Consider the following 144179-nt stretch of genomic DNA (forward strand, 5'->3'; position numbering starts at 1 on the left):
TTTAGTGTTTCATTTTGAAAGACTTTGTTTTCTAAGCTGAAAAAGGATTAAGTAACTAACTTGACTTTTAATATGTACAAACACGGAACACATTGTGGGAGGACTATTCTTGTAAATGGTTAAAAAAAAAACTAAAAATGGAACCTTCCAAAGAAATAGTGCAGCCCAAATGATCTTTTCTTTCTACTCTTGTTTTAAACCCTTGGTGTTCAAAATAGACAGGATGTGCTTTTTTTCTGAAATGCAAAAGGGGTTGGGAAAGGGACTTCATTTTATGAAGCCATTTTGCTTTTAGTCATAGGTTGTGGGGCATTACTTTTCTTACAGACATGCTGTCTCTGGGTATATTTATAGGGTCACTAGTTAAGATGTATGCTTATGCCCACAGTTCCAATGGATCTCCACTTTAGATTATTTTCTTGTGTGTCCAGTGTTTTCTACGCACCCATTCATTGGTCTAAAAAGCTGGACAGCTTTCAGAATGTAGTTATGCGAAACCCTAGAGACATTTATACTTTTATTTGTGTTTTCTTTTACAAGCGAGAGTATGAGTTATGTCAGATCCCTTAATTAGCTAGCTTGCTAGCCCATCTGGTGGAAAGGCCAGCGGTATTGCATTTATATAGGTGGTGCAGTACAGGGTAAGAAAGTGTTGAAATATGCACCATGCTTACAAAGCTCCCTCTCAGAAGGAATAAGATGGTGCTGTGTCAGTATGAGGTCTTATGAGGTCGAGCTTCTGTATCCAAACATGGTTCAGAGCTACACAACAGTTCAGTGGCCTAATAGAAATTAAACTGAAAGGAAATGATCAAACAATGCTTTGAATTTAGGTTCCATCTTGTGCTGCCACACTTTTCTTTTTTTCCCCCCTCCAACAAATGTGGAGTATGCTTTCCCCTGATTAATATGTTTTGATAGCAGTGTGTGGTGTTCCAGACCTCCGGATAAACCAAGTGTGTTTGTGTTAACAATGAGACACCGTAAGTGTTAATTAATAAAGTGCTGGTTCATACAGCAACTCCCCAGCTTGTCCTTTTCATATGAATCTCATTGTTTTCTGTAACCACCAAGCTATTTGGCTGATCTCCCATTGTTATAGATTGAGCTTTTTTCCCCCCCTCCATACCTACCCTATTAGATTTCAGAGGGATAAATGGGCGTTCATCTCGAACATCACATTCGCCATATAGTGCACTACTTAATAGGGCTTTGGGTAAAAGCAGTTCACTATATGGGGAATAGGGTGTCATTTGAGATTTGCCTGTTCATCTTATGGAGCCCTGCTCAGAGTCATGATGGTTGAGGTCCTTGGCCTGCGTTCCAGGCATAGGGAATGATTGAGGCCTCTAAGTCGCCAAAAGGCTATATTAGCATGCACAGCGCCATTGAGGGCTTCCACCATTTTAATGTAGTCAACTCAGTGGGACTTCCAACTTAACTGGCTGATCCCTCCTGGTGACACTTGGAGTCATGTCCAACCGGGTCACCTAGAGGGATCAGCTAATTGTGAAGAAAATAAATTGACTACTTCAAAATGGAGAGAGCCTCCATGGTGCTGCCCATGATGACAGACACTATAATGGCACAGATAAAGATGAGTCCTCTGTCTATCTCTCTGGTTCCAGGCTGCAGGTGCAGCAGCCATTAGTGTGCTGTCCTGACTACTGCCTGCTGCTGTTTGACGACTAACACCATTCCGTTTTATCTGGGGTGCTAGCACTGTTTACCGTGTAGCGCCTCACCCTAAAAAAAAAAAATGTTCCTATTTGTTTAGAATTGTTTTCTTGCTCTATCAAGTAAAAAATAAACAATTTAACCCCTTTTACTTTTTATTCCAGGCTTTGTTATAGATTGAATAATGTTGATTTGAATTACTTTTCCTGACTGAAATGTTTTAATGATTTTTGTAGGCCTATACAAAACCTAATTGGATTACCTTGTAGTTCATTATAACATGATCAGGCTTATTGCCCTGTCCTTTTCAAAACCATATAAGGTCATCAGGGATTTAATGTTATACCACTCACATACCTCATTGAAATTGCCCAAGAGTTACCATAGATGTTTAAATGATTAGTGATCAGATGTTTGGGTCTTAGTTCATTAGAAACAGTATATGGAAAAAGGCAGTACAACTGTTGTCGTTATCTTGGAAATCCATCAAATAGGTGCAGCAGCACATTATTCATAAATGATCTAAAGGCATGATTTAGAATTCAGCATAGAATCTACATTTTCCATCAATATTAAGACCGCATAGGTGTGCGTAAAATACTCGCCCGTTTGGAGAGGTACGCGTTGGCCGTCTGGTCATGCCGCTCCAAAGCAGAGTATCTTTCCACCTGCCGTGCGTTCTTGGGTTCGCTTTGTGAGCATGTTTCTGGCTCAAGGTAAGAGACCTGCGTCTCTCTGTGCTCGACATTTTGAAGGTGTGGCGTGTGCCTGTGTAGACAACGCGGCCAGTGCATCTGTCATCCTTTTTGATTTACAGGTGTAAACGAACCTTCAGATATTGTTACCATGGAATTAGACCGTTTTCTGTTTCAACAGGACAGTTGCCAGGTTAACAGTTAATCTGTGAACGGTTTGCTCCATGTGTGTTGATTATGAATGGATGAAAAAAGTAGGCTAGGCAAAGTAGCCAGACCTACGAACTATTGAATGTTTTACTTTTAGATTGCAGTGTTTTTGGTCTCCCGAGTCTACTTATACCATTATATTGTTTGAGAGATGATAAAATCACTGTCCGTGATGAATAGGCTAGACCTGCAATATTTCCAGCAGCTGACCGCTAATAACTTTTATTAGCCTACATGGGGAACAAACGAAAGTCAAGAGATTTTCAATTGCACATGATTTAATTACTCACATTGGCCTGGCCTCTTGCTTATTGCAACCAAGACTGCTCTGCCACCTGTTGGATTGTCGGGCGGTTAGAAGGGCTGAACTGCATCAGATAGGCAATTAACTGCTGACATGGCTCTTCCACCGTGACGTCGTCCGGGTAGACCAAGGCCTTGCGCTGAGCCCGCGGGAGTTTGCTGACATTGGAATCGTCGTAGGGCATACACCCAGTGACCATGACATAGAGAATCACACCCAAGCTCCACACATCATATTTCTTAGGGTCGTATGGAACTCCGAGGAGTACCTCCGGTGGGGCGTAGGCCGCTGAACCACAGTAGGTGCTGCTCAGCTCAGGGTAGCCCATAGCAAACCTCCCAAAACCAAAGTCTGTGATCTTCACCTGGTTGTCCCTAGTCAGCAGCACATTCTCACATTTCATGTCTCGATGGACGATGTTGTTTTGATTGAGATAGTTCACAGCGCTGACAATCTGGGAAAACATGGTCTTGGCTTGGGCTATGGGGATGGAATTGACCTCTTGGATTTTTTGGAGAAGATCTGTCGCTGCCGCCTCCATCACTATGTATAGTCGGCCGTTGCAAATCTCAATGAATTCGTGCACATGTACAATATTGTTATGTCTCACTCCCCTCAAAAGTGTCAGCTCCCTGGGTAGAAACTTGTGGACGAAGTCGTGGGGAGCCTTTTTGCGGTCCACAATTTTTATGGCCACCTCAGAATTGTGTTTCTGGGAGCTGGCTAATTTCACTTTGGAGTAGCTTCCCTCGCCGATTGTTGCGCCCAACTTGTAGCCCATCTCGCGCAGAACTTTCTCTGTGTACATTTTCAAAAAGGTATGGTTGACTTACTGCTCTTCAAAATTTGTCTTGCTGCTGCTCCATCAGGGCATAAACCCCTGAGTGGTCACAAGCTCTTCGACCAATTTGAGGAACGTTGGGATGTTTCTCAGGTGGCGGTGACAACGTTGTGATATACTAGACACACTTATCAATAAGGTCACGGGCGTGTTAGCGCTTGCATTATGACGACATTGTGACAAACCCTGACGGCATTCTGAGAGTCGCTAAGCTTCAGCGGCGGGCCTAGGCTGCTGTAGTCCTCCTCTCTTACAGTACTATATTCGTGTTATGATTTATTGTATCTGAACAATAATAACTACATTTCTATCACCTTATTTGGACTATTTAACTGTATGAAATGAAACAAAATGACAGTCCTATTCCATCGTCTAGAGTAGACTTCCGATAATTGGATACTGTTGTTGGCTGTAATGTCTTCATATGACCTCAAGATGGCAGACTGCACCAAGAATCTCCTTCGCCTTATCAACGTCTCTCTCAATATACTGGTACAGCTGTTTGGGGTTCCTTTTTAACAAGGGCTTACATAACTCAATAGGAGGAACAAAAAGGATGTAGTCCAATCTAAATTGACCTTAAAATTGGTGTCCAGAAGAGTGTCTTCCAATTGTCCTCTCACTCACCACTCTACAAACTGACCAAAAAAACTGGCCTTTCAATTGTTCATAAAATGAGCAGATTTCATAGAGCAGGCCTGCTAGAACGCTGAACAAACCGGCTAGAATGTTGAGCGCAGCACTGACCTTTCCTGAAGAATGTGAGCTATTGTTTGTTAACATGACCCAGTTAGGAGCTGCAGCCCTTGGCTTGGCAGCTATTGGCAAGAGTTATGAGAGTGAACTGTACTGTATACAATTTTGCTTATGGAGGTTCTGCGTGTCTGTGTCATACACTTGCATGCATAATGTGTGGCTGTGTGTATGTGTGCTGTTGGGGATTTCCTTTACATTTTTTTAACTTCTCTTTGATGCTTCAAACACATTTAAACCTGATGTCAAATCCCATCTATTTCAAGTTTCAGGGAATGCAGAGGAATCCAAAAATTAATTAAATGCAATACATTTATCTAGTATGATAGAATATACCGTACATATGACCTTGTGAATGTTACATTATGTTCAATGCCAGCAAATATGTACAATTCTAATTATTCTATCTAAATCCATATGCATTTCCTGCCTCCTCTATAAAGTGATTGGCATTGTTATTATGTGTGAGTGCCACTTGCAGAGCTTTAAGTCATTCCCCACTCTGCTCCCGTTTCTCCACAGAGGGTTTGTTGGTTCAGCCACTTTCTGGCTGACTGAGCTGCTATGACTCACCGGAGGCTGGGCCAATAAGCTGGCTACTCCCGTGTCTCCCTGCCTCTTAATTGGCTGCCTCTTCTAGAGAAGGGCTACTGATACAAACAGCTAGCAGGTTTCATCACAGAGAGAGAGAACAGGAGCCAGAGAGAGAGAGGAAGGTTCTGAGTGGGAGATAGCAGGCAGTGAGAGAGAGAACAAGAGAGTGTATTCTGTAAAGCAGTGCAGCTCATTCTTCCCTTCTTCTTCTTCTGTGCTGAATCCTCCCAGGCTGACAAGATGAACCACAGCTCGACTGAACCGGCGGAGACCATCGAGCCCCTGCGCTATCTCAGGTAGGCACCAACAAAATCAGGACAACACAGCTATTCCTGCTCTCAATTCACTTAAATTCTCCAAGACCCTCTGGCAGTAGTTTATTATGGCTTCTGAACTCTGTTTTGCATCCTGCTTATAAATATGAACTGACCTTTGATCGCTGATGGTGTATGAGCTCTTGTGCATGTTTTTATGTGGTAGACAAAGTTGGGTGTGTGACGCAGTTTTCCATCCAGAGAGGTTCTCTGTGTAGAGACAGGTGTCCAGAGCAGTCCTGCCAGTGGCTGCATTCATTCACCTTACTTTTAAAGTGAGTGAAAAATAAGTATTTGATCCCCTGCTAATTTTGTACGTTTGCCCACTGACAAAGAAATGATCAGTCTAATTTTAATAGTAGGTTTATTTGAACAGTGAGAGACAGAATAACAACAAAAAAATCAAGAAAAACACGTGAAAAATGTTATAAAATGATTTACATTTTAATGAGGGAAATAAGTATTTGACCCCTGCAAAACATTACTTAGTACTTGGTGGCAAAACCCTTGTTGGCAATCAGAGGTCAGATGTTTCTTGTAGTTGGCCACCAGGTTTGCACACATCTCAGGAGGGATTTTGTCCCACTCCTCTTTGCAGATCTTCTCCAAGTCATTAAGGTTTCGAGGCTGACGTTTGGAAACTCAAACCTTCAGCTCCCTCCACAGATTTTCTATGGAATTAAGGTCTGGAGACTGGCTAGGCCACTCCAGGACCTTAATGTGCTTCTTCTTGAGCCACTCCTTTGTTGCCTTGGCCATGTGTTTTGGGTCATTGTCATGCTGGAATACCCATCCACGACCCATTTTCAATGCCCTGGCTGAGGGAAGGAGGTTCTCACCCAAGATTTGATGGTACATGGTCCCTTCCATCGTCCCTTTGATGCGGTGAAGTTGTCCTGTCCCCTTAGCAGAAAAACACCCCCAAAGCATAATGTTTAAATCTCCATGTTTGACGGTGGGGATGGTGTTCTTGGGGTCATAGGCAGCATTCCTCCTCCTCCAAACACGGCGAGTTGAGTTGATGTCAAAGAGCTCCATTTTGGTCTCATCTGACCACAACACTTTCACCCAGTTGTCCTCTGAATCATTCAGATGTTCATTGGCAAACTTCAGACGGGCATGTATATGTGCTTTCTTGAGCAGGGGGACCTTGCGGGCGCTGCAGGATTTCAGTCCTTCACGGTGTAGTGTGTTACCAATTGTTTTCTTGGTGACTATGGTCCCAGCTGCCTTGAGATCATTGACAAGATCCTCCCGTGAAGTTCTGGGCTGATTCCTCACCGTTCTCATGATCATTGCAACTCCACGAGGTGAGATATTGCGTGGAGCCCCAGGCCGAGGAAAATTGACAGTTCTTTTGTGTTTCTTCCATTTGCGAATAATCGCACCAACTGTTGTCACCTTCTCACCAAGCTGCTTGGCGATGGTCTTGTAGCCCATTCCAGCCTTGTGTAGGTCTACAATCTTGTCCCTGACATCCTTGGAGAGCTCTTTGGTCTTGGCCATGGTGGAGAGTTTGGAATCTGATTGATCGATTGCTTCTGTGGACAGGTGTCTTTTTTACAGGTAACAAGCTGAGATTAGGAGCACTCCCTTTAAGAGTGTGCTCCTAATCTCAGCTTGTTAACTGTATAAAAAACACCTGGGAGCCAGAAATCTTTCTGATTGAGAGGGGGTCAAATACTTATTTCCCTCATTAAAATGCAAATCAATTTATAACATTTTTGACATGCATTTTTCTGGATTTTTTTGTTGTTATTCTGTCTCTCACTGTTCAAATAAACCTACCATTAAAATTATAGACTGATCATTTATTTGCCAGTGGGCAAACATACAAAATCAGCATGGGATCAAATACTTTTTTCCCTCACTGTATGCAACAGATAACGGAACCTGTCGTACCAACTCATATTTCTATCTCTGCCTTCCGCATCTGTGTGTGTGTGTGTGTGTGTGTGTGTGTGTGTGTGTGTGTGTGTGAGTGAAAGAGAGAGCGTGAGAAAAAAAGAGAGCAAACAAGACGGTGTCTGAGAAAGAGATGAGGGGCTCAAATCAAGGCTGCAATGACACCTGCTGGTGCTTGATTTTTCTGCCTGCCTGTCAGGTACTGTTGAGGAGCAGGATGTGTAATCACCTGCCGGAGATCCCCTGTCTGTCTAAGACAAAAGACAAAGTTCCAGGCTGATTTGTAATTACCTACACTCTGTGTTGGAATGAAAGATGATGATGGATAAGATAAACGTGTGTCCAAAAACCTTTGGCTCCCTATTGTGACTTGACACAGAGGATGCCTATGCTACAGTGCATAGGTAGGGCTATAGAGGTGTTGCATGAGCAAATCCCCTAAGATAATGTATTGTATAATTTACATTATGATGAATAAATATATGGATTTTTTTTGAATATATGAATATCAAATGGTTTCTCTAAAGACAATTAGCAGACAATTATCTTTTGAGCATTGCTTTTAGTACATGTTTTTATTTAATTTTTTATTTCACCTTTATTTAACCAGGTAGGCCAGTTGAGAACAAGTTCTCATTTACAACTGCGACCTGGCGTTGACATTGATTAGACTTCGGCAGAGACATGGAACCCCCCCCCCCCCATCCTAGAAAATCTGCTGCGAGTGTTCTAGCTAGGTCCATTCTCTCTCCTCCTCCTTTCCACTTTAGCGGGATCAAGATGCCTGATTGAATTATAATGACTGTTTCTGTGATTGAGTCAGCTATTCATGTTTAATTCAGTGTTGTTATGCTGACCATGTCCCTGCTGCCATCCTAATGTCATTTCATCACTTGTAAATCGGCCCTGTTAGTTAATCAGTCCATTACATAAGACCATGACAATGGTACCTGGCGGTGGGCAACACAGCAGGTTGCACTCAGCCACATGTCCTCATAGTTCACACAGAGAGGGCTTGTTCCTCTATTTATAGAGCAGGAGGCAGCTTAGCGCTGCCAAAATAGGTGTTTTGAAGGGGCTTCTCCTCACACATACAGGCTTGCGAACACACGCTGCACATAGACACATACACGCAGAGACACACATTAACAGAAATGCGCACACACGCTGACTGACACATACTGACATCTAAGCACCATGCAGTCAGTGAGGAATATGGTCAATTACATGGTGTTGGATAGAACACAATGGGGATATTACAGCCTTAATGTATGGATGCTGGGGAGATTTCTACCCTCCCTGTCACTGTCACACCCCTGTGTCCTGTCTTTATGTCCTGATGGCCTGTCACACTGTCACCAGCCTTGATAGCTATGGCTCATTCATATGCATTACCAACAGACATTCTATTTGCATTCATTTGTATGTATTAGCCTGGCATGAAACATGAGGTTGGTCTGTCACACTGTCACCGCTACTGGCCTGATACTTTCGGTCATGTAGTGTATGTGTACACCTGCTGGTCGAACATCTCATTCTCAAATCATGGGCATTAATATGGAGTTGGTCCCCCTTTGCTGCTATAACAGCCTCCACTCTTCTGGGAAGGCTTTCCACTAGATGTTGGAACATTGCTGCAGGGACTTGCTTCAATTCAGCCACGAGCATTAGTGAGGTTGGGCACTGATGTTGGACGATTAGGCCTGGCTTGCAGTCGGCGTTCCAATTCATCCCAAAGGTGTTCGAAGGGGTTGAGGTCAGGGCTCTGTGCAGGCCAGTCAAGTTCTTCCACACCGATCTTGACAAACCATTTCTGTATGGACCTCACTTTGTGCGTGGGGGCATTGTCATGCAGAAACAAGAAAAGGCATTATGCATTGGGGCAGGTAGCGCCAAACCCAGATTCGTCCGTCGTACTGCCAGATGGTGAAGCGTGTTTCATCACTTCAGAGAACGCAGAAATTTGATGAACTGACTTGTTGGAAAGGTGGCATCCTATGACGGTGCCACATTGAAAGCCACTGAGCTCTTCAGTAAGGCCATTCTACTGCCAATGATTTTCTAAGGAGATTGCATGGCTGTGTGCTCATATTTATACACCAGTCAGCAACGGGTGTGACTGAAATAGCCGGATCCACTAAGGTGTGTCAACATACTTTTGTATATATAGTGTAGCTGACAGCCCATTGATATGCATTACTTGCCATGCTGTATTCATTTTGTCTGCATTAGCATGTAATGAACTAGACTAGTGAGGTTGGTTTACATTATCCTCACATTCACTAGTGTCAGTCTTTCAGCCTCAGAGTAATGTTGTCTCAACATTGCCCATGTCCCCTATGGTAAACCTAATTGCCACTCTTTCTAACACACTCTCATTGTAATGAGTCCTGTAGTGCCACTGTGCCACTGCCTTCCAGACGTGAGCCTCATAGAGCCTCATACCCTGGAGAGAGAGCTCCAGTCTCACTGATCTCCCCTGGTTGTTTGCTGCCTGTGCAGGATAATGCTGTTAATTAAGCTATATGAAGCCATGCCAGTATCAGATTACACTGCTTTTATAGTCCTTACCTCTGGGCTTTAGGTATACTGCAGGGAAACAGCCACTCGCATAACCATGCTGATGAAAGTGGTTCATTTACCAAACACCAATAACTCTCTTCATAATGCATAGAGATAGGTTGCATTATGTAAGAATAAGAATAAGAATTTGTTCTTAAATGACTTCCCTAGTTAAATAAAGAGAAAATAAATTAACCCTAATTGCTCCTGCAAATCGCTCTGGATAAGAGTGTTTGCTAAATGACTAGAATGTAAACATTTTGATGACTAGGGTGGTTATTCAGCAGCCTGATAATCTCGGGGTAGAAGCTATTGGCCAGTCTTTCAGTTTTTACCATGGTGCTCCTATACTGCCAGAGTGATGGAAGCGGGGAGAACAGACTGTGGCTGGGGTCCCTGAGGACCTTCTTGGTCTTCCTGCAACACCTGGTCTTCCTGCAACACCAATTTCTTCATCCTCCTGGTGTCCGTGTGGTTTGACCATTTCAGCTCCTCGGAGGATGGAGGCATGCCCAGCCTGGTTCTTCCTGAAGTCCATAATCAGCTCCTTTGTTTTACTGATGTTGAGGGAGAGGTTGTTTACCTAGCACCACGCGGTCATAATGCCTCCTCCCTGTAGGTCATCTCTTTGTTGTTGGTAATCAGACCTACTACTGTCGTGTCGTCAGCGAACTTGATGATGGAGTTGGACCTGTGTGAGGCCACGCAGTGGGTATACAGGGAGTACAGGAGGGGACTGAGGACGCACCCTTGTGGGGCCCCGTGTTGAGGATCAGTGTGGAGGAGGTAATGTTGCCTATGGTCCAGGACCCAGTGCATAGGGAGGAGTTCAGGGCCATGACCTTTGTGGTGAGCTTAGAGGGCACTATGGTATTGAAGGCCGAGCTGTAGTCGAGCTTCCTCACATATGCGTTATTTTTGTTCAGGTGGATGAGGGCAGTGTGCAGTGCAATGGCTATTGCGTAGTCCGTGGATCTGTCGGGACGGTAGGTGAATTGGAGAGGGTCGGTTGTGTCGGGGAGGTAGGAGATGATGTGGTCTTTGACTAGCCTCTCAAAGTACTTCATGATGACGGAAGTGATTGCTACGGGTCGGTAGTCATTCAGTTCAGTTACTTTCCCTTTCTTGGGCACAGGGATGACAGTGAACAACTTGAAGCAGATGGGGATAACAGCCTGAGCTAGAGACAGATTGAAAATGTCGGAAAACACAACAGCTAGCTGGTCAGCACATGCTCTGAGGGTGCGGCTAGGAATGCCGTCTGGGCCAGCAGTCTTGCGAGGATTAACATGTGTCAATAACTTCCAGACGTCCTCCGTGGAGACCGTCAGCACGTAGCCCTCATTGTCCTCAGGGGCTCTCCTCGACAGTGAAGAGTCGTTTTGCTCGAAGCATGAGAAAAAGATGCTAAGCTCGTCCAGTAGGGTGGTGTTGGTGTCCGCAACGTGACTGGCTATCTTTTTGTAATCCGTGATCGTTAGAAGTCCCTGCCACATACGCCTCATGTCTGACCCGCTGATTTGCTCCTTCACTTTTCCCCTATACCTGTGTTTCGCCATCTTGATCAATCTGCGTATGTCGTATTTGTACTGTTTAACCATACAATTGTCCCCGGTCACCTTGCCATGTTTATCAGCAGCATCTCTCTCCTTCAGTTTACTGACAAGACTGACATCAATCCACGGCGACCCAGAACACATTCCAGTCCCCCTGATCAAAACAGTCTTGGAGAATGGATTCTGATTGATCGGACCAGTGTTGTACAGTCCTGACCACCGGAACTGTTATTGTCATAGCAACTATCTTCGAGGATGGGAGGGATATGTGATGGCAATGATAGATGTTGTTTAGAGTGGAGTGTTGTCAGTTTAATCAGCTGGGCTAGTTCTCTCTCTGTCTCTCTCTCTCTCTGTGTGTCAGAGCCAGTCGACCTGCGTAACACTGCTGTCCCAGACAGCTTTGCCTGCCTGTCCAGCCGTCGGTCTTGTCCATCTGTCTCGACTGCAGCGAAGGCCTGATTGTTATTCCTCTGGCTTGCCTCCCGTTCGTTGCCACATTGGCAGCAGCTCTGCTATAAAGCTCAATTTCTCTGTGTGACTGAGGGGCGGCTGAGCTGAAGGGTTTATTTATAGATGGTTCCAAACGTAATAATGGAGACTGAGGAGGAGGGAAGGAGGGTGGAAACTCAGAAAGAGGGATGATATATCATCTGTAATGGTTGCAGGCCATTAAAGTAAAATTAGGTGTAACAAGCACTTGATTTATTGTGTTTGAAGTGAGAGGGTGTGAGGGGTGAGGAGGTGGGGTGAGGAGGTGGGCTGTGTGGTGAGGAGGTGGGGTGTGTGGGTGCGCGCGGAGCTGCAGATAGGCCCATTTCAATTGAATTACGGGAGTGAAAAAGGATGCCTTCTCTGATCTGGTTTTTCATACAGTCTCTGGTTTACTGTGGCCTGCTGATCGTGTGCAGGGTTAAGAGACCCGCAGACAGGGAGAGGGACACTGTCTTTGCCAACAGCAGTACATCCATTCTGGGCAGAGCTAGCTAGCTGTTCCCAGTCCCCTGGGCAGGGTGGAATGAGGGACACAGCTGCCCAACATTTGCTGAGATGGGAGCTTTTGTTCTTATGAATGTTTAAATTCTGGATAGTTCCTGTCTTCTTTAGCTACCCTTGACAGAACACTGCTGAGTCTGGTTTATATTAGACCCAAAGCTTCATTCAGCAGGGTGTCCAGGCTTTCAACGCAGTAGAACAAGAGAATGAGAGAGAGCGAGAGAGAGGGTGGGAGGGAGAAAGAGAGAATGAGAAAGCATGAGAGGGAGAGAGAGAGAAAGAGGGAGGGAGGGTGGCAGGGAGAAAGAGAAAGGGAGGGTGGGAGGGGAGGGAGGGAGAAAAAGAGAATGAGAAAAGGGCAGGGAAAATGCTTTCTTTGTACAAATGAGCTTGTTCAAAAAGGCAAACATTTGTTTTAGATAAACAAGATTTTTCTCAGTCATTTGAATTATCTGACCTCTAAATATCCGATTTTTTTTAATGATGCCCTGGCCAAAACACCTGTGTGCATTCTCCGTGGACACACTGAGCTAGCCGGGGGGGGGGGGGTGGTGTGTGTGTGTGTGTGTGTGTGTGTGTGTGTGTGTGTGTATATATATTTGTGTGTGTGTGCCGATGCAATAGGCTAGATTATAATTTGGTTGTTGCCTGTAGAGATCCATTATTTGACAATCTGTAAAACCGGGGGGGGGCTGGTGTGTATGAAGGTGATTAAGGAAGTAAAGGGTGATGCTACTCAGCAGGAGTCAGCAGGATAAGTAAGATGGACAGATTCTTTTCTCTTCCGAACCCCTCTAATAAGCGTCAGTAGAGGCTAAGTCTTTGTAATGGAGAGAGCGAGTGTGTGTGCTGCGGGGGACAGGTAGAGGAGAGGAGTGGGAATCAGAGAGATTGTTTGTGACGGAAGAAAACAACTCAGTACAGGCTCTTCACATCCTGGAAAATGTAATGTGATTTGAGATGCCCTTGAGAAAATGCCCTCTCCTTCCCCCCATACTCCCTCCATTGTTGTTGCTCTCTGTCCTCTCCCAATCAGTGTCCTCCTCATTATTCCACTTTCAAGAGGCAAAGTACATTATAATGTGCAGAGCCTGGGACGATTTCACAGAGCTTAGAGGTGCCTTCCAACCAAAAATAACTAATTTAAAATTCCCTTTCACCCTCTCTTCATATATTGATAAGGTGGGATACTTGAAATAGCATTATATATTGGTTCCATGGAAACTTGCAGACTAGATATCACATTTCTTGCTGTAGTGACTGAATCAGTTCTTGGAGAGGAAAAAGTGCAGCATAACCCCTTTTTCCTTGATCATTAGCATGAATACGGTATGAGTAGTAGTGTATTCGCAGACGTTTTGGTACCTGAGTATGTGCATGGACCCCTGCTAACATTACGCATAGTGATAGGTGGGGTTAATAGGACAGGCAGGACCAATGAGAGCAGCTCCTTGTCCCTTTGATGCCAGGGGCTCAGGATAAAGCTTGGCAGTATTTACTCAGGCTACTGCCTGCGTAACAACCCTTGTGGAGGGTACGAGCACCTCCCTCGGTGAGAGACGTTTTCTCAGCTCCAGCATGTTGTTAGCTCCATATCTTCCTGAGAGTGGAATGCATCGTACCGTCACGAGAGGGTTTAAGAGATAGTGGGCAGGACTGAAGTGTGTGTGTGTTTCCATGTGTGTTTGTTTCCATGTGTACATGGATAGCATAGAGAGGTGTGAAGAAGCAGTAAGGGGAACAGTTGGATACAGATTGGGAGCAACCACCCCCCCTAATTTTTTTCATCTCCATGACAACAGGAGGCCAAATTCCAGCACGGTGAGCACAGGAACATTCTAGCTTGCCCAGGGTTATTTTAGGGAGGTCTCTGATTTTCTTTTTACGTACCTCAGATTTATAATGGTGTATAACGGGATCGTTTTCCAAGGAGTCTTGTACTCCAGAAGAAGACCAGAGTTTAACCTGTGCCTGAAGTTGAATGTCTTTTGGTTCAGTTTTGATTAAAACATTGTCCCTTTTCAACATTCCATTCCAACAAACATTTGACCATATTTAACCTATCTGGGAACCTGGGACGCTTGCGTCCCACCCTAGTCAACAGCCAGTGGAATCGCGTCGCGCGAAATACAAATACCTCATAAATGCTATAACTTCATTTTCTCAAACATATGACTATTTTACACCATTTTATAGATACACCTCTCCTGAATCGAACCACGTTGTCCGATTTCAAAAAGGCTTTACAGCAAAAGCAAAACATTAGATTATGTTAGGAGAGTACCCTGCCAAAAAAATCACACTGCCATTTTCAAAGCAACTAGCATGCATCACAAATACCCAAAACACAGCTAAATGCAGCACTAACCTTTGACAATCTTCATCAGATGACACTCCTAGGACATCATGTTACACAATACATGCATTTTTTTGTTCGATAAAGTTCATATTTATATATAAAAACAGCATTTTACATCAGCGCGTGACGTTCAGAAAATATTTTCCCTCAAATGCTTCTGGTGAATCAGCGCTATTTACAAAATTACTATTCGAAAACATTGTTAAAATGTAATATTGTCATTCAAAGAATTATAGATTAACATCTCGTGAATGCAACCGCATTGCCAGATTTAAAAATAACTTTACTGGGAAATCACACTTTGCAATAAACGAGGTGGTATGCTCAGAAAAATAGGCTAGGCGATACAGATTAGCGCCATCTTGGAACCATCTAAAATCAAATATACTATTGTAAATATTCCCTTACCTTTGATTATCTTCATCAGAAGGCACTTCCAGGAATCCCAGGTCCACAACATATGTAGTTTTGTTCGAAAAATGTAATAATTTATGTCCCAATAGCTCCTTCTTGTTAGCGCGTTCCAAAGGCTACTCAAAATGTACTGTAGCGCGCGGGACTTGTCGCCACGAAAGAGCAAAAAATATATATTTACGTTCGTTCAAACATGTCAACGTTGTATAACATAAATCTTTAGGGCCTTTTTCAACCAGAGCTTCAATAATATTCAAGGCGGACGATTGCATTGTCTTACTAAACGTTTCGGAAGATGAGGCTACCCATGGGCGCCCGCGTCATAGTAGTAATGGCCCTCCCCCTGTGACCAACTTTCCAAGCCTCTCTTTCGGTCAGTTTCTACCATAGAAGACTCAAACCACTTTGTAAAGACTGTTGACATCTAGTGGAAGCCTTAGGAAGTGCTAAATGAATCCTAACTCACGGTGTTTCTCATAGGCAAAGTGTTGAAGGTGATTCCACAAATCAGATTTCCACTTCCTGCATGGAATCTTCTCAGGTTTTGGCCTGCCATATGAGTTCTGTTATACTCACAAACACCATTCGAACAGTTTTAGAAACTTTAGAGTGTTTTCTATCCAAATCTACTAATTATATGCATATTCTAGTTACTGGGCAGGAGTAGTAACCAGATTAAATCGGGTACGTTTTTTATCCGGCCGTGCAAATACTGCCCCCTATCCCCAACAGGTTTTAATCATGTATGCAGTAAACATAAACTCAGTACTCTCAATTGAGGGTTTATACAAGAGCCCAACCAGGCAAAGATAAATAGTGTGGCGATTTTGTACAAAAGCCTATAAGAACCAGTAAGGTATATACATACGCTCAGTGGATGGTTTATTATGTATACCTATCTAGTACCGGACCCCCCCCCCCCCGCCTCCAAAAACAGGCATGGAAACATTTCTCAATTGGTATCAAGGAACCCTAACATGTGCCAGGAAAACATTCCCCACACCATTACACCACCGCCACCAGCCTGTACCGTTACTCCAAATTCTAATTATGTCATCAGCCTGACACAACAGGAACCGGGATTTGTCTTACCAGGTGATTTAAGAAATAAATATATTTCACCTTCATTTAACCAGGTAGGGCAGTTGAGAACAAATTCTCATTTACAACTGCGACCTGGCCAAGATAAAGCAAAGCAGTGCGACAAAAACAACACAGAGTGACACATGGGATAAACAAACGTACAGTCAATAATACAATAGAAAAATCTGTATACAGTGTGTAAATGAAGTAAGGAGGTAAGGCAATAAATAGGCCTATAGTGGCGAAGTAATTACAATTTAGCAGTTGGCACTGAAGTGATATATGTACAGATGAGGATGTGCAAGTATAAATACTGGTGTGCAAAAGAGCAGAAAAACAAATATGGGGATGAGGTAGGTAGGTGGTTGGATGGTCTATTTACAGATGGGCTGTGTACAGTTGCAGCGATCGGTAAGCTGCTCTGACAGCTGACGCTTAAAGTTAGTGAGGGAGACATGTCTCCAACTTCAGTGATTTTTGCAATTTGTTCCAGTCATTGGCAGCAGAGAACTGGAAGGAAAGGCGGCCAAAGGAGGTGTTGGCTTTGGGGATGACCAGTGAAATATACCTGCTGGAGCGCATGCTATGGGTGGGTGTTGCTATGGTGACCAGTGAGCTGAGATAAGGCGGGGCTTTACCTAGCAAAGACTTATAGATGACCTGGAGCCAGTGGGTTTGGCGACGAATATGTAACGAGGACCAGCCAACGAGAGCATACAGGTCGCAGTGGTGGGTAGTATATGGGGCTTTGGTGACAAAACGGATGGCACTGTGATAGACTGCATCCAATTTGCTGAGTAGAGTGTTGGAGGCTATTTTGTAAATGACATCGCCGAAGTCAAGGATCGGTAAGATAGTCAGTTTTACGAGGGTATGTTTGGCAGCATGAGTGAAGGAGGCTTTGTTGTGAAATAGGAAGCCGATTCTAGATTTAAAAATGGATTGGAAATGCTTATGTCCGGAAGGAGAGTTCACAGTCTAGCTAGACACCTAGGTATTTATAGTTGTCCACATATTCTAAGTCAAAACTGTCCAGAGTAGTGATGCTAGTCGGGCAGGCGGGTGCGGGCAGCGATCAGTTGAAGAGCATGCATTTCGTTTTACTAGCATTTTAAGAGCAGTTGGAGGCCAAGGAATCAAAGAATCACCTGCACCAGAGCGACATCCTTGATATATACAGAGAAAAGAGTCGGCCCGAGAATTGAACCTTGTGGCACCCCCATAGAGACTGCCAGAGGTCTGGACAACAGGCCCTCCGATTTGACACACTGAACTTTAACTGAGAAGTAGTTGGTGAACCAGACAAGGTAGTCGTTAGAGAAACCAAGGCTTTTGAGTCTGCCAATAAGAGTACGGTGATTGACAGAGTCAATCTTTGGCCAGGTCGACGAAGACGGCTGCAGAGTACTGTCTTTTATTGATGGTGGTTATATCGTTTAGGTCCTTGAGCGTGGCTGAGGTGCACCCGTGCCCAGCTCGGAAACCAGATTGCATAGTGGAGAAGGTACGGTGGGATTTGAAATGGTCGGTGATCTGTTTGTTCACTTGGCTTTCGAAGACTTTAGAAAGAAAGGGCAGGATGGATATACAGTTGAAGTCGTAAGTTTACGTACACCTTAGCTAAATACATTTAAACACAGTTTTTCACAATTCCTGACATTTAATCCTTGTAAGAATTCCCTGCCTTAGGTCAGTTAGGATCACCACTTTACTTTAAGAATGTGAAATGTCAGAATAATAGTAGAAAGAATGATTTATTTTAGCTTTTATTTCTTTCAACACATTCCCAGTGGGTCAGAAGTTTACATACACTCAGTTAGTATTTGGTAGCATTGCCTTTAAATTGTTTAACTTGGGTCAAATGTTTCAGGTAGCCTTCCACAAGCTTCCCACAATAAGTTGGGTGAATTTTGGCCCATTCCTCAGAGCTGGTGTAACTGAGTCAGGTTTGTAGGCCTCCTTACTCGCACATGCTTTTTCAGTTCTGCCCACACATTTTCTATAGGTTTTAGGTCAGGGCTTTGTGATAGCCACTCCAATACCTTGACTTTGCTGTCCTTAAGCCATTTTGCCACAACTTTGGAACTATGCTTGGGGTCATTGTCCATTTGGAAGACCCATTTGTGACCAAGCTTTAACTTCCTGACTGATGTCTTGAGATGTTGCTTCAATATATCCACATAATTTTCCGTCCTCATGATGGCATCTATTTTGTGACATGCACCAGTCCCTCCTGCAGCAAAGCACCCCTACAACATGATGCTGCCACCCCCGTGCTTCACGGTTGGGATGGTGTTCTTCAACTTGCAAGCCTCCCCCTTTTTTCCTCTAAACATAACGATGGTCATTATCAAACAGTTCTATTTTTGTTTCATCAGACCAGAGGACATTTCGCCAAAAAGTAGGATCTTTGTCCCCATGTGCAGTTGCAAACCGTAGTCTGTTTTTTATGGCGGTTTTGGAGTGGCTTCTTCCTTCCTGAGCGGCCTTTCAGGTTATGTTGATATAGGACTCGTTTTACTGTGGATAGAGATACTTTTGTACCTGCTTCCTCCAGCATCTTCACAAGGTCCTTTGCTGTTGTTCTGGGATTGATTTGCACTTTTCGCACCAAAGTGCGTTCATCTCTAGGAGACAGAATGTGTCTCCTTCCTGAGTGGTATGACGGCTACGTGGTCCCATGGTGTTAATACTTGCGTACTATTGTTTGTACAGATGAATGTGGTACCTTCAAGCGTTTGGAAATTGCTCCCAAGGATGAACCAGACTTGTGGAGATCTACAATTCTGTTTCTGAGGTCTTGGCTGATTTCTTTTGATTTTCCCATGATGTCAAGCAAAGAGGCACTGAGTTTGAAGGTTGGCTTTTACGGTTGCATAAGTCAACAAATGAGAGCGCTTGGGGATACACAGGGCCTGGGTTAACCTCTACATCACCAGAGAAACAGAGGAGGAGTAGGATGAGGGTACGGCTAAAGGCTATAAGAACTGGTCGTCTCGTGCTTTGGGAACAGAGAATAAAAGGAGCAGATTTCTGGGCGTGGTAGGATAGATTCAGGTTATAGTGTACAGATGAGGGTATGGTATGGTGCGAGTACAGTGGAGGAAACCTAGGCATTGAGTGACGATGAGAGGGGTTGCATCTCTGGAGGCGCCCATTAAGCTATCAGAGGCATGTTGAGCAGGACTAGGGGCTCCGCAGTAAAAATAAAACAATGAGAGCTGCCCTAAACAACAGTATACAAGGCATATTGACATTAGAGAGAGGTATAAAGCAATCACAGGTGTTGATTGGGAGAGCTAAGACAACAACGGGTGAGACAACAATGGGTAAACTGCTAAGACAACAAAAACGGGTAAATGGCGATGAATGGGCAGAGAGGGTCAGTTAGCTACACACAGGGCCTGAGTTCGAGGCTGGGGCCGACAGATAAACAAAATGAAGTACCGTGTTAATGAACAGTCCAGCAGGCATCAGCTGTGCAGCCGAGTGATCATAGGGTCCAATGAGCAGCAATAGATGAAACGTTTGGTAGTCAATTACTGCGCTAGGCGAGCGGGAGACACGGCGTTTAGGAAGCTAGCGGGCCGGGGCTAGCAGATGGATCATCACCAACATCCACAACGCAGAGGCCGGTTGAGAGCACATCGGCCGAATTACGTCAGCAGACCAGTCGTGATGGATCGGCGGGGCTCCGTGTCGACAAAGGGTCTAGGCCAATTGGCAAGAGAGGTATTGTAGTTGGTGTACTTCGTTTGCCAGCCTGGAGATGGGCCTAGCTTAAGGCTAGCTCGAAGGTTAACTGGTGCATGCTTCTGGACAAGGGCGTTAGCCACAATAGCCACTCAGTAGCAGCTTGCTAGCTGCGAAGATTCGGTGTAATGTTCCAGAGTTTGCGGCAGGAATCCGGTGATGTAGTAGAGAAAAAAAGCAGTCTGATATGCTCAGGGCTGATATCGCGCTGTGCAGACTGGCAGGTATTATTATCCAGGCTATCTAGGCTAAAGCGGCTGGTGTCTGAGCTAAAGGTAAAGACCTCTAGTAGTGGCTAACAATGACTAAATAGCTAATAGCTAATTAGCTGGCTAGCTTCTGATGGCTAGCTTCTGATGGATGTTCCAGTTGTTAGGTCTAGGAAATAGCAGATCCGTACCACATTGGGTGAGGCGGGTTGCAGGAAGGTATATTTAATTCAAAAATGGAAAAAAGAGATTTAAATATAATGAAATGTATACAAAAAATGAAAAAGACTGAATATTTACATGGGACAAAAACAAACACGTCTTACTGCTGCGCCATCTTGAAAAATTATTGTTTTTCCACTCCTCAATTGTCCAGTGTTGGTCAACTGGAGATACACTTTCTTGTTTTTAGCTGAAAGGAGTGGAACGTTTTTGCCCCCTTTCACGACATTAAGTCATCAGAGTGCGCAGCTGAACACTGTGTACTGGAAACACTTGGTTTGTTATTTTAACTAAAACATAATAAATCTTTGTTAAACATAAATACCAAACTTGTTTTTGCAGTTAGCTTTTAACAGCTAGGACTGCTATTTTTTTTGTCCCGGAATCCTGCTTAACTGACAGGTTATAGTCTGCTTGAACCTAGATAAGCTGCTAACGAAGTTAGTCCCAGATGAGTTTTCCAATGTAGCCCTCTGTCTGGAGAAGTAAATGAACGGTTCCAGCGCTGTAGGAGCTGTATCTACTATGCTTTGTTTCAGGACAACCTGGATCACTCAGAGTTCCAATGTGGCTATTGTTTGCTTGCCGAGGATTATAGGCTTGAGGTGGCTACGCAGGTAGCCAGCTTACGTAAGAAACTGGGAAAAACGCAGAGTGGAATGTTTACCTTTTCTACACCGGTGGCTGGATGGCGTTGGCACATGTTGGATGCATCTCCGTCTTGCCATTTGTCGTTATCCGACTGGCCGGTGTTGCCCGGCCAGTCGCCCATTTGCCTGTTTGTGGCCCACCTGTTAACTTGCACGATTCTTGCCAGTCTCCTTCGACCTCTCATCAACGAGCTGTTTTCGCCCACAAGACTGCCGCTAACTGGATGTTTTTTTGATTGTTGCACCATTCTCGGTAAACACGAAACACTGTCATGCATGAAAAGTCCAGGAGGCCAACCATCGCTAAGATACTGAAAATGGCGCCCCTGGCATCGATGATCATACCACTCTCAAAGTTGCTTAGGTCACTAGTTTTGCCCATTCTAACGTTCAATTGAACAGTAACTGAATTCCTCGATGCCCGTCTGTCTGCTTTATTTAGCAAGCGACGGCCACGTGACTTATTGTCTGTAGAAGCAAACCATTTTCTTGAACGGGGTGGTGTACCTAATAAACTGTGCATAGCTGTTTGATCTGTTTTTATTCTTGTAGTAATGTGGTGCCTGCCTGTATTTCCTTAAACCTTTATTTTGGCAATACATGTCAGCGAGAAAATTATTTGGGGGTCAGTAGATTCCCAACATAACAGTCACTCATATATAGATGTCTATAGAGCCTATCTCCATTCCTGATTCCTGGAACTGTTAGCTTCCCTGTGTAATATTGACATAGGCTAAGAAACACTTGTTTTACTAACATGGTCCTGTTTTATTAATTGCTGTGCTGATCAATGGACAGTTCATTACTTCTGTCAAATGAATACGTAGCTTAAAGTTGTGTGTATTTGCATTTATTTTTGCAATGAAGATGGAAACGCTAAAATAATACACATTTACATTAGGCCGAAATCTATAAATATATACAGCCTTATGAGTATACAAAACATTAGGAATACCTTCCTAATATTGAGTTGCACCCCACAGGAATGCTGGCCCATGTTGATTCCAATGCTTCTCACAGTTGAGTCAAGTTGGCTGGATGTCCTTTGGGTGGTGGACCATTGTTGATGCACACAGGAAACTGTTGAGCATGAAAAACCCAGCAGCGTTGCAGTTCTTGACACAAACCGGTGTGCCTTGCACCTACTACCATACCCCGTTCAAAGGAACTTACATTTTTTGTCTTGCCCATTCACCCTCTAAATTGCACACATACACACTCCATGTCCGAATTGTCTCTAGGCTTAAAAATCCTTCTTAACCTGTCTCCTCCCCTTCATCTACACTGATTTTAAGTGGATTTAACAAGTGAAATCAATAAGGGATCATAGCTTTCACCTGGATTAACCTGGTCAATCGATGTCATGGAAAGAGCAGTTGTTCTTTAATGTTTTGTACACTCAGTAGCAGGACACAGTCGATTATTCAACTGAAAAGTATGAATTAGGCTGTTTGAGAAGGTTTGAATCCTAAGCAACCTGCATACACATTGTTTGAAGTATGATAGACCTTGGTAGAGCATGGGTGGAGTAGGCATTGTGGTGCTCTGAATTTTCTGTCTTTTTTGGCTTCAGACCAATGCTTGTTTCTCACTTAAAACGTAGTTTTTGTTTTTAATTTCCATTGTTTTTACAACGGGATTTATACAACATTTCCACGTGCAAAAGGTGTCTTTTGAAAATGTAATTTGCGCTTCAAATGATATAAAAAAAACGTGTTTTGTCTCACAATTTATTGTCCAGGGTCCGGTTTCGCAAAAGCATCTTAAGGCTAAGTTCATCATTAGAACCTTCGTAGGTGCATGGTAAAATCTCCGAGCTGTTTCCCAAAACCATTATTATTAAAGTTACACTTGAAAACAAGTGTTATTTTTTTGACTGCCTCAGACCACTCAGAACAACTGCTTTTTTTGCCCTTCCGCGTTACTATATACACAGAAGGTCTCTGCTGAACTTAGAATCACAATGTTTATCTGTCTCTGTGACCACCGATAACTTCAGAACGAAGTTGACTACAAAACAAAGTTGACTTTGTTCTCTTTGCAATTATAAACAAGCAAAGGGTAAAAAGACGCTTCAAATGAAAACCGAGATGACTGCATTAAAATACAGTAGGCTACATACAGTGCATTCGGAAAGTATTCAGAGCCCTTGACTTTTTCCACATTTTGTTACGTTGCAGCCTTATTCTAAAATGGATTGCATTGTTGTTTTTCCTCATCAATCTACACACAATACCCCATAATGAGAAAGCAAAAACAGGTTTTTATACATTTTTGCAAATGTATTAAAAATGAAAGAACTGAAATATACATTTACATACGTATTCAGATCCTTTACTCAGTACTTTGTTGAAGCACCTTTGGCAGCGATTACAGCCTCAAGTCTTCTTGGGTATGACACTACAAGCTTGGCACACCTGTATTTGGGGAGTTTCTTCCATTCTTCTCTGCAGATCCTCTAAAGCTCTGTCAGGTTGGATGGGGAGCATCGCTGCACAGCTATTTTCAGGTCTCTCCAGAGATGTTCGATTGGGTTCAAGTTTGGGCTCTGGCTGGGCCACTCAAGGACATGCCGAGACTTGTTCCAAACTTTGTTTGAGCCAACTCAAGGTTGGTCTGGCTCGGACCAAATCTGAACCAATCATAGACATCTATGTTTCACAAGTTTGGAGCACAGCACAGTAGAGTAGTAGTTCTCAAACCTCTCCAATGGGACCCCAGGCCATTCCATGTAATTTATCTATTCCAGAGCTAGGACACCTGATTAAAGTTGTCAACTAATCCTCATTCTCTTGAATAGCTAGTTCAAAGCTACAGCAAAATTGGGAAACGTCTGGGGGTCCCCGAGGAGAGGTTTTAGAACCACTGCAGTAGAGCAGAGTACAGTAAAATAAAAAAAGTAGAAAAAGTATTTTCAACATTTAATTCAGAACTGAAAATTAACCTGATTTCAATGTCTTGAAAACACATTTTTAACATCCGGAAAAAAATATGTATTTTCAATGTTCGGAAAATACATCTTTTAAACTTCCTGAAAAGCCTTCTTTTCACCTTTCATTCAGAACCTAAAATGAACCAAACTTCAATGTCAGCAAGGGCTGGAATTTGTTCTGAATGCTCGAACAGCGACGTGTCTTCTGTCCAATGTGTGTTGATCTGTCTAATTAGCTAGCTAGCTAGCATGTGTAGACTCAATGCAATGCACAGCGCTACTTGCATGTGCATTGCCCGGGTTTAGATTCAACATAGCTAACTGTTTCTTAGCAAGACAATTCGTTTATCAACTACAGTCTGTGTTGTGAGAGGTTGGTATTGGTTGAGGAAATGTTGGCTAGCTAGCAGTATTTGGGCTGAAACTGACATCTGGCTGCACATGTAGCTATCTAGCTGAAGTATCATGCTGGAGTAGCTAGATGAGCAATGCCCATTGCATGTATCATAAGTTAGCAGCATGGCAGTTTCTCAAAGTTTGGTGTTGATTATGAACTTTACTTAGTTAGCTAGCAAACTATGCTTTATGGAAGAATGTAGCTAGCTATGATATATTGACAACATTGAATTGTGGTTGGTGCACGATCTATACAGCTATGGTACAGTTTCATTGGCTTGTAGCTACTAGATGGCTAGCTAACTAGCAATAATAGCAGTCAAGGACGTTTGTTATCTTATTTGTTTATGCTTTGATTTAGTTTACACAGATGACGTCAGCCATATCTAAAAAAACGTTCCATTGCAAAATGTACCTACCTATCTAGCTTCCTTTGTTTGTAGCTTGCTTCTAGATGCGGTTGGTGTTTGGCCAGTAACCATAATGTCGCTGGTTCGAATACCCAAGCCGACAAGGTGAAAATCTGTCTGTGCCCTTGAGCAAGGCACTTAAACATAATTTGCTCCAGTGGCGCCGTACTACTATAGCTGACCCTGTAAAACAATCCCTTTCACTGCACCTATCTGGTACTTGACAATACGTCCTTTTTTTATTTTTACTAGTGTTAGCTAGCTACAGTTGCTGTTGCACAGCAACAGAGGTTGATGGTCCCAGTTTTTAGAACTCTGAGATTCGCCTGAAAAGATGCTACAAAAAGGCAGCACATTGTTGGTTCTTAATGGACTGAAATGTGCAAGTGAGAGCGATTTTTCTTTTTTGTATTTTTTGTATTTTTTTAAAAATGTTTTAATTATACATTTGAATCAAAACTGTTGCACTTACAAACGTATTCAGTACAAACGTATTCAGTACAAATGGATCCAAGTCTAATTGTCATTTTATGGACACCGTAGTCTTGTTTTAATCCAACGTCTAGAATTTGAGCTAGGTTTGGGCAAAAAATTGTATGACGACCCTAATGCTAACAACCCTGTCAAAAATCCAGTATAGTGGTTTTCGGTAACGGCCGGACGGACGGCTCATGACGAGAGGCAGGGATCTGTGTTGCGAATTTACATTGACATTGGTGTCATATTGGCTTAGATATGACCGTAGGGAGATTTGAATTTAACCTTGCGCTTCAATCAATCCCTAATATAGTCGTACCGACCAGCGCAACTATAATCCAAATGGGTCAAAAATAAATGTCTGCAACAAGATGTTCTCATATTGACCGAATGAGAGCATTGTCCACTGATGTACTGTGTAGCTGACGGCCACTACTGTGTAGCTGATGGCCATCACACACACACATCACACCTTCCCAGAGAGATAGGACACATCCAGGAGCTGAGAGAAGCAGGCATCAGTTAATAAGATCTGTGTAGATCATTTGTCAGCAGATGTCGTATCTTATGAGCTTTTAACACTTGCCACTCACGTGTTGTATTTCATTGAGTCACCATAGAACTGTGGGCGTGCAACCAGTTGGGTGGGGGAGGGAAAAGTAGGTTGTAAGTGTGTGTTTTCTCCTTTCATATTTCTATATGGCTTTTCATTCTTTTTAGTCAAACACAGTTATTCAGTTTAAGATAAAAGCAAGTATGTTTTGTAAGAACATTGTGGTATTGTGTAATCTTCAACTGCAATGTCCAAGAAGACACGAGACAGTAGGAGGACATCAGTGTGTTATGTTATGTGTGTTATGTTGCAGTAGGTGCATGCACTGCATTACATTTGCCTGTTCGACTATCCTCTTTCTCTTCATCTGTCTCTCTTCTCTGCCCCTGTGTGTCTGTGCATGTGATTGTGTGTGTGCATCATTTGTGTGCATTGGTGTAAGGTACTTAAGTAAAAATACTTTAAAGTACTACTTAAGTATTTTTGGGGGGTATCTGTACTTCTCATATTTTTGTACAACTTTTACTTCCCTACATTCCTAAAGAAAATAATGTACTTTTTCTCCATACATTTCCCCTGACACCCAAAAGTACTCGTTACATTTTGAATGCTTAGCAGGTCAGGGAAATTGTCAAATTCACATACTTATCAAGAGAACATCCCTGGTCATCTCTACTGCCTCTGATCTGGCGGTGTCACGTCTACTCCCGCTCCTCCCCTCCGGTGTTCGACGTTGCCGGTATACTGACCACTGGTCCTGGTGTCCATCATTATGCACACCTGGCATTAATCTGTTTAGGATAGGGGGCAGTATTTCCACGGCCGGATAAAAAACGAACCCGATTTAATCTGGTTATTACTCCTGCCCAGAAACTAGATAGAAAATACCCTAAAGTTTCTAAAACTGTTTGAATGGTGTCTGTGAGTATAACAGAACTCATATGGCAGGCCAAAACCTGAGAAGATTCTATACAGGAAGTGCCCTCTGACCATTTCTTGGCCTTCTATAGCCTCTTTATCGAAAACAGAGGATCTCTGCTGTAACATGACATTTTCTAAGGCTCCCATAGGCTCTCAGAAGGAGCCAGAACGGGGAATGATGACTCTGCAGTCCCTAGGCGAAAAACAGTAGGGGATTTGGATAGTGGTCGATCTGAGAACAATGACACGGGTGCGCGCGTGCACGTGAAGAGTCCATTTTACATTTTCAGTCTTTCAACGAAAACAACGTCTCCCGGTCGGAATATTATTGCTATTTTACGAGAAAAATCGCATAAAATTTTATTTTAAACAGCGTTTGACATGCTTCGAAGTACGGTAATGGAACATTTTTAAATTTTTTGTCGCGATATGCGCCGGCGTGTCACCCTTCGGATAGTGTCTTGAACGCAAGAACAAAATGCCGCTATTTGGATATAACTATGGATTATTTGGAACCAAAACAACATTGGGTGTAAAGTAGAAGTCCTGGGAGTGCATTCTGACAAAGAACAGCAAAGGTAATCAAATTTTTCTTATAGTAAATCTGAGTTTGGTGAGTATCAAACTTGGTGGGTGTCAAAATAGCTAGCCATGATGGCCGGGCTATCTACTCAGAATATTGCAAAATGTGCTTTCACCGAAAAGCTATTTTAAAATCTGACAGAGCGATTGCATAAAGGAGTTCTGTATCTATAATTCTTAAAATAATTGTTATGTTTTTTGTGAACGTTTATCGTGAGTAATTTAGTAAATTCACCGGAAGTTTCGGTGAGTATGCTAGTTCTGAACGTCACATGCTAATGTAAAAAGCTGGTTTTTGATATAAATATGAACTTGCTTGAACAAAACATGCATGTATTGTATAACATAATGTCCTAGGAGTGTCATCTGATGAAGATCATCAAAGGTTAGTGCTGCATTTAGCTGTGGTTTTGGTTTTTGTGACATGATATGCTAGCTTGAAAAATGGGTGTGTGATTATTTCTGGCTGGGTACTCTCCTGACATAATCTAATGTTTTGCTTTCGTTGTAAAGCCTTTTTGAAATCGGACAATGTGGTTAGATAAAGGAGAGTCTTGTCTTTAAAATGGTGTAAAATAGTCATATGTTTGAAAAATGGGTTTTGGGATTTTTGAGGAGTTTGTAATTCGCGCCACGCCCTATCATTGGATATTGGAGCGGTGTTCCGCTAGCGGAACATCTAGATGTAAGAGGTTAATCATTACGCACACCTGGACGTCATCATCAGGCACACCTGGACTCCATTACCTCCCCTATATCTGACACGCCATTCGGTTCTTTCCCCAGTCAGTATGGTTTGTGTTTCATGTCTATACGCTATTTGTGCTTGTTATATTGTTCAATGTTCCAATTATTATTAAACTCACCACCTGCACTTGCTTTCTGACTCCCAGGGTATACTTTACAGAATACTGACTCCAAGAATGGAAGCAGCAGCAACACAGAATGTCTCCCAGACAGTCGACGAGCAGGGATATCTTCTACGTCAACATTGTGACCAGCTAGCACAACTGGGGATGGCTATGGAAGAGGTTCTTCACAGTGTGCAACGTCTCGAACATACCCGGGAGCTGTTGCCGTCAACTGGCGCAGGATACTCTACAACCAGCACAACAGCCCATTCAGCAACGCGCTCAGGTCAGCAATGCCCGTTTGTCCCTCCTGGATAAATATGACGGTACCCCCATCTAAATGTTGTGGCTTCCTACTTCAGTGCTCCGTCTACTTTACACACCAGATGGGAGCCCCCTCCACCAAGAGATCCAAGGTTGCCACGGTTATTTCTCTGCTCAATGGGTGGGCGTTGGAATGGGCCACGGCCGTCTGGGAGACGCGTTGGAATGGGCCACGGCCATCTGGACCTCCTGTGCGAGAAGGAACTGGCCTGTCGAGACGACAATCTCTCCTTGGACGCACTCATTGTGATGGCCATCCGTCTGGATAACCTACTTCGCGCAGACGCATCTACCCTCTGTCGGTGGCTGAGACCCAGGTCATGGAGGATTACATCCAAGGGGCGCTCCAACAAGGTTTCATCCGCACGTCCACTTCTCCTGCGTCTGCAGGATTCTTCATGGCCAAGGAGGATGGAGGGTTACGTCCATGTATCGATTACAGAGGACTCAATTAAATCACCACAAAGTACCATTACCGCCAAGGAACCATTCGTCATCCTCACCGACAATCGGAACCCGGAGTACATACAGACAACGAGGCTGAATCCGCGCCAAGCAAGGTGGGCCCTTTTCTTCACAAGGTTAGACTTCACACTGACCCAGGTAAAAAAAAACACCAAGGCCGATGCCCTGTCCAGTCTCTACAATTCGGGAGAGGGTCCTGTCCAGAATGCACCTATAATCCCATCCTCCCGAGTCGTAGCTCCTGTGGTATGGATCGTATTTGTGGACATTCGCCAGGCTCTGGAGAGGGACCCCGCACCCACTAACTGTCCTCCCGAGCGCATCTACGTTCCCATGGCGATAAGGGATCAGCTGCTGAACTGGGCGCACACAGCTGTCGTCGCTGGACATCCAGGTATTCCTCGCCCTACCCAATCCATCTCTGAGAAGTACTGGTGGCCCACCTTGGCGCAGGACATCACTCGTTACGTCAACTCCTGTTCCGTATGTGCCCAAACCAATCCCCCCGGAACGCTCCAGCAGGGAAACTCCTTCCCGTGCCTCAGCGTCCCTGGTCCCATCTATCCATTGACTTTGTTACTGATCTCCCCTCCTCTGATGGTTTCACCACCATTTTGGTGGTTGTGGATAGATTTTCAAAATCCTGTCGTTTAATCCCTCTTTCTGGTCTTCATACTGCTCTCCAGGTCGCTGAGGCACTATCCCAGCAGATCTTCCGCCATTATGGCCTTCCGGAGGACATCGTCTCCGACCGTGGCCCCCAATTCACATCTCGGATATGGAGAGCCTTTATGGAGATGCTCGGGGTCACGCCCAGCCTCAGTCCAACGGGCAGGTGGAGAGAATGAACCAGGAGGTTCCTGAGGAGTCACTGTCTGGACCGGCAGGGAGAGTGGGCTCGATTCCTTCCATGGGCGGAGTATGCCCAGAACTCGCTACGTCACTCCTCCACTGGGTTGACCCCCTTCCAGTATGTTCTGGGTTTTCAGCCGGCCCTGGCTCCGTGGACACCGGGCCAGACAAAAGCTCTTGCGGTTGATGAGTGGTTCAGGCGTGAAGTGTGGAGTGATGCTCACGAGACTCCAGCGCCCCGTCCACCATCAAAAGGAGCAGGCAGACCACCACTGCAGTGAGACGCCCGTGTACCACTCTGGGGATCGTATCTGGCTTTCTACCAGGAACCTCCCACTGCATTGCAGTGCTAGAGGCGTCACTACAGACCCTGGTTCGTTCCCAGGCTGTATCACAACCGGAAGTGATCAGGAGTCCCATAGGGCAGCGCACAATTGGCCCAGCGTCATCCGAGTTAGGGGAGGGTTTAGCCGGAGGGGCTTTACTTGGCTCATCGTGCTCTAGCGACTCCTTGTGGCGGGCCGGGTGCCTGCAGGCTCACCTCGGTCGTCATGTGAACAGCATTTCCTCAGACACATTGGTGTGGCTGGCTTCCGGGTTAAGCAGGCGTGTGTTAAGAAGCGCAGTTTGGCGGGTCATGTTTCGGAGGATGCATGACTCGACCTTCGCCTCCAGAGAATGGTGCCATCTGGTTTGCGTAATATAAGGAATTTGAAATGATTTATACTTTTGATACTTAAGTATATTTTAGCAATTACATTTACTTTTGATACCTAAGTATATTTAAAACCAAATACTTTTAGACTTTTACTCAAGTAGTATTTTACTGGGTGACTTTCACTTTTACTTGAGTCATTTTCTGTTAAGGTATCTTTTACTTTTACTCAAGTATGACATTTGGGTACTTTTTCCACCACTGTGTGTGCATACGTGTCTTGTACTGTGTGTGTGTGTGTGTGTGTGTGTCACAGGAGACAGAGCCCATAATTGGGTTCAATGTCTTGCTCTGCTGAGCTTTGATTGTTGCATTGTTTTGTTCCTGCTCAAGGAATACCGGCTCATGACTTGTGAAGGGCAGGACCCTATTTACATAAGCCATTTGTCGGACTAACATAGAATGGAAGGTGCCACTCTCATTTGCATGAGCTCCATATTCCTCTCCTGTTTTCTGGCAGTAAATAGATGCATTTAAAGCTTTTCGAGCGAGCATCAGCCTTTTATCACCCAGCTGAATGAATATAATCATTACTGCTGCTCAGGCCTTGAGGTTTCAGCAGGTGCTATGAGCTTGCAGTAAATGGCCGGTATGAACGTTAACACAACAGTTTGTAGTATAGCCACTAGCCAAGTCACAATTGGATTTATTCAAACCAAGTTAATCAATGATCCTCCTTATCTTTCTTGTGCTAAAAGCAGGCCTGTGCATGATAGAGCATCAATGCCAGTTAGCACAAATTCTAATATTTTATTTCAAGGGAGTGACAATTTTAATTCACTATTTGGTTGGTTCTCACATATCATCATATTATTCCAATTTAACATATGACTGATTTGTCATTCATTTGAACAATCATCTCTGTCTGAGTTGAGAAACCATAATAACCATCCTATAGTTTAGCCAGATGATAATACTGAATCCAGAGAGGGTTGGCAGAGATCTAATTCCATAGGAGTTGTTAAACCCCTTTACACTCGTAACCATATATGGGTTGAAAATTGAAGACCTGGGCACTAATAAGTGCCTAAATTGGAACGTAGTGGCTGTACAGTAACATGCTATACAGGACGTCAGCGCTTCACAGCTTTTACTCCAGAGTATTTGGGGCGGTAGGTAGCCTAGTGGTTAGAGCGTTAAATAATGTCGCTCAAACAGAAGGAACTAACAGTCACTGATAACAACCAAAACGAAACAGGTGGGGTTTTAGGAGTTCTGAAAGATACTCATGGGGGTGTCCACTGAAAGTTGACTAGCAACCGATAGGTTGCAAGATCGAATCCCCGAGCTGAAGGTAAAAATCTGTCGTTCTTCCCCTGAACAAGGCAGTTAACCCACTGTTCCTAGGCCGTCATTGTAAATAAGAATTTGTTCTTAACTGACTTGCCTAGTTAAATAAAGGTCAAATTAAAATAGCGCTGTATGGGTTTTGACTGACAGCGGTTCTAAACTTGAGCACCGCGTGTGACAAGAGGTTGCCACCATCCCTCCCACTAATTTGGCAACTTTTGTAATTTTTTTGTTGTCTGAGTGAGAGAAATGCTGTAAATTAAGATGACTCGGTGCATTTTGAAAGATGAGATGGTGAGGATTATAATAAATACCGCTTTTATGTAATACAAGCAAGCCAAAAACCTGTTCAAATGTGCACTTAAAATTCCCAAATCATAAAACTCATGTCATATAGTGTCAACGTTTATGATCACTATGTTTGATGTACATTTACAAGATGACATGTCGTCATACCCTAGGTTATTCTGAACAGAATGAGCCTATGTTTATTTGTTTGAAGAAAATTCACTGTGGCACATGCACCTGAATGCACTCATGTCTCTTTTCTATGTGCACCAAAATTACAATCTTTTTCTCTGATACATTAAGATCGTATTCTTGCTAGTCAGTTGGCAATACAACACGCTTTAAAATCATGCCCACCTGACCCAGATTGTGATTTATAATGGACTGTTTTTGGATTTCGTAAACAACAGTAATTGTGTGACGGCAGGGATGCAGGGTTGTGTTCCAAATTAAACCAATACAAGTGTGCTTGCTCTAGTTCCTCAATGGCACAGCTAGGGAGGTCAAAAAAGTACCTTACAGTTGAAGACTCTTCTTTGAGTTATAAAAGTGCATTGAAATGACGTATGAACTGTGCACACTTTGGAGAGGTAGGTGGCCACTTGGAGACACAAACCCTTATTTTTTTGTTTTATGTTGCACCTACCTCACATTTTCCAGGAATAGTCTTATCATGTTACTGAATGTATCCAGAGTATTTTCAGATTACGTTATCAACAAATGCGTCGAAAAGTACAGTAAATGTCAAATGCACAACAGTGTAATGTTTGGATTCAGTCTTGTCAGGTGAACTGTTGTGTACTCACCTTTGTTCTAATAATTTCCCATTATCTCTAAACTGTTCCTTTCAATTGCTACCATATTGATGCATATCCATTTCATATTTCTTCCTTAAGAAACATTTTAATTTAGCTGTAGCCATATTGGCCAATTCCCGTGAGTGTTAAGGGTTAATAAGTCACTTTTTTTTATTGTAGTCAGAAAACTTCTGTCAACACTTGCTTTTAAAAACTTAAAGGCCTGGTTGAAAATACAATCTACATAGGACCAGAATCAGAATCAGCTTGTTTTGCATGGGTGGAGTTGGTGACATCACCAAGCGGTAAATTAGTTAATAAACCAATAACAAAGAGTTCCAAACCGCTCTGCCAATAGGTTTTAAGTTTTCCCCTCCCCACTCAGATCACTCCCAGACAGCCCTAGCAAAATTCTTGCTTGAGGAAAAAAAGGTTTACTGACATTTTTTATGGAAAACTATTACAGTAAGGTGCTTAATTGTTACCCAGACATTATTTGATATTGAAATTAAAAAAACTGCATTGGGCCTTGAAGCTTTGGCACATTTTATGCCCCTGTATTTATGTATTTAAGCAGTCTGTTTAAGAGCATCTGCCTACTGCCTAATGATGAAAAATATAATCCTAATGTCATAGAAGCCCAAGAGAGACTCCACAGCTCTTCTAGCCCAGTCTGGATCGATATAGACTGGTGTTGGTCTATAGGTGGAAAGCTAACTATAACCTCATGGCTGTACTCCTGTGGCTCAATCCATTAACCATGACTTTGCTCATCTCTCTGTTCCCAGCGTGACCAATAGACTACTATCCAGTTCAAACACACCAGAGACAACCGTCTTACAGCAGCCCGCAGGCACGACCTTCAATTACAGATAATTCTCTGCATCTATCTCTCTCTCTTTCAAGTAAGGGGTGCTCCATTGCCTCCTTGTCAATATAAACACATGAGGGGTGTTTCCTTATCTTCAAGGAGGTTGAGAGTAGTTTTGCAGATGTTTAATTCGCTGTAACGGTTGACATTTGTGATATCATATGGCTATTTAATTTGTCTGACTGATGCCGTTGGCCCTACTTGTGTAATAACATCCCACTTGTGATGAACATGAATTAATTCTGTATTGTACTCTCAGTCCCAGGTGTCAGTGGATATTACTATTACGTTCCCCAGCAAGAAAACCAAATAATGTCGCTCAAACAGAAGGAACTAACAGTCACTGATAACAACCAAAACGAAACAGGTGGGGTTTAAGGAGGGGTTCTGAAATACACTCATAGGGGTGTCCACTGAAAGTTGACTACAAAAACTGGAACCTAAAAGACACCCACCATTAGCGCCCACTAAATTTGCCCAAGAAGAGGCAAACAAAATAAAACCAACACCAAACTTAAAGACAGGAAGCAAACAACAAAGTTGAGCAAAAAAAAACAGGGAAGATCAGACAAATAATTGTTTGTCAGGAAATCAAAATAGGGAGTGCCAACTAAAGGTGTTAACCCTCCACATCTATCAAGACAACTGGAGCACTGGGCCAGCCACTCTTAAATATCACAGCTCAGGTGAAACACCTTCCCACTAATGAGATGGCAACCAGCACAGGATGAAAAATATAATGATATATGATCACTCGGCTACATACTGACTAATGAGGCACAATCGGTGCGGCCTATGCGCTAACGAGCTATACGTGCTAAAGTCCAACCTCAAAACATAAATGGAAAAACCAAAGCCTGTAACAATTACACTGAGGTTGGTTTGATGAATGAAGCTGTTGGTGAATGGGGCTGGCGAGGTGAAGTGCTTGAAAAACTAAAGATATTCACACACTCTATTACACTCTGATCACTCGGCTACACATGCCTCTCCCTAATGTCAATATGCCTTGTCTATTGCTGTTATGGTTAGTCATTTTTGTCTTATTTCACTGTAGAGCCCCCAACCCTGCTCAATATGCCTTAAATGGTGCCTCTAGAGACAAAATCTCTCTCATCGTCACTCAATGTCTAGGCTTAGCTCCACTGTACTCACATCCCACCATACCCTTGTCTGTACATTAGGCCTTTAATCTATTCTTCCGCGCCCAGAAACCTGCTCCTCTTATTCTCTGTTCCGAACACACTAGACGACCAGTTCTTTTAGCCTTTAGCCGTAGTCTTATCCTACTCCTCCTTTGTTCCTCTGGTGGTGTAGAGGTTAACCCAGGCCCTGCAGTCCCCAGCATCACTCCCACTCCCCAGGCGCTCTCATTTGTGGACTTCTGTAACCGTTAAAGCATTGGTTTCATGCATGTTAACATTAGAAGCCTCTTCTCTAAGTTTGTTTTATTCCCTGCTTTAGCACACTCCGCCAACCCGGATGTCCTGAATCCTGGCTTAGGAAGGCCACCAAAAATCCTGAAATTTACATCCCTAACTATAACATTTTCTGACAAGATAGAACTGCCAAAGGGGGCGGAGTTGCAATCTACTGCAGAGTTTTGTCATACTATCCAGGTCTGTGCCCAAACAATTTGAGCTTCTACTTTTAAAAATCCACGTTTCCAGAAACAAGTCTCTCACCATTGCCGCTTGTTATAGACCCCCTCGGCCCCCAGTTGTGCCCTGGACATCATATGTGAATTGATCGCTCCCCATCCATCTTCAGAGTTCGTACTGTTAGGTGACCTAAACTGGGACATGTTTAACACCCTGGCTGTTAGGTGACCTAAACTGGGACATGTTTAACACCCTGGCCGTCCTCTAAGCTAGATGCCCTCAATCTCACACAAATCATTAAGGAACCTACCAGGTACAACCCTAAATCCATAACCATGGGCACCCTCTTAGATATCATCCTGACTAACCTGCCCTCTAAATACACCTCTGCTGTCTTCAACCAGGATATTAGCGATCATTGCCTGCGTGTGTACTGGGTCCGCGGTCGAACGACCACCCCTCATCACTGTCAAACGCTCCCTAAAAAACTTCAGCGAGCAGGCCTTTCTAATCAACCTGGCCCGGGTATCCTGGAAGGATACTGACCTCATCCCGTCAGTAGAGGATGCCTGGTTGCTCTTCAAAAATGCTTAAATAAGCATGCCCCATTCAAAAAATGTAGAACTAAGAACAGATATAGCCCTTGGTTCACCCCAGACTTAACTGCCCTTGACCAGCACAAAAACATCCTGTGGCATTCTGCATTAGCATCGAATAGCCCCCACGATATGCAACTTTTCAGGGAAGTCAAGAACCAATATACTCAGTCAGTTAGGAAAGCTAAGGCTATCTTTTTCAAACAGAAATTTGCTTCCTGTAGCACTAATTCCAAAATGTTTTGGGACACTGTAAAGTCCATGGAGAATAAGAGCACCTCCTCCCAGCTGCACACTGCACTGAGGCTAGGAAACACTGTCACCACCAATAAGCATTTTTCCACGGCTGGCCATGCTTTCCCCCTGGCTACCCCTACCCTGGCCAACATCTCAGCACGTCCTGCAGCGACCTGCCCCTTCAACCGACTAGCATCACTACTCTGGACGGTTCTGACCTAGAACATGTGGACAACTAAAAATACTTAGGTGTCTGGTTAGACTGTAAACTCTCCTTCCAGACTCACATTAAGCATCTCCAATCAAAAATTAACTCTAGAATCGGCTTCCTATTTTGCAACAAAGCCTCATTCACTCATGCCGCCAAACTTACCTTCGTTAAACTGACTATCCTACCGATCCTTGACTTTGGCGATGTCATTTACAAAATAGCCTCCAACACTCTACTCTTTTGCACCCCAGTATCTCTACTTGAACATCATCATCTGCACATCTATCACTCCAGTATTAATGCTACATTTTGGCCTCTAGGGCCTATTTATTGCCTACCTCCCTACTCTTCTACATTTGCACACACTGTACATAGATCTTTCTATTGTTCTTTTTTGTTATTGACTGTACGTTTGTTGATGTGTAACTCTGTGTTGTTTTTCTCACACTGCTTTGCTTGATCTTGGCCAGGTCGCCGTTGTAAATGAGAACTTGTTCTCAACTGGCCTACCTGGTTAAATAAAGGTTAAATAAACACTCCCAGATATTTATTGAATGACTGAACCAGTGTTTTGACACGCAATGCCTTCGTCATTGTTGAAAGATGAGGAGTAATCGCGTTAGCTCATCTTCTCTTGGCCTATTGGGGATTGGAGGTCATGTGATTTGGGTTTCTTCCATAAACGTCCTCACTCAGAATGATACTGTACTGTAGGTTCTGTCCTCTGGGCTTGGGGCTGCCCTTGCCCTACTATAACTGTAATCTAATAATGTAACAGGCTACAGCCATATCAGGGCTTAGGCCTTGGACCTGGGACCACCCTATGTATCCACTACATCACTGATCCTCCCAGCCTGAGTAAGGGCCAGTGGGGCTGGGCCTGAAGTGGTGACATGGTGGTGATTGCACTGGATGGGAGCTAATGTCACTCCCTGGGTCTCTGATGATAGATCAGGTCATGTAGGGAAATGGTTCCAGGCTCAGTAGGTATTCCCTCATCCCTCCCACCCCTCTACCCCCCGCCGTACCCCCTCCTATGGCAAGTGATGTACACATTCCTGTACCTGTCCCTCCCTGCTGCTTCCCCTCCTAATCATCAGAGGGGTGCCAGGTGTGGTAGATCCTTCCTCCCCTGTCCCTCTATCACTCCCCCTTTACTACCCCCTCTGGCTCCCCAAGCACCTCTGCTGGTGACATTCTTTGCATAATGTGTCCTAATGGAAAGTGTGCCTACATTTATAAGTGAGCACCACAGGTTTAGTAGAAGGTTTATGAGAGTCGAGCTTTGAAAAGATCAGAGGTGCCCTGAGGTTAAGGTTAGGAGTACAAACATGTTCTCAGCAAGTGCTCTCGCCCGTCATCTTATATACGTTGAGGGGAGCAGAACAGACTTTAAAAAGGATCGTAATTGGTCTTTAACAGGCCTTTTAACTGGACATTCTTTGAAGCATAATTTGATTATGTAAAGGTTATCTACCTGGAAGGTAATTGTAATTCACTTGTTGTGGCCAAGTATTGAATCACTGTTGTGTGGGTGGTGGGTTGACCAGTTGATTGCCTTGCTGTCACACCCACCAACGCCATCTTTCTACTATTAACAATGAAACGTTAAACATCTCCTCTAGATGCAGTGAGATCTAATGGTCCTCTCCCCATTGCTCATAGGAGAAACCTTAGATACCAGGCATCTCTGGAGCATTATACTGTCGTTCTCCTCTCCATTTCAGTCCTGTTCTCTTTGTGGCTTAACTGGCTTCCATCTGCCCTCCACCCATCTGCCAGCGGCTGTCAAAGGTCAGCGCCTTGCCAGGGTAGACACCCCGGGCCCCCGCGCTCTGTCATGATCCCCCTTACTGCTCCTCTCATCAATTATACACAGGCCAGGCAGAGGTGGAGGAAACCCAGCACCTGGCGTGTGTGTTTTGGGAGGGGTGTGGTGATTGTGTGTGTGTGTGTTGGGGGTTGTATTGTGTGTGTTCTGCCTGTGTATCTGTACCAGCATGGTTTTCAGTCCACCACCCAAGACATTCTCCTGGACCAAACCCAGGAATTTCACATTTTCCCCTTTATTGGAGATTGGACTGCAGAACCGAACAGGGCCATAAAGTAGAAGGCCAGTGATGAGAGAAATGCATTTGATACAGGCCCATAGGTACTGCAGAGAGGTGATTCAGCGTTGCTGAAGTAATCAAAATGCAGCAATTTACCCTCAGTTTCTGAACCTTCTTTTTTTGAATCTGGGAATTTCCTGACAAAGAATAAGCTTTTTGGACCCAGTACGCGTCTCACCTCTTTCAATACCTTTCTCTTTGTTGTCGTTCTGCTGGTGGCTTGAAGAGTCTGGAATAAAGGAAACGTTATGTTCTGTGTGAATGACGTGTTATTGCCTTTGCTGCATAGCATTGGAATTGCCTTTTCATAGGATTATCTGGAATTGCCTTTTCATAGGATTATCTGGAATTGCCTTTTCATAGGATTATCTGACAGTGCTATATCTGAGAATGACAACACCTTTAATTTCTTCAGATTCGCACAATTATTTTTTTTATTCACACATTCACACAAAACCCGTCAGATAACATTCAAAATAAACAATCCCATGAAATCAGATATGTTTGAATGGAACACATGGGCAAGCATGAGCCAACATTGACAGACTGTTTTGGTTTGAAAAGACGAGTCGATATGATAATGTCACACAGAGACCTACTGGGGAAAGACACCGTAGGACTGACTCCCAATGAGCATATTAATCTGCTTCTCTAGTAGGAACTGCCAGGGGATAGGAGAATGTCACAGGAGAGAGGTAGGTAGAGATGGAGGGGAGGGGGGGGGGGGGGAAGAGTCTAGATAAGAATAGAGTACAAAATGGAGGGGTTCCCTTTCAGTTAGTACAACACAGCTATGGGGAGTTCGCACTCTAATGAAGAACATTAGATTCACGCCAGACAAGGCCAATATCACCGTGCCTCACCGAATGCCCTGCCTTCCACCGGTGATAAACCCAAGGCACGGATTAATTCCTTAAATTCTTTAGCTCTTCACCTCGAGCTGAGCAGAACAATTTCTCACATTCTTTAAAATAACATGGGAACCCGAAATCTATCAGGCTTTACTCTAACTTAACAATCCCACTTGAGGGTGTGCTTCTTCTGGGCGTTGTGTGTTAAAACTTGGTATATGATTTTGTGAGTTTCCTACTGAATCTGTTAGCCAGGCTAAACAGGCAGAAGAACTAACTGGCTGAGTAAGATGGCTAGCGCAACCAAAAAGGCTAACAAGCCGGGTTCGGGTTCAACTAGGACTGTGGCGGCCATTCAATTTTGTAAGCCGGTGATTGTCAAGCAACTAACTGCCGGCCTCACGGTAATTGACTGTTGATTAACATAAACACTTTTAGCATCTCCTGGCTGCCATGCATAGCCTTCAAACCACTGTAAAATGGCACCGGAAGAAATGTCAGCAGTTGTACGGGCACCTAACCAATTGTGCTATTATGTGTTTTTTTTTTTGCGTTATTTGTAACTTATTTTGTACATAATGTTTCTGCCACCATATCTTGAGGCAAAAAAGAGCTTCTGGATATCAGGACAGCGATCACTCACCTCGGATTAGAGAAAGATTTTTTCTTCAACAAGCAGGACGCATTCTCCCAACATCTGACAAGGCCAACATCCCCGTTATTGGCAAGAGAAAGAGACGCAGGTACAAAGGACACAGAGCGGGGTACCTCGTAAGGATCCGCAGAAGGCGAGTGGGAAAGCTGCTGTTGCCGTCAATATTACTCACCAACATACAATCATTGGACAATAAATTATACGAGGTACGATCACGAATTTCCATCCAACGGGACATCAAAAACTGTACAGCACTTTGTGATATCAGCTGATGTAAGAAGGGCTATATAAATACATTTGATTTGATTTGTAGCATGTTATGTTTCATGGAATCGTGGCTGAATGATGACATGGATATTCAGCTAGCAGGATATACGCTGCACCGGCAAGATAGAACAGCACAGTCCGGTAAGACGAGGGGGGTCGGTCTGTGCATATTTGTAAACAACATCTGGTGCACGAAATCTGAGGAAGTCTCTAGATTTTGCTCACCTGAAGTAGTGTATCTTATGATGAACTGTAGACCACACTATTTGCCAAGAGAGTTTTCATTGATACTTTTCGTGGCTGTTTATTTACCACCACAGACGGATGCTGGCACTAAGACCGCACTCAGTCAGCTGTATAAGGAAATAAGCAAACAGGAAACCGCTCACCCAGAAGCGCCGCTCCTAGTGGCTGGGGACTTTAATGCAGGTGTCGTGTCTTTGGCTATGCCGGATTAAGTGATATGACATGCTATTCTATAAAATCCTTTCTCTGTAATTAATATTACCTGATTGAGCTAATCATGTAAATGTAATTAACTAGAAAGTCGGGGCACCACAAAAGAGTGTTTATAGAGCTTTTATCTTCCGAATAAACTCTTAAAGACCTAGTAATATTTTACATCAATAGCAGTCAATATTAATCATCACCTTATTTCAGTCTCATCTGAAAGTTGTAAATTCTTGGTTATCTTCACGAACCCTGGATAACAAGTTGAATCAGCAATACAAAATTGGGTTTAATTATTTATTTACTAAATACCTAACTAATCACACAGAATGCAAATTATGTCATACAGAAAACGTCCCTGGTGGATGGAACCTGTATGATGGCTTGTTACACAAAGAAAGGGGGTTGGGCTTGAATGAAAGAGCGGGAAGACTGAGGAACAAAGGGAGAAGCTGTGCTATCATAAATACAGTATCTTATGCATTCTAAATTACCGCCCATTTGGAAAAGGAAAATGTAATAAATATTTACTGCGCTTCGGTAGGTTGGCGTAGATGCTGGCCGTGTTGGCCAACAGAGATCTTCCTTTCCTCTGAAGAATGTCTCTGGTGGTAAATTGGATACGTTGTAGTATCTTCGTTGTGTGTTAGACTGGTACGTCGTCCGTCCTTTCCTAGCCCACGTTTACAGCTGCTGTTGCTAACTCAACGGCTAGGATGTCTCACTTCTTTAGTGAATAAGAGTTCAGAGTTCATACCATTCACAACCAAAGCTCACACTGAGGTTGGCTTAGTTCTGTAGTTGACATGTTAGTCCATTTTAACGTATGGACCGTCGTCCTATCGTCCTCAGAACAGGAGGTTACATTTTCGTCAAGGGCTTATATAGTGGAGGGAGAGAAGGGTGTGTTTCATAGTTTATAACCCATGTCTCTTCACAGGGGCGGGCCACTGATTGAACAGAGCTCTAACCTTATGAAAACCCAATTCTCTCATTTGGAAGCTAAAATTAAATTTAATCTGTTCACAAACAGTTTCATTTAAGTTGCATTTAAATTGCACAACAATTCCATGTGAATCTGATAACTATAATGTGTAGACTTTCCCAGATACAGTTTATGTCGTCCTGTCATCAGTCATAATGTCTCAGATGACAACCGAACTGACATCATATTCATTAAGTACCAACGCATATTTTCAACTGGTTCTATTACTGCAATATGGTTCCTTTCCCCCCACTTGTTTGATGTTCCCATACTCTCTATGTTTAACAAAGGCTATTCAAGAGTCCTTCAGTAGAGTCAGAGAGAGAGAGAGGGAAGGGAGAAAGGTATTTATGGGGGGGGGGGGTCATAAACCTTACCCACAGGCCAACGTCATGACAGTACTCCCATGTTGGGTTCAATCTTGCGATTAACCTGCATGTTGCAAACCAACATAAAAATTACCGTGGGTTGTCCTGGTTGTGGACCATCGTTGTGATCCCCATCTGGTGGTCGACCCGGGTAGGGTTTATGCGAATGAAGAAGTCCGATCCAAGGCTGGGCAGCATATGTCCAGTTGGTGATCGCTGTTGCAGTCCCCCCTCTGGTGGTCGACCCGGGTAGGGTGTCTTCAAATGAAGAAGTCCGCTCCAAGGCTGGGCAGTGGATGTCCGGAGTGGGATCGCCGTTCCAGACCCGTCGTCTGGTCGTCCAGACTGAAAGATCTGGGTAGTAACTTAGGCAGATGTTAACAACGCGCGCACACACTCATGAAATATATCATTACATTTCCTCCCAAATGAGCGGCGTTGTGGCACTAACTGATGGTTGTATGGGGGAGTTGTTTATGGCTCTATCACTTTCTATGTGCCGAAGAAAATGAAACAAAATGAATGAAAGCATAAACAAAACAAAATATAGTTATGCTACCTTAATCATCTAATTGGACTGTATTCTATCTACGTCTATGGTCTTGGCAAAATGACCCTATCATGGCATTGTCTAATGTCATATCTAGGGCTTTCCTAATTTGCGGGGTGTTGCTTAGGGTACTATCCTAAGTTGATAACTATATGATAAGTCTACAGCTGTAAGGCACTAGTTTTGGGCAGTCTACAGGGATGACCTATGGACTTCTGAGAAGAAACTGGTGAGTGCTGTAGCTGTAGAGTTAAAGGCCTCAAAATAAATGTTCAACTTTACTAAGGCTGGTATTTTGCCCGGACCCTTAAGTGATCCTAGCATAAATCCTAATTGGATGTTCCGTTGTGCATGTGCGTTTATGCTTACGCAAGAGCACATGTCAAGGGAAGGAAACCAAGTATCCTGGCAGATTACAACTTGTTCAGAATGAGTCTGACGTAGTCAGGTAATTTTCAGGTCAATGCCTGGAGGTCAGTCAGAATTGGTGTCGAGGGAGTCTGTAGTGGTTTTACTACCAGTCACTGTCTTCCACTATTGTAGGGACGGTAGGTATGAAGAAGTCTACTTCATAGCTATGTTGTCCACGGAGGAGCTAACCTCACGACGGAAGTACTCTAAGTATTAGACCAGTCGTACGTGGTGTGATCATGGTTCATGACTTCTAATAAATTTTCTCCTGAACGGAGTGTTCTATTTATTAGTGACATGTGTGTTAACCATTGGAAGAGTGCAATGGAGATTCCCTTCCCCGTGTTGCACTCTGAGTGACTCCTATGTCGCTATTATCAATAGCAATTTAACTTGTGAGGTTACTAATCCTCTTACTGAGTGTTGCTGGACTGACTGTGGTATTGGTACTGGTACTCAAGGGGTCCAGTTGTCCTACCGATATATTCTGAAATGTTATCCTACAGGAATACATGATTAGAGCATTTTATTAGTTGTCTTGTAGGTGCTACTACACATGGCAAGGAATGATTATTGTTGCCATTTGTTTTGGAGGTGGACAAGTCCACTGGATTTCCTTTACGACCAGTGTGGTACACCTCAGTACTATCTTAGATGTGTTCTAAGATAAACCCCGTCTAGGGGCCTGTCTGCTCCTCACTGTTCTCAAGGGGGAGTTTACAACTAGATTTGATTTATGCTCTGGCGGCCTCGTACGGTGTTGTCCGTAGGCTCGACCCCCCCCCCCCCCCCCCCGGCCTCGATAAGGCTCATCATGGGTCTGGGCTACTATTCCCCCCCCCCTTTGTGTCTCGGGACCCCCCCACCAGCGTGTGGTGTTGGTATCCAAGGCGCAAACAAAAAGTTTGGACCCTATGTACGAGTTGTCAGTGGCCGCGTTATTATGAGAATCGCTGTAACCTTTCAACCAAATCTCCTGGTGTTTGTGCTTCAACACCCTTAGTGGCTGTCGAGGTCTGTCAGTCACCACCGCGTCCGCGTGGGGAAACCTCTTCAGTACCTGCAAACTGAGACGAGGATATCGGTCTGTGATATCGCAAAGTGTTTCACCAGTGGGAGTCATCGGGTCAGTTGCTGGACTGACGCCATTAGTGTCATTGTAAGGGTTGACAGTCCCCCACAAAGCGGAAGGTGTATCATCGGAAGCAGAGTATACTCCGCACATCGATGTTTTTCTTGCTGAGATGGCCGCAGTGCTTGCGGAAGTGTCCGAAGGGCAAGAGAAGTTCATCTCAACTACCGTATTGCACGACTGCAAGGAGGAGGGAAGTTGCTCATTCACAGAGATAGCTGGCTCAAAATCATGAAAAGAATGGTCAATCAGATTGGCTGATGGAATGTGTCGAGATATCGTAATATCTGCTTGGATCGGATTCTGCACCAAGAGGTTTCTAAACGTCTTTTTCCCAAGGGGTGCTTTTGACAGATACCCCTCGTGAATGACTGCGTTGCAGCTAGCGTTAGGGGAAGACACTGTGGTCAGTGGAGAAGACACTGTAGCCTGTGACCATACCTGGTTGGTTTTCCAATCCATCAATGGGAGTAACCGATCCATCTAGTCTGCTCCCAGTAGCAGGGGTACAGTTGAGGCTGGTAACATACACAGGGTGAACGAGCAAGATGTCCTGGAAGTGTAGTTTCAGCATGACTCTCAATGTGAGAGGCGAGGTAGTCTGAGTGACCCCTCGAAGTGTAGTGTCGCATCGTTCCACTTTTAACCAACGTTTAGTTGGCTTCAAAGGCACTACAGAGGATAGTGCGTACAGCCCAGTACATCACTGGTGCTAAGCTGCCTGCCATCCAGGACCTCTACACCAGGCCGAGTCAGAGGAAGGCCCTAAAAATTGTCAAAGACCCCAGCCACCCCAGTCACAGACTGTTCTCTCTGCTACCGCATGGCAAGCGCTACCGGAGCGCCAAATCTAGGACCAAAAGGCTTCTCAACAGCTTTTAACCCAAGCCATAAGACAACTGAACTGGTAATCAAATGGCTACCTGGACTATTTGCATTGTGCCCCCCCCAACCCCTCTTTTACCCTGCTGCTACTCTGTGTTTATCATATAGAGTTGAAGTCGGAAGTTTACATGCACCTCAGCCAAATACATTTAAACTCAGTTTTTCACAATTCCTAACATTTAATCCTTGTAAAAATTCCCTGTCTTAGGTCAGTTAGGATCACCACTTTTTTTTTAAGAATGTGAAATGTCAGAATAATAGTAGAGAGAATGATTTATTTCAGCTTTTATTTCTTTCATCACATTCCCAGTGGGTCAGAAGTTTACATACACTCAATTAGTATTTGGTAGCATTGCCTTTAAAGTTGTTTAACTTGGGTCAAACATTTCGGGTAGCCATCCACAAGCTTCCCACAATAATTTGGGTGAATTTTGGCCCATTCCTCCTGACAGAGCTGGTGTAACTGAGTCCGGTTTGTAGGCCTCCTTACTCGCACACGCTTTTTAAGTTCTGCCCACAAATGTTCTATAGAATTGAGGTCAGGGCTTTGATGGCCACTCCAATACCTTGACTTTGTTGTCCTTAAGCCATTTTGCCACAACTTTATGATTATGCTTGGGGTCATTGTCCATTTGGAAGACCCATTTGCCACCAAACTTTAACTTCCTGACTGATGTCTTGAGATGTTGCTTCAATAAATCCACATAATTTTCCTTTCTCATGAAGCCATCTATTTTGTGAAGCGCACCAGCTCCTCCTGCAGCAAAGCACCCCACAACATGATGCTGCCACTCCCGTGTGTCACGGTTGGGATGGTGTTCTTCAGCTTGCAAGCTTCCCCCTTTTTCCTCCAAACATAGCGATGGTCATTCTGGCCAAACAGTTCTATTTTTGTTTCATCAGACCAGAGGACATTTCTCCAAAAAGTATGATCTTTGTCCCCATGTGCAGTTGCAAACCGTAGTCTGACTTTTTTTCTGCGGTTTTTGAGCAGTGGTTTCTTCCTTGCTGAGCGGCCTTTCAGGCTATGTCGATATAGGACTAGTTTTACTGTGGATATAGATACTTTTGTACCTGTTTCCCCCAGCATCTTCACAAGGTCCTTTGCTATTGTTCTGGGATTGATTTGCACTTTTCGCACCAAAGTACGTTCGTCACTAGGAGACCGAACGCATGCGTGGTCCCATGGTGTTTATACTTGCGTACTATTGTTTGTACAGATGAACGTGGTACCTTCAGGTGTTTTGAAATTGTTCCCAAGGATGAACCAAACTTGTATAGGTCTACAATTTTTTTTCTGAGGTGAAATAACCTGTCTGTAAACAATTGTTGGAAATATTACTTGTGTCATGCTCAAAGTAGATGTCCTAGCCGACTTGGCAAAACTATAGTTTGTTAACTTCTATGGGACACACTATTCAACAGCCAGTGAAATAGCATGGCGCAAAATAAAAAACAGCAAAAATCTCATAATTTCATTTTCTCAAACAATCAACTATTTTACACCATTTTAAAGATAAACGTCTCGTTAATCTAACCATATTGTCCAATTTCAAAAAGGCTTTACGGCGAGAACATAAAATTTGATTATGTTAGGACATAAACTTCACAAGAAAAACCACACAGCCATTTTCCAAGCAAGGACATGCATCACAAAAAACAAAAATACAGCTAAAATATTCACTAACCTTTGATGATCTTCATCAGATGGCACTCATAGGACTTCATGTTACACAATACATGTATGTTTTGCTCGATAAAGTTCATATTTATATCCAAAAACCCAATTTTTTACATTGGCGCGTGATGTTCAGAAAATGTATTCCCACCAAAACTTCCAGTGAATGTGCACATCAATTTACAAAAATACTCATCATAAACGTTGATCAAATTTACAACAGTTATTGCAAGAATTACAGATATACTTCTCCTTAATGCAACCACTGTGTCAGATTTTAAAATAGCTCTACGGAGAAAGCACATTTTTTAATATTCTGAGTACATAGCTCAACCATCAAAGCAAGCTATACAGATACCCGACAAGTTCTGGGGTCAACTAAACTCAGAATTAGTATTATAAATATTCTCTTACCTTTGCTGATCTTCGTCAGAATGCACTACCCTGACTCCTACGTCCACAAGAAATGTTATTTTTGTTCGAAATACTCCATATTTATGTCCAAATACCTCCATTTTGTTTGTGCGTTCAGATCACTATCCAAAGGCATAACGCGCGAGCGCAGTACCAGAGACAAAAAGTCAAATAGTTCCATTACCGTTCGTAGAACATGTCAAACGTTGTTTACAATCCATCCTTAGGGTCTTTTTTTTAACATAAAACGTCGATAATATTCCAACCGGACAATAGCGTATTCATTCAAGAAGAAAAAGAAGGAGGGGCGCGCTGGCGGGCTCGCGCATCACCAAGTCCTTTGTCCTCGGGCAGTCCACTCATTGACTGAGCTCCTATTTTCTGCCCAGTAACAGGAGAAGGATGAAACACGTTTCTAAAGGCTGTCAATGGAAGCCTTAGGAAGTGCAACGTGACCCCACAGACACTGTAGTTTCGATAGTGATTCAAAAGAAGAACTACAATTCTCAGATTTACCACTTCCTGGTTGGATTTTTCTCAGGTTTGTGCCTGCCATATGAGTTCTGTTATACTCACAGACATCATTCAAACAGTTTTAGAAACTTCAGAGTGTTTTCTATCCAAATCTACTAATAATATGCAAATATTTACTCTGGGCCCGAGTATTAGGCAGTTTAATTTGGGCACGCTTTTCATCTGAAAATGAAAATACTGCCCCCTATACCTTAAAAAGTTAACAAGAAATTTGTGAAGTGGTTGAAAAACGAGTTTTAATGACTCCAACCTAAGTGTATGTAAACTTCCTACTTCAACTGTAGCTGTTCAGCCAGGTGTATTGGTCTGTCAATGGATGGATGTCATTCTAGGAGCTCATATATGTATTTTTATTTTTGTTACGTGAATTAAGTTATCAATGTTCTTAAACCAAACTTCAATTTAACTACTCAGTTTGTATACCAGAAGGTGTAAGGTTCCGGTTGAAAGAAACAGACTGAGGCCCAGCTAACAATGGTCAGAACGTTTATTTACGAGAGCTCTGAAATCCATACAATGCACACAGCCTTTTATGTTACACATTTCGTCATACAAATGAACTTACATCATTAGAGAACTCCACCCCGCTTTAGGCAGCTGTATTTTTCCACAGTACACATACATTCATTATCAAACATTTCAACCTGTCTTCTAATCTCATGACAGCTAAGCCGTTCTCAGGCCGTTGTTTCTCTCCCTAACTAGGGAGGCCTCTTCTCCTGTTCCTTTCCCAAGGTCGTCTTATCAACTCTGCCCTGCTCATTTTGAAGTAGTAACAGTGTCCTAGTGTTTAAAATCTACTCGCACACAGCATTGGATTATAGTCTTTAACACCTTATTATAGCCTTGTAATTTCTAATACATTTCAACAGGTTATATGGTTTCTGAGTGAAATCATTTAGTCAAACCTTTAATCATATAATTTCCATTACAATTTTATTTGATTTATTTCACCTTTTATATAACCAGGTAGGCTAGTTGAGAACAAGTTCTCATTTGCAACTGCGACCTGGCCAAGATAAAGCATAGCAAATCGACACATACAACAACACAGAGTTACACATGGAATAAACAAAACATACAGTCAATAATACAGTTTTTAGTAGTATTTGTAGGGCATCCTGAATAATCATGCTATTAGCTTTGTATTCCAGGGGCTGTTTCCCATCTAAACACAGCTGTTGAGGCCAATTCTAGAATAATTGTCCACTTGGCTGGAGAGGTTGATTGGTTGACTTATTTTACTTTAATTCCTTTATATTCTCAGAGCCCCTGAGGTGGTAGTGTTAATTGGGTTTGAGGTAGTGACACCTTCTCTTTCTTTTCCTTCACCCACTCCTTCCTTCCTTCTCCTCTTTTGTTAAATCTCCATGCACTGACAGCTCTCCCGCTCTACTGCTCTCTCTCTCTCTTGCTCTCTCCCTCCGTTGCCATGGAATCAAGCACTCGCTTCTGCATCTCCCGGCATGGACTCAGTATTTCTTACAATTACTTTCATTACCAAGCCACTTACACATTCTCCACTGCTCCTGCATTTAGTCACATGACCACAGAGGGCCATGTGCCAACCAGCAGGAGGTATTTAAGCCTTTTTGCAATGTCATTAAAGAGCATTTTAGCTCTCTGATTTCTAACCCATTGCATTTAGTTAGATTGAATATTCCATAATTACCTTGCACTTTCCCAATCACACCTGTAGTTTCCTACTGTTTGAGCTGATGTCAAATCAAATGTTATTTGCCACATGCGCCGAATACAACAGGTGTAGACCTTACAGTGAAATGCTTACTTACGAGTCCTTAGTCCTTAACCAACAATACAGTTTTAAGAAAAATACCCTGCCAATAAAAGGAACAAGTAATTAAAGAGCAGCAGTAAAATAACAATAGCGAGGCTATATACAGGGGGTACCGGTACAGAGTCAATGTGCGGGGGCACCAATTGGTCGAGATAATTGAGGTAATATGTACATGTAGGTAGAGTTATTAAAGTGACTATGCATAGATAATAACAGAGTAGCAGCAGCTTAAAAGGGGGGGGGGGGGGACAATGCAAATAGTCTGGGTAGCCATTTGATTAGATGTTCAGGAGTCTTATGGCTTGGGGGTAGAAGCTGTTTAGAAGCCTCTTGGATCTAGACTTGGTACTCCGGTACCACTTGCCGTGCGGTAGCAGAGAGAATATGACTAGGGTGGCTGGAGTCTTTGACAATAATTAGGGCGTTCCTCTGACACCGGTATAGAGGTCCTGGATGGCAGGACACTTGGCCCCAGTGATGTACTGGGCCGTACGCACTACCCTCTGTATAGTGCCTTGCGGTCAGAGGCCGAGCAGTTGCCATACCAGGCAGGGATGCTCTCAAAGGTGCAGCTGTAGAACCTTTTGAGGATCGGAGGACCCGTGCCAAATCTTTTCAGTCTCCTAAGGGGGAATAGGTTTTGTCATGCCCTCTTCACGACTGTCTTGGTGTGCTTGGACCATGGTAGTTTGTTGGTGATGTGGACACCAAGGAACTTGAAGCTCTCAACCTGCTCCACTATAGCCCAGTCGATGAGAATGGGGGCGTGCTCGGTCCTCCTTTTCCTGTAGTCCACAATCATCTCCTTTGCCTAAATCACGTTGAGGGGGAGGTTGAGGTCTCTGACCTCCTCCCTATAGGCTGTCTTGTCGTTGTCGGTGATCAGGCTTACCACTGTTGTGTCGTCGGCAAACTTAATGATGGTGTTGGAGTTGTGCCTGGCCGTGCATGAGTGAACAGGGAGTACAGGAGGGGACTAAGCACACACCCCTGAGGGGCCCACATGTTGAGGATCAGCGTGGCGGATGTGTTGGTACCTACCCTTACCACCTGGGGGCAGCCCGTCAGTAAATCCAGGATCCAGTTGCAGAGGAAGGTGTTTAGTTCCAGGGTCCTTAGCTTAGTGATGAGCTGTGAGGGCACTATGTTGTTGAACGCTGAGCTGTAGTCCAATGAATAGCATTCTCACATAGGTATTCCTTTTGTCCAGGTGTGAAAGTGCAGTGTGGAGTGCAATAGAGATTGCATCATCTGTGGATCTTTTGGGGTGGTATGCAAATTGGAGTGGGTCTAGGGTTTCTGGGATAATGGTGTTGATGTGACACATGACCAGCCTTTCAAAGCACTTCATGGCTATAGACGTGAGTGCTACGGGTCAGTAGTCATTTAGGCAGGTCTCCTTAGTGTTCTTGGGCACAGGGACTATGGTGGTCTGCTTAAAACTTGTTGGTATTACAGTCTCAGTCAGGGAGAATTTGAAAATGTCAGTGAAGACACTTGCCAGTTGGTCAGCGCATGCTCGGAGTACACGTCCTGGTAATCCGTCTGGCCCTGCGGCCTTGTGAATGTTGACCTGTTTAAAGGTCTTACTCACATCGGCTGCGGCGGGTGTGAATACATAGTCGTCCAGAACAGCTGATGCTCTCATGCATGTTTCAGTGTTACTTGCCTCGAAGCGAGCATAGAAGTAATTTAGCTCATCTGGTAGGCTTGTGTCACTGGGCAGCTCTCGGCTGTGCTTCCCTTTGTAGTCTGTAATGGTTTGCAAGCCCTTCCACATCCGACAAGCGTCGGAGCCGGTGTAGAACGACTCGATCTTAGTCCGGTATTGACGCTTTGCATCAGACAATATGATGTTGAAATTACATCCAGCAGCACAGTTGGTGAACTACAAACTCTAGCCTCTAAAGGCACGTATAGATCTGAAAGCATTGGATGCGGCAGATGTGGGAAATGTTCTCAAAAATCGACCTGACCTAACCTATCCAGTCTGGGTTCATGGTTAAGTGCAGCTATGGTTCAGTGGTTGTTGTGTGGTCAAAGTGGTGGTGGTTGAAAGCCCAGCTCAGCCCCTCTAATCAGGGTGTATGCCTCCTGCTGCCATCCAGACGGGCACACGGCCCACCACACAGTCTGGCTTCTCTCTGTTTATCTCAGACCTGGGTGTCTGGAAACACTGCCGGGGGAAGAGGGGGGAGTGAGCGAGAGAGGGAAATAAGAAAATAATGAAAGAAGTGATTCAGCCACAGCAGAGAGAGAGAGTCGGCAGCGAGAGGGAGAAAATGAGAAACTCAGACACTGACACATAGCCTGACCCAGACGGTCTTTTCATGAAAACAGGACAGTAAACGTATTGTTATGTTTCAGGTTGGGTAGAAGTAGAGAAGGGTCATCGTCAGTCGGCTGTATCCAGGCCAATAGCTTTCTAAATTGAGTTAGCGATCCTGCTCACTGGTTCAGTACCTGCAGCTTGTTTTAGGGTCACTAACTCTATGGGATGTGACAAGACTTTGTCTTTAATTGAATGTATCTGTTGATTCCCGATGCCTTGTGGCTGATGAATTGTGTTACTGCTGATCGGTATAGGGTATTGTAACAGAAGCCAGAAGTTAGCGCTAGCATCGCCCGCTAAAATGATTACTCTATTGATGTGGCTCACTCTTGTGTTCTGTGTAGTCATCCATCCAGATAAAAGTCCTTCTGTGGTGAGTTAGCCAGCTGAGCTGAAGCCTAATAGGATTTCCAGGTGCACCGGACACACACACACCCTCCACTCTCTCTGCCTTATTAAGTAGACCTGACTGAACATCAGTCATTGCCCTGCAGATCACCACAAGGTGCTAAGGCCCTGAACACGCTGTATGCTGCCTGCACCTGGCAATTAATCAGGATATGAGATACCCGGCACCTGGTGGAATATAAATAATATATATTAATAATAATATATACCATTTAGCAGACACTTTAATCCAAAGCGACTTCCAGTCATGAGTGCATACATTGTCCATACAATACATACTGTATATTGTCCATAAATGTCCATACAATACCTACATCCACCCCCAGGATCCATTATAGCCCTGAAATGAATTGAATTATGACTCACTGTTGTGAGTGGCACTGTGACTATAGATTTAAGACCCTGATATCCAAGATATCCCAGTGCATCGTTCATGGGGGAGATGTGTGACAAACTGAATCTTTCTATTAGATTTGAACTGAGGAAATTGAAGGTATAATACAGTCTTCTCTGTGCCAGCTGAGGCTGTAGGTGTGGCTGTGGGGGTACATCACGGCTGCTACAGCACCTGCTCCGGCTTCACTGACTGCCGACAGCCAAAAGCGAACACACACACACCTGATGTTTTCTACTCTGGCCCTGATCAGACGCACGCATGCGAACGCGTGCACATACACACACACAAGCACGCACTCTATAAATATATATATATCTTTCTTTCCATCTTTCCTCGCTTAAAGCCCTCACACCACTAAATCATCTTGTTCCCCTCAGGCTGAGGCTGGACTGAGCCAGAGATGGATGGCCTCACTAATCTCTGTTCTCTCTCTCTCTGTTCTGCGCACTGCTAACGTCTAATAACCCCTGCCTCTTCTTCCTCTCCCTTCCTGTTCTCTCAGATGGGATGCTTCCTGTAACCACACTCGTCTTGAGTGATGAGGAAAATGTACTTTGTCTTTTGTGTGTCCTTAAGTGACATTGTGCCTTAGTGCGCACACACATACATACCTACAGTGCATTCAGAAAGTATTCAGACCCCTTGACTTTTTACACATTTTGTTACGTTACAGCCTTATTCTAAAATTGATTAAATCGTTTTCCCCCCCCTCATCAATCTACACACAATACCCCATAATGACAAAGCAAAAACAGGTGTTTAAAATGTTTGCAAATGTATAAAAAAATTTAAAACCAAGGCCCTTCTCCCCCGATTGCTCGGTTTGGCTGAGTCTTGGTTCCAAACTTCTTCCATTTAAGAATGATGGAGGCCACTGTGTTCTTCGGGGACATTCACTGCTGCAGAAATCTGTGCCTCGACACAATCCTGTCTCGGAGCTCTACGGATCATTCCTTCGACCTCATGGCTTGGCTTTTGCTCTGACATGGACTGTCAACTGTGAGACCTTATATAGACAGGTTTGTGCCTTTCCAAATCATGTCCAGTCAATTGAATTTACCACAGGTGGACTCCAATCAAGTTGTAGAAACATCAAGGATGATCAATGGAAACAGGATGCACCTGAGCTCAATTTCGAGTCTCCTAGCAAAGGATCTGAATACTTATGTAAATAAGGTATTTCAGTTTTTTATTTTTAACAAATGTAAAAAAAAAAAATTAAAAACTGTTTTCGCTTTGTCATTATGAGGTATTGTGTGTAGATTGATGAGGATTTTTTAAAAATGTAATCCATTTTCGAATAAGGCTGTAATGTAACAAAATGTGGAAAAAGTCAATGCGTCTGAATACTTTCTGAATGCACCGTATGTACACACACACAGGGCCAGCCCTATCCACTAAGCGACATAAAATCCCAAATATTTTTTTTATTATACATTTTTATTATTAAAATATAAACACAACATGGAACAATTTCAAAGATTTTCCTGATTTACAGTTCATATAAATTCATTAGGCCCTAATGTATGTATTTCACATGACTGGGAAAACAGATATGGATATGTTGGTATCTGAAAAAAAAAAAAAAAAAGTAGGGGCGTGGATCAGAAAACCAGTCAGTATCTGGTGTGACCACCATTTGCCTCATGCAGTGCGACACATCTTCTTCGCATAGAGTTTATCAGGCTGTTGATTGGTCTGTGGAATGTTGTCCTACTCTTCAATGGATGTGCGAAGTTGCTGGATGTTGAAGGGAACTGGAACACGCTGTTGTACACGTCGATCCAGAGCATCCCAAACATAATCAATGGGTGACATGTCTGGTGAGTATGCAGGCCATGGAAGAACTGGGACATTTTCAGCTTCCAGGAATTGTGTACAGATCCTTGTGACATGGAGCCGTGCATTATCATGCTGAAACATGAGGTGATGGTGGTAGATGAATGGCACGACAATGTGCCTCAGGATCTCGTCTCAGTTTCTCTGTGCATTCAAATTGCCATCGATAAAATGCAATCGTGTTCGTTGTCCGTAGGTTAAGCCTGCCCATACCATAACCCCACCTCCAGTATGGGGCACTCTGTTCACAATGTTGACATCAGCAAACCACCCGCCCACACGACACCTTACACGCTGTCTGCCATCTGCTCGGTACAATTGAAACCGGGATTCATCCGTGAAGAGCACACTTCTCCAGCGTGCCAGTGGTCATCGAAGGTGAGCATTTACTCTCTGAAGTCAGTTACGACGCCAAACTGCAGTCAGGTCAAGACCCTGGTGAGGACGACGAGCACACAGATGAGCTTCCCTGAGACGGTTTCTGACAGTTTGTGCAGAAATTCTTTTGTTGTGCAATCCCACAGATTCATAAGCTGTCCGGGTGGCGTGTCTCAGACGATCCCGCTGGTGACGAAGCCGGATGTGCAGGTCCTGGGCTGGCATGGTTACATGTGGTCTGTGGTTGTGAGGCGGGTTGGATGTACTGCCAAATTTTCAAAAGTGATGTTGGAGGAGACTTATGGTACAGAAATGTACATTAAATTCGCTGACAGCTCTGGTGGACATTTCTGCAGTCAGCATGCCAATTGCACGCTCCCTCTTGACATGAAACATCTGTAGCATTGTATTGTGGGACAAAACTGCCCATTTTAGAGTGGCCTTAACTGCCCCCAGCACAAGGTGCACCTGTGTTATGTTTTTTAATCTGCTTTTTGATATGCCACACCTGTCAGGTGGATGTATTATCTTGGCAAAGGAGAAATATTCACTAACAGGGATGTTAACAAATTTGTGCACAAAATTTCAGAGAAATAAGCATTTTGCACTTATGGAAAATCTCTGGGATCTTTTATGTCAGCTCATGAAACAATTTACATGTTACGTTTTATATTTTTGATCAATATATTTATTGTTTAGAAACTGTCTGGGTCTCAACGTACTGTTGAGAGATAGAATAGTAAAATACACAAGGTGCAATTTCAAAATCAGCATTCTCCATTGAAATCTTACATTAACGTTCAAATTATTTCACAATACTGATGACACATCGGCTCCTAGAGAGATATTACCATCTATGGCTGCAAATATTGAGGTGGCTTATTTTAATGCTCATCCAATAAAAATGCCCCCCAAAGAAATCACAGATTTCGCACATCATTGCACACGTTAGGCTACACACAATGAAATGTATTGAGACAAATTACAGACAGCAGCCTACAAGTAGCAAAATATAACTCAATTGATTGAACATGAAATGCATTTCAATATGATTGAAATAGGCCTATAGCCTACCGTTTATATTGGAATGCAGTCATCTCTGTTTTCATTTGAAGCATATTTTTATACGTTTCTGGTTTGTATCCATTGCAAGACTTTAACGTTGTATTTGTACTCAACATTGTTCTGAAGATATCGGCGGTCACAGAGAGACGAATAAACCATGTGATTCTATGTTTAGCGAGGATCTTCTGTGTATAAAGTGACGCACATCTGTTCTGAGTGGTCATCGACAGGCGTTTAGATTACAGCGTTTTGTGAAGTGCAACGTTAATAATGATACTTTAAGGGAAACAGTTTGGAGATTTAACAATGCTCTTGTGAAGAGTCTAACGATGAACTTAGCCTTAAGATGCTTTTGGGAAACCGCCAATTGATTTTGTTAGTCACTCTCACTCAGATATTAACAAGGCATACGTCATGACAAAATGTGTAGAATCGCAGGAAATTAGCTTTAAAACTGCAAACATTTCTCTTCACACCATGGCTAAATGTGTAGAATTACTCGAAATTAGCTGCAAATGTTTCTCTCTGCCCCATGGCGGAATGAGTAGAATTGCATGATAATCATTATATAATTGCTACATTTTCTCTCTATTCCATTTCTCAAGAGGGGGGACACTAAAATGTTTTGCCTGTGATGTGGGGGGGGCTTTGCTAAATGGCGTATAAAAGGCTAGGACCAGCCCTGCATACGCACACTAGTGCATACAAACACCTGCACACATAGCTGGATCAATAGTCAAACATCCCGAGATCTGAAGAGGTTGCAGCATTAGCTAAATGAAGGAATACTGATGACTCTACCAGTGTTTCTCAAACTCAGTGCTCGGGACCCCAAGGGGTGCATGTTTTGTTTGAGTTTGGGAAACACTGCACTAGGCTCCATGATTTGTAACCCAGGAATTTGTGCTCAGCAGAGGAAGCAACTCCACAGCTTTTCTCATCAGAGTCTCTAAGTGCTGCTTAACTCCAATATTCTATTTCCCCGGTCGCCTTTATTCTTATGACCAAACCCTTTTTGCTGTTACACCACTTAATCACATTTAATGTCATTATGAGCTTATCTTAACGCTAATGCAAGGTTCTACAGGGAGAAATTAAGAAGACAGGCTGTGTGTGTGTGTGTGTGTGTGTGTGTGTGTGTGTGTGTGTGTGTGTGTGAGAGAGAAAAAACATGAGAACGAGAGAACATACTGTGTCACCACACGCTCCTCCATTTTAACTTGTTTCTCTTTTACCACATGTGATGTGGCTATTCTCTGATGTGTTGGGTCAGATCAGGACAGAAAAGAGGGCAGTGGAGGTTGAGAGAGGAAATAGGACAGAGAAGAGGAACAGAGAGAAAGACAGAGGAGGGACACCAGGTTTAATAGCACACACTTCCTAAACCCAGAGGCCCAACATCGCGAGACTTCCGAGAACGCTTCCGTAGCAGACTCCGCTGACCAGACAGGGTCGATGAGAGAATTTTTAAAATGATTCCTTAGTTTATACTTTTCTGGAAATCTAAAGGCACAACCTAGATTAGAGTCAATGTCTTAAGTAGTTGAACATGTTATTACTCCAACCTCGTGAAAGTGACAAGCTGACACCTTTTCATTTGTCAAAAACAAAATATATCGAAGGAATGCCTTTTGATTTAATGGCATGCACATGCGCAGTTCGTCACGAGACGACCGTTAGTCCCGGTGACATGTTTCTGCGCATGAGTTTAGCGAGCCAACGTCACCATGACATCGCCTACAAGCGTGATTTGGGATTTCTATTGGAGAAGCAGTTTCTACAGTCGTGGCCAAAAGTTTTGAGAATGACACAAATATACATTTTCACAAAGTCTGCTGCCTCCATGATGGCAATTTGCATATACTCCAGAATGTTATGAAGAGTGGTCAGATGAATTGCAAAGTCCCTCTTTGCCATGCAACTGAACTGAATCCCCAAAAAACATTTCCACTGCATTTCAGCCCTGCCACAAAAGGACCAGCTGACATCATGTCAGTGATTCTCTCGTTAACACAGGTGTGAGTGTTGACGAGGACAAGGCTGGAGATCACTCTGTCATGCTGATTGAGTTCAAATAACAGACTGGAAGCTTCAAAAGGAGGGTGGTGCTTGGAATCATTGTTCTTCCTCTGTCAACCATGGTTACCTGCAAGGAAACACGTGTCGTCATCATTGCTTTGCACAAAAAGGGTTTCACAGGCAAGGATATTGCTGCCAGTAAGATTGCACCTAAACAACCATTTATCGGATCATCAAGAACTTCAAGGAGAGCGGTTCAAATGTTGTGAAGAAGGCTTCAGGGCGCCCAAGAAAGTCCAGCAAGCACCAGGACCGTCTCCTAAAGTTGATTCAGCTGCGGGATCGGGGCACCAGAGAAGCCACTTCTCTCCAGGAAAAACATCAGGGACAGACTGATATTCTGCAAAAGGTACAGGGATTGGACTGCTGAGGACTGGGTTAAGTCATTTTCTCTGATGAATCCCCTTTCCGATTGTTTGGGGCATCCAGAGAAGACAAGGTGAGCACTACCATCAGTCCTGTGTCATGCCAACAGTAAAGCATCCTTAGACCATTCATGTGTGGGGTTGCTTCTCAGCCAAGGGAGTGGGCTCACTCACAATTTTGCCTAAGAACACAGCCATGAAGAAAGAATGGTACCAACGCATCCTCCGAGAGCAACTTCTCCTAACCATCCAGGAACAGTTTGGTGACGAACAATGCCTTTTCCAGCATGATGGAGCACCTTGCCATAAGGCAAAAGTGATAACTAAGTGGCTTGGGGAACAAAACATCGATATTTTGGGTCCATGGCCAGGAAACTGTCCAGACCTTAATCCCATTGAGAATTTGTGGTCAATCCTCAAGAGGCGGGTGGACAAACAAAAACCCACAAATTCTGACAAACTCCAAGCATTGATTATGCAAGAATGGGCTGCCATCAGTCAGGATGTGGCCCAGAAGTTAATTGACAGCATGCCACGGCGGATTGCAGAGGTCTTGAAAAAGAAGGGTCAACACTGCAGATATTGACTTTTTGCATCAACTTCATGTAATTGTCAATAAAAGCCACTTATGAAATGCTTGTAATTATACTTCAGTATTCCATAGTAACATCTGACAAAAATATCTAGACACTGAAGCAGCAAACTTTGTGGAAATTAATATTTGTGTCATTCTCAAAACATTTGGCCACGACTGTACATTAGCATCATTACTAGTACTGGGTGGGGGTCTGGGGTTTGCACTATTGTTCAGAGTAATGTCAATCTCTTTAGATTTATGATGTTGCTAGAAGTATGACAATTTCTCCCTGCAAACCTTTCTGTCCTTTCGTGTTGACTCCCACTGCCACCGAGTGATGGTTGAATGGTATCCTGAATAAAGCACAGCTGCGCCTCGATCCAGTCAGTGAGGGAGGTCACTGTCAGCTCCGCTGGGCAATCAACACACACACACACTGAAGAACACACAGTGCACTGTAGAACATACACAAGGAAAGACACATACAGTAGTCCACTGAAGGACTTTGGATGCATGACTGTATGATTCCTTATGGTCATGCTGACATTGACACGTGGTTTTAACACTTTGAAGACGGCATCCGTTCAGTTGGTGCTTATTGTTGTGGTAATCCACATACAGCCAAGGGATTAGGCTGTATGGGATGTTGGATTTGGGAAAGTGGAGAGTTATCAAGCTCAACGAAAAAGCCTTTAAATGTATGTCTCTTCTGTCACGTACTGTAAATGTGTACATAATACGACACCTAAACCAGTCTATATGAACAGGGGTAAATTGTATGAGCTCCTTTCTTGAGCTGTCGGGGCAAACCGCCTTGCTTTTTACAGGATCCTTAGAAAAAAAACTGCTGTCTGTTACTTGAAATACCTGGACTCTGCATGTCCCCATTATGTAGTTTATATATGGCTTATAAGTGAAAACTTGCCCTAAACCACAGAATACGTGAAAACACACTAATTTTCATAAGTACTGGGCTTTAATTGATCTTGGTTTTTCAATGTTTCATTCTACATTTAAACAAAGAAAAAAGTGATGTTGCTTGTGAGGAAAAACAACAAAGCACCGCGTCTTCAGCAAATGGCGCAAAGTCTTTGGCCGGCTCTAAGGTTTAATGAGGTGTGTTTGTCAGGGACATTTGTAGCACAGTAGGGAAGCCACTTTTGGCTCCAAAAGAAAATTGGTTCGATCAGAATTAACAACCTGGTAATTTGTGTGTATCCAGTTAGGTTGTCAAAGGTTTTAACAGAATAGCGAGCTGGCTAACATAGCTCTCCTCAGAAATGAACCAAAAGGGAATACTTGACATTGCTCTGAAATTATTTGGCATCCATTGAAGTTAAACTGACTGTGTTTGTAATTCAGGGAACAAAGTTGATCATGGAAACGAAACAAAAATAAACATTCAGATTGGGTCCATTTGCCAGCCAAATGGTGGAAGGTTGCAAGCAGGAGCAGTGCTGTAGTAAATCTAATTGTGGGCGTGCGGAATACAGGACCCGTCTGTAACGACTGTGGCTCTGCCCTCACCTCACTCATCTGATCCATCTGGAACATGCTAACATCTCTATTGACGAGGATACGATATGTAAAACACTAAATAAGAATGGTATTAATAGGAGGACACCACGGAAGAAGCCATTGCTGCAAGTCTGAAGTTCGCAAAAGAGCACCTGGATGTTCCACAGCCCTTCTGGCAAAATATTCTGTGGACAGATTAAACTAAAGTTGAGTTGTTTGGAAGGAACACACTCCACTATGTGTGGAGAAAAAAAGGCCCAGCACACCAACACCAAAACCTCATCCCAACTGTAAAGTATGGTGGAGGGAGCGTCATGGTTTGGGGCTGCTTTGCTGCCTCAGGGCCTGGACAGCTTGCTATCATCGATGGATGAATTCCCTAGTTTATTAAGACATTTTGCAGGAGAATGTAAGGCTATCTGTCCACAAGTTGAAGCTCAACAGAAGTTGGGTGATGGAACAGGACAACAACCTAAAACACAGAAGTAAATCAACCACAGAATGGCTACAACAGAAGAAAATACACCTTCTGGAGTGGCCCAGTCAGAGTCCTGACCTCAACCCGATTGAGATGCTGTGGCATGAACTCGAGAGCAATTCACACCAGACATCCTAAGAATATTGCTGAACTGAAACTGTTTTGTAAAGATGACTGGTCCAAAATTCCTCCTAACCGTTGTGCAGGTCTGATCTGCAATGTTTGGTTGAGGTTTTTGCTGCCAAAGTAGGGTCAACCAGTTATTAAATCCAAGTGTTCACATACTTTTCCCACCCGTACTGTGAATGTTTACATGTTCTGTTCAATAAAGACATGAAAATGCATAATTGTTTGTGCGTTATTAGTTTAAACAGACTGTGTTTGTCTATTGTTGTGACTTAGATGAAGATCAGATCAAATTTGATGACCAATTTATGCCGAAATGCAGGTAATTACAATGGGTTCACATACTTTTTGAAAGACTATAGTACTAATGTGTGTTTTCTGTTCACTGGGAACATGAACTACAGGGAGTTCTGTCTCATTATTGACCCAGCTAAAGAGATACAATAAGTTATATTGAATTCTGTTGACCCAGCACACTCAATATGGGTGCAATTTGGCCTGGTCTAGATGCCATGACCAGGGGATTCTGTATGCTCTACACTGCTTCCTAGTGGTGATAGCTCCTCACTACCAAGAGAACTGTACACAGTGGGGTAGGATGATGTTTCCCAGACTAACACAGATCTTAGGTCAGTTTTATGCCCCCCCACCCACCCTACCCTAATGGTTAAGGTTAGGATTGGGTGAGGGTTAGCAACATCTAACCAAGGTGACAAGGGTAAGTTTTACATTTTAGTTAGGCGTACAGGCAGTGACCAAGGATCAATTATACTCCATAGCTTACTGTAAAAGTACTATAGCCCTATTATAAGAGCAGCCATCCAACATCGTGGATAAAGGTGATCTTTGTAAAGACCATCATGTGTCAGTGAGCCAGGCGGTCTGCCCCAGGCTAGCCCTGGGTGACAGCTGTGATGCTCTATTGGCTGAGCTAAATGCCAAAAGCCCTGTTGGACGAGGTGGGTTTTAACACAGTGATCCTAGAGCCACAAGAGAAGGAAATGCTGGGCCAACCTTTAGCATTCAACTAGTTACAGTGAAATTAAGGTTCTGGTTATGATGAAAGAAGGTTATGTTTATGATGCCTGTGTGTTGTTAGCCTGCAGGCTATTTATTTTCTTTGGATGGTGTTTTTTTCACCATCTGTTTTGTTGGTTAGGAGATGTGAATGTGGCGTTGTCTGCAAGGGTGATAGCGTTTGAAATGCTTTCAACATATGACTTTCAGCTGCTGAGGACCTGAAATAACTATTAAAGCGTTTCGTCATAAGATGTAAGTCTGAATAAGGTTTGACATCAGAGACAAACTCCTTAGTCATTGTTGAGCTGCCAAGGGGCTCGATTCAATCCGTAGCACATTGTAGTTAAAAGTCATTTCCAATTGATCCGACATATGCAGCGTTCACCTTGAATGCAATCTCTGCAACTGTGGGAACATTGCCTTTAATTGTGAATCGCGCTATAAAGCAGATCTTCAGCGCCATGGATTGAATTGAGTCCTAATGCTGTTACGTGCTTTAGATTGTCTCTGTAGTCACAAATGGAGAATGAAGAAGAGATTATTTGTGCTCCTTTTATATTGTATGTGTGTGAGCAAAGCATCAGCTGACATATAGATTATGCTGAAAACAAAAATACTCCTGCTGGGAACACAAATGTCACCTTAGAGGCAAACACGTGATGCAATACATGGGCAAGTAGCAGTGACACACCCGCGTGCGAACACGCACACACATACAGTGGGGGGAAAAAGTATTTGATCCCCTACTGATTTTGTACGTTTGCCCACTGACAAAGAAAGGATCAGTCTATAATTTTAATGGTAGGTTTATTTGAACAGTGAGAGACAGAATAACAACAAAAATATCCAGAAAAACGCATGTCAAAAATGTTATAAATTGATTTGCATTTTAATGAGGGAAATAAGTATTTGACCCCTCTCAATCAGAAAGATTTCTGTCTCCCAGGTGTCTTTTATACAGGTAACGAGCTGAGATTAGGAGCACACTCTTAAAGGGAGTGCTCCTAACCGCAGCTTGTTACCTGTAAAAAAGACAATCAATGAATCAGATTCCAAACTCTCCACCATGGCCAAGACCAAAGAGCTCTCCAAGGATGTCAGGGACAAGATTGTAGACCTACACAAGGCTGGAATGGGCTACAAGACCATCGCCAAGCAGCTTGGTGAGAAGGTGACAATATTTGGTGCGATTATTCGAAATGGAAGAAACACAAAAGAACTGTCAATATCCCTCGGCCTGGGGCTCCATGCAAGATTTCACCTCGTGGAGTTGCAATGATCATGAGAATGGTGAGGAATCAACCCAGAACTACACGGGAGGATCTTGTTAATGATCTCAAGGCAGCTGGGACCATAGTCACCAAGAAAACAATTGGTAACACACTCCGCCGTGAAGGACTGAAATCCTGCAGCGCCCGCAAGGTCCCCCTGCTCAAGAAAACATATACATGCCCGTCTGAAGTTTGCCAATGAACATCTGAATGACTCAGAGGACAACTGGTGAAAGTGTTGTGGTCAGATGAGACCAAAATGGAGCTCTTTGACATCAACTGAACTCGCCGTGTTTGGAGGAGGAGGAATGCTGCCTACCCCAAGAACACCATCTCCACCGTCAAACATGGAGGTGGAAACAATATGCTTTGGGGGTGTTTTTCTGCTAAGGGGACAGGACAACTTCACCGCATCAAAGGGACGATGGATGGGGCCATGTACCGTCAAATCTTTGGTGAGAACCTCCTTCCCTCAGCCAGGGCAATGAAAATGGGTCGTGGATGGGTATTCCAGCATGACAATGACCCAAAACACACGGCCAAGGCAACAAAGGAGGGGCTCAAGAAGAAGCACATTAAAGTCCTGGAGTGGCCTAGCCAGTCTCCAGACCTTAATCCCATAGAAAATCTGTGGAGGGAGCTGAAGGTTCGAGTTGCCAAACGTCAGCCTCGAAACCTTAATGACTTGGAGAAGATCTGCAAAGAGTGGGACAAAATCCCTCCTGAGATGTGTGCAAACCTGGTGGCCAACTACAAGAAACGTCTGACCTCTGTGATTGCCAACAAGGGTTTTGCCACCAAGTACTAAGTCATGTTTTGCAGAGGGGTCAAATACTTATTTCCCTCATTAAGATAAATCATTTTATAACATTTTTGACATGAGTTTTTCTTGATTTTTTTGTTGTTATTCTGTCTCTCACTGTTCAAATAAACCTACTATTAAAATTATAGACTGATCACTTCTTTGTAAGTGGGCAAACGTACAAAATCAGCAGGGGATCAAATGCTTTTTTCCCCCACTGTAAACTGACTGTTAGCTCTATAGCTGGAGAGCAGAATGGTCAACTGGATGAAATGGGTTCGATCCTGCTGCTTCCACAGTATATTGATGGAAATGATCTTTCCCTCCTTCTCTTCCTCTCTCTCTGCTGAACTCATGCAAACTAAATTAATCTATGTTGTCTTGGTAACACATGAACATTTTGTTTATCTGCGAACATTTGGGCAAATAGGACATCGACATTACTGACTGTTGTTATTAGAATGTTGTGACTGCATCGATCAATTCTCACTCTAATAAAATGTGTTAAATTATTACACCTTATAAACATGTCCATTTAGATATGCTATCATACAATATGCTTCGATTATAATGTTCTCCATCGTAGTCAGAGAAAGTTGTGATGTAGTACTCCAGCTCTCCACCAGGTGTCCCTAGTGTGATAAGGAATACTGTACTTTCTGTGTGCCTACAGCAGCTCTCGTGCAGACAACACAAGACATTTTTTTTGTTGCCTTATAGGATCTGTTCACGTAGTGGATGAGAGGGGACATATCAGTAGCAGTGTCCCTGTCACCTGTCCAAGGCCAAGCCCCACTGTGACACACACAGCCAGACTAAAACCTGACTGGCCAAACCAGCAGCAAACCAGCAGGCCTACCTCCCTCGCTCTGATACAGCAGCATTAGTCACACAGCCAGCACGCACAGAATGACAAATAGCACAGAATGACAAATAGCACAGAATGACAAATAGCACAGAATGACAAATAGCACAGAAACAATGCATCCAGAATTCACACACACATAAATGAGGCACATACTGCACACAAACACACACACGCACTCAGGCAAGCACATGCAGTGCCATGTAGCTACGGTAGGATCGGTTTTCAATGCTCCTCTTCCCTCTCTGGTTTAACGAGCACACCCCAGTATTATGACATCAGTTTACAGTCTGTTTCAACTGTAAGCCTTGACATATACCCGTTTCAGAACCATGCAACTACCTAATTCATAATTGACCATGCAGCGGTTCAAATCCAAGTGTAAATGCCGTTTATCAAACTCCAGGTGGTGCTATGGTCAGATGACATGAAAATAGAGCTCTTTGGCCACACACACCAATGGTGGCTTTGGTGTCGAAAAACAGAAGCCTATGCAAAAAAGTATCTCATACCTAGGGTAAAATATGGTGGTGCATCTTTGATGTTATGGGGCTATTTTGCTTCCACTGGTACTGTGACCCTTGTTAAGGTCAGCGGCATCATGAACTTTACCAGGTACCATGACATTTTAACCAAAACCTGCTTGCCTCTGCCAGGAGGCTGGCAGTTGGCCGCAAGTGGATCTTCCAGCAAGACAACAACCCCAAGCTCACATCAACATCCGCAAAGAAATAGTTAATTGAAAGAAAGTCTCTGGACTTGAACCCCATTGAAAACCTGTGGTTTGAATTGTAGAGGGCCGTCCATAAGAGCAGACGAAGGATATCAAGGATCTGGAAAGATTCTGTATGGAGGAATGATCTAAGATCCCTCCAAATTTCTTCTGTAATCTCATTAAACATTTTAGAAAAATACTGTGTCGCTAACCTCGCAAGGTTAGGGTGCTGCAGTACTGAAAAAAAGGGGTGCCAATAATCTTGACTCCTATCTTTTTTTTAATTACTTGTTAAATCTCTTTCTCTGAGCAATTTATGTTAGTAAAAAATTAGCATAACTCAGTATTTGTATTATTTATTATATACAGTTGTTTTTGCTCATCTTTATCAAGGGTGCCAATCATTTTGTTCCTGACAGTACCTCTTTCAGAGCCATGTAAATACCTACATCATAAACTTAAACTTGGTACCGTCTTTACGCTCAAAGGAAAGACTTCAGGCCTCAGACAATCCCCAACCAAGCATTTCATCTAACACGCAACACAGCAACATATGTTTGAGGTTTATTTCCAGTTTGCTGAGAGATGCATAAACAGTGCTGCCGTACAGTATATCATTGAATTGTGATTGACTGAATCTGATTGATGATGCTAATGCTTTTGCTCTGTGTTGTGTTTCCCTTACAGTAAAGTGGAGACAGCAGCCATTGAGACAGAGCTGCTGAGGGACTACAGGTTTGGCCAGCAGCAGCTCATAGAGATCTGGGGGCACGCCTGTGCCATCGCCATCACCAAGGTATGTACCCCTTATCCCCCTATTCTCTCGCCAAGAATCACCTTTTTTGGGACCATTCATCCATTCATTCATCCATCCATCCCTCATTCCCCAGATTCTGATGCTGTTCCACCTAATAGTATTTCAAAACCATGCAACGTTCTAATAGCTGGTGATGTACAGTAGGAACTGTGAAGAGATTTAGGGAACACACAGGGACTGTTCTGTTCTCTGTATTCTTGAAAAAACAGTGAGTGTGGGCGTTTATTTACAGTTGTGGGAGAACTGTCCCCCTCAACAATGCTGTGTCTCTGCTCCATAAACCCTGAGGCACATCAGAGCCTCTGTTCACTATCTGGCCTGATTGTCTGATGAGAGACTGATCTGCTCAGCTGGGAGCTAGTCTGGCAAGTCCACATGCCCCTTATCAGACCTGTGTGTGTGTGTGTGTGTGTGTGTGTGGTGTGTGTGTGTGTGTGTGTGTGTGTGTGTGTGTGTTAGCACGTGTATGTGTCTGCTTATGTATCATGTGTCTGTTTTTAGCTTGTGTTTGTCTGGTTGTATGTGTGTGTGTTCGCCTCTGTGGGTAATGAGTATGTGTGTAAGTTCTCCAAGTCAGACTGCCTGTAGTCAGCGGTAGCAGCAGCAGTGTCTGGAGTGTGTCTCTGTGGAGCTGTCAGGAACACACGTGGTTCCTTTGACCAGACGGTTGATTGGTTTAACCCTGCGGTCGTTTGCTCCACGGGCACCCAGTGTGGTGTGATAAATGTTCCCTGAGATTCCAGACATATGAGACACTTTCCTTTCAGAGAGAGAGAAAGTCTGATTACCTCAACCACATCCCCTTACCACCATTATCACCAGCAGCCAATGGTCCATGGCCAGAGCGGACACAGCCGCAGCACACATACCGTAGCTAGACAAACAGCGCCTGGCTCGGCCCGGATCGGCCTGGGGCTTCTGCACCCACATGCATGACATCACTGTTATTCAAGAATAAGTGCAGTAGTAGGGCTTTGTGATTTCACTGCAGTCGTTGCAGTTGCCAGATAGATTAATTTCTCACCAAGTAATCCCCCCCATACGTCCAAAGACATCCAATCCCCCCGGCAGCAACCACACGGGCCATGACGGGTCCATCTCCGGTGTGTTCCTCTGTGATCTGGGCTGGAGTGCGTGTTGAGCGGCGCCTGTGTTCAGCCTGGGTTGGGATAGCAGGCAGAAGCCTTTCAACACCTGGGGAGACAAATAATGTTCCGCTTCCACGGCGCAGTAAACGCTGGAGTCTGTTGTCCCTGGGTTCCTGTTCTGTCTACTCAGGATGTGTTCAATATGTCAACGTGTCCGTCGTAAAACATATTCATTATCCTGCGCAGCTTTCATTAATAGTGTGTGGCCGTATTTATGTGTGTGTGTGTGCATCCTTGTGTATGTATTTTTCTTACACTTTATAATTTTTACAAATAATTCTTATTTATTTATTCCTATTTTAGCCCCTTTTTCTCCCCAATTTCTGACTTGTCTCATCGCTGCAACTCCCCAACAGGCTCGGAAGGTGAAGGTCGAGTCACGCATCCTCCAAAACATGACGGCCCGCTTAACCCGGAAGCCAGCCGCACCAATGTGTCGGAGGAAACATCGTTCAACTGACGACCGAGGTGAGCCTGCAGGCACCCGGCTCGCAACAAGGAGTCGCTAGAGCTCGATGAGCCAAGTAAAGCCTCCACGGCCCCGGAGGGTATAGGCCCACCCACTGGGGAGCCAGGCCCAGCCAATCAGAATGAGTTTTCCTCCTCAAAAGGGCTTTATTACAGACAGAAATACTCCTCAGTTTCATCAGCAGTCTGGGTGGCTGGTCTCAGACGATCCCGCAGTTGACGAAGCCATATGTGGAAGTCTTGGGCTGGCGTGGTTACATGTGGTCTGCGGTTGTGCGCCAGTTGGACGTACTGCTAAAATCTCTATGACAACGTTGGAGGCGGCTTATGGTAGAGAAAGGAACATTATATTGTCTGGCAACAGCTCTGGTGGATAGTCCTGCAGTCAGCATGCCAATTACACGCTCCCTCAAAACTTGAGACATCTGTGACATTGTGTTGTGTGACACAACTGCACATTTTAGTGTGGCCTTTTATTGTCCCCAGCACAAGGTGCACATGTGTAATGATCAGGCGGAGTTCCTCTGTCCAGTGTCTGCGTTCTTTTGCCCATCTTAATCTTTTATTTTTATTGGCCAGTCTGAGATATGGCTTTTTCTTTGCAACTCTGCCTAGAAGGCCAGCATCCCGGAGTCGCCTCTTCACTGTTGACGTTGAGACCGGTGTTTTGCGGGTACTATTTAATGAAGCTGCCAGTTGAGGACTTGTGAGGCGTCTGTTTCTCAAACTAGACACTCTAATGTACTTGTCCTCTTGCTCAGTTGTGCACCGGTGCCTCCCACTCCTCTTTCTATTTTGGTTAGAGCCAGTTTGCGCTGTTCTGTGAAGGGAGTAGTACACAGCATTGTATGAGATCTTCAGTTTCTTGGCAATTTCTCGCATAGAATAGCCTTCATTTCTCAGAACAAAAATAGACTGATGAGTTTTCAGAAGAAAGTTATGTTTCTGGCCATTTTGAGCCTGTAATCGAACCCACAAATGCTGATGCTCCAGATACTCAACTAGTCTAAAGAAGGCCCGTTTTATTGCTTTTTTAATCAGTACAACAGTTTTCAGCTGTGCTAACATAACTGCAAAAGGGTTTTCTAATGATCAATTAGCATTTTAAAATGATAAACTTGGATTAGCTAACATAACGTGCCAGGAGGATGGTTGCTGATAATGGGCCTCTGTACGCCTATGTAGATATTCCATTAATCAGCTGTTTCCAGCTACAATAGTCATTTACAACATTAACAATGTCTACACTGTATTTCTGATCAATTTGATGTTATTTTAATGGACATTTCTAAGTGACCCCAAACTTTTGAACGGTAGTTTATGTATGAAGGTATTTATGTGTGTGTGGTGTGTGTGTGTGTAGTGGGACATGTGTCTATGTGTGTGTTGCAGTAGTGTGTGAATGTCAGGTTGATGAGAGCAGATGTATCTCATTACTACGGATGTCAGGGAGGCAATACAGTCATTGCTCCTGTGTGTGTGTGTGTGTGTGTGTGTATGTGTGAGGATAGGACTGAGGATCCTGGTGAGCTGACATACAGTGCATTTGGAAAGTATTCAGACCCCTTGACATTTTGTTACGTTACAGCCTTATTCTAAAATTGATTAAACAGTTTTTTGCCACCTCATCAATGTACATACAATAACTCATAATAACAAAGCAAAAACAGGTTTTTAGAAATGTTTGCAAAAAAAATGTATTGACATATCACATTAACATACAGTACCAGTCAAAAGTTTGGGGACACATACTCGTTCAAGGTTTTTTCTTTATTTTTACTATTTTCTGCAGTGTAGAATAATAGTGAAGACATCAAAACTATGAAATAACACATAAGAAAAAATATAGTACCAAAAAAGTGTTCAACAAATCAAAATATATTTGAGATTCTTTAAAGTAGCCACCCTTTGCCTTGATGACAGCTTTGCACATGCTTGGCAAGTATTCAGACACTTTACTCAGTACTTTGTGGAAGCACCTTTGGCAGGGATTACAGCCTCAAGTCTTCTTGGGTATGAAGCTTGGCACACCTATATTTGGGGAGTTTCTCCCATTCTTCTCTGCAGATCCTCTCAAGCTCTATCAGGTTGGATGGGGAGCGTCGCTGAACAGCTATTTTCAGGTCTCTCCAGAGATGTTCGATCACGTTCAAGTCCAGGCTCTGGCTGGGCAACTCAAGGACATTCAGAGATTTGTCCCAAAGCCACACCTGCATTGTCTTGGCTGTGTGCTTAGGGTCGTTGTCCTGTTGGAAGGTGAACCTTCACCCCAGTCTGAGGTCCTGAGTGCTCTGGAGTAGGTTTTCATCAAGCATCTCTCTGTACTTTGCTCCATTCATCTTTCCCTCGATCCTGACTAGTCTCCCAGTCCCTGCCGCTGAAAAACATCCCCACAGCATAATGCTGCCACCAACATGCTTCACCATAGGGATGGCGCAAAGTTTTCTCCAGACATGACCGCTTGGTATTCAGGCCAAATAGTTCAATCTTGATTCTCATGGTCTGAGAGTTCTTAAGGCCAGGCACCACAGGCAAAATCTGTAAATTTTTAGGTTTTGGGATATTTTGCAACTATAACTTCCATACTTTCATAAAATGTACAAATAAATTGGCAATAATGTATATACATACTTTATTTGTATTATTTTATCCCAACTATGTCAACTACACCTACCAAAAATGTTGTTCTTGATAGCGGTTGAAGGTCAACATGAAACTCTCCATGTTGAATAATATATCTTTTAAAGGCTTGTTTTCCGGAGAATATCGTTAGCTAGTCCATACATGGCTATATCCTTTGTAAACGTAGTGCTTCGTGCTGAAAGATGAGTAATTTTCGGACATCATATTGGTTACTGGCATTTAAAGGCCCTTTCCGGTAATCTGAAGGCCCTTTCCGGCTTCCTTGTTTGAAAATATCTCCCGCGAAGAATCCACGTAAAGAGACTAAATGAGAAAATCTCTAAGAATATACCTACAATATGTGAATAAAAATAGGCGATCTCAGTTAGCCAATGCGAGTAAAGCAGTGAATGAAATAAAAAAATTGCCTGATCAGCCAATCGAGGCAGTGGCAGTTCAGGTAGAGGAGGAAAAGGAGGTAGACCGCAGCAGCGCGTTGAGACGCAAAATAGTTGAGATGAAGATCTAGTTGATCGCTGATAGTTGTCATCAGCCAGCCAACAGTGGCTTTTATTCCACATGTCACAAATAAACCAACTTGTACATGCTTTGATTTGCCCTAAGTGTCTAAACACTGGAGTGAAAATCACCATAGACCCCACCAACCAGGGATTCTGTCATGATAGACTGTGAAGGTGATCATGATGAATTTAGGAGGAGTGTTTTACACTTCCTCCAGGCTGCAGGAGTGCTCCAGGGGAGATGTGGCATTTGATATAAATGTGAGGATGGTTCTTCTAGCCCACAAACTTGGACTTAGTTATGCAGATCTAAAGAAAATAAACAAAGTCCTAGGGATTCCTTCCTTGAGTCTCAGCTCATATCAGAGAAATTACCGGAGAGTGACACATAAATAAAAAGGGAGAGTAGCCCATTATTGCCAGGTGACTTGCTGTGTATAAATAATATTTATTTCCTTGCTCCAGCAAATGTATTCAAAGTTAATAGAACAAAGTGATAGGAAAACAACTATCCAATGAGACTGTCACATTAGCCTACAGTGTCATAGGGCTGTAGCCTAATGTGATTAGTGAAAAAAAATGGCTTTACATAAAGTAAATGTATGCTAATATTCACATTGGGTAATATGCTGATATTTAGTCCTGCAGTTATGACTGTAATGTCGACAGACATAAGTACTTTATCCCCCCCCCCCCCTCTTTAGTTGCAGACATTCAGAGAGGGCTACAGTCGATGGAGAGTGCTGCAAAGCTAATTAGAAGAGCATATGCAGATATAGAACCAGACATAGCAGAGTTGTTGGATGAGGATGCCATCATAGACCTTAATGTATCCTTTGATGGCACTTGGCTCGAGACGATTCACTTCCAACTACGGGATAGGTGTGTGCATTGGTGCTGGTACCAGCGAGCCCTAGAAAATGGTGAAGATCCACCCAGTCACAAAAATCTTAGAGGGGATAAATTTTTTAATAGAGAGGTTGCACAGAAAATGGTACCTGTAAATCATAGGATGTCAAATGATAACATCCTCAAAAGAATGTAGCACGGAGGAACCCAGAATGCAAATAGTTGTCTGAACTCTGTAATATGGTCGCGATGCCCAAAAACTGTCTTTGTGGGCAAAAGTCACATTGACGGAGCAGGCAGTATGGCAGTAACCACTGCTATATCAAATGTGATGAACAAATTGTGGTTTGACAGCACTTTGGTGACACTGGAAGCAATCAGAGAGGAGGATGTGAGGAATGTTGTGAGAGCTGATGTTGCTTCAATGGAGTGTGCCAAGCGTGGGCGCAGGTCCCATGACACAGTCAAGAGTAAAGCGGCACCAGCAACAACTCAGAGGGCCTTACATATGGGGCAGGCATAGCTGATTAATGTACTGCACATTTAAACAGTCATACAAAATCCTTGTACGTGGCAAAGTGATATGAGAATTTGCCCAAAACTGCCCAACAGACCAGTATTCAAAGCATATGCTCTATTGCTTGAAACAAATGTATTAAATGTGCTAATGTATTTGTAAAATGTATATTTGATGTTTACTTGTCAGTTTAGAAGTTATCTAAGAGTTTAATTAATGTGACAAATTAATGTGACAAAATTTAAAGTACATTTTAATTGCATTAGCATATCTTTATCAACCATTTTCTAAAAGTGACATGTTCCCTGTGCGCCAATTCATTTTTCTCAGGCTTCAAAGGACGTGCATTCACATGATTCCACACACAGGGTCTTGGGTCTTATAGTCATATTTACAGAGGCTTTTTTTTTATATCTTGTGTCATTTTGATTTTAAGTGTCATATCATGTGTTAATATGTGCAAAATATGCATCCGTCATACATGTGAAGTGTTTTTTAAATAATTTAATTAAATGACAATATTTTGATGAACTGATCTGTAAAAGTCTGACCATTTGAGTGTCTTATCACAATAAAACAAAAAACAAAAAATCTGCCTTGAAGCAATGTGTTGAATAACAGGTTAGCGCCATTTAAGGAGGGTTTGTCTATTTGCATATTTAAAATGTTTTATAAATAAAACTTGTAATACAATAATATTGTATTTATGTATACTTTCAACTGGTAATGTTTCAGTCTGATGAGAGTAAAGGGAAAAAAATCCATATTAGCCTGTGGTGCCTGGCCTTAAGGTGCCTTTTGGCAAACTCCAAGCAGGCTGTCATGTGCCTTTTACTGAATAATGGCTTCCGTCTGGCCACTCTACCATAAAGGCCTGATTGGTAGAGTACTGTAGAGATGGTGGTCCTTCTGGAAGGTTCTCCCATCTCTACAGAGGAACTCTGGAGCTCTGTCAGAGTGACCATCGGGTTCTCAGTCACTTCCTTGACCAAGGCTCTTCTCCTCTGATGCTCAGTTTGGCTGGACGGCCAGCCCAAGGAAGAGTCTTGGTTGTTCCAAACTTCTTCCATTTAAGAATAATGGAGGCCACTGTGTTCTTCGGGACCTTCAACGCTGCAGAATTTTTTTTTGTACCCTTCGCTAGATCTGTGCCTCAACACAATCCTGTCTCAGAGCTCTACGGACAATTCCTTCGACCTAATGGTTTGGTTTTTGCTCTGACATGCACTGTCATCTGTGGGACCTTATATAGACAGATGTGTGCCTTTCCAAATCATGTCCAATAAATTGAATTTACCACATGTGGACTCCAATCAAGTTGTTGAAACATGTCATGGATGATCAATGGAAACAGGATGCACCTGAGCTCAATTTCGAGTCTCCTAGCAAAGTGTCTGAATACTGATGTAAATAAGGTAACCTGTCTTCACTTTGTCATGATGGGGTATTATGGATAAATTGATGAGATTTGTACTAAAAAAAATAATTAAAATGAGAATAAGGCTGTAACGTAACAAAATGTGGAAAAAGTCAGAGTCTGAATACTTTCCAAATGCACTGTATCTGCATTCCTCCAAGCCAGGAGCTGGACAGAAGGGCCCTGACAGAGAAGCCAAACCCAGACCAGGTTATCGTGCTCCTCTAAAACTAGCTTGTTCTGGTTTCCCACTGGATGTGCATTATTGACATTAACTCAATAATATAATATGTTAATATATAATATATGCATATATAAATACAATCCTAATCCTAAAACAAGGTGAGGTAAGATGAGACAGGATGCTGCTGTAAAAGGCACTCAGGTTTCCCACTGCACAGTATATTCATATTGAATGCCACTTCCACTCCTATCAAAGATGGCCGGTCATTATATTGTGCTTATTAGCGTTAGCATTTACCTCAGGGGAACAGGTCAGAGAGGGTGTCATCACATCAACGCAGCGAGATACACACACATCAAAATCCTGTTGCACAGTGGGAGATACACCAGGAAACTGTTTCAGCCACGCAGATAAGGAAATGGAGCCTATCTCTCGCTTCCGACTCATGGGCCCGAGCTGTCATTACCATCCTTCTTCCATCTAATTTAGAGTGTATCTGCTCCCAGACAGAACATTTATGTTAGAGATAATGGCTGCTGTCTCCCCTCTCCCAGCATCATTACTGTAATTAATGCTTTCAAGTCTGTATTAATTGAATACTGCAATTAGAGTACGGCTCCATTTGTTGCCCGGTAATATACCCCTCCATTTAGAGTTCCGGTTATAGCGGCCTTTACCCAACATTTGGTTGGTTGAAGGCGTTGTGAGGTGAGACACTCTTGGCTGTGATGTAGCTAGCAACACTAGCTACATGATTCACTCCCCCACTGGTTCTATCTAGGTGTGTGTGAAGCAGAGGAGGCTGGTGGGAGGAGCTATAGGAGGATGGGCACATTATAATGGAATGGAAAAAATGGAACGGTATTGGACACATCAAACATATGGAAACCACATGTTTGTCTCCCTGTTCCATTTATTCCATTCCAGCCATTACAATAAGCCCGTTCTCCTATAGCTCCTCCCGCCAGCCTCCACTAGCGTGAGGAGGAAGATTAGACCACTTAAGTCAACAGGAAAGTGGCAGAGACCTGCTGCCTCATTTAAGGACGTGTGAGGTGATTTACTGGGATATGTGCTGTGCCCCTGTAAAACAGAGAGGTGGAGATGCCAGTGGCCTAGTGGGGAAACTCATGGCTCAGGCCTGATGGAAAGTAGTGTGTTATTTAAAGGGAGCATCCTGCGGAGTCCGCCTCTGGAATTGTTTCCATTCCTGTCAGGGTTATTTTAATGAGTTTGGGGCTGTCTGTCTTTAAAAAAAGACCTGGGTGACATTTCCCCTGGCCATGGCATGGCCTCCCTGGCACGCGAAGGAGAGAGTCTCTGACAGTGATGGAAGGTCAGCCTCGCGGATAGAATGACCTGTCCACTGGACAATGAGTCTGCTAGGCTAGTTGGTGATGTCTGTCTCACTCTCTGTCTCCCTCCCTCCCTCCATCCGTCACTCACTCAATCACCTCCCTCCAGGCCTTTCCTCTGACATCCCTGGCTAAGAAGCAGCCGACAGTGTTGGTGGTCTGTGGTCCTGACCAGAATGGCTCCATCGGCCTGGTGTGTGCCCGCCACCTGCGCATATTCGTAAGTATACCACAATAGACTTCACCCGCCAGCCATCACACACACATGGCCATGTGGACAATATCAGAAAACAGTTTAATTGCAGTATTAGGAGATTTTCATTTAAACTCCTATAAATAGTAATCTGAGTCATGATTAATTGATCCATTACGGGATTGAAAATGTCAATGACATCATTCCATTGTGACCCTCATTAAATAACGTTACCCTCGTTAAATACTGTCTGGTTACAGTTGGCAGGGGTAATGTAACATGATGTCATGGTCACATTAGTTTGCATGACTGTGGATAATGCTGTTCTGTGGTGTAAATGCATTAATTGCAATATTACAGATGATTACACTAACTAAAAACAATCTGAATAAGGATGTACAAGTGATCTACTATCTTTATTCTATGTGGTGGAAACCATAGATGTGTTTTGGTTTCCCTGCCTTGGAACGGAATGTGTGTGTGTGTATATATATATATATATATATATATATATATATATATATATATAACTTTTCCAGATGTGTCTGAGATGCCAGATTTATGGAGCGTCGATATCTCTGATTATAACCATGTTGACAGAATCGGTTAAAGTTGTAAGATGACTGTCTGTGAAGTTTTCGGGGCAGCGACTGGGCCTGGGGTCAACACACAGATATATTTTACACCAGGATCCCAGGAATGCATAAAGCATTTCCACATAACTTTGATCCAAAGAAAACAAATCATCAGTCGATGAATTCCTGATCGTGGAATTACTCTTATTCCCTGCAGGATTTGCTAGTTCAGGTTTTAAAGAGGCAGTGCACCGCAGCAGATAAGACCACAGTCTTTAGCTCTGATCTGGGAACTGTAGATTCAATTAAACAGAGAGTAGCTGACTATTTAGCCCCGGAGCAAATTAGCTAAGCCGGACTGATTTGCACCGCGGCCCTGAACTGGCCATCCGTGTTCACCGAGCTAGCATGTGTTTGGCATGCATCCTTGGTTCTTTCCACTGTTAAATGCCAAACCAAAATATTGCATATGGAAAAGACAAATAATCCAAGAGTCAAAGTTCATCTTTGTCAGATTGTGTCTGAATATGATTCATTATGACTGAACGTTCGTTACAACTTGTTGTTCACGCAAGGGAGGATGCACATGATGTTCCACAGTTCTTTCAGAACATCATGTGGTTATTTTATGTTTCTAATGAAGAAAAAACACCTTGGCCTCAACGCCTGAAAGAATCAAGTTGTTTATCACATGACACATGAATCCCCGAGATTCGACAATGTGGTCTTTGTTTCCAATTTGACAAAACCACGTGAATCTCAACGGACTGTGACTAAAGGGATGATGCTCCTTCATGGCCAACCAGAATGCTAGCCTTCAGTGAGAGGAAGTTCAATATCGGGAATGCTTAACATCAACAGGAAAAGGCTTGTGACCTGTCTGTAACCTGTAGTCATAGTCCTCATGTCTCCTGTATTCCTGCTCCATGACGCTTGTTGACGCTAGAGAGCATCCTGACGGTGCCTCCGTCCCTGAGGTACGTCTGACGTTGATGATTGTAACCTCTTCTAGGTCAGGGCACTAGGCGGTCAACATAGGGGTCGCTGCCAACCCAGAGGGGACATCTCTCTCTGGGTACTTTAGCTGCAGCAACGAAAGATGGCGTCAGTAGCCCGTTCCCCGGCCTCTCTGGCCCGATGTTGAGGTCTGATTGGTTTAATGTCTCTCAGGAGCGTGTGGACTGACGTCTGGAGTGACAGACCACTTCCCCATCTGAATCTGACCAGGGCCAGTTAGTCAGCGATGGAGAGATCTAAACCTCTCACTGCCTAGTTTACAGTACCTCCTCCTTACGCAACCATCTAACCAGCCAGGCCTTCCACTGAAAGCACAGCAGCAGCACACTGAGGCCCTTTCACATAGACTATTTATTGCTGGGATTGAAGTCCATTAGCAGTGGGGATCACGGGTGGCCATCGTTTAACAACACAAGCCACAGGTTTCTGGCTTTCCCTAAACGTCTATCATTAACCATGGAGGTGTAATTCAGTCATCCTCCAGACCTGAGGGCTAGAGGCCTACAGCGCTGTGCTAATCAGAGGGGCGCCTTGTCAGTCTGTCTATCTGTCCAGCCCTGATATACTATACACAGACAGACCAGAGAGAGGGCAGGAAAAACAGCAACGTACATCCTCTCATAAATGTTCTCCTTGTTAGAGGGCATTTATTTATTGCTATACTTCATTTTTATATACTTACAGTGCCTTTCCTCTGACTCTGTCATTCTCTCTCTCTCTCTCTCTCTCTCTTTACCTACCCCTCTCTCACTCTACCTCCCCCTCTTTCTCCCCTCTCGCATCTCTCCTTCCTTCCAAAAGGAGTACGAGCCCACCATCTACTATCCCAAACGCACTCCTAACACCATTCATCAAGACTTCACAGTTCAGTGTGAGAAGATGGACATCCCATTCCTCTCCTATCTCCCGACAGAGGTCAGCAACATCAAAAAGGACTATAAGACATTTATAGACACATTCATCCTTGAATTAAGCTTGACATTTGCAAATATAACTGATTTATGCAAGTGCACCATGAGTTGAGCACCTGCATCTCACTGTAGGATTTGGCCCCGGCTGAGCTTGCTGGAGCTGTGAGAACAATGTAGAGCTCTTTTCTAGATATTGATCAGAGTTTGGGTTGTGTGTTCAGGTGCAGCTGATCAACGATGCCTATAACCTGGTGATCGATGCCATCCTGGGGCCAGAGACTGACCACACAGATGTGAAGGAGCCCTATGCTGGCATCCTAGTCACCCTCAAGCAGGTCAAGATCCCCATCGCCAGTGTGGATATGCCCTCAGGTAAGGCTGAGAGCTAGTGCCTTTCAAAAGTATTCAGACCCCTTGGATTTCATCACATTTTATTGTGTTACAAAGTGGAATTAAAATGTATTTGTCATTTTTTTGGTTGAAGAAAAATACATTATATACTGTTATATCAAAGTGGAAGAAAATTTCAATTGTATTTTTTATAGAAAAAAAATCATTGCATAAGTATTCAGCCCCTTTGTTTAGTTAGGCAAGCCTAAATTAGTTCAGGAGTAAAATTTGACTTCCTCAGTCAAGTATTGAATTTCAAACACAGATTCAATTTCAAAGACCAGGGAGCTTTTCAAAAGCCTCATGAAGAAGTGGCGTGATTGGTAGATGGGTAACAATAACAAATCAGACATAGAATATCTCTTTAAACATGGTCAAGTGTGTGATTATGCTGTGGATTATATATGAAACCACCCAGACACATCGAAGATAGTCATCCCTCTGAACCGAGCTGCAGGACAGGAATGAAACTGCTCAGGGATGTTACTGAGGCCATTGGTGATTTTAAAACAGCTACAGAGTTCAATGGCTGTGATGGGAGAACTGAGGATGGATCAACAACATTGTAGTAACCCCACAATAATGACCTAAATGACAGAGTGAAAAGAAGAATAAAAATATTCCAAAACATGCATCTTGTATGTAACTAGGCACTAAAGTAATACTGGGAAAAAAATACAGCAAAGGAATACACTTTTTGGTCTAAATGCAAAGCCATATGTTTGGGGCAAATCCAATACAACAGATCACTGAGTAACTGCCTCCTTATTTTCAAGCATGGTGGTGACTGCATCATGGTATGGGTATGCTTGACCTCTGCAAATATTGGGGAGTTTTTCAGGATTAAAAGAAACGGGATGGAGCTAAGCACAGGCAAAATCCTAGAGGAAAACCTGCTTCGGTCTGCTTTATACCAGAGACTGCGAGAGGAATTCAGCAGGACAATAACCTACAACAAATGGCAAAATCTACACTGGAGTTACTTACCAAGAAGAAAATGAATGTTCTTGAGTGGCCAAGTTACAGTTTTGACTGAAACCTGCTTGAAAATCAATTTTTACATTTTAATATAACTAGGCAAGTCAGTTCTTATTCTTATGACGGCCTACCGGGGAACAGTGGGTTAACTGCCTTGTTCAGGTGCAGAACGACAGATTTTTACCTTGTCAGCTCGGGGATTCGATCCAGCAACCTTTCAGTTACTGGCCCAACACTCTAACCACTAGGCTACCTGCCGCCCTATGGCAAGACTTGAAAATCACTGTCTTCCCATGATCCCCAACAATTCTTTTGAAAATAATAATGGGCAAATATTGCACAATCCAGGTGTGCAAAGCTCTTATAGTCTTACCCAAGAAGACTCACAGCTGTAATCAATGTGAAATGTGTTTCTAGCATGTATTGATTCAGGGAGATGAACACTTATATAACAACTATATTTTAGTTATTTAATTTGTATTAACCCCCCCCATAAAAAAACATTCCACTTTGACTGAGTATTTTGCGTAAATTGTTGACAAAAACAGACAATTAAATCAATTTTAATCTCACTTTATAACACAGTAAAATGTGAAGAAATCCACAAATGTACAGAAAACTGCTCAAAATGGGGTTTACCTCTGAGCTAAACATTCATTAGTAATAAAAAAGAAAAGCCTGTACATGTACCACAATACACAACCACATTTGCAACTGCAATAGGTTTCGTCAGATCAACCTCAAGTCAACCTCAACACTGTCGAGCTAGGAGTGGTAAAGGCCAACCTGGATGGACTGAGACAGTAAAGCATGTAGCTTAGTGTAGTACATCCATTTGGCATCTGGCTCTGTCCATTACATCATACCCTCTCCCAATTTCTTTTGGAATGCTGCTAGCCAGCAGGTTTCTCATCTGTAAGATATAATATGCCGATTTAAAGTTGAAAGGAGAAGATCAAGTGAGATACTCACTCTCTCCTTGCTGTTATGTCACATGACATTTAGCCAGTAGATGTCAACCGATTTGTTGCTCTAACTATGGAGGTGGAATTTAAATGGTGATCATCGTTTGTCTGTCAAAGGTTGGGATGTGGACCAGGTGACCTCAGATGGGATCAATCCAGACGTCCTCATCTCGCTCACGGCACCAAAGAAGTGCGCCACCAGCTTCTCGGGGAAGCACTTCTTAGCAGGACGCTTCCTGCCTTATGACATCCAAAAGAAATACGATCTGAACCTGCCAGAATACCCAGGCACAGACTGTCTTATAGAACTGTAACATCTACAGTATACCCTCCAGTCCTCATTTTGGATAAATATGGATAATATATTTACATGTTTTGTATTTTATAGATTGTTACTGTGCTTTATCGTTCATGTGCCATCTCTCCAATGGATGTAGACTAAAGGAGGTTGCGCCTTAGCCAGAATCCACTCATATACAATAGAAAGATGATATTTAGAATCTGTGGGTGGTCTGAGTTGTATGTCTGTTTTGGAAATGGTTTGAGGAGTTTCCATGTGAGTTTCGACATTCTCCTTTTTGTGATTTCTTCCTAGCATAGTTTCAAGATGTTCTTTCTCCCTCAGCCTCAATTGATGAATGCAACCCTCGACTTAAGTGCTATTTTTTTTGTTTTGTTTTTCTTATTGAAGAATGCTTGGTTTTTGGGTCACAGAACTGTACTTTCCATCAGCTGTTTTTTTAATTTTTTTTATTTTATTCAGTCTACACTACTGCATTTCCTTAATCCAAGTAACACCTGTTCATTGATTGGCAGTTGTAGAGTTAACTCTTTGTCCAATAAAGTATCTAATTTAGTCGTTATTTGTTTTGATTCCTATGTGATTCGATGTAAGAAAAGTAGGAAAGATGACAGCTGACAAGATTTAAAGGTAATCATGACAGTGAAGGGCTCTATTCAATCCGCATCTCAGAAGTTCAGCTTTACAGCGTGATTGAAATTTAAAAGTAATATTCCCGCCTTAGCGGAGACTACATTCACATTAAACACTGCATATGTTGGCTCAATCGTACATTACCTTGATATTTCTATCGTGGATTACAGATTGAATAGAGCTCTAAATCTTCCACAGGAGTGAAAACTTGGTAGAATCTATACTGTGTTGGTGGATGAAATTGCCAGTATGCTTTATAACTATAGAGATCACACAGTAAACTACACAAATCCATACAAAGCCATATTGTTAGAGGAGATCAGACAGGAGATTAAACAGATTATATTACATGCTGAATCATTTCCTGAATAACTCTCCTCTCTGAAACCAGAGTCGATGGAGTGAAATCAGAACTTGTCATATCCATTTGAGGAGGCCTTTTTTTATATTCTGCATGAATTTGAGAAGCCTTTTTTCATACTCTGTATGAATTTGGGAGGCCTTTTTTTATATTTGGGATGCTACAGTAAAACAAGGTGTCTGGTTTATTGGTTTACAACTGAATTAAATTTGGGAACCAATCTGGTAAACAAAAAGCAGTGTAGTGGTAATTAGTTAATGAGGAATGTCTCATCATTTTGACCTGTCTCTAAACATGTTCATAATAGGCCAGTGAAGGGATGTAAATGGGGTACAGGACTGTTTATGTACGAGCTAGTGTATTTATAGCAAACCCGGCAGTGTCCTCTAAGTGTTAGCGCCATGTGTAGGAAGTCAGTGTTGGAATGTTGATCCCTTAATAAATATTGGTGTTAACCTGTCAAGAGCAAAGAGCCCAGAGGCTTTTGGAGTACAGCTGAACATTTACATCTCATATTTCTCATTCTGATCCTCTGCATTTTCAGAGACACTTTTTCATGTATAAGTTTCTTATGTTTAATTAAGGATATTCAAAGTTTTTAAAAGTTCATAGTCTTTAGAGGGTGGAAGAGAATTAAGATATATTATACAACAGGTGGGTCTAATCCTGGACGCAAATTGGTTAAAATCGCATTCCAGACGGTGTCTATTCCACAAGTTACAGTGGGGGGAAAAAAGTATTTGATCCCCTGCTGATTTTGTACGTTTGCTCACTGACAAAGAAAGGATCAGTCTATAATTTTAATGGTAGGTTTATTTGAACAGTGAGAGACAGAATAACAACAAAAATATCCAGAAAAACACATGTCAAAAATGTTATAAATTCATTTGCATTTTAATGGGGGAAATAAGTATTTGACCCCCTCTCAATCAGAAGGATTTCTAGCTCCCAGGTGTCTTTTATACAGGTAACGAGCTGAAATTAGGAGCACACTCTTAAAGGGAGTGCTCCTAACCGCAGCTTGTTACCTGTAAAAAAGACACCTGTCCACAGAAGCAATCAATCAGATTCCAAACTCTCCACCATGGCCAAGACCAAAGAGCTCTCCAAGGATGTCAGGGAGAAGATTGTAGACCTACACAAGGCTGGAATGGGCTACAAGACCATCGCCAAGCAGCTTGGTGAGAAGGTGACAATATTTGGTGAGATTATTCGCAAATGGAAGAAACACAAAAGAACTGTCGATATCCCTCGGCCTGGGGCTCCATGCAAGAGCTCACCTCGTGGAGTTGCAATGATCATGAGAACGGTGAGGAATCAGCCCAGAACTACACGGGAGGATCTTGTCAATGATCTCAAGGCAGCTGGGACCATAGTCACCAAGAAAACAATTGTTAACACTACGCCGTGAAGGACTGAAATCCTGCAGCGCCCGCAAGGTCCCCCTGCTCAAGAATACATATACATGCCCGTCTGAAGTTTGCCAATGAACATCTGAATGACTCAGAGGACAACTGGTGAAAGTGTTGTGTTCAGATGAGACCAAAATGGAGCTCTTTGACATCAACTCAACTCGTCGTGTTTGGAGGAGGAGGAATGGCCTCATTAAAATGCAAATCATTTTATAACATTTTTGACATGCGTTTTTCTGGATTTTTTGTTGTTATTCTGTCTCTCACGGTTCAAATAAACCTAATATTAAAATGATAGACTGATCATTTCTTTGTAAGTGGGCAAACGTACAAAATCAGCAGGGGATCAAATACTTTTTCCCCCACTGTACCACCGGCTAAAGCTAAAGCTATTTACTCTGTTCCATCTCACTGTGCAATCCACTGTCTCATCAGCCCAGCCAGACAATTTATAAACTTGATCTCCACTATAAAAAGCATCTAGACATTATCTCCCATTTCTTTTAGACTAGCAATTGGTTTTCAATAGCGGAGATTTGTATAAACCTTGCTGTCTGGTCGTGTCTACACTTGATACTTACATGCAACTTCTGCTATCAGAACACAAAGATCGCATTGAAAAGACGGGTCTAGACGCACAAAAGTCGCATTGTGTTCAGATCTAGCTGACCACTTCAGGAGGTGGTCATGGATGCATTGTGTGCAGATTTCTTCTCAGTCTGGATGCAATCAGGCTACCGAAAGCACAAACAGTGGGCGAGGTCATCAGCACTCCTCCCACAAGTCTCCAGAAAACTTGTGCTTTGGGACCGAGAGGGGTTAGAAGGATTACTTTATCCTATCCTAGGTATTCCTTAAAGAGGTGGGGTTTCAGGTGTCTCCGGAAGGTGGTGATTGACTCCGCTGTCCTGGCGTCGTGAGGGAGCTTGTTCCACCATTGGGGTGCCAGAGCAGCGAACAGTTTTGACTGGGCTGAGCGGGAACTGTGCTTCCTCAGAGGTAGGGGGGCCAGCAGGCCAGAGGTGGATGAACGCAGTGCCCTTGTTTGGGTGTAGGGCCTGATCAGAGCCTGAAGGTATGGAGGTGCCGTTCCCTTCACAGCTCCGTAGGCAATCACCATGGTCTTGTAGCGGATGCGAGCTTCAACTGGAAGCCAGTGGAGAGAGCGGAGGAGCGGGACTATATCTCATGGAAGGATGAAATAGTCTGAATAAATTAATCAAAATAAATATTTTAATGAAAATATGTCAATCATTATTTGAATATGTTGATAACCCGTTGTATAAAAGTGATAATGCCCTCGAAGCCGGTGTTTGGAGGATATATTAGCATGGTTTGCCGGCCCTCCACGAACAACACCGGTGCCAGTACTGTATATCCCCCCGGCTTCTCTGGCATTATCACTTAAAGAACCAATACTAATGTCATTGAGGAGACATGTTCTAATACAGTTCATCACCAGGCTGCTCTGGATTTCAGTGATATGAAACTAAGGGCAGATCATCTAAGTGAGAGGGTAGACTAGAACAGATTGTTTTACAGATCTGCATGGAATTATCCTGCCTGCTTGAGGGACTTTTACAGAATCATTCCTACACATCATTACAATTGCTAATGATGCATTTGCAACTATTCAGTGCATTCCATCTCACAAGCATGTCTCTCTGTGTTTTGAAGTGAGTGTTTGTTGAATGGCATGACGCCACTTCCCTATTTGGCAGCGCACCATCGTGCAATCAGCAGTTGTTAAAGTTACAAAGCCAAACCAGAAGTTGACCATCTGGCATTGTCATGCTGTCTGCCAGTACACAAACAATGTGCAGATCTGCTGTAAGTCATGGGCGACGACATGACAGTTTATGGAAGAGCTCAAAAACTCTCGGCATGACTACAGCTGTCCAGCTAATATAGACAAGAAAAATATACTGAATAAAAATATAAACCCAACATGCTAAAATTTCAAAGATTTTACTGATTTACAGTTCTTATAAGGAAATCAGTCAATTGACAGGAATTCATTAGGCCCTAATCTATGGATTTCACAGATACCTTAAAAAAGTAGGGGAGTGGATCAGAAAACCAGTCAGTATCTGTTGTGACCACCATTTTCCTCATGCAGTGCGACATCGCCTTCGCATCGAGTTGATCAGGCTGTTGATTGTGACCTGTGGAATGTTGTCCCACTCCTCTTCAATGGCTGTGCGAAGTTGCTGGATATTGGCGGGAACTGGAACACGCTGTTGTACATGTCAATTCAGAGCATCCCAAACATGCTCAATGGGTGTCTGATGATTATACAGGCCATGGAAGAACTGTGACATTTTCAGCTTCCAGGATCTGTGAAACATGAGGTACAGATCATGAAACAGATCATGAAACATGAGGTAATGGCGGCGGATGAATGGCACGACAATGGGCCTCAGGATCTTATCCAGGTATCTCTGTGCATTTAAATTGCTATAGACAATGCAATTGTATGGTTGTGCATAGCTTATGCCTGCCCATACCATAATCCCACCGCCACCATGGGGCACTCTGTTCACAATGTTGACATCAGCAAACCGCTCGCCCACACGACACCATACACGCTGTCTGCCATCTGCCCAGCACAGTTGAAACCGGGATTCATCCGTGAGAAGCACACTTCTCCAGCGTGCCAGTGGCCATCGAAGGTGAGTATTTGCCCACTGAAGTCGGTTATGACACCAAACTGCAGTCAGGTCAAGACCCTGTTTAATCAGCTTCTTGATATGCCACACCTGTCTTGGCAAAGGAGAAATGCTCACTAACAGGGATGTAAACAAATTAGTGCACAAAATTATGAGAGAAATTAGCTTTTCTGGGAGCTTTTATTCCAGCTCATGAAACATGGCACAAAACACTTTTACATGTTGCGATAATATTTTTGTTCAGTGTAGTTAACTATCCGGGATCCTTGGGACGTCCCAACTCTGACATTATCCCATTGAAGTTGACATTTAAAATGGTTAGGGTTAGGTAAGGGTTATGGTTTAGGGTAGCGATGTCCCAAGGATCCCGGGGAGCACTAACCTTTTCAGTTGTTTTGATAAATAGCATGACAAAAACCAAGCCACATTGTATATTTTGGGTTATGGCCAATTTGATTGCTATTGTTAGGCAGTTGTCAGGCCTGTCTCTTGGTAGTTACGGTGTCATCAATCACACTACACTGAGGTTGAGCATTTACTTACTGAACAATAGCTGTCAGTTCTGGATTCAAACACATAATATTACACTTTATCATAATATCTGAGTGTGTTTTCTCTGTATTCTGGAGGTATATACACACCTGTTCTGAGAGGATACACCCTTCGGTACCAGCCCAAAAACGCATTACAAAGCAGGGGAAAATGAAGACAGTAAAGCAGTCAGAACAGGTTCAGTCTTAATCTATGGAAAGTGAAAAAGACCCTCGTATGTGAGGTAATTCCCCCACCCCCCCTCTCTCCTCCTGACTTTTTTGGGGAGTGGTATGGGGGACAGATGTGAGAGAGCACTGGCCAATGGTGAGCAAAGGGGGGATGGATTGGACTGCTCTCTGGGTGTCTCTTCTTTTAAAACTCCTGTACTCTGTCTAACTCACAATCCTCATATGACTGGGTATAGGGACAGGAGCAGGCTTCCAAACAGCATCATCCACACCTGAGAACACTCAAAGACTCTGTAGCCGTCCTATTTTGAAAATAAACACATTTTCCTCTTGACTTGGCACTATAATACAGAGAGAAAGAAGTCATCAAAGTTTGTGACTGTGAGAGGGACACCATGTGGGACTTTACAGAGATGACCCTACTCCTGTCTTTCCTGGTGGCAGTGGCTGTGGCTCAAGGTACGTCAAGTTAATGTCCTCACAATGGCATGTTTATTTGAATTAATGATTGATTGCTATAAATTAGCCTACATAAATCCGAGTTTTCAAATATATATACTTTTTTAAATGTAAACTGTTTTAAGATGTTGCTTAATCTATCCCACAAAAAGTAACTTACATTCATTTGTGCACCTATCAGCAGAATATTTTCCACAATTTTTTAAATAATATATGACACTGTGTTTGTATCATTGCCTTTGTTTGGGATGCCATTTAACTGTCACTGTGGTAAGCAATGTCGTTAGTCAAATGAGAGATGAGAGAAGTCCATGAGAGCCAATTCAACCCTGCACCCTGAACAGCTTCATCGTTCTGACACACTGTCAATGACCCACCGTCTCTAGTAGCACACTCTTGGTTCCTACAGTATATGAGGAAAATAGCGACAGCTCTCACGCTTCGATTTAAACGTTTGAAAATGTTAGTAGAATGGTGTTTATGGTAATTCAATACGTGCACAGATGTCTGTCCCCCTGAACGTTAGAAGGTGAGAAAATAGCCTGTCCCAGTGGATGTCAGTGTTGGACCAACAGTGGTCCTGTAAAGGCTTGGACATACTGATGCTGCTTTTCGACTGTAACACTGGTGTTACATTAGTGAATACGCCCTGATGTAAAACTAGGGACGTTTTGTTCCCATAACTAGGGCTGACTGTGAAGAGCAGAATCAACAAACTCTGCATAATCAAAACAGTAGCTTTGTGAGAAGGTGTTCAAGTTCACAGTAAATATGGTATTGGCACTGACTCTGGCCCTGTATATAGCTTACTTCCATTCTTGTGTTCTTATTTTATTTCTCGTGTGTTTTTGTTCTACTTGACTTTTTTGATTAAAACTACTGCATTGTGAAAGCCAGCAAGAAAGGCATTTCACTGTACTAGCGCATGTGACAATAAAAAGAACTTGAAACTTGAAACAGTGAGCTATTGTTATGTAAATGCCATCTGAAAAGTACCAGTGGCCTGGCTTTGGCCCCAACTGAGAGCAGGTCCACCGGAGCCATGACCCAGTGAAACACGGGCGCCGGCCCGCGTAGATGGAAACAGAAAAGTCTGAGCCTTTTGGGTAAAACACTGGGGTAAATTCTTTATGGAAATGCACCACAATAGCTTTTGCCGGCTGAGAGTACTCAGCACCTCCGAACAGAGTGACGGACGTAATTCTGCGAACCGAGTGCAAAACTGATGTGAAAATGTCAGCAGTCAGACATTCACCAGCGGGTGGTCCCTAAAACACAGCGCGCCGAACGATCGGCAGACGAACAGCAGATCAACATTCAGTGTGCTGTGTGTGGTCTTTTAGGTGTTAGTGGTTTGATCCTACTGTAGCACCATAGGGATGCTGTCTGTCCCTGCAGGGTTATCCCACCTCTGGAGGTGTTAATCATGTGGTGTTAAGTAATCATGTGGTGTTAAGAATGCTCATTTTATTAACACGCTGTCATGTTAATGAGAAGCAGATGGATGTTTGGGGCTCGCTCTGGCCTAGTGGCAACACATGTTTCTCTGACGTTGACTGTACAACGTCCTTGTGGCTGTAGACTAGTTAGAGTATACAGTAAGGCCTAGATTCAATCCGGGACCGAGGAAAATTGACATTAAAAAGGTCATTGCCGATTGAGCCCACATATGCAGCGTTTACCGTGAATGCTGTCTCCGCGATGGGATTGAATCTAGCCTTAAATCTGTTAGAATGGATGGATAGCCCTGGGATTCTTTTAGAATTCAGTGCATGTACAGTCTTGTTTGTACAGAAAAAGTCTCACTCTAACTAGGTGTTTGATAGAATGGACAGTGACGAATTCACTCGCCAACACAATGTGGCAGACGTGGTATTTTGTCCCCATCTCACCTCAATACATTAATCAGTAGCTGCAGACTCCTCGTGGGACTCAATCTGCACTCACCAAGAAAACAAGTAACAACTTTTACTTTTAATTTCCCCTCCTGATGCCTCTCTCACTTTCCCTCCATCATTCTCTTCGTCACGCTCAGCATTCAGAGATTTATGACCTGTTTCTCTATTCGAGGAGACAGCTGCTCTGCTCCTGGATGCTCGGCGCTACTGAGGTGCCGAGACGGACCACTGTGACTGACATTACTCAGTCAGTCAGGCTAAACCTAGTCCTAGGTCTTAGTGGAGTGTTTTATATAGCCAAATGCCAAGAAGGCTGCCTGTAATGAACTGTAATGTTCCGTGGCCGTGCCAGTCTCGAGATAGAGGTGGAGGTGGGCCAACTGGGACCATGAAGAAGCCGTCTCAGAGCTCCAAAATCAATGTTGTCCCGGTGCTAATCGGCCTCATTCAGAGGGACTAGCTAATTCTCCAGATGCTGGCCACAGACTGACTGGAGAGCAGTGATCCAGCTAAACCAGCCACTAGGGAGTCTAGCCCATTGACTTTAATGAGAAAGGGAGGGAGAAGAAAGGGATCAAAGTAAGTCCCTTGTATTCCCATCAATCATCACATCAAGGCCCTTCAAATGAAATGACTCTGGTTTCTCTCCTACCGTTTGATCATGCTGATGTCTGCGTTTAAGGAGCTATGTGCACTAGCATTACTTTCTGAGACATAAGAATAGGCTAATGCTCAAGAAGCAGTTATTTCTCAAGCTCCTGTATAGCCACTGTAGAAGTATAGACAAGCACTTGCAGACATACTGTATTACTGGGAAAATACTATTGAGGCCATTAGTTGTTTTTTTTATAGCTCGAATTAGGACATTTAGTACGGTAGAATAAGTTGACGTGAAAAACACAAAGCCTCTGTTATCCTTTTTTAAATCCCCCCAAATGTTGTGGTTGATTTGCATCATTAGTTAATGTCAGGGGAAAAACTGTGTTCAGGATAATGGACCACAGATGCTGCTGACCAATAATCAATCAGTGGCTCCCAACCAGCCCTGCAGCCAAGAGGGAGGGAGGGAGGGAGTGGAGTGAGAGAAGCAGAGAGGGAGCGAAAGAGCAGACCGTCTGATTCTTCCACTACAGTACATCTCAGCCAGAGTATGGGCCAAAGAAACAAAACAGCTTCCACATGTTTGCAAGGCCATGGCATAAACACTCATTCACACAGACACGCACACATCAAAAACCCTTACTTTCTGTTCTGGGCAATCATTTATGTCCATTAATCCATACTGGAAGGCAGAATTGACTTTTCAGCCCAATGGTTTGCCACAAACCCTTTTCTAAATAAAATGCTTTTGATTTTGGACAAATACCTCCTTATTACCTAAATCCAAATAAGGCCAGGCTCTGTAACAGATGTTTCCAGGGCTCTAACGCTTCACTGCACATGCCTGTTATTACACTTAACTGTGGGGCTGAGGCATGGCAAAGCTGCATCAACACTGTGTGGAGAGATGCTCAGCGTTCAGCCCAACGCTCATCCGCCACTCCATCCAAGCCATTTCATAACACAGAAAAGTGTTTTTACATTTTCTTCTTGTAAAGGCTCTGGAATATTTTAAACAGCCTCCAGACCTGCTGAAAAGCCTGTGTCTCTGCCAACCCACATCTGTCTGGGCTGCCTGTCTAATCTGACTGAAGTCTGTCTCTGGGTAATCACACTTCACAAACATGTACTTTTATTTTCCTGAAACGTTTTATTAGCATGAGGCAATGGCCAAGTGTGCATGCTGCTCTGTCGAGGAAAACACCCTGCTGAGCTGCTGAGAAGGCAACAGGAGAATACCCCTTAGAAGGCCCTGCAGTATTAATAGATGGTTTTGTCCTTGTGTACCCTTTATCTAAAGCACAGCACCACATTAAAAGCAGCTTTATGACATGAATGGGAGAATGGTGAACACGCACCTCAAATAGCAGCGCTCCCAGAATAAGGAGCAGAGGCCAGTAGGTACAACAACGCCAGGCATACCAGACATTGGCACCAGGATGGCCAAGCCAAGGCAGTTCGGGTGCAGTGGGTTGCCAGCATTACAGAGACAATACTGAGGCTGGCAAAGAAATTCCAACACCCAGTTGAGAGTCCCCCTTCATGACTAATAGAACATTGCCTGGTATTCAGCTTTATTAAGATAATATAGCCTGTGTGTCTATAGTAAGGGGGAGAAAGAGGGTCTGTTAATAGGTCCAGAAACATACTTGGAGTCGTTGTTAATGTATTGTTTCCATTACATGGGACTATACTTTGACCTTTTCCAGTATCTTGTTACTGGGTTGGTGTTTTACGAGGGTGGTGGCGGGGTAGGAGAGAGGCCTCTATTAGGGAAGGTTAACCAGGAGTATAGACCTCAAACAGAGGAGAAAATCCGGTTAAGTTTAATTGTGTTTCCTCACACATAAGTGTGTTTTAACACATTTTAGATGAAGCAAAGCCACTCACGTACCATTATCATGAAACAGCGCAGATAAAATCAGTGGCTTTTTAAATTCACATATAAAGTGTTAACAAGGCACTCAAAGGAACGTTAACTAGTCAAAGTCAACCACTGGAACCGAGGCCAGTGCACTTAGACACCTGCCATAGCTGAATACAGAACATAATGTGGCCCTTTGATCAAATATGAATTCCTACATAAAATGCCCTAATGCACCTCATAAAACTACTCTTGTAATCTTTTAACGGTTGAGGTTGCATTATGGAACATCTTGAAGTGGTAAGTGTAAGCAATGTGTCCCTGTTGGAGTAGCCACAGCCTGTAATAGTGCAGCTCTCTGTCCAGTAGATTGTTACATCAAAACCCTGCCCCTTCCAACAACAAAAACCAAACAATATCTCTGTTTCTAATTTCCAAAAGCAGGAAGTAGAATAGGCACAACCCCACACAATTAACTAACAATGGCATTGGCACTTACATACACTCCCTGTAACAGACTGCTTTAAAATCGAATCAAATCAATGTTCATTTACTGCGACAAGGTCACTCGGACGTGTGTCCAAACCCAACATGTATCCACTCATTAATGTTGGAGTTGTTTTCCTCCACAGTTCATCTAGTAATGATTAGGAAAGCTACAGAGAGAGAAAGAGAAACTGTTAGAGGTAGTTTGCTGCATGGGCATTCACATCTGCGCTGCAGAGGTTGTGTGGAGAGACATTTGTTTCTATTTATCCAGTCATTCCATCATGTCAATGAAGCAAAACTGATATCAAGTATGAAAACCCCTGTCTATGATCTACAGTATCAAGCTAGATATGAAAAGCCCACCTTGCATTGACTGCAGCCCATTGCTTTCATGTTACAGATACACCTGCCGTATGTAGGCCAATGAGCGTAGCAGTCAGTCTGGTTTAACCAGGCTGCAAAGACTGACCTGGAACTTACTGTACGTAATACAACTTGTAAGACAAGTCATTCACTGGGGTGACCAGCATACTGTGAAAAAATGCTCTAAAGCCATCAAATTGGAAGAGAATCGTGTTGGTGTAACAAAAAAAGAGCCACATTCAGCAATAACAACCAGAGGGACTGGACTGACACGTCCAAAAACTCAGCAGTGTCACTCCTAAAGTGGTAAGCGCTCTCACAGACAGCCAGTCAGGCAGGCCATGAGACAGTCCATGGTGTGAATGGCTTTCTCAGGCCGCAATGGCTTCAGGCACTTGGTTGGGAACCGAAAGAAAGGACACCGCTGTTAGCCCTTTGATGCCTAACGCTGCCGCATATGTGGGGAGTGAATGTAAGTGTGTTTGTGTGTGTAATATCAAAGGGAATGACTGCTGCACTGCTGTCTGTAAAATTCAACCAGCATAATGACAAGTTCAGATGCAGATACAGAGAAGGAAAGAGAAGGCTGTCTTCCCTGTGGCTCAGTTGGTAGAGCATGGTGTTTGCAATGCCAGCATGGTGTGGGTTCGATTCCCATGGGGGGCCAGTAATGAAAAAAAAATAAAAAATGCATGAAATGTATGCATTCACTACTGTAAGTCACTCTGGATAAGAGTGTCTGCTAAATGACTAAAATGTAAAATATAAGGCAGATGTACAGATGACAAAGGGACTGATGGATCTGCTATGGTCAACTGGACCCGGTTCATTGGCTCCTGGTTCTGCTGGTCCGTGCATTCAGAAAGTATTCAGACCACTTGACTTTTTCCCAAATTCTTTACGTTACAGCCTTATTCTAAAACTGATCAAATTATTTTCCCCCCTCATCAATCTACACACAATACCCCATACTGACAAAGCAAAAACAGGTATTCAGAAATCTTGGCAAATTTCTTAAAAATATCACATTTACATAAGTATTCAGACCCTTCAGACTCAGTATTTTGTTGAAGCACCTTTGGCAGCGATTATAGCCTCGAGTCTTCTTGGGGTATGATGCTACAAGCTTGGCACACCTGTATGTTGGGAGTTTCTCTTATTCTTCTCTGCAGATCCTCTCAAGCTCTGTCAGGTTGGATGGGGAGCGTCACTGTAAAGCTATTTTCAGGTCTCTCCAGAGATGTTCGATCAGGTTCAAATCTGGGCTCTGGCTGGGCCACTCTGAAGGACATTCAGATACTTGTCCCGAAGCCACTCCTGCGTTGTTTTGGCTGTGTGCTTAGGGTCGTTGTCCTGTTGGAAGGTGAAACTTCGCCCCAGTTGGAGGTCCTGAGCTCTCTGGAGAAGGTTTTCATCAAGGATCTCTCTGTACTTCGTTCCGTTCATCTTTCCCATGATCCTGACTAGTCTCCCAGTCCCGTGCGCTGAAAAACATCCCCACGGCATGATGCTGCCACCACCATGCTTCACCGTAGAGATGGTGCCAGGTTTCCTCCAGATGTGACGCTTGGTATTCAGGCCAAAGAGTTCAATCTTGGATACATCAGACCAGAGAATCTTGTTTCTCAAGGTCTGAGAGTCCTTTAGGTGCCTTTTGGCAAACTCCAAGCGGGCTGTCATGTGCCTTTTACTGAGGAGTGGCTTTTGCGTGGCCACTATAACATAAAGACCGTATTGGTGGAGTGCTGCAGAGACGGTTGTCCTTCTGGAAGGTTCTCCCATCTTCACAGAGGAACTCTGGTGCTCTGTCAGAGTGACCATTGGGTTCTTGTTCACCTGACATGCACTGTCAACTGTGGGAACTTATATAGACAGCGGTGTGCCTTTCCAAATCATGTCCAATCAATTGAATTTACAACAGGTGGACTCCAATCAAGTTGTAGAAACATCTCAAGGATGATCAATGGAAACAGGATGCACCTGAGCTCAATTTCAAGTGTCATAGCAAAGGGTCTGAACACTTATGTAAATAAAGTTTCTAAAAACCAGTTTTTGCTTTGTCATTACGGGGTATATTCTGTAGATTGATGAGAAGAAAATATGTTGTATCAATTTTAGAATAAGGCTGTAACGTAACAAAATGTAGAAAAAGTCAAGGGGTCTGAATGCATTGTATAATATACCATATATACGTATACCAAAACAAAAAAATACTTGTTTTGTGCATGCAGCAAACGGTGAGTAGCATCTTTTTGTTACTTGTATAACTTTATGACCTGGGATGTCTGTCCAGCAAATAGTTTGTCAGAGACTGTATAAAATGTTCGTAATGCGCTCATTATTATTTAGTTAGCATTCTCTATTGGATTATACATGTACTTGTTAGCATTGGTAATCTTCGAATTACAAAGGCTCAGGGGGGGGTATGAAACGAGCGCCCCTTGTGTTCAGTGCCGGTATTACCAAATATCCCGGTATGGTACGACAATTTGGATACCACCCAAGCCTAACACACACACACCTACCTACATCACAACTGCTGCTACCAGACTCTTATTATAATTTCTAAATACTGCACAATTTAAAACACTTGCCCCCAGTCACCCTTTCCCCAAAACAAACGTGTAAATATTGGACTATAAAATGTGCCTTCCTTTATTATACTTATGCTAAAATGTTTATTCTATTCTACTGAGACATTTACTTTATGTTCATATTCTTATCTTTTATTATTGTTGTTGCATTGTCGAGATGGAACCTGCAAGTAAGCATTATGTTGGATCGTGTATCTCGTACATACGACTAATAAAACTTCAAATTTGCTCAAACCCTAGATCCCATTCCGAGCACTCCGTTCCCCCACCTCTGTTCTGTTGACCATCCCACCCCTACATGAGGGCAGCTCCCACTCAGCCCAGTCAAAGCCCTTCTCTGTCCTAGCATCCCAGTAGTGGAACAAGCTTCCCCCTAAAGTGAGAACAGCGGAGTCCCTGCCAATCTTTCGAAAACGTCTGAAACCCTACCTCTTTGAAGAGCATCTTAAATAACTCTCACGGAAATGCAAATGTACATTTGGATGGAGCTTTTCCAGACTGATTGCTGACATTTCCCTAGCTAGCAGGGGCAGTAAAATAGAGTCTGGCTTGTCTTTGTTTTCTGGAAACCCAGACACCCCAGGGGCAGTGTACTGAGATCGGGTAACCCACCCCAAGACTACCCTGTGGCCTTCAACCACGGCCCGCGGAGTGAGACGTAGACATTCCTCTCACATTCACAGACACTCAGATAACCTGATGAGAACATGCCGATCACCCACCATTCAGACACGTAGCTCCGCAAAGTAGAAAACCGTCATGCTTCCGCCCCCATAAATCTGGTTCTCCCTGTTGTAAAACGTGGTGGATCCATTGAACAGAGCTCCTGAGGTCACTGTTACAGTGTTACAGTATGGTAGTGGTGCAGGTAAGGTTGGTGGTCATGATGTAATGGTGTATTCATGGTGTAGTTTTCCCCATCCAGGACCCATCTGGAACAGCTCTCTGTTTAAGAAGTGGAGCCAGACAGAAAGGAGCAGGCAGCTGGCCTACAACACGTCGACCGAGCCACAGCAGACCACAGGTGAGTGAGCTCAATCCTAATGCCACCTGGTTTACCAATAGAACCTGGGAGGAAAGAAAACTCACACAACACCGTCTTCTGCACCAGACAGAGGGGTTTACCCCCTTTGATGTACTGAAACTCCTAGACTTTACACACCCATGGTAAGAGCAGAAAATTGACTGTTAATATGTTCAGTTTTATAACATACTAGTAACATTAATCCATACAACCATACAAAATCAGAGTTATGGGTGAAGTCCAATTTTTAGCAAAGGCCAAGGGTGAGACACCATGAGGTTTTTCCCCAATTTATCAACTGAGTTTGAATTGATTTCCAGAAATGAAATGACCTGCCTGTATTGTGTAATTAATGTTCAGTTCCAACTAGACATTCACATTCCATTATGCTTAGATTCAGTCTTGTTTCTTTGAGCAGTCTGGTGAAAAGAAACAATGGTGTTAACTTGTCAGGATCATAGCAGAGCATGGAAATAAGAGTCTATTTTATATTCACGAGTTCAGTTTAACTATTCATTACAAAGTAAGTACAGGAAATTAAAACTAAGTACCTAATGTCACCACAGGGATTAAAATGCACTGGATTTTGATAACTTTGCAAGTGTTTTTAATTGAACAAAGAGATTAGAGAGAGTTCACTTGGTCTGTGTTGAGATTGTCTACCTACAACAGCACAGAGAACACATCCTGATCATGTCCCTCAATAGATCATCTCACTTCGCTCTTGATCCCTCCCAAGGGTCTCGTTCCAATGAAGCAATCTATTATTCAGAGAAAGAAAGATCCATGGTATGTTGCTAATGGAATGTAGTGAGGTTGTTTCTTCACATCTTTGGAAATCCTCAGAGCTGAACATGTGGCAGACAGCGTGCCTCTATCCCTCCCTCCTCATCTGACTGCCTGAGTTGAGACCGCAGGGCTCGGAAAGAGTTTGGTCAACGCAGGCTCCCACTGGGTGACTCAACTCAGCAGAAATGGCAGTAGCAGACTCTTCTCTCAAACGTTGTGACCTTCCTCCTTGTTGTGACCCGTATCTCCCTGTCTTTGTCTCCCTCTAAATGTATGGCAGGCATGACTGAATGGACGTCCTGGTTCAACATCGACCATCCAGGGGGGAATGGAGACTACGAGCGGTTAGAGGCCATCCGGTTCTACTACAGGGAGAGGGTGTGTGTCCGGCCTGTGACCATGGAGGCCCGCACCACAGACTGGGTGGCAGCAGCAGAGACCGGGGAGGTGACCCACTCCAGCCTGGAGAAGGGCTTCTGGTGCATCAACAAGGAGCAGCCCTACGGACGCATCTGCTCCAACTACCACGTCCGCTTCCAGTGCCCACCAGGTACCCACAGACCACCATACTCCCTTCACGTGGGTTACAAGGGCCACTTAACACAGTAGCAGATGCATGGCTTATGGAAACTAATGATCTGTTTGTCTTTTCCCAAACTGTGAAAGAACTGTGCTTGTACATAGTTAAGTAATAGTTATTCTTGCAAACTTCAGGCCAGCTTACTTGAGTCCATTCTATCTCAAATGTGGAGAACTCACTCACCCCTGTCACTCTGTCTTGTTTCTGTGTGTCCAGTTCAGGCCTACTGGACAGACTGGGCCGCCTGGGGAACCTGCTCTGCTACAGCCTGTAATGACGTGGGCATCCAGGTGCGCAAGAGAAAGTGTATGAGCATCCAGCCCCTGCCCCTGCTGCTGGTGCCCCCATGCCAGGGCCACCACACAGAGAGGAGGGAGTGTGCCACCCCGCCATGCGAAGGTGCCCTCCCAACACAACCTAAACATAGACCTACAGCAGGGGTGTCAAACTCATTCCATGGAGGGCAGAGTGTCTGCTGATTTTTGGTTTCTCCTTTCAATGTGTCCAGTTAAGACCTAGACAACCGGGTGAGGAGAGTTCCTAACTACTGTAATCAGTGACCTTCAATCATGTACAAGGGAGGAATGAAAACCCGCAGACACTCGACCCTTCGTGGAATGAGATTGACACGTGACACCATGCCAATCTTTAACATCAAGTCAATCATTATCATGGACCTTTTACCTAATTCATCCTCTGCCAAGAGACATTCAGCTGATCAGAGTCATCACTGACATGAAGACAATCAGTATCATTCAACTGTAGCCAACAGATCTGAGATGTAGCAGTAGGTACATTAGCCGTTCGGTTGTTTAATAAGTACAGGGACTACGCCCACAGTAGAGCCTTTGGCAGCAGTATAGTTTCTCACACATAAAAGCCTCTTCTCTCTAGGTGTCACATTTTTCCTAACTTCTCCCGAACAGGGGCTTCTTTCAATTATCTGTCACTGTCGTAAACACACCTGTTGACGTTTTTAAAGCTCCAAGGGCTTTGATCAGGAGGAGGCTGTCACTGTGCACTTTCCTCGCTAAGGGGAATCAGTAGCAGCACTGTCTCTGCTCTATCCCATAGAGAGGAGGAAACTACCTGACATGTAACACTTTCATCAGTTGACCAGTAGCCTTGCAAAAGTACTGTGATAATACTTTTACAGTGCATCTTTCCTTCCTGCTTTCTTTAAAGCTACAGTTACAGTTCAGTTACAGTTGTGTATCATCTGGATCGTTAATGTTTACTTTCTGTTATATGACTAGCCAAGTGGACTCATTGGAGTCCATGGGGAGCGTGCTCGGTGACCTGTGGCAAGGGTCGCAGGATCAGGAGGAGGACCTGTGTGAGAACCTCTGTGACAGTGCAGTGTGTGGGACGAGCGGCGGAAATCCAGAAATGTGGGAAAAATCCATGCCCATGTAAGTTGTAAATATAAAGAGACAGAGAATATGACTGTGAAATCAAAATAACAATTCTAATCTAATGTGTAAAAGTATACTGAATGTATTGTGTGTGGGTGTTTATGTGTATGTCTGTGTATCTGCAGCCAATTGTAAGCGCGAGTGTCCCAAAGGTCGGCCCAGTGAGGACTGCAGTCGCTGTGTGTGTGAGGGCCACGTGCTCCAGGGAGAGGTCCTCAGTATGTCCGGTGTCCCTGTAGCGGGGGCCAGGATAGCGCTGGCCAGCCAGCCCAAGATCATCCACGCCCGCACTGACTCCAAGGGCCTCTTCAGACTCCCAGGGGTCTGCTCCAGCTCCCCCACCCAGCTCTACATTCACAAGGAGAAGTTTGCCCCCATTACCGCCTCCACCTCCAGCAACAGCACTGGGTCATCCTGGGTACGGGCGGTCCTAAAGTCTGCAGGCGAGTCACGCTTAATAAAATTAACAAACAAAAGGCCAATGATAAAGTATGTTCTCTGTGATCTTACTACTGGGTTGAGCCAGTCAGTCTGTCTGTATAGCCATCCAACCACTAGAGTCAAACTAGGGGAAGGACGTGTAAATCAACATTCTGGACCACTAGAGGACAGTCTGAAGTAGTTGAGACCATTACACGCAAATACACTATATATACAAAAGTATATGGACAACACTTCAAATGAGTGGATTTGGCTATTTCAGCCACACCCATTGCTGACAGGTGTATAAAATTGAGCACTCAGCCATGCAATCTTCATAGACAAACATTGGCAGTAGAATGGTCTTACTGAAGAGCTCAGTGACTTTCAACTTAGCACCTTCATAGGATGCCACCTTTCCAACAAGTCAGTTCGTCAAATTTCTTCCCTGCTAGAGCTGACCAGGTCAACTTTAAGTGCTGTTACTGTGAAGAGGAAACGTCTAGGAGCAATAATTGCTCAGTCGCGAAGTGGTAGGCCACACAAGCTTACAGAACGAGAGCGCAGAGTGCTGTAGCATGTACAAATCGTCTGTCCTCGGTTGCAACACTCACTACCGAGTCCCAAACTGCCTCTGGAGGCAACGTCAGCACAATAATTGTATGTCGGGAGTTTCATGAAGTGGGTTTTCATGGCCAAGCAGCCGCACACAAGCCATGTGCAACGCAAAGCGTCGGCTGGAGTGGTGTCAAGCTCGCCGCCATTGGACTCTGGAGCAGTGGAAACATTCTCTGGAGTGATGAATCACGCTTCACTGTAACGTATGGTGGAGGAGGAATAATGGTCTGGGGCTGTTTTTCATGGTTCAGGCTAGGCCCCTTAATTCCAGTGAAGGGAAATATTAACTCTACAATGACATTTTAGACAATTCTGTGCTTCCAACTTTGTGACAACAGTTTGAGGAAGGCCCTTTCCTGTTTCAGCATGACAATGCCCCCACGTACAAAGTGAGGTCCATACAGAAATGGTTTGTCAAAATTGGTGTGGAAGAACTTGACTGGCCTGCACAGAGCCCTGACCTCAACCCCATCGAACACCTTTGGGATGAATTGGAATGCCGACTGCGAGCCAGGCTTCATTGCCTAACATCAGTGCCCGACCTCACTAATGCTCTTGTGGCTGAATGGAAGCAAGTCCCTGCAGCAATGTTCCAACATCTAGGGGAAAGCCTTCCCAGAAGAATGGAGGCTGTTATAGCAGCAACGGGGGGGACCAACTCCATATTAATGACCATGATTTTGGAATGAGATGTTCGATGAGCAGGTGTCCTCATACTTTTGGTCATATAGTGTATATACAGTGAGGTCCGGAATAATTGGATCCATTGATTAAATATGAGCAAAAAACTGTATAAAATAAATATTGCAAATGTATGCCAAACAAAAAACAATGATTGCAAAGTTAAACAAACCATAGAACTCATCAAAAAGACCCCTTCTAACAATATCCGTTGAACATTTTACAAAAACATATTTACTTGAAAAACTGTGCAGATGCAAAGTTTGATAACAGAATGACTGTACTAACAGCACAAACCAGCATTCTGTTACCAAACTCAGCAGTGTTGTTCAAGTAAATGTGTTTTTGTAAAAAAAAATAAAAAAAATCTGGAAACTATTAAAGGTAGTCCTTGTGCATAGAGTTGCATGGTTTAACTTTGCAATCATTGTTTTTTCTATTTGACAAACATTTTAAAGTGAAAAATCTGAGTCTCAGCATCACTCCATAACCGTGGAATTGCCTTACGCTATATTGCATGCACATTTAATTTTTTTGAAATTATATTATTTTATATTAATAAAATTGCTAAGAGAAAGAGATATTTTGTTTATCAGGTAATAAAAAAAATCTCTCAAAATGATAGGGGTCAAAATGATTGGCTCCCCTGTTATCAATATTCCAGCACCCTTCCATTGCGAGGATAACGAGGGATCATTGGGAGGGATCTCAGACTGTTCCTCCATACAGAATCTTTCCAGATCCTTGATATCCTTCATCTGCTCTTATGGACGGCCCTCTTCAATTCAAACCACAGGTCCAGAAACTGAGATGGCCATTGCAACATTTTTATTTTGAGGGTCAATCAACAATTTCTTTGTGGAATTTGATGTGTTCTTGGGGTTTTTGCCTTGTTGGAAGATTACCTTGGGGCCAAGTTTCAGCCTCCCCTTGTTTAGGTCAACGGGCATCATGAACTTTACCAAGTACCAGGACATTTGAGCCAAACACCTGGTTGCCTCTGCCAGGAGGCTGAAAATTGGCCGCAAGTGAATCTTTTAGCAAGACAATACCCAAAGTACACATCAAAATCCACAAAGATATTGATATTTGACCACAAAATCAACATTTTGCAATGGCCATCTCATTCTCCAGACTTGAGCCCCATTGATAACCTGCGGTATGAAATTGTATTAGTCACATACACCAAAAACAACAGGTTTAGACCTTACAGTGAAATGCTTACTTACGAGACCCTAACCAACAGTGCAGTTTAAAAAAAAAACATAAGAGATAAAAGTAACAAGTAATTAAAGAGCAGCAGTAAAAAATAACAATATATACAGGGGGCTCGTAAGAGTCAATGTGCGGGGGCACCGGTTAGTTGAGGTAGTATGTACATGTAGGTAGAGTTTAATTAAAGTGACTATGCATAGATGACAACAGAGAGTGGCAGTGATGTGGGGGGGAGAATAGTCTCGGTAGCCATTTGACTAGATGTTCAGGAGTCTTATGGCTTGGGGGTAGAAGCTATTTAGAAGCCTCTTGGACCTAGACTTGGCGCTCCGGTACTGCTTGCCATGTGGTAGCAGAGAGAACCTTGTATGACTTGGGTGGCTGGAGTCTTTGACAAATTTTAGGGCCTTCCTCTTGTAACAGTGTAGGTTCCGTCCCTCTCTTCGCCCCAACCCGGGCTCGAACAAGGACCCTTGCACACATCAACAACTGACACCCACGAAGCATCGTTACCCATCGCGCCACAAAAGCCGCGGCCCTTGCAATGCAAGGGGAAACCCTACTTCAAGTCTCAGAGCGAGTGACGTCACTGATTGAAACGCTATTAGCGCGCACCACCACTAACTAACTAGCCATTTCACATTGGTTACACTCACCCCCCTTTTGACCTCCTCCTTTTCCACAGCAACCAATGATCCGGGTCAACAGCATCAATGTAACAGTGTAGGTTCCGTCCCTCTCTTCGCCCCAACCCGGGCTCGAACCAGGGACCCTTGCACACATCAACAACTGACACCCCACGAAGCATCGTTACCCATCGCGCCACAAAAGCCGCGGCCCTTGCAACGCAAGGGGAAACCCTACTTCAAGTCTCAGAGCGAGTGACGTCACTGATTGAAACGCTATTAGCGCGCACCACCGCTAACTAACTAGCCATTTCACATCGGTTACACTCTGACACCACCTGGTATAGAGGTCTGGATGGCAGGAAGCTTGGCCCCAGTGATGTACTGGGCCGTTCGCACTACACTCTCTAGCATCTTGCGGTTGGAGGCCGAGCAGTTGCCATACCAGGCAGTGATGCAACCAGGCAGGGTGCTCTCGATGGTGCAGCTGTAGAACCTTTTGAGGATCTAAGGACCCATGCTAAATCTTTTCAGTCTCCTGAGGGGGAATAGGTTTTGTCATTCCCGCTTCAAGAACGTCATGGTGTGCTTGGATCATGTAAGTTTGTTGGTGATGTGGACACCAAGGAACTTGAAGCTCTCAACCTGCTCCACTGCAGCCCCGTCGATGAGAATGGGGGCATGCTCGGTGTTAAGTTCATGTTTTAAGTATCCCTATATTTCTGTTATTACGGGGCTATCACTCAGTCAAGAGTGCGCCTGCGCAGGAAATTAGTTTGTGGATGGACCTAGCCGTGAGTGTAATGGCTACCTTGTAGTGTGTTCATACAGTATAGTAAACTTTGTTAAACTGTAACCTTGTCCGTTGTGTCATTTCGAGTTAACATTGGTAGCAGAGGATGGCTAATAACTACAATGTGCCACCTCGCTTCGACGAGAAGAGGTCGTATGAAAGTTGGAAAAATGAACTTGGAATCTGGACACGGGTTACTAATCTGGACGCGAAAAAGCAAGCACTTGCGGTGGTATTATCGCTCGAGGGAAGAGCAAGAGATACAGCACTGGAAATATCCGTTGAGGATTTGAACAATGATGATGGTATGGGAACTTTGATCAGAGCACTGGATTCTGTATTTCTTAAAGAAGAGAAAGACCGTGCCTACGAGGCATATTCAAACTTTGACAGTGTTTCGAGAGATATTTCGGTTGCAATGACGGACTACATCATTGATTTCGAACAAAGGTACAATAGGATGCGCAAGTACGACATGGTTCTCCCGGATGCAGTGTTAGCTTTCAAGTTGCTAGATACTGCCTGTCTAGATGGTAGGGAGAAACAGTTGGCTTTGACTGCTTGTACTGTACTGACTTTTGCATCAATGAAGTCGGCACTAAAAATAATAATTTTTGGTGAAAAGACGTCTGTCGCGCCGTTAACAGACGGAGCATATTACACTGAGCAGCAGAGAAAAGGCGCCAAAAAGTCACGTTCTCAAGACAACCTGAAGAGGGCGCCATTTCCCGGAACAAATCCACTGGACAAATATGGAAGGAGATCAAAATGTGCTGTTTGTCAAAGCACTTACCATTGGGTTAAAGACTGTCCTCATAAAAATGAACAAGTTAAACTAACAGAGGAAAATGTAAACACAGATATAGAGCAGTGTAACATTACACTTGTTTTCAAATGAATCTGCTTCTGATACTGAGATTTTTATAGTTGAATCCTTAGGATCTGCTGTGATTGATACTGCATGTACACGGACAGTGTGTGGTGCAAAATGGCTTGATAGCTATGTTAGTGAACTAAATATGAAAGAAGTACAAAATATGATTGACACACCAAGCAACAGAGCTTTCAAATTTGGAGATGGGAGAATTGTCCATTCTACCAAGAGAGTTAAGATACCAGCAAAAATTGGTCAGACTAAGTGTCACATTGAGACAGAGGTGGTCCCTACAGATATCCCCTTACTATTAAGCAAAGCTTCCCTCAAGAAGGCAGGGGCTGTACTAGACATAAAAAATGACAAGGCAGTGATGTTTAAACAACCAGTGACTCTTGAACTTACTACCTCAGGCCACTATTGTGTAAACATTTTAGACAAAGACATCACACAGAGTCCATGCAAAAATGAGATTCGGACGGACACAGAGCACATGGAGATTCTGACAGTCACAGAGAACATGAACACAAAAGAAAAACACAAAGTGTTGTTAAAGCTTCACAAACAGTTTGGACATGCTACAGTTGACAGACTTCAGAAGTTACTCAGCATTTCAGGGAATAATGATGATGAGAGTATTTCCATTCTACAGCAGATAGTTAACAATTGTGAGACATGTCAAAAATACAGTAAACCTAAGCCCAAACCAGCTGTTGGTTTGCCACTAGCTTCCAAGTACAATGAAACAGTGGCTGTAGATCTACATGAGTTAGCACCAAGTGTGTGGTACCTTCACATAATCGACCACTTCACACGCTTCAGCGCTGGAAGCATTGTGAATACAAAGAAACCCAGTGACATCGTCAGGCACTTCATGCATTCCTGGGTAAGTGTGCATGGTCCTCCCCAGAAATTGTACAGTGACAATGGAGGAGAATTCAATAATAATGAAATAAGAGAAATGGCAGAGAAATTCAACATGGAAGTAAAGACAACTGCTGCATACAGTCCATGGAGCAATGGACTTCTGGAGAGACACAATCAAACACTCACAGAGATCATGCTGAAAGTGAAGCAAGACAATGGATGTGACTGGAACACAGCCCTAGATTGGGCTTTGATGGCAAAAAACTCAATGCACAATGTTCATGGTTACAGCCCATACCAACTAGTGTTCGGGCAGAACCCTAATCTTCCCTCTGTACTGGTTGACAAGCCACCAGCACTAGAAGGGGCCAGTGTGAGTGCATGGGTGGGACAGCACCTGTCAGCACTACATGCAGCGAGAAAAGCGTTCACTGAAGCAGAGTGCTCAGAAAGAATTCGCAGGGCTCTGCGTAAACAGCTACGACCCACCGATGAGAAGTACGAAGCTGGAGACAAAGTGTACTACAAACGAGTTGACTGTCAAGAGTGGAAGGGACCGGGAGTAGTCATTGGCCAAGATGGTGTGGTGATATTTGTGAGGCACGGAGGCATCATTGTCAGGGTGCATCACTCAAGATTGCGGAAAGTAAATAATCAACAAGATAGAGGGGCTGTTGCTGAGAATCATCCTAATGAAAAGGAGACAGTAACAGACACAAACCTACCAGATGTCACATCCAATGATATGGACACTGAAACTGACACAGGAAATGGATCAGAGACCTTCAACCATGCCACAGATAATACTGTTGAGCGTTCAAATGAGGAAAACATTCAACAACAGCCACATGTGTTAAGAGAACATGGTTGTTCCAATCTGAAAACTGGACAAACTGTTAAATACATGGACAGAGAAAGTGGTATTCCACATACAGCAACCGTCATTGGACGAGCAGGAAAAGCCAAAGGAAAACACCAGAACTGGTACAACTTGCAGTACTCTGAACCAGTTACACTTTCTGGTACAACAGGGTCAGCTGACCTGTCACTTGTAGATCATCTCAGAATTGAACCAATGGAAAATCGAAAAAAACAGAATGACATTCAAAATGATGATGTACTTGAAACAAAGGACGTGTCATTTGACTCAGCTAAGCTAGATGAGCTCAGTAATTGGAGGAAAAATGGAGTGTTTGGGGAAGTTACAGACATTGGCCAAAAATGTGTCTCAACAAGGTGGGTGTGTACCCTTAAAGAGTCCTTAACTGGAATAGTGCCTAAAGCACGTCTAGTGGCTAGAGGTTTTGAGGAGCTGGCTGCTAAACAACTCCCAAAAGACTCACCGACATGCGCCTCAGAGTCACTCAGATTGCTGATGTCCGTGATCTGCCAGAAAAAATGGAAACTTAATTCCATAGACATCAATTCTGCATTTTTGCAGGGAACAGAGCTGTCAAGGGACATTCACATCCGACCTCCACCTGAAGCTAAATGCGAAGGAACACTGTGGAAACTAAAGAAGTGTGTGTATGGACTGGCAGATGCATCACTCTACTGGTACAACAAAGTCAAGGCAACAATGCTGAGTACAGGTGGAAAACTGTCACAAGTGGATCCTGCTGTCTTCTATTGGCTTGATCAAGACTGCAGTGTGACTGGAGTACTTGCCTGTCATGTTGATGACTTTATCTGGGGTGGCTCACAGACCTTTGCTACAACTGTGATTCCACACCTCAAATCTGTTTTCCAGGTCGGCCGTGAGGAGCATGATAATTTTTGTTATGTTGGCATAGAGTTTATTACAGTTGATGGGACAATACTGATGCAACAGGAGAGCTATATCAAGAATCTTCAACCCATTCACATGGATTCTTCAAGAGCCGTACAAAGGAATTCCCCTCTATGTGGAATTGAAGCTGATCAATTGAGGTCAAAGATAGGACAAATTTTATGGGTTGCTAGACAGAGTAGACCTGATGTAATGTTTGATGGTTGCAACTTGGCATCTAACACAAAACACGCCACTGTACAAACCATTCATGAGGCAAACAAAGTTGTTCGTAAACTGAAATCACAACAAGTGACTTTAAAGTTTCAGCATGTTGGAAAAGATGACTCTTTGAAACTAGTTGTCTTCAGTGATGCTTCGCTAGGGAACCTTACAGATGGAGGCACACAAGGTGGACATCTAATCGTGTTAATGGATGAAGGAGGAAGATTCTCGCCTATCTGTTGGCAGTCAAAAAGGATCAGAAGGGTTGTCCGAAGCACACTTGCTGGAGAAAAACTTGCTCTTGCGGATGGAATTGACAATGCGATCTTTCTTGCAACTCTGTTCTCAGAGCCTACCACTGGTGAGACAAAACGGCACATTCTACCTGTAGTTTGTGTCACTGACAACTACTCATTAGTTGATGCTTTGAAGTCAACCAAGTCTGTCACAGAGAAAAGACTTCGTCTTGAGATTAGCAGCATCAAGGAACTTATTCAAGCACAGAGAATCCAGCGGATTCTGTGGTCGACCACAAAGGAACAGCTTGCTGACTGTCTGACTGAAAAAGGAGCATCCGGTCTTGTGCTCCTACAGGCTCTCAGTAATGGAAAGTGGCAGCTTGAGTAATACAAATAAAAACTGTCACACAACCCATTTGTAATGGGGAACTTAAATAATACTTGGACATTTAATTATGTTGTTGATGTTTAATTTGTCTTTAAAGAAAAGGGGGAGATTGTTAAGTTCATGTTTTAAGTATCCCTATATTTCTGTTATTACGGGGCTATCACTCAGTCAAGAGTGCGCCTGCGCAGGAAATTAGTTAGTGGATGGACCTAGCCGTTAGTGTAATGGCTACCTTGTAGTGTGTTCATACAGTATAGTAAACTTTGTTAAACTGGAACCTTGTCGTTGTGTCATTTCGAGTTAACACTCGGTCCTCTTTTTCCTGTAGTCCACAATCATCTCCTTTGTCTTGATCACATTGAGGGACAGGTTGTTGTCCTGGGACCACATGGCCAGGTCTCTGACCTCTTCCCTATAGGTGGTCGCGTTGTTGTCGGTGATCAGGCCTACCACCATTGTCATCGGCAAATTTAATGATGGTGTTGGAGTCGTGCCTGACCGTGCGGTCATGAGTGAACAGGGAGTACAGGAGTGGGCTGAGCACGCACCCCTGAGGGGCCCCTGTGTTGAGGATCAGAGTGGCGGATGTGTTGTTACCTACCCTTACCATGTGGGGGCGGCCCATCAGGAAGTCCAAGATCCAGCTGCAGAGGGAGGTGTTTAGTCCCAGGGTCCTTAGCTTAGTGATGAGCTTTGAGGGCACTATGGTGTTGAACGCTGAGCTGTAGTCAATGAATAGCATTCTCACATAGGTGTTCCTTTTGTCCAGGTGGGAAAGGGCAGTGTGGAGTGCAATAGAGACTGCATCATCTGTGGGTCTGTTGGGGCGGAATGCAAATTGGAGTGGGTCTAGGGTTTCTGGGAATTGAAGATGGCCGTCCATAAGTGCAGATGAAGGATATCAAGGATCTGGAAGGAATCAGTATGGATGAATGGTCTAAGATCCCTCTCAATATGTTCTCCAATCTCATTAAACATTGTGACAACTGCTGATGTAAAAAGGGCTTTATAAAATACATTTGATTGATTAACATTTGATTGAAAAGGCTCAGTTTTGTTATTCTCGCAATGGGAGAGTGCTGCACTATTGAAAACAAAGATTATGATTTTTTTTGTATTACTTGTTAAAAATATTTGTAAAAATCTATGTTTTTGAGCATACAATATAGTTCAGTATTTGTATTTATTTAATGCAGTATTTTTTGCGCATCTTTATCAAGGGATCCAATAATTCCAGACCCCACTATGTGGAAACTAAATAAACACAGGTGCAGTTACAGGGGCAGTATTTTAACCATAATCACACCCCAATCATTTTTCATAAGTACGGAGACCAACAAGAGTTTAAACTGTAGGCCTGAATAAGTTTTATGGAATCATGATGCCAGGTTTTTAAGGATTTGTTTCCTACTGCTTTGCAGAGAAGCCATATGTTGTAAAGCACCCGGAGGACAAAGTGCGCTACGAGGGACAGCGTGTGATGTTGTGCTGCAAGGCAACAGGGTCGCCTATGCCAGACAAATACTACTGGTAAGATAATGCATTTACTTTTAAATGCCGGAAAAATCCTCCAAGTTTTATTTTAATCATGGCTAGATGCCATTATTTAAAATTGCAAAATAGCTTATTAGAATGTTCTGTATAACTTTTGAATGGCATGTTCTCCTTTCCAGGTACCATAATGGGACCCTACTGGATAGGAATGTGTTTAAATACGAAGAGGATCTGGTGTTGAGAGGCCTAAAGCCAGAGCAGACTGGACATTACTACTGTAAAGCCAGCAGCCAAACAGGCAGCAGCAAGTCTTCGCAGGCATTCCTCACTGTTATCGGTATGTATAGACCTTATCCATCAAATCCTATACTAACTGTACCTATACTGTACTTGTAGAAATGGACAGTATGGGAAGGATGCTGGAGTAAACTGAATGAGAAAGATTAAAAAAATGAATTTAAAAATCTGCAAATTTTACTGTATCTGTTACAACTAAAACAAAATACACCCAAGGAAAATAAGATCATTAAATATCAAGGGCCCCAGAATCTGGCAGCACGTGGAACAGTAAGGTTTTATGTTTACATTGGTCGAAAGCAGCCTTGTCTAAACAAATATTCTTTACAGAGAGATCCTGGACACAGTAAAAACCCAAATCCCAGTTCTCCAGAGCTCCCCGTATTGAAGTGAAATCCAAGATTGACAATAAATCCGGTTCCTTTTTTTTGTCAAGTCAGAGAAGTATGCGTTTCCACATCCGTGCGGGATAGATACACATTGTGCATATTCCCCAGTTGCTTGTTAGCCACGATATAGATTGACAAATAGGGAGTGTGCTAAAGCAATCAGCCCCGGGCTACAGCCTGAGAGATTTGCCCCTGTGACTAGAACAACAACACCTGGAACATCAAGGCTCTGAGTGGAGAATGATGAACCTGCTTCACACTACCAGCCCAGTGTGGTTCCCTTCACTAGGGAACATTAGGCTACACTCCAGTTAATTAATAACACATTCAATTCAATCATATTAAAAGACAGGACTACAGATGTAGGATCTTCATTTGATCCCCCCCGTTGCAGGAGAACTTTCCTGAAATGCAGGAAATGTCAAACTTGTAGTGTATTTCAGGTTTAAAAAAGCTTCTAAAGTTTGTAATTTCCACTTTGAAATGTCAGACTTTCCATTATGAAAAATGTATCAACCCCTACGAAAATGTCCATTAATTATAATCCACATAATTCAAATATTTTATTGCTGCAGGATTATTTTCCTGCTGTAGCAAACTGTCTCAATTTAAGATCTTACATCTGTACCATTTTCTTATCGTTTCTTTTAGTTGTTGTAATTTTAATTACTTTTTGAAAGAACGCAAAGGGACCAGGGACGGAAATTACACATTGGGCTAATCAGACTGTTCCATCTGTCTGCAATAATCTTCTTATTTGGAGGATGGGGAGTTTAACAGGAACGCTGGAGCGTATACTCAGCCATGATGTCATGCTGAGTATACATTTTGCCAACATTTGGGTAAACAAAAATATTTTCTTTCTAATTTCCATCTGGATGGTTGGTGAACAAATGTTCTCCTGAAGTTCACATCTAATTACCTCATTATGAATGATTTGTAGTGCAACTTGGCTAATCATGGTTGTCGCTCAGCATGTGGACAGAGAGAACGTGTGTTTAAGTGAACACTTTACATTGCGTATCCTTTACCATGTAGTTACCTGCATTGTACCTTGATAACCACAATGCAATTAAAAAGAATTACATAACCTACAGCCTATAACCTATAAGAACAACACTACTCTTTTTTCCACCGATAATAAAGGAAACCTCTAAATGTTGTTCATATTACCATAGTTACAGGTATTGTTATTGCATACTAATTACACTAATGCTCCCTATGAAAATGAAATTCTAGGTAATTACATGTTAATGTGAAGTGTGACAGAGTGGGCCATTTGCATAAATGTTTTGTATGAAATAAGTGAATGAGTAAATGTACTGCTATATGCGCATATGTTTACTGCCATTAAACATAAGTGTATTCTCATTGCTAACTCTATGTGCTGTGTATTCCACAGCTAAAGGTACACCGGCATGCAACCCCACTCCTGAGAACCACCTCATCAGACTGCCCATGGACTGTGTTCAGCCTGGGACGGACTCTAAGTTATACAACGCCGGCCGCTGCCCCCACAATAAGTGTGCAGGCTCCCTGGACTTCGACCTGCGCTGCAGGGATGGAGGTGGCTACTGCTGTGGGGTCCAGAAGATGGAGAGCCGGGTAATAGACTGTGGGAGCTACAGCCTGCCCATCAAGGCTGTAACTGAGTGTGGCTGCCAGAAGTGTGTAGTGCCCAAGGTGCTAGTACGTGGCAGGGTGGTCACAGCAGACAACGATGAACCACTGCGTTTTGGGCACATGTACATTGGCAAGGAGAGAGTAGGCACCACAGGGTACAAAGGAGGCTTCACACTCAATATAACCCCAGACACAGAGAGGCTGGTAGTCAACTTTGTGGATCCCACGCAGAAGTTCATTGACACTCCTAAGGTGTTTATCTTCGACAGGAGAGGGGGGTCTGTTTACCATGACGTGAAGGTGATGAGAAAGCAGGAACCTATTGATATCAATGCTGGAGAGACAAATACCATTGACTTAGGAGAAATTAAAGGGGAGGACCCTATTGGACAGATCGTCATACCTCCAAATTCTTTCCACAAGAATAATGGGGAGGTTTACAAAGGTACAGTGAAAGCCAGTGTCACCTTCATTGACCCCAGGAACATCACCACAGCTGCTGCAGCTCCTGGTGACCTCAGCTTTGTGGACGATGAGGGTGACATGCTTCCACTGAGGACATATGGGATGTTTTCCGTTGACTTCAGAGATGAGGCGAACCAGGAAGTCCTGGGGGCTGGACCGGTCCAAGTACTCCTAGATACGCAGCACGTCAAAATGCAAGCTCACATTCCCAAAATGAAACTGTGGTCCCTCAACCCAGACACAGGCATCTGGGAGGAGGAGAGTGACTTTCACTACACTCAGGCCACATCTGGTGGTAATGGGAGGAGCAAGCGAGAGGAGCGTACTTTCCTTATAGGTAACATGGAAATCAGGGAGCGTCGACTTTTCAACCTGGACGTGCCTGAGAACCGCCGCTGCTACGTCAAAGTGCGAGCGTACATGAATGACAAGTTCCTGAACACTGAGCAGCTGGAAGGTGTGGTCATCAGCCTGATAAACTTGGAGCCCAAGCCTGGGTTCTCCTCTAACCCCAGAGCATGGGGTCGCTTTGACAGTGTGATAACCGGACCTAATGGAGCTTGCCTGCCAGCCTTCTGTGATGCCCGGGTGCCTGATGCTTACACAGCTTATGTCACAGGAATTATGGGTGGTGAAGAGCTGGAGGCAGCTCCCTCAACCCCCAAGATGAACCCAAACATCATTGGAGTGACTCAGCCATACTTAGACAAGATAGACTACCAGCGTTCAGACCACGATGATCCAGCTCTCAAGAAAACAGCCTTCAGAATCAACTTGGCAAAACCCAACCCCAACAATGTGGAAGAGACCAATGGACCAATATACCCCTATCAGAGTTTAATAGACTGTGAAAATGCTGGAGTCGATGCCAACCACTTCCGATTCTTCAGAGTGGAAAAGGACAAATACGAATACAATGTTGTGCCCTTCCAAGAGAACGACTTAACATCGTGGACGGGTGACTACCAATCCTGGTGGCCCAACCCTCAGGAGTTCAGGGCTTGCTACATCAAGGTCAAGATCCAGGGGCAAAAGGAGGTCATGATAAGGTCACAGAACCATGGAGGCACCCACCCTGAGACCGCAGGTCAGCTGTACGGTATAAGAGACATCCGCAGCACCCGTGACATGCATGTGGCCAACACCTCCGCAGCTTGCCTCGAGTTCAAGTGCAGTGGCATGCTCTTCGACCAAGCCGCAGTCGATAGGTCCCTCATATCAGTCCTCCCACAGGGCAACTGTCGGAGAGTGGACATCAACAGCCTGCTAAAAGAGTACCTGACCAAGCACCCCCCTACCTCACCGAACAACGAGTCCCATGCCTTCAACATGCTGGGCCCTGTCGACCCCTTGGGGCACAACTATGGCATTTACACGGTCACAGACCAGAACCCTAGGGTGGCAAAAGAGATCGCCATCGGACGCTGCTTTGACGGTACCTCTGACGGGTTCTCCAGGGAGATGAAGTCAGACACTGGAGTTGCTCTGACCTTCAGCTGCCCAGAAAGGACTGTGACCAGGGAGAGTCTCTTCCAACGCCTCCAGACGAACCCCAGCCAGACTCTTTCTCAGATGGCCCGGGACATGCGGGAGGTGCAGGGGCTGCAGGTCCGGGGAAGGTCCTCCCGGGTGGTGACCTACCCCTCTGGGTCCACCAGCCGCAGATCCAGCTCCTCTCCCAGGAGGAGATCGACGATGCGGGCACAGGACAGGCAGTAGATCTGCCGTTAAGTGAGTTACAAGTTTAAGTTGAGCCACAGAATAAACATTGTTAGTGAGTGTAAAGTTTTCCTAACACCTTTCAATCTACTCTTAGGTCTTTGGGTTGGAAATAAAGAAGATGGCATCCTCACAACCAAAGAATTAAATGTCAAGTTGGGTCAGCTTGGTGATGTTGGATGTGAACTTTCTTTGAACAGCAAGGTACTCTATTGAAACAGTAACCATTCCAGAAAAACCACACAGAGGAGAGAAATTAAGACATGCATTTTCTCTGAAACTTACTTGAAGGGTTTGGCAATAAATATCAGTACTCATTTTATTCTTTGAGAAGAACAAAATTTCTTTAGCTTTCATCAGCCCAGCAAAGGATGTTAATTTAATTGCCGTTTAATAGGCTTTTATGAAGGAAATGACAAATTCAATTTCTGAGAAATCAAATTTATATTTGGATTTGTAGCGTTTCACATTAACCATTGTGGCCGTCTTTTCGGATGTCTATGATCGCATGAGTTATAACCAACTGTAAAAGCCAGTCTAAATGCTAAACACTTCCTAATTGGCCAAAGCTTCCATTGTACTCATGAGTCCGTCAAAATCAGAGGAACATCAGGTCCTAGTGATCCAGTCTGTTTGTAATAGACAGTGGGCCCCTTTTCTAGAAACCGGGAAGAATTCTCTACCAAGAAGAGGCTTATTGAAGTTGCATTGGGGTGCAAGGAATTATCGCGTCCGTGGAACAGAGAACGCTTTTTAGTACCCTTGTTTCTAGGTTTAAAAAAAAATGGTTTAGCATGTCACATTGCCAACTGCGATCTAGACAAACCTTACTGTAACTTAACTACAACATGCATCAGGACCCTAGCCAAGACAAGCATCCCTTAACAAAACGGATCTCACCAGTAGACTAAACAGAGCCTGCGGTATGGGACCTGGGAGAAGAGATTGTGAGGAATGAACCAATTACCTTCAGCCCTCACTTCCCACAGAGTTCCCAAGTACTCATCCAACACACCTCTCTGTCTGTTTTTCAACATCCCTTTTACGTTACTGTCAGGAATGTAAAAAACAAAACAAATAAACAACAGACATGAAAACCCTATTTATACATAGCAGAGAATTAGCTAGACTAATTCTGAGACTGTATTGTTGTTTGGTGAGGGGGTGTCCGTCTTTGTCTCATGAAGTGCAATAGCTATATTCCATTTTGACTTGAGAGACATTGCAAATCACCATGTGACAAGCCAATATACTGCACTTGGTACTGCTGGTAAATAGGATAAATCCTTCAGTATACAGTACATTCTGAAAGTTTTCAGACCTCTTGACTTCTTCCACATTTTGTTACATTACAGCCTTATTCTAAAATTGATTAAATTACATTTTTTCCTCATCAATCTACACACAATACCCCATAATGACAAAGCAAAAAGGGTACCAAAAATGTTATGCAGCATTGAAGGTCCCCAAGAACATGGCCTCCATCAATCTTAAATGGTTCCTCTGTGAAGATGTGAGAACCTTCCAGAAGGACAACCATCTCTGCAGCACTCCACCAATCAGGCTTTTATGGTAGGGTGGCCAGAAGGAAGCCACTCCTCAGTAAAACGCACATGACAGCCCGCTTGGAGTTTGCCAAAAGGCACCTAAAGGACTCTCAGACCATGAGAAACAAGATTCTCTGGTCTGATGAAACCAAGATTGAACACTTTGGCCTGAATGCCAAGCATCACATCTGGAAGAAACCTGTCACCATCCCTATGGTGAAGCATGGTGGTGGCAGCATCATGCTGTGGGGATGTTTTTCAGCGGCAGGGACTTGGAGACCAGTCAGGAACAAGGGACAGATGAACGGAGCAAAGTACGGAGAGATCCTTGATGAAAACCTGCTTCAGAGCACTCAGGACCTCAGACTGGGGCGAAGGTTCACCTTCCAACAGGACAACAACCATAAGCACACATCCAAGACAACACAGGACTGGCTTTGGGACAAGTCTCAGAATGTCCTTGAGTGGCCCAGCCAGAGCCTGGAATTGAACCCGATCGAACATCTCTGGAGAGACCTGAAAATAGCTATGCAGCTACGCTCCCCATCCAACCTGACAGAGCTTGAGAGGATCTGCAGAGAAGAATGGGAGAAACTCCCCAAGCTTGTAGCGTCATACCCAAGATGACTCAAGTCTGTTGAAGCACCTTAGGCAGGGATTACTGTTTTTTTTGTAATACATTTGCCAACATTACTAAAAAACTGTTTTTGCTTTGTCATTATGGGGTACTGTGTGTAGATTGATGAGGGGGGAAAACTATTTAATCAATTTTAGAATAAGGTTGTAACATAACAAAATGTGGAAAAAGTCAAGGGTTCTGAATACTTTTCGAATGCACTGTACTTAAACAATAAGGCCTGAGGTGGTGTGGTATATGGCCAATATACCAGGGCTTGGGCTGTTCTTAAGCACGACGCAACGCAGAGTGCCTGAATACAGCCCTTAGCCGTGGTATATTGGCAATAAACCACAAACCCCTGAGGTCCCTTATTGCTATTATAAACTGGTTACCAAGGTACTGTAATAAGAGCAGTAAAAATACAAACCCGCGGTATACAGTCTGATATACCATGGCTTTCAGCCAATCAGCAATCAGGGCTCGAACCTCCCAGTTTATAATACGGATATTTGTAAGGGAGCTTGTAGAGGATTCCTTTGCATTACAGTGAATAACCATAATTCAAATGTTAGGTCATCGTTTTACATAGTCAATGTCAAGTATATTTCTGCAATCTGCTATGATAACTTTTTCATATCTTGCTGCATGACTCATAAACTTTTAGCATTAATTGTACAATCATATTTTCAGCTACAGAGAACACAGTATATTTCCAGAGGGAAAAATAAATCTCAACTGTACTGTTTTCCAATAGCAACTAAACAACAACTTATTACTAGAGTTAAGTTGCAGATACACCTTAGACTATTACAGGACCAATTCCATGTGTTTCCCAATGGGAAAATACATTCTGGAAAAATGAATCTTTATTTAAACAATCCCTCAGTAGAACCAATACTGAGCATAACATCTTTCTACCCCTCACTGAGTATGAGTTTTAGAGGCTCTCCAGTGCTTTGGCAGTACAGTGGCAAGATGTTCAAGGAGGCCTATTTAATTGGATTCCCGTAATTGGAGGAAAGTTCCCCATTGATAATAGGTCCAAACTTGTTTATCTATGTAGTGGGTGGCTGTGGGTCCCTTCAGACTGTTGGAGAGCTCCTAGAGCTGAACTAATCCAAACCCAAATGAGTGTCTGTGGACTACAGAAGCGGCAAACAGGTCTGGCACGTTATTATCAGCCCAGTCGTTAATTAGGAAATAAATGACAAATACTCTTGGGGGCACTTTGAAGAGCTTGACCAAGTCTTTCATAAAAAGCCAAACAAGTTGATTTCCAGACTGCTGTTGGATATAATTTAGGCCCAAGAGGTTGAGTCCATTCAACATTAAAAATTACCCTACTGTTAAATTAGCTGAAAAATCAAGGTGTTCTCTTACATTTCAGTCAGCAAAACATAAGCCAAAAATAGGACAATTAAATAGATGTGCCACATGTACTTTGAGATCAAATAGATTATACAAATATATTGGAAATTGCCTATGAAGAGCAACATGTGGAAATGATTGTTTATGGTCCACTAGTCATTATCAATGACTTCTGCCATCATGGGCCTGTTAAGCCCTCTTAGCATGGACAGTCCAGCTAAGCAGATTGTTGCAGCCGAGCTGGGTCATCATGTGAGATGATAACTCCCAACTCCTATTCACCACAGAATGGTGTGAGAGCTATTGGACAACTGGAGGACATGTAATACCAAAGATATCCAGAGGAGTCATTTGTGAGAGAAGGATTGGAGAGAAAGAAACTGAAAAAAATAAGTGTTCTTCGACCTTGCTGTCAATCACTTATTTGAAGCGGTCTCATATGGAAGTAGACCATTTAAAGGCAAAGTGCACTGTCAAGTTGAATGGTAGATGTTTCATAGAGAGGCTACGGGGGGGAGGTTGAGATACAGAGTAAGTCTAACTGCCAATGTTACGTAACACATCAAGTGAGAAAAATAGTAAAGAATATCCAAACAGTCTCTTTGTCTTTCAGAGGATTTCAATGTAGATATGTAAGAGCTGGATGACTTTGTTTAATGAGTTGAAAATAATGTTGGGAGTTTCCTAACTCATAACAAGGAGAAATAAAGTTTTCCCATTCAAATTTAGAAACTTGACAATTTGTGGAATATTTCTTTTTTTTTTAATAAAGAAGTAATAGCCAAACGACATGATCCCCTATGACTCCAGACACTGTTTCAGGTTCTAACAATTCCAAGACAGGCCCATGCTTCACAATTCACATAAGTGATTAAATAACAATTCACATTTTCTCCCGGTTTTCACCACTTCTCCATTGTAAATCAGCAGTCTCGTATTACTACTCATCCTGTCGAATACTAGACTTGTAGACTGACTGACACTATACAGCCCTGCCTTGGCCTCACGTTGTTTTCCGAGTGTGCTTGTGCCATCAGCATGATGAGTGCATGCATCTGTCCTCTCCTGTACTGTCTGGCTGCTCTGAGGGAGACTAACTTATTTGGGAATATCCTCTGGTGAAACGAACAATGGATATTTCCACCATTGCCTAGCCTATAAAGAGAGACTTGTATAGTTGCCACTGTGCTCTGGGAGAAGTCTTGGGCCCCCATAAACGCATTATATAAATCAATTCCTGAGAATTCTCTGTAAATCATTATGTAACATGTATTGCATGGCGTTGCCCATTTGTTTTTCATATGGTTTTTATGTGTAAATTGTGTATTGTATGACATTTACTAAATGTATGAGGAATTGTAAATAAACCTTTAATGTAGACTTTTCTGGTGATATGATGTCCTGATTTGATATGTATTAATGATCGAGCTGGAAACATATTTTATTTTGAAAAAAGTAATCAGCAAAAGGACATATTCCATTTTACTGTAGTACTAAGACGTGACGTACCGTGAGATTAAATTGAAATAAAACACAAAATGAAGGCATAACTTAGTTTGCATAATTCATAACATCCACATCAATAACAAGACAGTCATAACAATTAATATAAAATGGTATGAAAAACCATATAAGCAGCTTAATGACAGGCATATACATTTGAAACAGTAGCAAAAAAAACGAAATATAGAGCTTTGCATATGAGAGACAAACATTATGTAATAGCCTACATTGCAAAGTTCTGACATCAACGATGGGTCCTCTAATGTCTAAGGACAACTTGTGAATCCAACACAATAAACAGATTATTCGGAAACGTCTGGATCCACAAAATGTGAAAACCATTCTTGGACTGTGCACGCCAGACCCAGTGATTGTTCTACCAAAACACACAATGGCTGCATCTCAATTGTCAGTGAATATTACCCCTCTGGTGATGAATAATTAAACACGAGGCACAGGTCCTATCCACACAGCACTCGACGCCAATGGAAATACTATTGTACAAAGTCGCACAACAGGGGAGGCTATGAGGTGGGAAAACTGGAATGGCAAGCCACACTTTTACTGACACCTTTTTGGCAATCTCTGTAATGTCAGAGTGAGAACATGTAGTGGATAGAAGATGTAGTGAATGTTGTTGCCAGTGTAGGCGAAGAGGAGGCATAAAAAAAAAACACAAGTAGCTACAATAACACATTTCTCTTGACTGAATAGTGCAATTCAGTCCTGAGCCTGCTCTGAAGCCTGTTGACCAGTCTTCCCTTTGCCATTGCGTCAGTAGGGAAGAACACGTCTGTGCATCGGCCAAAGGGGAAATGCTGACAGGGCTTTAATAAATACTTATTACTGGACCATAACCAGTAATAATTACAGGACCCTTCATGTGTGTTCCCTTGGATCTCAGCTAGGTACTACAAATGGCAGTCACCAGTTTAGGTGGGGGTCATATAGCTGAGCTGTGGTTTCTATTCTCTCTCTGGGCTACTGCAGGGATCACTTCATTCCATTCAAAACCTCACCACTCAGCAAAATGAATAGATGTTTTACTGTAGATGTAACGTTACAGTAGCTATTAATAGCTTCTATTATCCTTCACCTGAGGTGAACCAAATGCATTGACAGAATGTATGTGAGGTCAGATACTGGGCAGTGTTATGTTCGCAGTTAAACGGTTGAGGTAAAATAATGTAAAGCTTTGCATATAAGGGCATTTCAAATTTGGGACCATGTTTTGAACCTCAATTACCTCACATCAGTTCCAGTAATTATACTCTTCCACCTTACAGTAATGCATTTTACATTTACATTTTAGTCATTTAGCAGACGCTCTTATCCAGAGCGACTTACAGTAGTGAAAGCATACATTTCATATATTTTTTTGTACTGGCCCCCCGTGGGAATCGAACCCACAACCCTGGCGTTGCACACACCATGCTGGCGTTGCAAACACCATGCTCTACCAACTGAGCCACAGGGAATGAAGATGGGCTGTTTACACTTCTCTACTAAAAGTATCTATATTCCCAGTAGTCCTTAAAGCGCCAGTCAGATGTACATATTGGACATATCATTTAGAACATACAATATTTGTAAACCTCCACAGATTCCGTAAGAGCCAGTTACTGTGAGGATTTGTGATATATTGAGGGAGGGAAGAATGAAAATGTACTTAAGTTGAACAGTGGCTAATACATAATGTCTGTTGAATGTCTGATCGGTTATCAAGATCAGCAGTGGCCCTTCAACCTCTTCTCTATTTCACTGCCAGCGGATGGCTGATGTCCCAGTGTCTCCGACACCAAAAACCTCAAACAAAAAGATGATGTCATATCTCTTCCCTTCAGACCATCCTCTTGATAATGACCCAGAGTACAACATTGCCAGAACCGAGTGGAAAAAGGTCTGTGATGATCATATAAGGCAAGGAATGCCTCAGATGGCTTGGGTTTGTAGAATAAATCTTAAAGAATTGCCAGGATCGCTACAGGCCATTCCATATGGATTGCCTAGGCTTGCAACAGGTTTTAGGCAGCAGTTCAGCTCTTCTTGACCAATGGGAAGGTCTGTAATGAGAGAGGGCTTGCGTGCTTCACATACACACTGCCATCCTCCAATTTGACTTTGTAAACTTGTTGCTAAAACAGATAAACACATAAAACAAGGATATGTCACAGCTGGAAAAATTGAAAACAAACACAACACCTTGACTGTGAGCTTTACCATGAGCAGAGAGCACACTCAGGGCAGAACGTATCACAACACTCAATATTTCTGTCACACTTGTTAGTGTAGCCTGGGCCAATTTTGTTTTTCCACACATTGCACTGATTAGGAATACACATTTTGAAATGTTGAGCAAGTCAACACAAGAACATACCAACACAGAGCTATTGGCGGTTTAAAAAGGCAACAGACATGCAGTCAGACCACCACTGTGAGTGGTTCCAACATCCAAGAAACACCCAAACACCTCGTCTGACAGCTATGTTAACTTTGGACATTGGATCATTACCCCCATTGTAATTGTAAGAAATTAATTTATAACATTCACAGGCAATTTGATCCTTGTTTTTGCTCCTGCATGGAATTATAAAGAGAAACAAATTGCTTGTATTTCCAGCAATTACCGTAAATTACGGACTATAAGCCGCAACTTTTTTCCCAGGCTTTGAACCTCACGGCTTAAACAATGACGCGGCTAATATATGGATTTTTCCCGCTTTCAATTTTTTTTTGCTCCAAAAAAACACATTCTGTGACGTGCTCAGTTTTTTGGCGGCATGAAGCTTTCATTAGACCAATGAAATTGCCGAACGGGTTAAGGTCAAACAACTTCTTTGTTTACTGTTTAGATTAAATCGAGCGCTCTCAAACTTCCCATCATTCTGATTACGGTAGTCATTTTGTCACCCTCATCATGGCAAAGACACAGAGAAATGCATATGATGCAGCTTTCAAGTTGAAGGTGATTGATCTGGCTGTTGGAAAAGGAAATAGAGCTGCTGCACGGGAGCTTGGTCTTAATGAGTCGACGATAAGACGTTGGAAACAGCAGCGTGAGGAATTGACTCAGTGCAAAAAGACAACTAAAGCTTACTGCTAATTTTTTATTTTTTGTTCCAAGCCGTGTTTCGTTAAAGTCTATTTATTTTTGTTACAAGCCGTGTTTCGTTAAAGCCTATTTATTTTTGTTACAAGCCGTGTTCCGTTAAAGCCTGTGTAAAGTTAATTTGTTTCAATGTACCGGTAGGCACCTGCGGCTTATAGACATGTGCGGCTTATTTATGTTAAAAATAATATTTCTTTTTAAATTCAGTGGATGCGGCTTATAGGTGCGCTTAATAGTAGAGGTGCGCTTAATAGTCCAGAAATTACGGTAATTGACATGAAGGGGTGGTGAGAAATTGATTGAAAAAGTGACGTCCCTTTTGGAACATTATAGGAAACGCAGAACTTTCCCTCCCTCCTTGAATTATTGACCAGGATAGTGACCGTGAAAAGCTCTCCGTCACCACTTTCTCCTATCCATTCATGCCAACTGAATTTCAAGGAGGAAAGGTGAGGGAGGGAAGGGAGACTATTGTTGTCATGGATCGTGTGCCATATAATAGGCTAAGCACATAGGCTGCAGATCTTGGTCAAGGCTTAGAGAAGTGTTCATTGCAACTGCGGTGAAGTTTGTTTCATTTTTAGTTTAATAGCATTCTGGGTTTGTAGAAGTGTAGGTTGGTTTATTGGTTGGTCTACATTAGTTGGTAGACTCACCTGTAAACCAGTCCCTGATTGTCCTGTCCTGAGGTTAAAGTCATAGTCATGCCAGGGGCAGAAGACCTGCAGGATACCATCTGCATCCTCAATGTCTCCATCACACAGCGGACCACCTGTCAAAAACAGCACACCACATGAACAACAGTTCCTCTGGAAATCGATTCAAGTGATCTGATGTCATACTTCATTACGTAGAAGAGCAATTTCATCAAAGAGAGTTTAACTCCAGAAATGTTGACATTACTGGAAAAAAGGCGAGTTGAAATGCAATACACTGTAACATCTACATGCAGATTATTTGTTTTGTCTGGCCTTTTGATACTCTACTTTAACTCATTTCATAACATAAATGATGCTTATGAATGAGCACTTGCCTTCCATGCATTTTTCGACTCTTTCAGTATCTTACCATTTTATACTCAAAATGAATGTACCAGTTTTAATCTATTTCCTACGAAAACAGTTTTAGTGTTTTTGTTATTCATAGCTTCAAAAAAGTATGATATGCATATGGCTAGTGATTTCTATAGAATTCCAGCGCATTGTGTCTAGCCTATAGCCCTGAGATATAGCGAGTGGAATGTAAAGTGAGGCATATGTGGTTACCGGAGTGAGCGCAGCGAGCATCCATGGCGAAGAATTCCCCTTTCACGTAGAACAGGCAAACATCGGAACCGTAGCCGAGGGAGGAGTGCATCAAACGGCACTGCTTCTTGGAAAGCTCAGAGACTGGGCCTATTAGCCTCCATGAAACGCTACCCGCACTTTCCTCTTCATTCCCAGACGCCATTTAAACAAATTGGGAATATCCGTTATTTGCGCTACTCGTTGTAAAGTCCCTTTACCGCCTACTGACTACGCATTTTAGAATTGATTGTTTTATGTGAGAATATTCAATAACATAAAACTAACTGGCATCGGGATCCGGTAGTCTTGTCATGTCATCCGCGTTCATCAGAACATTAGAACAGCCAATGATTTCAAGACGTAGGTCAAGCGATTGGCCAGAGATGACAGATTATTTTTAATAGGGTCAACTGAATCTCAGGTCATTTATTTTTTGCACACCTGTTCAGTAAGGCTACTACATTTAAAAAAAAAAGGCGTTAGATTTTAATCAGACTGCCATAGGTTACCATATGTTTTGTGCAAAACAATATGGAACAGGTGCTACAGTTGTTTTTATTTCCCTCTAGCACATTAGCCTAAATTTAACTCTAATTACAAACGCAATAACACTGGCTCTTAAAATGTGGGAATATCATACATTCTAAATCAGGGCAAGACAACGAACAGGCACACAGGGCATGTGCCCTGGGGCCCCACCTCCAGGGGTTCCCCAACCAAAGATTATTTCAATATTTTATTTTGGGGGGCTTCTGGGGGTCAGGGCACCCCATATAGCATATGATAGCAAAATATGTAGAATTGCAGGACATTTGCTTTAAAACGCCAAAATTCTCTTTCAGCCTCATGGTAAATGTGTAGAATAGCAGGAACTTAGCATGATGTGAGCTATAAAACAGCACATTTTTATCTCTGACCCATGGCTAAAAGTGTAGAATTGCAGGAAATTAGCTTTAAAACTGCAACATTTTCTCATAACCTCATGACAAAATGTGTAGAAGCTGCAAGCTCATGGTATAATGTTTCAGGTAAAACCCAGATGCAGACAACGTCGAAGTAACAACAGTTTATTAATCAAACAGGGGCAGGCAAAAGGTATGTCCAGGGCAGGCAGGCTCAGGGTCAGGGCAGGCAAAGGTCAGTAATCCAGAAAGGTGGGGCAAAGGTACAGGACGGCAGGCAGGCTCAGGGGAGGCAGAATGGTCAACACCGGGAAAACTAGGAAACAGGAACAATCAAGAGACAGGAGCAGAGGGAAAAACGCTGGTAGGATTGATGAAACAAAAGAACTGGCAACAGACAAACAGAGAACACAGGTATAAATACACAGGGGATAATGGGGAAGATGGGCGACACCTGGAGGGGGGTGGAGACAATCACAAAGACAAGTGAAACAGATCAGGGTATGACAACTGGACTTCCTGACGGGCCGCCCCCCAGGTGGTGAAAGTAGAAACAACACCTCCACTACGCTGATCCTCAACAGAAGAACCCCACAAGGGTGTGTGCTCAGCCCTCTCCTGTACTCCCTATTCACCCATAACAGCGTGGCCACACACGCCTCCAACTCAATCATCTAGTTTGCAGACGATTACCAAGCAGACGACACAACAGTAGTATGCCTGATTATCAACAATGACGAGACCACCTACTGGAGTGGTGCCAGGAAAATAACCTCTCCCTCAACGTCAACAAAACGAAGGAGCTGATCGTGGACTTCAGGAGACAGTAGAGGGAACATGCCCCCATCCACAACGATGGGACCACAGTGGAGAAGGTGAAAAGCTTCAAGTTCACCGACGTACACATCACTGACAATCTTAAATGGTCCACCCACACAGACAGTGTGGGTGGAGGCTGAAGAAATTTGGTTTGGCCCCTCACAAACTTTTACAGATGCCCAATTGAGAACATCCTGTCGGGCTGTATCACTGCCTGGTACAGCAACTGCACCGCCCGCAACCGCAGGGCTCTCCATAAGGTGTTGCGTTCTGCCCCCACCAGGGGTACACTGCCTGCCCTCCAGGACACCTACAGCCCCCGATGTCACAGGAAGGCCAAAAAGATCATCAAGGACATCAACCACCTGAGCCACAGCCTGTTCACCCGGCAATCATCCAGAAGGCAAAGTCTTTACAGGTGTATCAAAGCTGTGACCGAGAGACTGAAAAACAGCTTCTATCTCAAGGCCATCAGACTGTTAAATAGTCATCATTAGCCGGCGTCCACCCAGTACCTTGCCCTGAACTTAGTCACTGTCACTAGCCGGCTACCTCCCGGTTACTCAACCCTGCACCTTAAAGGCTGCTGCCCTATGTACATAGAGATGGAATCACTGGTCACTTTAATAATGTTTATACTGTTTTACTAATTTCATATGTATGTACTGTATTCTAGTCAATGCCATTCTGACATTGCTTGTCCTAATATTTATATATACTGCTCAAAAAAATAAAGGGAACACTTACACAACACATCCTAGATCTGAATGAAATAAATAATCTTATTAAATACTTTTTTCTTTACATAGTTGAATGTGCTGACAACAAAAATCACACAAAAAGAATCCATGGAAATCCAATTTATCAACCCATGGAGGTCTGGATTTGGAGTCACACTCAAAATTAAAGTGGAAAACCACACTACAGGCTGATCCAACTTTGATGTAATGTCCTTAAAACAAGTCAAAATGAGGCTCAGTAGTGTGTGTGGCCTCCACGTGCCGGTATGACCTCCCTACAACGCCTGGTCATGCTCCTAATGAGGTGGCGGATGGTCTCCTGAGGGATCCCCTCCCAGACCTGGACTAAAGCATCCGCCAACTCCTGGACAGTCTGTGGTGCAACGTGGCGTTGGTGGATGGAGCGAGACATGATGTCCAATATGTGCTCAATTGTATTCATGTCTGGGGAACGGGCGGGCCAGTCCATAGCATCAATGCCTTCCTCTTGCAGGAACTGCTGATACACTCCAGCCACATGCGGTCTAGCATTGTCTTGCATTAGGAGGAACCCAGGGCCAACCGCACCAGCATATGGTCTCACAAGGGGTCTGAGGATCTCATCTCGGTACCTAATGGCAGTCAGGCTACATCTGGCGAGCACATGGAGGGCTGTGCGGCCCCCCAAAGAAATGCCACCCCACACCATGACTGACCCACCACCAAACCGGTCATGCTGGAGGATGTTGCAGGCAGCAGAACATTCTCCACGGCGTCTCCAGACTCTGTCACGTCTGTCACGTGCTCAGCGTGAACCTGCTTTCATCTGTGAAGAGCACAGGGCGCCAGTGGCGAATTTGCCAATCTTGGTGTTCTCTGGCAAATGCCAAACGTCCTGCACGGTGTTGGGCTGTAAGCACAACCCCCACCTGTGGACGTCGGGCCCTCATACCACCCTCATGGAGTCTGTTTCTGACCGTTTGAGCAGACACATGCACATTTGTGGCCTGCTGGAGGTCATTTTGCAGGGCTCTGGCAGTGCTTCTCCTGCTCCTCCTTGCACAAAGGTGGAGGTAGCGGTCCTGCTGCTGGGTTGTTGCCCTCCTACGGCCTCCTCCACGTCTCCTGATGTACTGACCTGTCTCCTGGTAGCGCCTCCATGCTCTGGACACTACGCTGACAGACACAGTAAACCTTCTTGCCACAGCTCGCATTGATGTGCCATCCTGGATGAGCTGCACTACCTGAGCCACTTGTGTGGGTTGTAGACTCCGTCTCATGCTACCACTAGAGTGAAAGCACCGCCAGCATTCAAAAGTGACCAAAACATCAGCCAGGAAGCATAGGAACTGAGAAGTGGTCTGTGGTCCCCACCTGCAGAACCACTCCTTTATTGGGGGTGTCTTGCTAATTGCCTATAATTTCTACCTGTTGTCTATACCATTTGCACAACAGCATGTGAAATGTATTGTCAATCAGTGTTGCTTCCTAAGTGGACAGTTTGATTTCACAGAAGTGTGATTGACTTGGAGTTACATTGTGTTGTTTAAGTGTTCCCTTTATTTTTTTGAGCAGTGTATTTCTTAGTTCCATTCTTTTACTTTGAGATTTGTGTGTATTGTTGTGAATTGTTAGATACTACTGCACTGTTGGTGCTAGGAGCACAAGCATTTTTCTACACCCACAATAACATCTGCTAAATATGTGTATGTGACCAATAAAATTGGATTTTATTATATTTAGAATAGTATTATAAAACAGAGAACCGTGCCCTGGGGCCTCAAATGCGGTAGTCTGGACCTGATTCTAATCTCATTCATTATGCCTGGGATCAGTGACAGAACCTACTACTGCCTTTTCTGTTTATAGCTGAGTTAAAAATAGTTTAGGCCTACATGTCATATGTAACATATGTGGTCATTTTATGTCTCAGATTAGAAAACCCCATATAGTTGTCATTCAGTAATGTATCTGGCCACTGAATACAAAACAGCTGAGGACAACACTATTTCAGGGGTAGAAACAGCACATTGGAAGTCATTTTGTACTGTCTGGCATGTTTTATATAGTGAGCAAATAGTTCAAAACAATTTTCTCAATTATGGTGCTCATTATTCTCTTTGGATTTCAGACTTTCCATAATTTGGTAGAAGCCAGACTGGCTCTCAATGAAATGTATTTATAAAGCCCTTCTTACATCAGCTGATGTCACAAAGTGCTGTACAGAAACCCAGCCTAAAACCCCAAACAGCAAGCAATGTAGGTGTAGAAGCACGGTGGCTAGGAAAAACTCCCTAGAAAGGCCAAAACCTAGGAAAAAACCTAGAGAGGAACCAGGCTATGAGGGGTGGCCAGTCCTCTTCTGGCTGTGCCGGGTGGAGATTATGTCCAGTATTTGGCAAGGGGACATACCGGGTGGAGATTATGGCACTGTCCAGTATTTGGCAAGGGGACATCCTCAGGTTGACTTTCCCACACCATGGACTGTTAACATTTATTAATGTGCTATTGCTGTGTTTTTTTTTATATTCCAAATGCTTTGTTTCTACCCTATGACATATTAGTTATGAAGAGACTATAACTATGTCATTAGATCAAATCAATCAAAAATGTTTTGTCACATGCACCGAATACAACACCGTGAAATGCTTACTTACAAGCCCTTATCCAACAACGCAGTTCAAGAAATAGAGTTAAGAAAATATTTACTAATAAACTAAAGTTAAAAAAAATCAAATCAAAAAGTAACACAGGAAAATTGCATAACAATAACAAGGCTATATACAGGGGGTACCGGTACCGAGTCAATGTGCGGGGGTACAGGTTAGTCAAGGTAATTTGTAAAGTGACTATGCATAGATAATAAAGAGCGAGTAGCAGCAGTGTAAAAACAAGGGGGGGGGGGGATCAATGTAAATAGTCCGGGTGGCCATTTGATTAATTGTTCAGCAGTCTTAAGGCTTGGGGGTAGAAGCTGTTAAGGAGCCTTTTGGTCCTAGACTTGGCGCTCCGGTACCGCTTGCCGTGTGGTAGCAGAGAGAACAGTCTATGACTTGGGTGACTGGAGTCTTTGACAATTTTTTGGGTATTTCTCTGACACCACCTAGTATATAGGTCCTGGATGTCAGGAAGCTTGGCCCCAGTGATGTACTGGGCCATACACACTACCCTCTGTAGCACCTTACGGCCAGATGCCGAGCAGTTGCCATACCAGGCGGTGATGCAACCGGTCAGGATGCTCTCGATGGTGCAGCTGTGGAACCTTTTGAGGATCTGGGCACCATGCCAAATCTTTTCAGTCTCCTGAGGGGGAAAATATGTTGTTGTGCCCTCTTCTCAACTGTCTTGGTGTGTTTGGATCATGATAGTTCGTTGGTGATGTGGACACCAAAGAACTTGAAACTCTCGACCTGCTCCACTTCAGCCCCATCGATGTTAATGGGGGCCAGTTCTGCCCTCCTTTTCCTATAGTCCACGATCAGCTCCTTTGTCTTGCTCACATAGAGGGACAGGTTGTTGTTCTGGCACCACACTGCCAGGTCTCTGACCTCCTCCTATAGGCTGTCTCATCGTTGTCGGTGATCAGGCCTACCACTGTTGTGTCGTCAGTAAACTTAATGATGGTGTTGGAGTTGTGCTTGGCCATGAAGTCGTGGGTGAACAAGGAGTACAGGAGGGGACTAAGTACGCACCCCTGAGGGGCCCCAGTGTTGAGGATCAGCATGGAAGATGTATTGTTGCCTACCTTTACCACCTGGGGGCAGCCCGTCAGGAAGTCCAGAATCTAGTTGCAGAGGGAGGTGTTTAGTCCCAGGGTCCTTAGTGATGAGCGTTGTGGGCACTATGGTGTTGAACACTGAGCTGTAGTCAATGAACAGCATTCTCACATAGGTGTCCTTTTGTCCAGGTGGGAAAGGGCAGTGTGGAGTGTGATTGAGATTGCGTCATCTGTGGATCTGTTTGGGCGGTATGCGAATTGGAATGGGTCTAGGGTTTCCGGCATGATGGTGTTGAAAGCACTTCATTGCTACCGACGTGAGTGCCACCTTCCCTTTCTTGGGCACAGGGACTATGGTGGTGTGTTTGAAACATGTAGGCATTACAGACTACTTGTTCAAGGAAAGGTTGAAAATGTCAGTTAAGACACTTGCCAGTTGGTCCGTGCATGCTTTGAGTATATGTCCTGGTAATCTGTCTGTCCCCGCCTCTTTATGAATGTTGATCTGTTTAAAGGTCTTGCTCACATCGGCTACCGAGAGCGTGATCACACTGTCGTCCAGAACAACTGGTGCTCTCATGCATGCTTCAGTGTTGCTTGCCTCGAAGCGAGCATAAAAGGCATTTAGCTCATCTGGTCGGCTTGCTTCACCGGGCAGCTCGCGACTGTGTTTCCTTTTGTAGTCCGTAATAGTTTTCAAGCCTTGCCACATCAGACGAGCGTCAGAGCCGGTGTAGTAGGATTCAATCTTAGTCCTGTATTGACGCTTTGCCTGTTTGATGGTTTGTCTGAGGGCATGGCGGGATTTCTTATAAGAGGACTGGCCACCCCTCATAGCCTGGTTCCTCTCTAGGTTTCTTACTAGGTTCCGGCCTTTCTAGGGAGTTTTTCCTAGCCGCTGTGCTTCTACACCTGCATTGCTTGCTGTTTGGGATTTTTGGCTGGGTTTCTGTACAGCACTTTGTGACATCAGCTGATGTAAGAAGGGCTTTATAAATACATTTGATTGATTGATTGATAAACGTACGGATTAGTGTCCCGTTCCCTGAAAGCGGCAGCTCTAGCCTTTAGCTCGGTGCGGATGTTGCCTGTAATCCATGGCTTCTGGTTGGGATATTTACGTACGGTCACTGTGGGGACGACGTCGTCAGTGCACTTATTGATGAAGCCGGTGACTGAGGTGCTATACTCCTCAATGCCATTGGATGAATCCTGGAACATCTTCCAGTCTGTTCCAGAAAAACAGTCCTGTAGTGTAGCATCCGCGTAATCTGACCATTTCCTTAATGAGCGAGTCACTGGTACTTCCTGTTTTAGTTTTTGTAGGCAGGAATCAAGAGGATATAATTATGGTCAGATTTGCCAAATGTAGGGCGAGGGAGAGTTTAATATGCATCTCTGTGTGTGGAGTAAAGGTGGTCTAGAGCTTTTTTTTCCTTTGTTTGCACATGTGACATGCTGGTAGAAATTAGTTAAAACTGATTTAAGTTTGCCTTCATTAAAGTCTGACTGGGATTTGGGCCTTGTCTCGATAAATTCAGTACATCCTTCGCATGGACTCATTAAAGATAATGTATAATTTCCTGCATGGCCCAATGTAAGATCTAATCCATGTAATTTAATTATGGTATTTAAATAAAGAGTCTGCTGGATGATAAACTTTAATATAGTTTTCTGGACTGGACAGAGACATGATTATGATGTGATTGAAACGCTTGGAGGATGTCACTTCATAAAGACCACAGTTATTATATTTTCTCTTATAGCCTAAGCAGGTCTACTCCGGATTATTATTTATATAAAGTGTCCAGTATGGAGAAAGTCATTCATCATCAAAAAATCCAAAGACCCAAAAGAAATTAGTCATGAATACATAAAACAGACGTTATGGTTTTCCTTTGGTACCAAGATACAGTTTTACATCTTCTTATGCTAATCACAATTTTATGTGTGTTGTCCAAAATGTACATATTGGCTACTTCTTGTGATCTGTGTTTCTTCAGATTTTATTCACTCTGTTTCCATCTCTATAATGGTAATAGCCCTACGGTATGCTGGCAGTAGCTAAGTGATATTAGTCGGTAACTGTCTAGTAGCACAACCCAAAACAGAGGCCCCTTGTTCTGACCTCTTAACTACTTCCACAGGCAGGCCGGTTTGACCTCAATGAAAGCACATGCATTTAGTAGTAATTCTATATGCTGTGTGGAGAAAAATATGCATGGAAAGAATAAATCAGTCACCATATCCCAGAACATGCTGTGCAGTAATAACCTGTACCGCTGGCGCCCATAATGACAGTCATTGCCCCACCTCAGGTGTTTGACGATGCTAGAACGTGTAGTCAGATTTATGGAGTATAAGTAAAGTACGGAAGAGAATTAGACAGTAGAGCTTTTTATTTGCCCATCATACAGCATTCTAGCTGTCTGAGAAGGCTGAATCTGGGCTTGTCAGTAGAAGCTTTATGCCAGCACTGGATATTGACTCAATCCATAGAAGGAAAGTAAATGTCCACTTTTCTCCTTGTTAGATGAATTACTATTAAAGGAAATGGTGTCAGAACACATTCATAATAACTCATAAAACAGTCCTAAAAATCCCATTAGGTATATAATGAAATATCTGTTATGGAGAATAAATTATTGTCTTGGAGACTAATTTGGAAGCCAAAGGCATTTATATTAGCTGTGATGCAACGCAGCCAGACTGGAATTTCACAACTTTGCACAAAAGGTGTCTCATTTGTTTTCATCAACCTTACCCGCTGTTCTAGCTAAGCACTCTGCGTAACAAGGTAGGGTTCTGAATTCATCAGTCATAGAGCATTCTTCAAATACATTCCTCTGGTTCCCAGTCACCCACAATACAATGTTGTGAAGTGGGTGAGGTGTCTTTGACACCATGACAGGCTCCAGTCCAAAGCACTGGAGTGAAAAAATGTAAAGGTCCAGACTGTGGCTGAGTAAGAACTACTAAGGCTAGAAATGTTCTATTCAGAAAAAAAGATGAAGGCTGAGGTTAAAACAAAATGCATTTTAGAAAATGGAGAAAGCAGTCCAGAACGTAACAATAAAAGTAAATATAGGTGCAAGCAAGGAACAGCCTCCGAGGTCCAAATGTATCACAAGAGCGTAGCAAGTTGTCTATAAATTAACTTGGCTTCTACAAGCAAACAACTGTCGCTGCCACTGGTCAGTGTAACTTTGTTTTCACAGGGCTAAATTTGGCCCAAATAGACCCCTGCTCAGACAAGATACTTGGCAGCTAGCGAGGCCCAAACTCATCCATCATTAGCCTCCTAATGTTCCCAAAAACACTGTCGTCATCCCAGCAAACGCCCTCAAAAGTCTCCTAACTCATTGGCCAACCTTGGAGTGGGGGACGGTTTTCCAGCTAATATGGTTTTCATTACTTCAGAGCACCAGCTAAAGGCTAACAACAGTACCTGCTCTACCAGTAAATATAATACCTCATTCTCATTATTTACAATTGGCTATGTAGATATTTTTCAGTTTTCAACAGGTGAGATGAATTTGAGGTACAAGTAATAAACATGTTTGGGTGAGGTATGTCCACTTTCCTTATGGCCTGATCACCAGAGTTCTGGAGGTAAATATCCATCCTCCTTTGTCGCTCCTATTTTCTGCCAGACATGACCGTGACATAGTGGGAATTCAACACGAAACTGAACCCTACGGTGAACTCTCCTGTAGCTAGTTCCTCACCGCTCCTCTGGAAATAATAGTGTGTCCTGAGAGAGCACATTGATTAGGGCTCACTTACAGTCCACTTGTACTTGTTTGGGTTCAGGACAGATCAAACTGTATATCAGATAATAGTAAGACCTGTTTTGCAGTGTCAACCTGACACTGTACCTTTGGTATTCAATATCCAAAACTATAATAAAAAGGATACACTCATCCACAAGGTAATCACGGGTTCATCTGCACTCAGAAATGAGAAAATGCTTAAAAAATGACTTTTGTTTGGCCTTGCTCCTCATATATGCTGGATGACAGAGCTACTGTATGTGAATGCATAGCAATAGGCCACATCACTGCTATAGAAGGTGCTGAAATACAACACTGAACACATACTTCCATCTCCTCTATCTAACTACTTGACCTGTCAACGTAGCCGTCTCCAAACTGTTTGTTGGAATCTACATGTTCTCTATTGACTATGGCTCTCTGTGTACAAATGTTAACGCTGAAAGGTGGAGATATAATTTGACACAGAAAACAAGTGAACTTTATGTTACACAGCTGTCATTGCTCGCTTGCCAACAGCTGAGATGGAGTGTAAGAGAATGAGAGAAGAGGAATAATCCTCCCCTGATGTAGAAGTGTGGATCCAGTCTAGAGGAAAGTGTTAACATCTCAGATGTGTATGTACACGTATCCATTAGGTTCTAGGTTAAAAAAAAAGAGAAGAGAAGAGGAATAATCCTCCCCTGATGTAGAAGTGTGGATCCAGTCTAGAGGAAAGTGTTAACATCTCAGATGTGTATGTACACGTATCCATTAGGTTCTAGGTAAAAAAAAAGGGCAAGTTGAATGCAGACAACATCACATTTTTGGGGTGGGCTATAAATCAGAGTGTTCCAGATAATTGTGCTCATGACATGAGTAAGGCTGTAACTAAGGCCAAGTGTTTTCCACAGTCAGGTCTTATGGTCAGGAAAAACTACAACTCATTGGGCATCAGAATGAAGGTATTGTAGCGGGTGTAAAGACTGCATCATTCCTACGGTTATGTCTGAGCCCTGTCTTTACCTCTCTCCGTCTCTGCTGCAGGTCTGCAGGAGCGATCAGATTCCCCTGCATTCCTGTCTCGACATCTCCTCACTTATGATCATATCCAGACACAATGCGCCTTGTTCTCCAAGCTGCTGTCTGCAGGGCCCAGCAAAACAGAAAGGAGGGAAGTGAGGAGTGAAGGAAGAGGAGGGGAGAAATCACCATGTAAAAACAGAGGGAGACCTAAGGAGCCATGTTGGTCTGTTTTGATGCTTTCATGGTGTGGCATATAGGTTAGGTTGGTCCATTATTGGTGGAGTGTAATAGGCTACATAAAATATGCATTGTATGAGTTAGAATGATTGTTAATGCCATTTTGGCCTGGCATATACAGTGGCAAGAAAAAGTATGTGAACCCTTTGGAATTACCTGGATTTCTGCATAAATTGGTCATAAAATTTGATCTGATCTTCATCTAAGTCACAGCAATAGACAAATACAGTCAGCTTAAACTAATAACACACAAACAATTATATGTTTTAATGTCTTTATTATGCACATGGTGTAAACATTCATAGTATAGGGTGGGAAAAGTATGTGAAACCTTGGATTTAATAACTGGTTGACCCTCCTTTGGCAGCAATAACCTCAACCAAACGTTTTCTGTACCTGCACAACGGTCAGGAGGAATTTTGGACCATTCATCTTTACAAAACTGTTTCAGTTCAGCAATATTCTTAGGATGTGTGAACCGCTCTCGAGGTCATGCCACAGCATTTTAAAATCGGGTTAAGGTCAGGACTGGAGGTGTATTTTCTTCTGTTGAAGCCATTCTGTGGTTTGGTTGATTTACTTCTGTGTTTTGGGTCGTTGTCCTGTCCATCACCCAACTTCTGTTGAGCTTAAATTGGTGGACAGATAGCTTTATATTCTCCTGCAAGATGTCTTGATAAACTTGGGAATTCATTTTTCCGTCATGATAGCAAGCTGTCCAGGACCTGAGGCAGCAAAGCAGCCCCAAACCATGATGCTCCCTCCACCATACTTTACATTTGGGATGAGGTTTTGATGTTGGTGTGCTGTGCCCTTTTTCTCAACACATAGTGTTGTGTGTTCCTTCAAAACAACTCAACTTTAGTTTAATCTGTCCACAGAATATTTTGCCAGAAGGGCTTTTGCGAACTTCAGATGTGCAGCAATGTTTTTTTGGACAGTAGTGGCTTCTTCCGTGGTGTCCTCTCATGAACATGATTCTTGTTTAGCGTTTTACGTATTGTAGACTCGTCAATAGAGATGTTAGCATGTTCCAGAGATTTCTGTAAGTCTTTAGCTGACACGCTAGGATTCTTCTTAACCTCACTTAGCATTCTGCACTGTGCTCTTGCAGTCATCTTTGCAGGACTGCCACTCCTAGGGAGAGTAGTAACAGAACTGAACTTTCTCCATTTATAGACAATTTGTCTTCCCGTGGACTGATGAACATCAAGGCTTTTAGAGATACTTGTGTAACCCTTTCCAGCTTCATGCAAGTCAACAATTCCTAATCTTAGGTATTCTGAGATCTCTTTTGTTCGAGGCATGGTTCACATCAGGTAATGCTTCTTGTGAATAGCAAACTCAAATTTTGAGGGTTTTTTATAGGGCAGGGCAGCTTTAACCAACATCTCCAATCTCATCTCATTGATTAGACTCCAGGTTAGCTGACTCCTGACTCCAATTAGCTTTTGTAAAAGTCATTAGCCTAGGGGTTCACATACTTTTTCCACCCTACGCTGTGAATGTTTAAATGATGTATTCAATATGGACAAGAAAAATACAATCATTCGTGTGTTATTAGTTTAAGCACACTGTGTTTGTCTATTGTTGTGACTAAGATGAAGAGCAGATCAAATTGTATGACTAATTTATGCAGAAATCCAGGTAATTCCAAAGGGTTCACATACTTTTTCTTTCCACTATAGGATCTCTATGAGGAAAAGGTATCGTGTTAATGCCTGTGTTCCTGATTATTTTATCATTATAATGAGTTGAATTTACAGTATACATACTGTCTAGCAGTTTCAGGTGCTTAAGGGCTTACATTGTACGGGATAAATTCACATCCCCTACACAAGTGTAGCACTCTCCAGGGTGATCACTCACCCTAGGATGAGGCCACTGAATACATTCATAATTTTTCAAAACAAAATGTTAAAAGTTTCCCACATTTCATGTTTAAAGTGTGTTCAAGCAAGCACAGAAATGCAGTACTGAACGTTCTCATCCTTCAAGACAGATGTAGCAGACATGTCTCAAACATAATTCTTTTTCAAACTCACAAAAACATGAAACTTGTGAAGTCTCGGTGTCACTTTTCCTTGCAGAGCTAAAAGTGTCAGGTAGTCCATAAAACAAGACAGAATAGTACCGTGTCATCCATCTTCTTTTGAGGAACTTGAAGGCAGCGGTTGGAGAGACATGGCAGTAAGGTGGCCATTGCACAAAGCCCTGTATAAAATGGGAAGCAGTGGATAGCAAAGTGGCCCGTGTAGGGGTGTTAAGAATGTTCCAGTCTGTTACATACGCTCAGGGTCAGCTGCAGTTGCCGAGGACCCAGCCCCCCCCCCGCCCCTCACCACTGCCGACTAAACCATGTTAGGCCCACGTTCAGGCCTCCACAGTCTCAAGCCACGGATCGGAACCACAGGCAAGCTCTAAACACCTCCTTGACTCCAGGCTGGGCCTGCCTCTGGATGCTCTTACCTTTGGCTCCAGCACAAAGTCAACTTAAATGAACAATAGGCTGTCTGTCTGTGGGGATAATGCATTAGACAAAGATGAAATGTTGTGGTTTACGTTCAATTCCAATTGGAGTGCATTAAAACCCCCAATGTTTACTTAAGTCTTCATTTGAATCGGACGGGCTCCACTAGGTCCATTTCTTACCCACTTGAGTCACACGTCAAAACAAGTCTGTCTTCGGGAATATGGACACGTGAAGACTCCATAAATATTCAGAGGCAAGCTGACATGAGAAGGTTTTTCCCCCCGTTAATTTTAAGGCTGCGTGCCATCATACCTCATCATGGCCAGCCCAGGAGACTAGCAAGAACAGTACGCTGAGATACATTACAGCATCGACTTGTCTCACTAGTCTCACATACTCTCCAGTTCTCACCAGGGGGAAACATGGTGAGGAACAGAGCTCCGTCAAGGTCCAGGAGACTATACATATCACCCATAAAGATGCTTTGGTGGGAGCAGACTTATTTCTCCATTCATACATTTCCCCTCATGTAACTGTGTTATGGAGCTGTCTCAGAGAGGCTTATGGGAATAAATGTGTGTGTGGTAGACATGTAATGGGGGTTATAGTTGCAGGTTGATCCCTCCATCTGGGTAAGTAAGCATTGCTTAGGACCAAATGGCAACAGAGAATGAAGCAGAGAAATTAAATAGAAAAGGAAATGCAGCTTGTGGCCTGCCATCTCCACAAAGGGCATGGGGGAGTGCAAGCATTAATCATAGCAATAATATTTCTCTCTGATGCCAGTTCTCCCTATTTTTCTATGCTAATGACCCAGTCTGTTGGTGCTTTTGAGCCGAGGTCTTTGGAAGGTCAATAAGTCATGATGATTTGAAAATATTCTTCCTATGAAATTCAGATTAAATGTTTTGAGCATGTCTAGATTACGTTCTACAGGGTCATCAGTGTAAAGTGACAAGTCAGCAGTATCCTGGTCAGATATAGAAGACTTATGGATATGAATGATAACAGTGTTTGCCACACAGAAAACATGCCCGCACCTCGTTAAAAAACAACATGCCTCTTTTGCCTCTTGAAGCAAAGGTATTTATGGTGCATGTGCCCTTCAAAACCTCCATTACAGAGTGCTAGCACCTGTTGAAAATAGGTAAACTCACAGGGCAAGGGTGGCTGAGGAGTCTGAGCATTGTCCCAGAGAATCTTCACCTCAATCTGACATTCTTCTGAGAAAGCTGAAGCTAGAGCGTCTCTGTGGAGTCAGTTGATGAGGTGCTGAATGGCTTTCCAGCCAGAGACCTTCAGAGTCCAGCAGCTCTGTTAGCTCCACTGAGAGGCCCGGCCCGGCCCTGCCAGCGCACTGCAGTCTGCAGGCACAGGGAAGGGACACCTCCACCTCCCCATCCTGAGGTTCTCATGACCTTCTCAGCTTTTCATCTATTTCTGTTTCTGATGGCTCAGGTCAAATCATAAATAATTGTTGCAGCTGCTCTGACACTTTAAGATGACCCCTTACGTTGTCACGAGAATTTACAATCCCAATGATGATAACTAAACAATTATGTCATGTCCTGACCAGTAAAGGGGTTATTTGTTATTGTAGTTTGGTCAGGGCGTGGCAGGGGGTGTTTGTTTTATGTGTTTCGGGGTTTGTGGTTAATGTTCTATGTTAGTATATTTCTATGTTCGTTCTAGTTTATTTCTATGTGTAGTTTATTTGGGTTGACCTTCAATTAGAAGCAGCTGCTCCTCGTTGCTTCTAATTGAAGGTCCTATTTAAGAGGGGTGTTTTTTCTATGGGATTTGTGGGTAGTTGTTCCTTGTTTAGTGTTTGTTGCACCCGACAGGACTTTCGTTTTGGTCTTTTTTGTATACGTATTGTCACGTCCTGGCCAGTATAAGGGTTAATTGGTATTGTAGTTTGGTCAGGACGTGGCAGAGGGTATTTGTTTTATGTGGTTCAGGGTGGTGTTTTTGTAGTAAAGGCATTTGATTTAGTATTCCGGGGTTTTTGGGCACTGTTTGAGATTCACATATTTCTATGTTGATCTAGTTAGTTGTATGTCTATGTTTGGTTAATTGGGGTGGACTTCCAATTGAAGGCAGCTGTGTGGTGTTGCCTTTGATTGGAAGTCCTATATTAGTTGGGTGTGTTTGTCTGTTTGATTGTGGGAGATTGTTCCGTGTTTAGTGTGTGTAAACCTAACAGGACTGTCAGTGTATCGTGCGTTCTTTTTTATTATTTTGTATGTTCGTTTTGGAATTTATTAAAAGTTCAAAATGAACCATCTCAACTCTGCTGCATATTGGTCCTCATTTTCCGATGATGATTTCGCCATATCGTCCTCCGACGAAGAAATCCCTGACACGTATTTAGTTGTTTCTCCTTCAAAATAAAAAGAAGATGAGTATACATATTCCCGCTGCCTTGGTCCAATCCTTACGACAACCGTGACAAATCATTTAAGCTTTGAACAATTCCCCGAGGTTTGTAAGACCCTGGGTTTAATAATAATAATAATAATAATAATAATAATAAGGCAACGTCTCAGATTCTGCAAAAGGTTAATTCTTTATTCAGAGAGTACTCTGATGTCAAAAATGCATACACAGTCATTTTATAACTCCCACCCCCACACACCCACCCACACATACAGTTTAGCACTTTTCTACCAGCCTAAGCCTCCCTAGATTAGAGGGGCCTTGAAAAGGCCCTCTTTCCTGTTATCAGTTTTTCAGAGTTACAACCAGGTCATGTGTAGTTCAATTGTCCTTTGTTTTCTCAACCATACTTTTCTCACCCTTAACTTGTCTCACACATACATTATTGGATTATAGTCTTATACTTCTAATACATTTCACAGTCTTATACATTTCAGGGTGGAATTCTTTAGTCGTTACTTTAAACATATAAATTCCTTTATCATACGTTCACTCTCATTCTTCTTTCTGCTGGATGGTTGGAAATGGACAACATTCTATTTTTTGTTGTTGTTTTATTTTACCCTTGCCAATGATAACCATATTTGTCTTGAGAGTTTCTGCACCTGGATATGAAGTTAAGGGACTTTGATTTGTGTTTGGTGAGTACTTTAATGGTAATTGTTTTAAAGATATATAAGACCTTCTATGAACAAATGTCCATTACACAAAAAAGCCCCTATAAAATCAAAAGCAAATATATCAAAAGGACCTCCTTCCATCCCCTTTCAGATGAAGCCAGTATAAATCCAACATGGTTGCATCACTAGCAGCATGTCCTCAGAAGACAGCAGGGAGTTTAGAAAAAACATCTTCATAGCCAGTAGCACAGCTATGTAGTGGGCTGTTTTTCCATTAGTTGATAAATCCCCTGACTGCTGAGGGGCTTGATTATTACTGTGATTAATTAGTTCATCATAATCTCACTCACTAGGCAGGAAATTAGCAAAGAGCCACCCATAGACCCCTACGGTGCTTCCCCTAATCCTCTCTAAATATTACATTCTTATGTCAAAGTGACAGCTGTTGATTTCTACTCCGTTCCTCCCAGAGATATATCACATGCCTGCCTCGCTGCCCTCCTATTACTCAAAAAAAAAAATCTGTCATTCTGTCTGGGAGCTGTGGTCGTCAGCATCAGCAGTGTGACATTACGGAGCAGACGCCTTCCATTTCACTTCTGTCATGTCCCTAGCCGAGCACACTCTCGTCGGATCCCATTCCTCAACTCCAGACAGCTTTCCCACTAGAGAACGCTTTTCCACATACAGGTCACATATAAGTGCAGTTACACCACCGGCCCCCTCTCTTCCTCGTCCATCCCTCCGCCCAATCAAAGCTTCAGCCCCTGTACCAGGTATTTCACGAATGTTTCCCACATTACTAGCGAACTGTAATATCAAAAACTCCTTGTCCATCCTCCATAGGAATATCATATTAGTGTTGTTGCTAAATGCCAGTGGTCAGAAGCATGAATCATTCAGGCACAGCAGAGTATTGTTCCCAAAAAAGTCAGTGAAAATAAAACAATAATGCCAATAGGAATAATACATTTCTTCTCCGGAACTCACAGTCCTCTCTTCCTGGGCTTATGTGAACACTTTTACAGTCCTGAGGATCAGGCTATATTTCTCTCATGGCCCATATAACTTAATCGATTCTCCACTGTCCCTCAACGTGAACAACAGTTATTATTTTGGTCATGGGTTTGGGGTTCACTGGGAGCAACAAAGTTATGAATAAGAATACCATCGAAATTGAATCCAAGGGCACTTATACACGGTGACAGACAGTCGCACCAGAAGCTAGCCTCAACATTACCTCATCCAATCCCACCGCTTCCACAAACAGCACCTGACCTCAGTCCCACTTCAAAATACTACTTTCACTTCAAAGATTGCTGAGTCGAATTTGGAGTATATACTATTAGTAACACTCAGCCTGTACAGAGTTGTAGTTTATGTGAGGAAATGACTTCAACAACATGGCATTTATGTTGGAATGGAACAAGCGCTGCACACCTTTATAGTTAAAAGAAAAATATATATACATCCTCCAGTCCCAAGGAAAAGGAACTGCTACCATAAGACTGTCTGGCCTTTCACAGCTAGTTTACTCTGAGCTCCCGGGCCCCTAAACCCTCCAGTCTATGCACCTTTCACTGAGACCCTTCTTAAATCAACCTCTGGAGTGCTGAGGTGAGTGGAAACGGCTCTCATCACCGGGGTCCAAAGAAAGCACTGTCCTCAGTGTGAAGGAATAGACACCATTCTCTTGCTGAAATATGGAGTACAGGGGACCAGGGTGCTTACGTTAAGACCAGCGATGGGGACGGACCGACGGCCAACTAGCAGGAGAACTCTGAACCAGACAGCCACCAAGGCCCTGATCAACAGCATTTACCGCGGCTCCAGGAAACACTGCTGAGAACACCAAGGCCCCGCCATCTGCTCTCGCCGATGGATTCGCCATCTTAACTCAGACCACCTCCCATCTTCTCATGTTGGAGGGCCTTCTATAACAACGGGAAGATTTAGACAGTATTCTGTGTCCTCATTTAAGCCAGAACAGCGCTCAAGCACATTTGCACATTGTTTGTCATGGCGTCCGAAAGAGAAACCAAATATAAACCATCTCAGAGAACGGGATAAACACTGCCAATGTAAATCTAAAAACCTTACCTGTTCTTGTAACGTGGGTCGTATAAAGGGGACCAAGGCACAGCGTGTAAAGTGCTCATATTTCCTTTTAATGATAACACTTAGACAAAATAACAAAAACGACAGCCAACAGTTCCATCAGGTACATAGACAAAACGGAAAACAACTACCCACAAAACCCCATAGACAAACCCCAACTTAAATATGATCTCCAATTAGAGGTAACGAGGACCAGCTGCCTCCAATTGGAGATCAACCCCAACATAGAAATAGAAAAACTAGAACTAAACATAGAAAACATAGAAAAACACAAAACACCCCCTGTCACGCCCTGACCTACTCTACTATAGAAAATGACATCTTACTAGGGTCAGGACGTGACAGTTCTTTAGCACTTCCCTCTCTATTTGGTTCCAAATGGTCCCAAGTTACCAAGTTACCTGCTTGCTGCAGTCAGATCCAGGTCAGCTTACAGCAGGTGTGATAGTGAAATATAGAAGTCATTGCGCAAAGTGTGGTGAAGCTGTTTATATAATTCAATTCACTTCCAAAATATGGTAAGAAGAAGAAAACAAGAACAACGGTAATCAAGGAGAGCTCCTCAGTGAGTAAACATTAGAAAACACATTTTGACTGATGAGAGTGGTTAACTCAGGAGAGCAGACAGACTAGTACTACACAAATGAAGCAATGTAGTGCATATTACAGTGTTATTATTGATGATAACATCCTTAATCAAATAGTGGAGCCCATATGTGGGATGAGAGATTGTTTGGGCATGGGGAGGGGGTGAGACACACAGTGTTCTCCCCGTCTCACCCTCCCCCCTATAGCTCTGGGAATCTTCAGCTGAAATCCACAGTCTGTTTTCTCCATCCTCTAAAGCAGGGTTTTCCAAACTCGGTCCTGGGCCCATGGGTACACGTTTTGGTTTTTGCCCTAGCACCACACAGCTGCTTCAAATAACCAACTAATCATCAAGCTTTGATAATTTGTCCTGATTCTAGTCCCCGTCCTGGGTCCAGGCTTCCCATGTCCAGGCTTCCCAAGGTGTCCACACCCTATAGAACAGAGGTCAGTCTCCATTGCTTCTGCCGGAAGTACGTGAGAGAAGGTAAGGAGGTGGCTCGGTGCAGGAGATGCGGCAAGCATTTTCATGTGTTTTGTTTGTGTCACGCCATCAATATGCATTAATTTGTCTGTCCATCGTGTCCGTCGTCCGTCATCTGTTTTGTCTGATCTTGTTTTCCCACCCTTGTTGTCACTGCTTGCCCGGCTCCCCACCTCAAGACGATAGGTATTTTACTACATTACATCTTGTTGTAAATTGTATGTTATTGTAAAAAACCTTAATCATGTTTTAATAATAATGTTTTAATTTGAATAAAGATGTGTTTTCTTGCAGACATTGGCCATGAAGTTGGTAAGTTGTTTGGTAAGTATACAGTACATGTAATTGTCTTGTTCTGCAAATAACGCTAAAATATTTATATATTTTGTCTGTGAGTTGAACGAGTCTGCTTGCTGGTAAATATTTGAAACTTTCCCGAATTGGCTGTAGATTTGTCAATTTGCATACTAAATGTATTCATTGCTAGTAAAATGTTCTATTGACTGAAATTGACTGTTCAGTTCCTTACTGGTCCTTACCCCTTCTCCCTAGCCATTCATCTTTTGTGCCCAATTCCAAATTAAACTTTAGGCCAGGGTTGGTTTGGATTTGGACATTGGTTTCTCGTTAGTGTTTGCATATTTGGTGGTTCTAGATTTGTCAGTAATATGGCAAAAGTGTCCCGGAGCCCATTACACAGCAGTGTGGAGTCATCACCATATTGATACACCTATCCAAGCCCCATCAAGTCAAACACTGAAAAGATAGAGTAGGGAGTTAAAGGCCTTAATTAAACTGGGTAAAACAAAACCTTCTCTCTGCCTGTACCTTGATGTGGTGAGAGGGTTTTCAACTAAACCAGGCCCATGTTATTGAAAATGAAGTAACCTTTGTTTGGTTTTTCACCCCGCTACCCCTGACTCCTCCCCTTTATCCTTTACTCTGCTGTTGATCTCAAGACGACAACCAGCTTGAGCAAAATGTTAGCCCCCCTTCCGCAACTGGCTGCCTGTCGAGGACAAGTGACAGGAAGAACTAGCTGCAGCACCTCCTTTCTCTTGATTCTGCCTCTTCCCTCTCTCCTCATCCTTTAACTCTTTCTCTCCCTCCGGATGAAATTCTACATCTAGTGACATCTGATTGCCCAACAATCTGCCCACTCATCTCATCTCCATCTCTGGAGACCTCCTCCCATTCCTTACCGCCCTCATCAACCCCTCTGATGTCACAAATTACAGACAGATATCCTTTCATTCTTTTC

At 43.3% G+C, this 144179-nt stretch overlaps 4 protein-coding genes across 4 annotated transcripts; 2 read left to right on the top strand and 2 right to left on the bottom strand.

Annotated features, from left to right (window-relative positions):
- Window positions 1–2859: 2859 nt before the first annotated feature.
- Window positions 2860–4207, bottom strand: tssk6 (testis-specific serine kinase 6). The gene has a single exon (XM_014216299.3). It carries the CDS (start codon window positions 3692–3694, stop codon window positions 2891–2893), a length of 804 nt encoding a protein of 267 aa, XP_014071774.1. The 5' UTR covers window positions 3695–4207; the 3' UTR covers window positions 2860–2890.
- Window positions 4208–5150: 943 nt separating this feature from the next.
- On the top strand, window positions 5151–81580 carry LOC106613737 (yjeF N-terminal domain-containing 3). The gene is made up of 6 exons (XM_014216300.3): window positions 5151–5370; window positions 66478–66586; window positions 75798–75908; window positions 78275–78388; window positions 78606–78756; window positions 80835–81580. The coding sequence occupies exons 1-6, from the start codon at window positions 5315–5317 to the stop codon at window positions 81029–81031; spliced, it is 738 nt and encodes a 245-aa protein (XP_014071775.3). The 5' UTR covers window positions 5151–5314; the 3' UTR covers window positions 81032–81580.
- Window positions 81581–86970: 5390 nt separating this feature from the next.
- LOC106613738 (cartilage intermediate layer protein 1) lies at window positions 86971–118505 on the top strand. The gene is made up of 10 exons (XM_014216301.3): window positions 86971–87274; window positions 96008–96106; window positions 97176–97445; window positions 97692–97874; window positions 98732–98887; window positions 99016–99333; window positions 109026–109134; window positions 109278–109435; window positions 111187–113603; window positions 113689–118505. Exons 1-9 carry the CDS (start codon window positions 87211–87213, stop codon window positions 113589–113591), a joined length of 3762 nt encoding a protein of 1253 aa, XP_014071776.1. The 5' UTR covers window positions 86971–87210; the 3' UTR covers window positions 113592–113603; window positions 113689–118505.
- A 43-nt stretch (window positions 118506–118548) lies between these two features.
- On the bottom strand, window positions 118549–123358 carry si:ch211-212d10.2 (Rieske domain-containing protein). Its single transcript, XM_014216303.3, has 3 exons — window positions 123003–123358; window positions 122394–122509; window positions 118549–120763 (listed from the first exon to the last, which is right to left on the bottom strand). The coding sequence occupies exons 1-3, from the start codon at window positions 123184–123186 to the stop codon at window positions 120665–120667; spliced, it is 399 nt and encodes a 132-aa protein (XP_014071778.1). The 5' UTR covers window positions 123187–123358; the 3' UTR covers window positions 118549–120664.
- Between the last annotated feature and the right edge of the window lie 20821 nt (window positions 123359–144179).

This window comes from Salmo salar, chromosome 10 (genome assembly GCF_965601325.2).
Source record: "Salmo salar chromosome 10, fSalSal1, whole genome shotgun sequence".
Lineage (NCBI taxonomy): Eukaryota > Metazoa > Chordata > Actinopteri > Salmoniformes > Salmonidae > Salmo > Salmo salar.

Excerpts from the sequence above, each read along its gene's own strand:
- tssk6 (XM_014216299.3), bottom strand. The coding sequence starts at position 3,694 with ATGTACACAGAGAAAGTTCTGCGCGAGATGGGCTACAAGTTGGGCGCA.
- LOC106613737 (XM_014216300.3), top strand. The coding sequence starts at position 5,315 with ATGAACCACAGCTCGACTGAACCGGCGGAGACCATCGAGCCCCTGCGC. Across the intron at positions 5,371-66,477 it reads GAGCCCCTGCGCTATCTCAG|TAAAGTGGAGACAGCAGCCA; the intron begins GTAGGCACCAAC and ends TTTCCCTTACAG. Across the intron at positions 78,389-78,605 it reads TCTCCTATCTCCCGACAGAG|GTGCAGCTGATCAACGATGC; the intron begins GTCAGCAACATC and ends TTGTGTGTTCAG.
- LOC106613738 (XM_014216301.3), top strand. The coding sequence starts at position 87,211 with ATGTGGGACTTTACAGAGATGACCCTACTCCTGTCTTTCCTGGTGGCA. Across the intron at positions 99,334-109,025 it reads GGCGGTCCTAAAGTCTGCAG|AGAAGCCATATGTTGTAAAG; the intron begins GCGAGTCACGCT and ends ACTGCTTTGCAG. Across the intron at positions 109,135-109,277 it reads ATGCCAGACAAATACTACTG|GTACCATAATGGGACCCTAC; the intron begins GTAAGATAATGC and ends TCTCCTTTCCAG.
- si:ch211-212d10.2 (XM_014216303.3), bottom strand. The coding sequence starts at position 123,186 with ATGGCGTCTGGGAATGAAGAGGAAAGTGCGGGTAGCGTTTCATGGAGG. Across the intron at positions 122,510-123,002 it reads TGCTCGCTGCGCTCACTCCG|GTGGTCCGCTGTGTGATGGA; the intron begins GTAACCACATAT and ends TGTTTTTGACAG. Across the intron at positions 120,764-122,393 it reads AATCAGGGACTGGTTTACAG|CAACAAGTTTACAAAGTCAA; the intron begins GTGAGTCTACCA and ends TATCTGTTTTAG.